This window comes from Saccostrea cucullata, unplaced genomic scaffold, assembly GCF_032062105.1.
Source record: "Saccostrea cucullata isolate Sc308-1 unplaced genomic scaffold, CSIRO_AGI_Scuc_v1 ctg46, whole genome shotgun sequence".
In the NCBI taxonomy this organism is placed as follows: domain Eukaryota; kingdom Metazoa; phylum Mollusca; class Bivalvia; order Ostreida; family Ostreidae; genus Saccostrea; species Saccostrea cuccullata.
This window is the reverse complement of record NW_026935190.1, coordinates 72,367-216,545: the sequence shown is the minus strand read 5'-3', so window position 1 is coordinate 216,545 and position 144,179 is coordinate 72,367. Positions and strand designations below refer to the sequence as shown.

At 32.4% G+C, this 144,179-nt stretch overlaps 10 protein-coding genes and 1 long non-coding RNA gene across 31 annotated transcripts in view; 8 read left to right on the top strand and 3 right to left on the bottom strand.

Moving 5' to 3' along the window:
• LOC134242189 (angiotensin-converting enzyme-like) overlaps positions 1-10,288 on the top strand; it is an 11,238-nt gene extending 950 nt beyond the window's left edge. Inside the window, exons 2-13 of the mRNA XM_062724258.1 lie at positions 225-386; positions 1,900-1,987; positions 3,769-3,912; positions 4,242-4,433; positions 5,447-5,571; positions 6,080-6,249; positions 6,734-6,858; positions 7,812-7,910; positions 8,283-8,427; positions 8,689-8,787; positions 9,033-9,155; positions 9,260-10,288. Coding sequence (XP_062580242.1) covers positions 225-386; positions 1,900-1,987; positions 3,769-3,912; positions 4,242-4,433; positions 5,447-5,571; positions 6,080-6,249; positions 6,734-6,858; positions 7,812-7,910; positions 8,283-8,427; positions 8,689-8,787; positions 9,033-9,155; positions 9,260-9,542 — 1,755 coding nt within the window. The 3' untranslated portion in view covers positions 9,543-10,288. The remainder of the gene's footprint in view (positions 1-224; positions 387-1,899; positions 1,988-3,768; positions 3,913-4,241; positions 4,434-5,446; positions 5,572-6,079; positions 6,250-6,733; positions 6,859-7,811; positions 7,911-8,282; positions 8,428-8,688; positions 8,788-9,032; positions 9,156-9,259) is intronic.
• A 7,726-nt stretch (positions 10,289-18,014) lies between these two features.
• LOC134242153 (angiotensin-converting enzyme-like) lies at positions 18,015-26,802 on the top strand. The gene is made up of 15 exons (XM_062724197.1): positions 18,015-18,271; positions 18,606-18,770; positions 19,782-19,866; positions 20,054-20,197; positions 22,402-22,593; positions 22,852-22,949; positions 23,133-23,302; positions 23,476-23,600; positions 23,725-23,823; positions 24,373-24,517; positions 24,648-24,746; positions 24,937-25,059; positions 25,900-26,124; positions 26,438-26,500; positions 26,670-26,802. Exons 1-14 carry the CDS (start codon positions 18,074-18,076, stop codon positions 26,484-26,486), a joined length of 1,917 nt encoding a protein of 638 aa, XP_062580181.1. The 5' UTR covers positions 18,015-18,073; the 3' UTR covers positions 26,487-26,500; positions 26,670-26,802.
• Positions 26,803-31,832: 5,030 nt separating this feature from the next.
• On the top strand, positions 31,833-42,631 carry LOC134242154 (integrin beta-like protein 1). 9 transcript variants are annotated; one of them, XM_062724198.1, is made up of 12 exons: positions 31,842-31,909; positions 32,323-32,344; positions 32,560-32,679; positions 32,767-32,862; positions 35,175-35,288; positions 35,545-35,664; positions 35,756-35,851; positions 38,149-38,262; positions 39,544-39,639; positions 40,639-40,752; positions 42,203-42,316; positions 42,465-42,631. In XM_062724198.1, the coding sequence occupies exons 1-12, from the start codon at positions 31,870-31,872 to the stop codon at positions 42,610-42,612; spliced, it is 1,194 nt and encodes a 397-aa protein (XP_062580182.1). In that variant the 5' UTR covers positions 31,842-31,869; the 3' UTR covers positions 42,613-42,631. The 9 variants fall into 9 exon arrangements, with proteins under 9 accessions (XP_062580185.1, XP_062580189.1, XP_062580191.1 ...); XM_062724199.1 differs by having other exon boundaries at positions 31,846-31,909; positions 42,206-42,316; XM_062724201.1 differs by lacking the exon at positions 35,756-35,851 and having other exon boundaries at positions 31,833-31,909; positions 38,152-38,262.
• Positions 42,632-43,121: 490 nt separating this feature from the next.
• LOC134242156 (uncharacterized) lies at positions 43,122-43,923 on the top strand. Its single transcript, XR_009986809.1, has 3 exons — positions 43,122-43,284; positions 43,619-43,739; positions 43,863-43,923. It is a non-coding gene; the product is annotated as an uncharacterized LOC134242156 (long non-coding RNA).
• Positions 43,924-48,817: 4,894 nt separating this feature from the next.
• On the bottom strand, positions 48,818-70,376 carry LOC134242152 (rho GTPase-activating protein 18-like). Of its 4 annotated transcripts, none has more exons than XM_062724194.1 (19): positions 70,286-70,376; positions 64,815-65,002; positions 63,567-63,632; positions 62,168-62,337; positions 61,231-61,399; positions 59,589-59,624; positions 58,888-59,045; positions 58,564-58,608; positions 58,306-58,468; positions 57,802-57,893; positions 55,156-55,233; positions 54,889-55,048; positions 54,615-54,697; positions 54,246-54,458; positions 54,077-54,151; positions 53,559-53,624; positions 53,281-53,420; positions 52,914-53,002; positions 48,818-52,798 (listed from the first exon to the last, which is right to left on the bottom strand). In XM_062724194.1, the coding sequence occupies exons 2-19, from the start codon at positions 64,927-64,929 to the stop codon at positions 52,683-52,685; spliced, it is 2,034 nt and encodes a 677-aa protein (XP_062580178.1). In that variant the 5' UTR covers positions 64,930-65,002; positions 70,286-70,376; the 3' UTR covers positions 48,818-52,682. The 4 variants fall into 4 exon arrangements, with proteins under 4 accessions (XP_062580178.1, XP_062580177.1, XP_062580179.1 ...); XM_062724193.1 differs by lacking the exon at positions 70,286-70,376 and adding an exon at positions 65,515-66,067; XM_062724195.1 differs by lacking the exon at positions 70,286-70,376 and adding an exon at positions 65,515-66,067 and having other exon boundaries at positions 64,815-64,999.
• A 2,350-nt stretch (positions 70,377-72,726) lies between these two features.
• Positions 72,727-75,887, bottom strand: LOC134242188 (thyroglobulin-like). Its single transcript, XM_062724257.1, has 6 exons — positions 75,593-75,887; positions 73,642-73,746; positions 73,526-73,559; positions 73,275-73,442; positions 73,086-73,165; positions 72,727-72,992 (listed from the first exon to the last, which is right to left on the bottom strand). The coding sequence occupies exons 1-6, from the start codon at positions 75,768-75,770 to the stop codon at positions 72,796-72,798; spliced, it is 762 nt and encodes a 253-aa protein (XP_062580241.1). The 5' UTR covers positions 75,771-75,887; the 3' UTR covers positions 72,727-72,795.
• A 3,983-nt stretch (positions 75,888-79,870) lies between these two features.
• LOC134242177 (GDP-fucose protein O-fucosyltransferase 2-like) lies at positions 79,871-85,915 on the top strand. The gene is made up of 9 exons (XM_062724248.1): positions 79,871-80,013; positions 81,211-81,461; positions 81,957-82,075; positions 82,294-82,424; positions 83,081-83,147; positions 84,249-84,371; positions 84,689-84,869; positions 85,108-85,237; positions 85,575-85,915. The coding sequence occupies exons 1-9, from the start codon at positions 79,871-79,873 to the stop codon at positions 85,726-85,728; spliced, it is 1,299 nt and encodes a 432-aa protein (XP_062580232.1). The 3' UTR covers positions 85,729-85,915.
• A 1,452-nt stretch (positions 85,916-87,367) lies between these two features.
• Positions 87,368-96,358, top strand: LOC134242176 (GDP-fucose protein O-fucosyltransferase 2-like). The gene is made up of 9 exons (XM_062724247.1): positions 87,368-87,456; positions 89,264-89,514; positions 89,625-89,731; positions 89,920-90,050; positions 90,158-90,230; positions 90,379-90,501; positions 90,774-90,954; positions 91,220-91,349; positions 96,173-96,358. Exons 1-9 carry the CDS (start codon positions 87,368-87,370, stop codon positions 96,324-96,326), a joined length of 1,239 nt encoding a protein of 412 aa, XP_062580231.1. The 3' UTR covers positions 96,327-96,358.
• Positions 96,359-98,535: 2,177 nt separating this feature from the next.
• LOC134242151 (neuronal acetylcholine receptor subunit alpha-10-like) lies at positions 98,536-107,693 on the bottom strand. Of its 5 annotated transcripts, none has more exons than XM_062724188.1 (10): positions 107,413-107,693; positions 106,659-107,200; positions 105,727-105,790; positions 104,999-105,144; positions 104,725-104,769; positions 101,049-101,158; positions 100,463-100,615; positions 99,783-100,180; positions 99,438-99,631; positions 98,536-99,323 (listed from the first exon to the last, which is right to left on the bottom strand). In XM_062724188.1, the coding sequence occupies exons 3-10, from the start codon at positions 105,785-105,787 to the stop codon at positions 98,781-98,783; spliced, it is 1,650 nt and encodes a 549-aa protein (XP_062580172.1). In that variant the 5' UTR covers positions 105,788-105,790; positions 106,659-107,200; positions 107,413-107,693; the 3' UTR covers positions 98,536-98,780. The 5 variants fall into 5 exon arrangements, with proteins under 5 accessions (XP_062580172.1, XP_062580173.1, XP_062580174.1 ...); XM_062724189.1 differs by having other exon boundaries at positions 106,659-107,192; XM_062724190.1 differs by having other exon boundaries at positions 106,659-106,767.
• Positions 107,694-110,172: 2,479 nt separating this feature from the next.
• On the top strand, positions 110,173-125,163 carry LOC134242149 (uncharacterized). Of its 6 annotated transcripts, none has more exons than XM_062724181.1 (13): positions 110,174-110,312; positions 116,362-116,401; positions 117,019-117,087; positions 117,550-117,666; positions 117,844-117,914; positions 118,157-118,226; positions 118,521-118,727; positions 118,838-118,957; positions 120,636-120,689; positions 121,131-121,190; positions 121,299-121,400; positions 122,952-123,110; positions 123,213-125,163. In XM_062724181.1, exons 2-13 carry the CDS (start codon positions 116,386-116,388, stop codon positions 123,950-123,952), a joined length of 1,785 nt encoding a protein of 594 aa, XP_062580165.1. In that variant the 5' UTR covers positions 110,174-110,312; positions 116,362-116,385; the 3' UTR covers positions 123,953-125,163. The 6 variants fall into 6 exon arrangements, with proteins under 6 accessions (XP_062580168.1, XP_062580169.1, XP_062580170.1 ...); XM_062724182.1 differs by lacking the exon at positions 110,174-110,312 and adding an exon at positions 114,569-114,734; XM_062724183.1 differs by lacking the exon at positions 110,174-110,312 and adding an exon at positions 114,569-114,739.
• A 3,646-nt stretch (positions 125,164-128,809) lies between these two features.
• LOC134242147 (insulin-like growth factor-binding protein complex acid labile subunit) lies at positions 128,810-142,593 on the top strand. The gene is made up of 4 exons (XM_062724179.1): positions 128,810-129,569; positions 138,727-140,504; positions 140,792-140,907; positions 141,164-142,593. Exons 1-4 carry the CDS (start codon positions 129,260-129,262, stop codon positions 141,897-141,899), a joined length of 2,940 nt encoding a protein of 979 aa, XP_062580163.1. The 5' UTR covers positions 128,810-129,259; the 3' UTR covers positions 141,900-142,593.
• Positions 142,594-144,179: the final 1,586 nt, after the last annotated feature.

Here is a 144,179-nt window from a genome sequence, read left to right as displayed (position 1 = left end):
AAGATGATAAAACAACTTTTTACGTAATTTATTCACAAATACATTAGTATACTGGTATATACAAGTGCAGTTCAGAATATATTGACGCATTTTTCTCGGTCTCTGGTTTTTACCTAATTGTTTTAAAATTTCACACGTCACATGATCATGGTCTCTGAAATAAACACACCAAATTGATTAATGCATCTTGTTTTTATTTTTGAAAAAAATGTTCTTTATTTCAGAGCAATTCAAGTCTTAAGATTGCCGAGTTTGACAAAGAAATAGCAGCAAACGCTAGTAGATTCAATCATGAGAGTTTCACCAACGAAACACTTAAAAGACTATTCAAGAAAATAACTAGCATTGGCTTTGCTGCAACCAATGACAGCGAACAGATGAAAGCAGTAAGTACATGTGAACATTATTTTATTAAATGAAATTGTTGATTTAATACCTCAACAAGTATCTTATATGAAAAAGTGTCAAATTTTTCGAATCGAAGTTTCATAAAAATATTACATTAAGATTATAAAATTGAAAATAATTGTATTATTAATTATACATAGCTACATGCACAATTTGTCGTGCATTGGAGTACACATGTATATGTACTTGTGTTATGTATTTATAGAAAAAACGATGTTCTAATCTCTTTTTGAAGGAGTAAATGACATATATCACGGAGTAAATTTTAGTTTAGGTGTACCTAAGAAGAATTATTTTATTCCTATGGACAGATGCCAGACACGTTATAAAAGTTTATTATATACTAGTATGCGAATAGTGGACATGAAATTTTCACAAGGTATTCCAGGGTTGTTAATCTAAACTCTCAGTTTAAATCACAGAATTTATAAGGCATTGTAAAAATCTTACTGATAAAATATTTACTGATGAAGGATAGTGTAGAAATGAACATAAGAACTCTATTATTTATAATATTTATTTAATGATTTTATTTTCCTGCAATTATGTGGACTTCAGAAGCATGTTCTAAATTTCATGCGGATTTTTTTACGTTTTAATTTTTGTTATGATTTTGTAAAGGAAAACGCACTGCAATAACCTTATATTTTTATTAAACGACACCTTGTACCTACCGTAGATATGACAAGCATGTTACGAGCATCTTTATGTAACGACCTTTGTTGAAACGAATCTGACCTTACTCAGTATTGCCCAGAATCTAGCCCCAAAGTCTGTAATAAACAGGTGTAGCTTTTGTAAAATTCTAAAATAAGATATGATTGAAAGGTTTTAGAAAGGTTTTATGTCTTTTTCTTTGTTTTTGTTATTTTGGGGAAGGAATTTTGAGTTAATATTTGAAAGGAAAGATATGACAGGGATAGTTTTCGAGTGCAAAATTTGTTTTTTTACGTATATTGCTATTCGAAGGTAAAGAAAGGATAAAAAGGTACATGACTCTTACCCAGTTTGGTGAGGGTCCTACAGTCTTTATTATATTCATACAGCTAGTAAGATATACTGTATAGAATATATTTTCAATATTTTACCAATTATGCCAAACTTTGATCGAGCCCTACTCCTTGACTCAAGGGTTATGAACATAATTTATCATTTTTTATGTTCAGGGCTAGCAGTTCCTTTTATCAATGCAGATATTTTGTGAGCTAAATATCTTTAAGTTAATTTAAGTTCAAAGATGTAATATCCTTTCAATACTTGTCTATATGACCAATTTAGTCCACCTTATGCCTGACCTATGGGTCATAGACTTGGACAATGTTAGAAATTTGATCATTCAAATACTGTTGATAAGGTATAGATATCTATAATTTTTAATTGTGTATAATATTTTTCCATATGAGGAATTTAACCCCATTCTGGACCCTGAACCATAGCATTTTAAGTGTACATGTATATTATTTGTACAAGAAAAAAAATTATATATCATAGATAACCAACCTGGAGGCGGATCTTACAGGGATTTACAGTAAAGGAGAGGTGTGCTTAGAATCAAGGGGGTGCCTGCAGCTGGAACCAGGTATGTGTAGACCTCTTTTAGACCTAAAAACTTTTAAATACATAGATATAATCACTAAGTACTGAATTCGAAATAAAAGAGACCACATCTGTATCATAACAACAGAAAGTCATTGAGTTTCTCGACCTACTTTAATTCGCCATGAACCATCTCTGTAGAGAATGCGTGTATCCTTAGACACGAAAATTACCCGGTAATCGACACGTATTGAAATTTTTAACTGTCTAAAGGCGAATGAAAGATGACGCGAGTAATTGTTGGTTTACATTATCTAATCTGTCTTAAAATTATTTTGAACCTTGTTTTTTTCTGTGAATTTTCCATTAAAGGTCATAAATTGCCAAAAGACATACATTGTACACTATGAAGGTTAAGTATAGTAGTTTTCCACATGAGTTCATTTCTGGCACAACGAAACTGAAATATGCAAGAGAAATCTGAAGTTCTGTATAAGTTCAATTTTTTTACGTAGTTTTGTAACTTCATACTACATACATGTATATTGGTTTTACTGTAGAAAACTTAAGACGGCAAATGTAATCCACATATATAAAAATATGTATATGCCCATCAAAGTATGAACAATGGTAACTTTTTTTCTTTTTTCTTTTATAATTTCATATTTCATTTTTCTTTTTCGTGTCAGAAACTGAATCTCTCCAACTCAGTTGTGATTGCGAGGGGAGGGGGGTAATGATTCCTGGAAAAATCACATATTTTTGATGAGTCAAATTTTCTTGGTTTGAGGGAAAAAAATGCTTGTTCGTGGAGATTTTATATTGTGGATGAAGAATTCTTGAGTAGTGAATCTGTTGAAAAGGAGATGGGTGAACATGACGAGAGATAAGCCCATAGCGCAACAAACATGAAAGTGAAAAATTAAATCTTAATTATATCAAAATTTTCCTTAATATTTCATCTAACAGTAAAGTAGACTTTATGTAAAATCTCTACAACTTGCACAAATCTCATGAAAATTGAAGTTATTTGCCTATGAAATATTACACACACACGAAAGAGGACAAAACGAGTCATTTTTTCACACTGTAACACTATTTTTCGTCATGAGTGGGTCTTCTCTCCATTTTTTTGAAAGGTAGTCCTCAAAGTTTGCATAAAAACATACATATTTTGGTTTCCAAAATTATGGAGCAATGACCCACTATACCTTAAAAATATAAGTTTATGACATAACTTTCGTATCTTTTCAAGAAATACTTGAAGTCCCTTAAGTCAATGGTCATATCACAAACATGATTTAAATGCCACTCTTCATCAAGACTTGTGTAGCGTAGTGGTTAGCGTGCTATTCTCCGTAGAGAATGCAACTCAGGATTTTTATTGCCAGGGTTCGAACCCAATGGATACCACATTATTTTTCTTTATACAAGAATCAATTTTAACGAAAAATTTTCCTCAAAACCTTTTGTTTATCATGATTTTACAAAAATCACTGATGAGAACTTTACTCTAAATACTAAAATCACAATTTGAATATGATTTTTATATGTATGAAGCTTGTGGGCTTTTTGCACGCTAAGTTCACCCATCTCCTTACATTTTATGGTGGACATAAGTTCGTGGGTCTCTTCATATCTCAGTCAAAAACCACGAAAATAACCCCCCACGAAAACTAGTAAGTTCACGATAATTCATGATTAATCTCCCTTCACCCCCCCCCCCTCTCTCCCCACCGTGGTATTCCAAAATCAGAGAATATTTGACACGGATCGAATCTCCTTGTTGTACTTATTGTATACAAAATGTGGAATCCTTGATAGGACTGACGAATATAATCACCAACAGTCGGGACTATGGCGAGTTACTGGAGGTTTGGAAGGGATGGAGGGACCAGTCAGGGAAGAAAATGAGGACCAAGTACACGGAGTTTGTCAAGGCCATGAATGCAGCCATCAAATTCAGCGGTAATATGATAATAAAACGAAATCCAGATATATATATATATATTCAACGCGACTGTTAAATGAAGTGCTGCATCTTTTAAAACACTAAATGACTTTCTTAACCCTCAAAACAAGGTAAAACTTTTTTATAAGTTTATAAAGGTTATTATATAACAGGCAAACATTACTTTCTCAGACGGAGTACATTTATTGTCAAAAATCACTTACAAAATGTTTTATCTCAAATATTCAATTTAAAAAAAATCACAGGGAAGAAACTCTTGAGAGCCGAATCGAACATACCCCCTTAGTAACATTACTCACTATGGTTGTCTTAACGTACTCCTCAGGATTTAATGATACGGGAGAGTACTGGAGATCGTGGTACGAGACGCCAACATTTGAACAAGACGTGAGGACGTTGTTTGAGGAACTGGAACCGCTGTATGTGGAGCTTCATGCTTACGTCAGAAAACGTCTGATGCAGAAATACGGCAAGGAACTGTTTCCAGAGAGTGGTCACATCCCTGCCCATCTTTTTGGTACTTTTAGCTTCGGTCTTTAATTGCATTATATTTGGTATCATGGATTTCATCTGACATAAATAAAATCACAAGATACCAAGTTATATATTTCTCCGCATTGTTTTCCAAAAGTGCTGTGATCTGCAAATTTAAAGAGGAATTCAATAATTAATAAATATTTTACAGGCAATTATTTTGAAAGCTAAGGTTGTTTTACAACCTTTGTTGTGCCACCGGCTCAGCAATGGAGCAACAAGTTAAATATAAAAATGGAGAAACTTCAGCCTGATGACTGTAGACCAAAGCTCTACAAAAATGCATAAAACGCTAAATTACGAGGGATGATGCAAAAAGTTCGCGAACAAATTAAATAACTTCCATAAAACAAATAAAATTAGGTTTCAGTGTTCATTATTTTTTAATGAAGGAACAGGAAAGCAGTTTAGAGTATAAAAGGATTTACCAGGATAAATTTTCAAAAATATTATTACCCAAGCAGTAATTAATTAATTAATTAAGAATGATTGAGGTCTATGGGAACAAGCAAATTTTTTAAAATAAAAATTTAAATACTATGAATATCAAAAAATGTTATGGTGGAAAGATGTATATAGTTATTAGGAATAGAAAAATAAATAAAAAATAATTTTTCTCCAGATAGATTTAAAAAAAAAAGAAAGAATTTTATTGATTAAAACTTTTAAAAGCAAAGAGGGATAACTCGTCAAGGACAGGTCAAGGTAAAAAATTAGGACATGTTCTGCTCTTACATACTGAAACTAACTACATACTCAGTATACTGAGTATTCAGGCAATATATATCTGTGATGCTTTCAGATTCATTGAATCTGAGGCTATTATGGATCGGATACCTTAATAATGCATATATCTACCACCGCTCGGCCCATGCGCGAATCACGCATCCAGGCGGTCACGTGACATGCTCTGAAGCATTCTGTTCATAGATGCTAAAATATTTTTCTGAGTCTTGTACTTCTTACCATAAAAGTTGATTTTCGTAACAAAAACAGACCATTTGTCAGAAATGACCAAATCTCGGAAACAGAATGGTTGGATAAGGATATCCATTCCCAGAAAGAACATGGTGACCATCACAATCCGATTCATCTGTCTTCTAAAGGAACGTCGTTTATCCGTATGGATACGGTTGTAGGGGCCTTTTTTGTTTTGAATTTTTATATTTTGGGGATTAAAATATTATTGTAAAGATATTCCACCATTTTTCTAGCTGTAACTTCGCAATCTTTCATAACAAATTGCCTAACAAAGGACACATCTCTTCACCAGCTTGCTTTCGCTGGGCTATTGTTTCCCTCTTCTTCCATCTATGAAACATCTGCATTTCTTCATAAACCTTGTACAAATTATTAATATAAGATACCTCAAAGGAATTTCCAACTTATACGTTAAACTTTACTTTAGTAAGACTATGACAACCATTTTTCGTCACGAGTCACCTACATATTGATGTCATTTTCAAAAATGCATTAAAAACATGTGAATGACTATATAGGTGTGTCATTTCATTAGATCAATCGTGGTTTTGTAAATAATGTTCCTTTTTGCATCACGAATTATTTTGTTCTTATCAGTATGATTCAAAATTCATAAAAAAAATGATATTGTTTGACTTTATGTTGTAGAACTACAATGTGACACACATGTATCGAGTGGCGGAGGATTTCTTTAAATCTATAGGAATGGAAGATATGACAGACGAGTTTTGGCAAAATTCCATGCTTGTAAAACCAGACGATCGAGACGTGGTTTGTCACGCTTCAGCCTGGGACTTCTACGATGGTAAAGATTTCAGGTATAATGACTATACCAAATAATTTCCAAACATTTTCTTTTTGTTACATTATGAGAACTTCGTAAGTTAGAACTTGTGTTCAAGCTATATGTATACTATTTATACAATAAAATTTACTTTTTAAAAAAGTGTATCAATTTATCATCACAGTGAAAAAAAACTTTGCTTTGTCCGCCATTTTGTTGTGTAGGAAACATGTGCATGTACATGTATATACTTTAACTAAAGTAGTAGACAAGGTAAGAATGCCTTTCTATTTGATATATCTCCAGTATATGTATTTGTTATTTGTCTAAAACTTCAGAATTAAGCAGTGCACCTCCGTCACAGAAGACCAGCTGCTAACAGTGCACCACGAAATGGGTCACATTGTATATTACCAGAATTACAAACATCTACCCCGGCTGTTCAGGAGAGGAGCAAATCCCGGTACCTAAACTTTTATATCAATAACAGAACTTTGATCAAACGTACTTCATTTCAGAATTAAGCAATGTACCAGTGTAACAGAAGACCAGCTGTTGACAGTCCATCATGAGATGGGACATATAGTGTATTTCCAAAACTACCGACATCAGCCGAGGTTATTCCGAGCTGGAGCCAATCCTGGTATAGTAATTAGGGGAAAACGGAGTAGCCCACATCAGCTTCATTTTAATTGGAAACGAAATTAGACCACAGCTGCTATATTTTGTCTCATGTACAAAGGGCTGCATGTTTAGACCATTGCCTATTAAAACAACCAAAAAAACCCACCCTATCCTTTTCTGAACTTTATCTAATAGAAAAATGGTATTTGTACATGTATTAGATATTGCTGAATTGTTTTATTATGTTGATTTAATTACCTTAATGAAAAATTGGAGTTTCACCAGGTTACCGTTCAGAGAATGTGAAATAAAATAAAAGCATATTAATTAAACCATTTTATTTAATGGATTGAATTTTCAATTCTTGTTGTTTTTAATTATTGGATGACCAGATCCAATAAGGCTAATAGATCCCTATAATATGATATTTTAGTTTCATATGACAACACAGAGGAGTTTTAATAGCTCTTTTACTGACACACCTGTGGCAAAATTTCTTCTGCAATTTTTTTCTTTACAAATACTTTGCTTGAAAGGCTTTTTAAAAAGGTGCTTCTTTTCTAAGTGCTTCCTTTTTGTTTTGGTTATGGGCTGATATGTGTAATTTTGAAATAAAAATTGATTTTGCTGATATTCACATTTGCAAAAAGATTGTATAATGTTAATATAAAATTAATTCCAAATTTATTTAGGTTTACTCGGGTAAGCACTGTGTTGTCTTGCTCTATGTATAGGGGTGTTGATCATGTTGAATTTAAGGTCTATTGCTACTGATACGTGTAATTCTTTAAGTTTTATTCAAAAGTTTTCTGTATTTTTTAAGGATTATTTTACCAGAGGAATTATTTTTCTTTCATTGATTGCTTTAACTTCAAAAATATTTGCAGCTGATTTAAAACTTAAAAAGATAAAAATTTTATAAAAATAAAAAACTTTTGTCATGGAACACTTGTATTTATTTTTTATTTTCAGGTTTTCATGAAGGAATGGCTGACATCGTCAGTTTGTCCTTCCAGACCCCAGAGCATATGAAAGTGATAGGTCTATTAGACGAAGTTCCAGAGGATCAAGGTAATAGCTTACTTTGTCATATATGTATTTCATTGAATTGAATAAAATTTATCAAATCAATGAAACAAAGTCAAGACAAAGTAATTTTGTTCTTAAACCTGTGTTTAATTGTGTAAAATATTTGATTAAACTATATTCTATTGCTTTCTATACAGAATCTAAACCTGAAATGTTTAGCATAACTTCAGACTGACATAATTTAAATTTTCTTTAATTGAAACTTGATCCATACATTGGTACTAATATCAGAAATGTAAACATATACTCATTTCATTAATCTGGTTTTTATCTTCACCTTATTTGTTACTTTCTTCCTAATTAAACAAATGCATGTATATTTGTTTAAGATGACTTAATGCAACATTTCTGCAGATAGTGACATTAATTTTCTTCTAAAAATGGCATTGGACAAGGTTGCCTTTCTTCCCTTTGGTTATTTAACTGATCAGTGGAGGTGGAGTGTTTTCCGTGGAGACACAAACTCCTCTAACTATAACCAGCACTGGTGGGACCTCAGGTATTTACAGTTGTATTTCACTTCAGGTGCCTAGAAATGAAAAACTTTATTTTGTTCATAGATCTACTTGTCTTATTATTTTCCTCAACAAAAATCATCACGATTCTTTACTTTTCATTGATTTAGCTATATACATGTATACGATGTATTTATGACAAACTTTCTTTTTAAGTGTCCCTACAAAGGTACCAGAAACAAAATCAAACTACATGTATTGTACTAATAAATTTAAGTCCAGACTTATCTTTGTTTCCTCAACAGATGTAGGTTCCAAGGAATTTCGCCACCAGTTGAAAGGACAGAGGATGACTTTGATCCTGGAGCAAAATACCATATACCTGGAAACACACCATATATCAGGTTTTAAAATGAGCTTTTTGTATAGGTCCCTCTTGCATTAATGTAAAAACACTAATTTTCTAAGAGTTAGGTTTTCTTGCTTAGTAAAATATTGAGTCATGGTTGAGAAAGTTCTAGTAGTTATGGTAGATTTGAGTTTCTCAAAACCACATATCAGTCTTACTTACATGGAAGCAATTTTCACTGTCAATTCAAAATTTCTTTCTTTGACATATTATAACATACGTATTTATGACTCTTAATAGGTATTTTGTGAGCTTTGTTGTTCAGTTTCAATGGCATGAAGCGCTGTGCAAAGAAGCTGGAAATACACGACCTTTACACAGATGTGATATATATAATAGCACAAAAGCTGGAAACAAGTTGAGGTATTATAAAATTAAACTTCCAATTAAAAAACTGCAATCCTTTAAATTCAATTAATGGAAAATCAGATTGAAAAAGATTATTCATTACCTTTAATTTATAATAGAGAGATGCTTCGGATGGGATCTTCTAAAGTATGGCAGGATGCTATGGAAGCCATAACAGGAAATAGAACTATGAGTGCCAAACCTCTGGTGAGCTACTTTGACCCACTGCTGAAATGGCTAAAAGAACAAAATAAAGAAGAGAATACAGGATGGGCAGCTTCTTGTCCTTCAACAATACCAAAACCAATAACGCCCCAATCACTCAGCATAGGATCCGCCCACTTTATTTCAGTCATGTGTTTAATTTTCTCTATTGTAGTTGCCTTTGTAAAAACTGGTTGAAAATTGTTGATGAAATTTTAATTCATTGCATATCCCGTCCTTTTGTGTATATGTGTTTATACAATTTTCTGTGTGAAATCCTCTATAGCACATACATGTACGTGCAGGGCAATGGAAAGGTTTGGTTTTTGCAGAGAGATGTTATTAAAATGCATAGCATACTCAGTAACCAGAAACATATTCTTCCATTCACCTTATGTCATATGAATTTAAACCTGCATTGCAAGTAAGATATGTAGTATTTCATGGCACTTTAATCATAATAACCTTAAGTTTATTAACACCTATAATCTCTGTGGTTTTGGAAAAATAATTTGAAGAAACTGACAAGTTGTCTCCACAATTTATCTTTTCATTCTAGTTGCATGCGCTTAACATATTTACTGCTTTGCAAGGCAGTTTTAATTAAGATGTGAAGTGCATGAAGATATTGTTCTTTAATCAAGTTGATTATCTAATTATACTCTGTGGAAGATTAATTAGCCTACATGACTTTCATTCACCAATTAAATAGTGTACGTTTTCAGAAAGACTGACATCTTTGATGTTGGTATTCTTTAAATAAAGTTCCCTACACAAGAACGTGATCTTCTCATTTCTTTTTTTTTGTATTATGACAGAGGTGAATTTTGGTTAAAAAAAAACAACCTTGTTTTGACATAACTTTTCAATTTTCCTCAATGTTAAAACGTCTTTGATGAAAGGTCATCGCAAGGTATATCAATGATGCTCTTTACAAAATCAAACACATTTTTTCTTACTGTCGAAGGAAATATAATATGATCATTTTTTGGTTATAACATAGGTTCAAAATAGCAATTTGCCGTCGAACATTGTCATTAAATGAGAAACAAGGGATTTAAAAAGTAACATTCTCTCAAAGACAAAATAACCACACGTAAAAACGAACGTTTTTCTTCCGTTTTCAATTCCTTAATTTTCATACAATGAAAATTTCATAAAGGTGACGAGTAAAATGAAGACCATATTTCAGAAGGATTATTTGATATTAAAACATATACATGTAAAATGTATTATGTGACACAAGAATTACATATGAGCACCAAAGAAGTTAATATACCAGTTGAATTCAATGCATCATTTTGAATGTAATTAAATCGACAGTCGTACTTTCACGAGATCGGTCTTCTACATGCTACGTACCCATGCCCCCAAACACAATCGCTAATAGTCATCTCTTGTTGTAAATTTCAAAATATACTGGCTGGCAATCAATTCAAAATTTACAAAATAGTTGTCTAAAATGTTGTAAATTTATATGAACATGTACTGCCAACCGATAAAATTAAAATTTACAATATGACAGTGGAAACAATTTTCACATGTATAGGTCATTTTTAAATTTTCCATTTTTTGAAAACAATAACACTTTTCACATCACTATTTCCTCTTTGTTGCATGGTTGGTTGCATGTCTGTCAAACTGTATACTTAGAATGAAAATAATTAAATCAATGTCTTTTAAATACACTGTTTATTAAATATTATAACCATGTCCCATATAAGTTAGCCTTATCCTAGTTATTTTCATCGGAATATTAATATGGTTGACCTCAAACACCTTTACAAAAACCTAGAGGATGATGAGACATTTATGATTGTATTGTATTCAGGTGAAAATTTAATTTGTTAATTTATAGGTAGCCCTGTATGGAAAAATTGGTTATGTGTTTAATTTCTAAAGGACAAAAATAAACCTTGTATACTTTATTTTTAATTTTTTATTTCTTTTTGGCGAATATTATTGTTTTATTTTCTTCTGTATGAATTGTAAAATAAATTTCATTTTTGAAACTTCTTGCAAACCTTCCAGAGAGGGATGGCAGTCATAATTCTCTTTAAATATATCAATTTTGAAAACCACTGTATCATTATTTCACAATTAAAGTCTTAAATAAATTGTATATGTTATTCTCCTGCTTAAATGATATTTTAAAACTACATATCTAAAAAAAAAAAAGAATAATGGAATAGTTTAGAGTGCAGAGTTAATGAGATGAACTAATTTAGTACAATTTCTTCATTATGTTAAAGTTCTGGAGCATTTATCAGATGCAGCTGAGACATGTAAATCATTACAATGCAACTTAAAATGGCATTTAGTGTGCAAAAAACATATTGAAACGAAATATTCAATTTCAAGGAATCTTTATGCACTGATGAAAATGTTATGGACTTTAATTAAAATAATAAAATAATATATAAAGATGTATATATTGAGTGAATGAAATTCATTTCCAAGAAGGGAAACCTGTCATAATTCTCCATAAAAATTGACGTATTTTGTAAACCAATGATGCACCCGTGTTGTAACATATGGCGAAGGTTTAAGTTTTTCATATGCAATGAAATATATGGTGATGACGAACAATAGTCAAGCTCAAAAGTCCATTAAACAATACAAAATAGGAGCGGAGCAAACATGAACCATCAAAACATCAGAGGTGGGATCAGGTGTCATGGAAGAGTAAGCATTCCCTGCCGACCTTCCATACCCGCCGTGTGCTCCTTGTCATGATCAATAGATAACGCGAAAATACGTCGACAGTTCAATATGGCCTAACAATTATTATGAAAAACGTTAGTCAGCATTTGACTGGATGATAAATTGTATTTCCTGACAAGATCATTGAATAGATCATAGAACATGCGAAATGCTGTCTTTATATGTAAAAATTAATTGTCTCCACACATAAAAAAATCAAATGCAATGGAATATTATTGATAATAAATCACAGTTGCTTATATACCGAGTTCCAAAAATACAAGCAAACAAATGTTTTAAATAACTGTACCTAAGTCTAACATATTGTAAAGTTTAGTTGAGTCTATTTTATATTGAGTAATTAACTGTCGATTTTCTGTTTATTCTTTTTTACTTTGAAACTCTTAAGGGAACAATTCAAATATTCCTTATTTATTATGAAAATTGTACATGTTTCGTACTGTGCAATAGTGAAATGGCGGAAATTGAATTAAATCAAATGCAGCATTGATATATGTTACTGATATTAAATTTGTGTTAGCCTTTTCCCGGTTTTTCCTCACATAATCCATTACGCTGTGATGATGAAGAGACTATATATTATTTTTGTTTTCATGTTTTCTTTCTTACTGCTTTTTAGAAACGACCGAGTCATTCATTCTACATACAATTTATTCTTACTGTATTTTGTAAGAAAATAATGAAAATGCACATGTATCTAAAATGTGTTTTAAATACAGAAAATTCATATGCTTGTTTGGAAATGTCTCACTTAATAGAGTTTTATTTAACAAATATCTTCATTTCACAAAAATGATAGTCAAAATGCTTAATTCTACAGATTGTATTGTTTAATCCTGGTGAGCCTAAGAAAAAAGATACCACAGAGTCTGACACATCTGTTTCATACTTGGATATTGTACTTGAAAAAGACGTTAATGATAATCTAACAACCAAGCTATATGATGATTTAAACTTTTCTATCGTCAACTTCCCTTACTTATGCAGCAATATACCTTCATCACCTGCATACGGAGATTATATATCTCAGGTGATTCGATACTCAAGAGCATGTTCCACATATGAACAATTTCTAAAACGAGGTAAATTTTTGACAAACAAGTAGATGAAACAAGAGCATCAGCAGTTTAAATTCATCATTTCGTAATACCTTTGGTCGATACAATGACCTTGTCAGCAATTACAATTTATCATTGAATCAAATGCTGACTGACGTTTTTCATACTTATTGTTAGTCCATTATTTAGACACTGAATTGACGACGGATTTTTCCGTTATTTCCCAATCATGACAAGAAGCACAAGGCGGGTGTGACCGGTCGGCAGGGGATGCTCACTCCTCCATGGCACTTGTTCCCACCTCTGATGTTTTGGAGGTCTGTGTTTGCTCTGCTCCTATTTTGTCTTGTTTTATGGGTTTTGATATTGAATACTGTTCGTTATCTCCGTAGCCTTCATTCTAAGCACCTGTTTTCAATAAGTTGATGATTTTGTTTCTTCATTATGAATTAATAGGCAAATAATTATCAACGTTTTGTACTTTTGATTAAGAGAAAATTTAAAATTCTTATTTGCAACTCTATGCAATTTTACTTTATTAATCCTATAAAATACATTCTGTCCCATTCAAGGTTTTAGACCTCACAGTAATAATTTAATAGCCATTCTCTGTAACCACTTAAACTTCGTTGCCACGCATGGTCACCGATTTTGATGAAACTTCACCCATGCTTAGTACTTAACACCAGAAACAAATATATATATATATATATATATATATATATATATATATATATTTATATATATATATATATATATATATATATATATAAAGAAACTGTTTAGAATATATCTCTAAGTAAGTGGTAACCAAGGGTACATTTGGAATACATTTAAAATGCTGAAATATGCTGAAAAACACTCCGTATTCACTAATGGTAGGTGTTACATGCTCAAACTCAATCAACGACTTAAGAAAAACAATGAAAAAGTTTGACCTTAAGTATATAAGTATAAGCAATATTATTCTATAAATAACTTTTATGGTTGCCATGGTAACACAGTGTAACCATGCAAAACCAGTAACTAAGATTGGGTTAATGCTACCGTCTTGAGGAAAAACATGAAAATTCAAGACTGGCAAATATGCATCCTTAGTACCTTGCAACACCAAAACCATAAGAAAAATTCGGTATAATTGCTACTTTGTAGTGTTACCATGGAAACAAAGTACCAGTGCTTAAAAGTGAATTATTTTTCGCTGCATTAAGAATTGAATTGCCATTTAATCAAGAAACAAATTAAAGGACTCAGCTTGAATAGTACTTATCTGTTAGAACTGAAGTTGAATATCATATATTGATAAAATTTGATGAATAAAACAACACTGTTGCTATGGTAACCAAGAAGGGAAAATGTTCGATTTTGTGAACTTTATATCAATATTAAACCCTGTGTGCTAACTTCTTGCATCCACTTAGAGATTGGATGATAGTCAAAATTAAAAGTCAAGTTAGCTGTTAATAAATATCAATCATAAAAATTTTGGGAATCTACATTTAAGGGTACGTATCCAAGGAAAGAAAATATTTTTCAGGTTTTTAAGCATATATTTTCTGCTTATTTCCATAGCAACGCTCTATTTAAAGAATCTAATCTGAATTTTTTCAAATGGGAAAACTTGGACCACACCAACATCTTATAAAATAGATCATTAGTTATGAGGAAATGTGCTTTTTTAAAAGATAGGATCAGATTTAAACATACATCGTGTTACTTTGAAGGCTCTCTGTGGTAGGAAAACCTTGGCAACCATTGCCAACCAAAATGAAATATCATATTTTGTTCTTGGTATATGTTTCAAGGCTCTTTTTTCTATTATTCGGTCACATTTCATCCTATAATTGCTTTTTATTTTTACGTGTATGACTTTATAAAATTCAACGAATATTTTTTTTTTACTTTTGAATACTTTGTTACCATAGTAACGTATGTAATAGTTGATTTACCAAACATGTTTATCATGCATTTGAGACATCTGACCTGCAACTTTTGGAAACAGTCATTGCCAATTGTTTGCTTTGCCGCAAATGTTAACTATGGGGCTCTAAACATGTTAAAAAATGCCATTTTTCGAACTTTAAGACATGTTGCCATGGTAACTATAAAACATAGCAACCAAATTTTGCCTGATTTCAGTTTAGGGTATCAATGGCTTTTATCATAGAGAGTTTGGAGAATTTCTGAGACTATGCGTGCCACAGCTCCTATATAAAATTTTAAATCATTACAGAGAATGGCTCTTAAATCTTATTTATGACAGTACTGACAGCCAGGAACTATGTCACCAAGCTCGTATAATTTGAATTTAATGCTCCCACCACTATTTGATGACTGCTTTCCTGAAACATTCAATGGCATAATCTCGAGAGCATGTCAATGACCTGTACTCTTCGCATAAAATATACAATACATATACTAAACCAAAATGCATGTTTTTGTTGTTGTTTTTTCTTCACAATGGTTTAAAATACTCAAGGAAAAAGAAAATGAATACTAGTAGTTCAATTAAATTTTGATCTTTTTTTTTTTGCTCTTTCTAAAAATATTTTACAATGAAATTGATAACGATAATGTTCTACCTTTTTCTACTTTTTTTCTGTCTCATCTGTAAAACTAAACGCGATTTTTTCAAATTAGCTATACAATGAAATATGAAGAAATCAAATAGTTTTCAAGCTCAAAAGTCCATTCAAACATTAATAATCAGAAGCAAGCAAACATGGATCTCTCAAACATCAGAAGTGGAATCAGTTGCCTTTGAGAGGTAAACATCCCCTGTCGACCGGTCACACTTACCGAATGCTCCTTGTCCTAATCGACAAAATGGAAAATCCAAAGACAATTCAGTGTGTAAAGATGGTAAGATAAAAACGTAGGGAGGCATTTGAATTAATGATAGCTTTTACTTGCTGAAAAGTTCATTGGATCGAGCACATAACTTGCAAAATGTACATTTTAAAGTCATTACACTTTTTACAACATTTATATCACAATTGGCAACATGTCATTTCATTGATATCAACCGAAATCTTTAATATTTTTGATAATATGATTGCTTCTCATAACTTTAATTATGAAAGATTTTATGAATGCATGTATGCTTATTATCAAATGACTTAAAATGACTTGAAAAGATGGAAAACGTAATGTACGACAACTCCAATGTCTTGTAAGTTAAACAATTCTAATGATATTTATCGCTGGGTTCTTTGCTCAATCCTGATTTGTAACTTCATTTTATAAATGTCTGAATATGCTAAAAAGCTATCGAATATTGTTTTTCTTTACGTTTTATATGTTTCTACAGTGACATTGCTTTAAAACGAAATGAACCTGAAATACGATATCAAAAGTATTTGGATACTTATGACAGCCATTCTCATGAACATTATTATTCAACTACAAAATGAAAAAAAAATTGAAGAACTATTTTCCTACCTTTAAATTATTTACTTCTTTCATCACTGTATCAATCGACCAACCCATCATGAAGCAGAATTTATTTTAAAAAACTCTTATCAGATATGAGAGAAATTAAACGCATGCTGTGATTTTCAATTTTACATTCACATTGATTATCTTGTGATTGGTCATCAAGAAAATAACTCAACTTGACCCTGATTCTAAACAAAATACTCTGGAATTAATGCTTGAAAGAAAATACGCTTGAGTTCCTCGTAGATCAATATATTTTCGCGACCCCTTATTTTTGCGACTTAGCTATTTGGTATTTATAAACGAGACAAAATTTTCGCGAGCTGTGGTTTCTGTTGTATATAAACATTAATAATACAAATATACGTGAGAATAAATTTTCGCGAGCAGACAGACTCGCGTAATCACGCGAAAATAAAGTTCTCGAGAATAAAAGTGATTTACAGTAGTACATAAGGCTATATTCTAAAACACTGGCTCATATCTTTTCGCCATGCAGTTCACAACGAATTTCATTTATCTTACTACATATTTGAGGAGGAACAGAATTTCTATGAGACCTTGAAAATTATCAAGTAGGTTTTTATTGCCATAAATTAAAGTATTATGCACTTCGAGTAACAGATGTCTTGCAAAACAAGTTTTAATTTTTGGCCAAAATTAAATTAATGGGAAGGGTTTTTTTAAGCAGAAAGACACAATAAAACATCATAACAATAAATTTAAACGTTTGGGATTTTCTTGCAAATGAAACATAAACGATATCGATTTTTAAATTGTTTTGTCCCTTATGATTATTCCAGTTTTTTCTTCAGTGGAAAGGAACATACTTATGTTCTTTTATCCTTACCAAAACTGTATACTGGAATGCTTTTGCATCAGTTAAAAAATTCCCTTCTTGCATTTCTTTTGAAAGTGTGAATTTAGGCTGTAAAACATAAAGTGCATATGCTATAATGAAAAAAATGTACATTTAAAGACCATTCAATTTTGTCTTAGTTTGATTTTTCTTTAATAATATAACGACTTTTCACACTAATGCCTGATACTTTGAGCAGTACTTACCTTAATGATCTTTCATCCACAAAGGTCTTTAAATAATGACTTCATATCAACTATTAAATATGTTCATTTTTTATCTTTGAGATATTTCAGGTTTAAATTGATTTAAACTTCACAGTATATAACTTGGATGTGATCATACTGTAATAAAATAATAATTATCTGCCTCCTTACACAATCCTATCAGTACTGAAGCAGGACAAAGGTAAGATGATATAATATATAACTTTACATTTGACTTGCATCATCATGTCAGAATTTTAATGAATACTATAAATTTACCTCCTAAATGAAAGAGAGAGTAATAATAGCTGCTGACAGTTACCATCCAGAAAGCTGTTTGTCTTGTAACTTGGTTGTCAACTGACAGCCTAACAGAGGCTTCAAGGATATGCTATCCATTATAAAATTTTCGACATTTAATGCACAGTGAATACCACTGAAACCATGCTATTAGCTCTCAGTATTCAATTTCTTCTGATTTTTCGAACTACATCGACAGATTCAGCAAATATTAAAAACGAAACATTGGCGTTAAAGTTTTTGATTGATCATGACCAATCCTTTGGAATGCTTTGGAACATATTCTACAAATCTGTTTGGGAATATGTGACGAATGTTAATGAACCCAATAAAAAAGACATGGTGAGTACAATGAAAACAGTAGGTAGGTTGCAAATTAGTGAAAATTATGAATAAAATAAAAGCCGAAAACACAAATTATCTTTATATTTCGATGAAAGTTTCCAAAAAGCAAATACCCTTCCTTCTTTTCATTTATGTCTCTTTTGTGAACTATAAAAGTTGTCATTTTTTGTGCTTTGGTGATTTATTTATTATAATTATTCTTCGAATTGTTTTTTTAGTTCATACTGCTTTTGCGATTCGGAAAAAAATTAATACCTGTATTCTAAATCCTATAATGCAAAAGAATTCAATCTCTTAATAATTGATACTTTTCTTCTTTTTTTAATTTCAGAACGAAAAATCCGTGCAATTATTTAAATTTGACAAAGAGGCGGCTGAATATGCAGGAATGTTTGCATACAAAAACTTCACGAACACAACTATGAAACGACAGTTCATCAAAGTTATAGAGAGAGCTGGGTTATATACAATCAACGATTCAACACTTTTAGATAAGGTATTACAATCTTTAAAAATGAGGTTATAAAAATCGATGTTTCAGTAATATCTAGAAGGAAAAAAAATCTAAAAAATCAGAAGATCAACAAAATATCTTAAGCATTTGTATAAGATAAAACATTAAATAAATGATTCTGTAGCTCCTAATTTCGCATTCATGTCGGTTATAATGATAACTCTATGTCTAATGTTTTAGATGCATAAAAACACAGTAACTTGCAATTAATTACTTTACTATGTACCAAGAATTCTAAAAGGCAAAAGAGAAAAACAAAATGCTGTTTTGTAAAACTGCCCGAAGTTGAAAACAAAATTTAAAATGATTTACAATTTTTAAGTATAACACGAACACCTTGAAACATGAAAGATTGACTTAAGTTCCACTGAGATGTAAGCATTATCTATGAAACGGTCACACTCGCCATAAGCTCATTAACTTGATTGGATGAAATGTAAAATCCTTAACAAATCAGTATCAAACATATGTAAATGGCTAAGCATTTTTAAAATAAAAATGGCTGTCGACGTTTCAATTGATGACAGGTTGTTTTTTCAAATAGGTCATTGTAACGACTCAGGCATATGTTGAATTTTGACATTAAACGAGATTTTTGATACCATTGTGACATCAATTTTTTATTCTATGCCTATATTTCAAGTTGAAGATTTTGGTTAGATTCCTATCATATGCTTTCAGTAAGGCCTTTTTCAATACAGAGCTATGGTCAAGACTACAAATATTTACTTAATTTCTGTGATAATGCTTCTCGAAATGGCTGGTTATATTTAAAGGTCATTGAATATTTTCAAGTTTGGGGTGGGGAGGAAAAGGAGCTGGGGTAGTGAAACAAAGATACATGTTTAAAAATAAATGTAAATTAAAAAATAAAATTGTTCACAGGTTATAATTTGATTGCTAGCTTTTTAATTGGTTAAAAGAGTTTTTTTTTAATAATCGGACGGTCAAAAAAGATTTGAACAGGTATTTTTTGATTGTTTTCCTTTTTAGATAACAAGGACAAAAACAGAGATTAGAAACTTACAAAGTAATGCTATCTACTGTCTGCCCCGGGAACACTGTCTCTACCGTGCAGGTATGAGATCATAATTTTTTTTTTATATCGATCACTTCTCCGTTATCTTCACCATTTTCATGTTGTTATTTTTAGAAAAATGGATGTATACTTATTATCTTAACATATATGGAGCAATATGATAGTTGGTATGGCATGTTTGATAGTTGGTTTTGCATTTTTTTTTCATATAACTGACAATCAACAGGACTGGAGAAAATCATGTCCAAAAGTAGATCACATGATGAACTCCTGGCAGTATGGGAGGGCTGGCACCACATGGCGGGAAGGAGTGTTAAAGACGATTTCATAAAACTCACCAAGTTAATGAACAAAGCTGTAAAATATAAAGGTAAGGTAAATAATTTCATGGCATATTTAAACTAACCATGGACTCTTAAGGACAGATGATACAAGCAAATTTTTTCTTTCGAATAGATTTAATATCATGTCACAAGATTAGAAAAGTGGATAATTTATAGCATTTTTTCTCCTAAGAACTGGAAAATGAAATAGACTTGGAAAATATTACTAACATTTCAATAAAAAATATATATATAGATAACTAACACTCAGTAAAGGTTTACAGGTTAAAACAAATTTCAGAATATGTTACCTTGGTGCTAAAAGTGTAATATAAAGTTTAGAAAAATATACCAAGCCGGATGAATTTTATTAAGAAAAGCAAAATGGTAAAAATCAGCCTATGTTTTATTGCTGATTTTTTGTCATTTTGTATTTACTCATAAAATTCACCTGGCTTGGTATATTTTTCTAAAGTTTAAATTACACTTTTTGCACCAAGGTAACATATTCTCAAATTTGTTTTCGTCTGTAAACCTTTACTGAGTGTGTTTCGTCCATATTTGTAATTATATTGAAATTATATTGAAATTATATTGAAATATTACTAATATTTTCCAAGTCTATTTCATTTTCCAGTTCTTAGAAGAAAAAATTCTAAGAATTAGCCACTTTTCTAAACTTCTGATATGATATTAAGTCTCTTCCAAAGAAAAAAATTGTTTGTATCATCTGTCCTTAGGAAAGATATTTTAAAATGCTCCACAGCAGACAGGTTCATATTTCTGAAATAATGACTTCATATTTCAATGGCAAACATTTGCATTAATAATAATCTTTTTATCTTGAGTTACTTGTAGAAGTTACGTAAGAGGTTAATTAGTGAAATAATTTGTTTTTAACATTAATTTTCTTACCATTCCATCCATGAATATTTTATAAACGTCACTGGTAAAGAAGGAATTAATAATTCTTCTCCGTTGTTTAAATATCATAAGGTGTTCTCTTTTATAAAATTAAAGCCAAATTAAAGCACAAAATTGGCAGCAAAATTATTAAATGTTAAAGCTTAATTTATCGAATACCAAATTTTTATAAGAGAGTATTCAATAGTTCATCAGATTTATATAATAGTTTTTTTGTAGGTAGATATATTTTCATGTATTAAAGATTATACCACAAGCAAGTTTTTAAAATTTCTCATTCGTAACAGTTACCTTGATATTTTTTAAATATATCTTTCAATAAAATTCTAATCCGGAAATTCTTATGTGTAAAATGTTATATCGGACTCCTGAAAATGGTCCCTAAGGCTTTCAAGTTATCTAACATCCAATATTTTTAAAACTATTCAACAATGTTATAGAATTATTCAATTTTCACCAAATTATCTGGTTTTGCCAAACATAGATGTGTTTCACTCTAACTAAACATATATTTTACTTTTTTCGGGAAAGAGATACTTATTCAATCAAAAATATTTGAAAGAACTTTATTCGATAAAAACCAATATTTGTTCCCCCCCCCCCCCAAATCAAACTTTGACGGAGAAATATTTAATTATGTTCTTAAACAGGGAAATATATGCTGACTTCGAAACACTGAAAATTTTCATTAGCAATGACGTCATATGTTTGAAATGACGTCACGAAAATGACTTAAATTTAAAATTTCTATGATATGTACAGAAAAATGTATATTTTACGTCGATATTTTGAGTAAAAGTCACCGAGCGCAGATCTGATCAGGCTCAATATTTTGATAATATGTGTAGAATGATAATATCCATGAAATATGTAAATATCGTTCCTGAGCAAACTTGCGCTCTATAAATTTTAAGGCTAAAATTGCTGAAATTTTGTCCATTTTGTCTTCTTTATAAAAAATATATAATCGAACTAGTTTGTGACGTCATAAAACAAAAATTGTCAATAAACTACTTTGAAACTATAATATGATATGTTATTAATTTATATTTCTCATACAATTTATAAAATTCAGCACATTTCAAATTTTTCAAATTTGACTTTTGTGGGGGCAAAGATATGCAGTATACCGCATATAGTTCTTTGGAAGAAATAAAAAGTGTATGTGTTATTTATCTTGAGAATAATAAGAAAATTCATGAATAGGTCTTTTAAGTATTTTGTTTTGTATTTTAGATAAGAATTGTGTGAAATGCTCAAACATATGAATGCTACTTAAATAATTCACATTGTACATATATCATCAACCTAGTGGATTTCATTCAAGGCTACGACGACGTTGGAGAATGGTGGGCATCCTTTTACGAAATGGAATACTTCGAGAACGACATTGCACGTTTGTTTAAAGAGCTGGAACCATTGTATCTGGAACTCCATGCTTACATACGTAAGCAGCTACTTAGGCAATATGAGAAGGATATATTTCCACTGTCTGGTCATATCCCAGCTCATTTACTAGGTGCGTGTTGCTTCTTGTGAAGATTTTTTAAGCAATCTCAAATGATTACTTTGGCAAATACCACTGATGAGCCCAAATATGTTACAGTAAACAGCTATTTTAACAGCTATTTTAACCAAAAATATGAAAAAATTATTTGATTATTTTTCAAATCAAGAAATTTAAAGAATTATGGAGATGAGAAGCGATGAATTACCTTTGATAACTAATTGATGAAATTAACTAGTCGTACTTCATGTTTGTGATTTCATTTATCAGGTTCTCTTGACAGTGGCAAACTGGAAACGATTTACCAACTTATAGAGCCCTTTCCAAATATAAGCAGGGTGGATATAACAAAGAAAATGCAGAAAGGGGTAAGGGAATTTTATTTTTTTTGAAAAGCAAACGAAAAATGAAATTCAATTTTCAACAACATTAATGTATTAATGCAGGTTAAAATTATATGCATTTAAAGTGTAAGCAAACATATGTATCCGATCTATGGTTTCAATAAAACATCTGATGAATATTTAAAACTTGCTCTTGTTTTTGAACAGCAGTTTAATATTACCCTATTGTATCGGATCGCAGAGGACTTTTATACCTCACTAGGTTTTGAACCAATGGATGATGAATTCTGGGAGAATTCAATGTTTGTCAAACCAACAGACAAACACGTATTTTGTAATCCTTCATCGTGGGACTTCGGTGATGGTAAAGATTTTAGGTGTGTTGTTGATAAATTCTAATTAAAATAGGCATATAAATTATCAACTAAACCTTGATTCATAACAGGCGGTCAAAATCAACATTCAGATAATGGGCCGCCAAAAGAAGTCTACGTACAGAGGATACATGTAAACTGATTATTATCCTTTTGATTTTGTTTGTCACTGAAAGAATAAAGGCTTGTACCAGGGTAGACGAGGAGAACCTAATTATGGCACATCATGAGGTCGGCCATATTGTCTATTACCAAAGTTACAAACTTCAGGATACCATATTCAGGAATGGCGCTAATCCTGGTAAGTATTTCTTACGAATGCCATCATTGTCTATTGGTTTCTCTAATTTTGACTAGTCATTTGATATCCACCATCACTGGACACTAATGATTATATGTTTTGGCTTTTATTTTTTCAAATAAAGCGTTCCATGACGGAGTTGCTGGGCTGGCAGCTTTGTCTGTGAACACACCAGAGCACCTTCACAAAATTGGTTTTACTGAAACAGTTATAGAAGATCCAGGTAACTGAATTCAATTCTAAGAAAATTCTTGATTTATGTGAAATATCTGATGATAAAGAACAGTATTCAAGATCAAAAGTCCATAAAACAATACAAAATAAGAACAGAGTAAACACGGACCTCAAAAACATCAGAAGTGGGATCAGGTGCCATGGAAGAGTGAGCATCCCCAGCAGATCGGTCACATCCGCCGTGTGCTCTCGTCATGATCGGAAAATAACGGAAAAATCCGTCGTCAATTCAAAGTATAAATAATGGACTAACAATAAGTATGTAAAACATAACACTTAAATATTCTTACTAAATAGGAAATATATACGGAGTCCATGGCGGGGTCCACAGGGGATGCTTACTCCTCCATGGCTACTAATCCAACCTCTGATGTTTTTGGAGGCCCGTATTTGCTTTGTTCCATACCTGTATTTTTATAATGGACTTTGAGCTTGAATACTCTTCATTTTCTCCATATTCTATTGTTTTTTATTATCAACTCGATCAACGACAGTTCAGTGTTTAACTCAAGATGAAATGCAACGACGTTTTTTGCAGAAAGAGATATAAACTATCTGATGAAATTGGCGTTAGAAAAAGTAGCGCTTTTACCCTATGCATATGCAATCGAATATTGGCGATGGAGTGTATTCAGGGAACAATTACCTCCCTCGGAATACAACAAGAAATGGTGGGACTTCAGGTACTACGATGTATTATCATATCAATTAAAATTGTAAGAAATGTATTTCATTTCAAGGAAGAACAAGAATTCCCTATGCACAGGATTTATGATCAGATTTGATTAAGAGTGTTGAATGTTTTGTTCTCAGATGCCGTTATCAGGGAATTTCCCCGCCAGTTAAACGAACAAAGGAAGATTTTGATCCTGGTGCTGTGCATCATGTTGCCACCAATCAACCCTTCATTAAGTATGTTATACTTATATATTTTATACCACATTGAAAAGCTTGAGGATTTTGGGAAAAAATCTTAAAAGCCTCCTCGCAACTGCTTTTGGAACTACTTATTATAGAATATTCAGTCTGAAAAAGACATGAATTAGCAAAACACGGTATCATTATTATCTTAATACAAATGTATAATGTGTAATTTTTGCAGGCATTTCATTAGTGTGATAATACAGTTTCAATGGCATGAGGCACTGTGTAAAGTAGCGGACCATAAAGGACCCTTACATAGGTGTAACCTGTATGGAAGTAGAACAGCTGGGCATATTCTGAAGTAATAATTTAAAGTCATATAGCTCATTGCAGGATTTTGAGATTTTTTGAAATATTTCAACATGTTCAGATCAACTTCAAAATAATGTTTGCTTGCATTCTCCCGACTTATGATGATAAAATTAAGTCGGTGGGAAGGTTTTAAAAAGAAATTTTAAATTTAATGTTAAATTATCAAAATCTATTTTCCTGACTGGATAAAAAAACTTGCTTCTTGAAGGTTAAAAAAGTTATGAATTGGGCCATTTTTAGGCAAATTGAGGACAACCAAAAATTTTTTTTTAATTTTGGTCTCATATATACGCATTGTAAGTTTGAATTATCTTATGCAAAATTTAAAAAATCTTAATCTAAGGTTTTCAGGCTTGGTAGCGCAACTTTTAAAATCCTTTCATCTTTGGAGAGAAATGAAATAAACATATTTTCAATATTAAATTGAAATCATATGCGTTTTCAATAGTAAAAAAGGAATCAAAAGATTACTTTGTTTTTAGATGGGTATAACATTAATTTTATTTAGTTATTTGAAGAGTACGATGAAGAACTGATTAAGGCAGCAATTGCTGAAAATAAGAATGTAAAAGGAAACACTGGTTTATGAAATATAGAGTAGTCCTTGTTTCTTAACAGAAGGTTATCAACACATGAGGCATAGAATAAGGTCATGATCGATAGACCTAGATATCCAAGGAAAAATGATATTTGGCGAAAATGGGTTATAAAGGATATAAACTTTAATTGTTTGATACTTACCTTAACAGAATTTCATTAACCTTTTATTTCATTTATATCATTCAATGATTTATGCTGTATCATTATCTGTCTGTTTATCTGTCTGAAGAAAAGCCCTCGGCATGGGATCATCTAAACCATGGCAGAATGTGATGCGTGTTGTGACAGGACAGAGACGAATGAGTGTCAAACCATTGATGAAATACTTCAGTCCTCTTGTGATGTGGCTGAGGGAGCAAAATAAGGAGGAGAATATAGGCTGGGCGAGGTCCTGTCCCTCCATTACACCCACATCTCAGACATCAACTCCGCTAGATCACCCGGACAAGTACATGTAAGTATTGATTGGATTTGAACACATTATATTGGGAACTTCATTTGAAATGGACACAAGTTAGAATAATTAAGTGTTCATGAAAAACTTGAAATACGAGTATTATGAACTGAAACAGTGTTTCTTACCTTTGGCATAGTGGTAAGAATATCTAAAAGTTGATACACATATGAGAAACCAGGCAAAAAACTGTTTGAAATTTATTGACGAAATATGTTTAAAAATCCGTTCTGTAGTTTATTTAAAAACACCTTTTTAGCCATTTCATGTAAAATAACCCAAGTGCTTTTAATGATCTTTTTTTTCATTGTAGACGCTATTTTCACTTGATCCCTCCACTACAAAAGAATCGAATAAGATGACTAAAGCTGTTCAGGTAAATAAAATAGGCCATTACCTGTATAAAAAGTATCATAAATAGTTCTGGTTCATAGAAAAGAGTTTAAAAATGTATAAAATTCATTAAACATACATGTTTTAATTATATTTTTAAAATTAATTTAGTTAAAGGGTATATTAATGATCTTCCTACTCTTTGAACACAGGTCACTGAAGGACTAATCTGTATATAGTGAAGAAAAAGGGCAAGGCATCGTGTCATATCATTTAACATCAGTTTTTTATATTTATTTTGTATTAACGTTTCCATTTGTTTTATTAAATTGGTTTGTTACTTTAGTTTTTTTTTTCTATTCAAGGTCAGCAATTATTGACTGAAAAGTTAAATGGTAAAACATTGAATATACATGTATCGGTATCTTTGATGGTTTTTTCATGAATTGGGTGAAATTCTTTAAAATTAAATTCATTGACTACTACTACTATTACTATTACATAAATATTTGAAATAAATCAAATATTTAACAGACTTAACTAATTAATAAATTTAAAGTTAATACTTAATGCAAGGCTCAATGTATAATGAAATATAAGGAATATGGTTTTTTAGTGTATGTAATTTTTTTTATGAGATTCGATATTTAATTTAAAATTTAAAAAAGTCAAGGAATGAATTTAATAGTTACCCATTTTATACAGTATAAACTGGGTTGGGGCAGTTTACGCTTTATAAACCGCGAAGCGGTTTATAAAAAAGCGTAAACTGTTCCAACCCAGTTTATACCGTATAAAATGGGTAGCTATTAAATTCATTGCTTATAATTTAATTTTCATTCATTTGATGTAAGAAAAAAAGATGATTGTGCTAACAAAATGACTTCGGTTTGTACAAAATTTGAATGTAACGTCAGGCGGATTGATACGTTTTTGAAGCAAATCATTGTGACGTAGGCAACCCATTTTATACGATATAAAGTAAATTTTTTATCCAATCAAATACAGCGTTACAACCAGAATTAAATTATTATAAAATGTACCAGAAAGTGTTTGTCTGATATGTTTTATCGAATCTCAGTAAATAAATATTATTTGTATTAGGTTCATATATCGAAATTAAAACTTTTATTTTATTAAAACATTAAAGTACATATAAAAAAATTTGCCGTAAGGTGTACCGAAGTTGCACTGAAAATGACCGTATTTTGGTCTAAAAAATAAAGGATTGCTTTTATTGTAATCTTAGTAATAATAATAATAAAGTCAACTGCTCAACTTTTCTGGATTTTTTAAAGTTTAAAATTGTGAATATTAACATATCAAGTGTCCATTATATACCCAGCAGGCACACAACGTTGTTTGAACATTGAATATTAGTTGAAGTTGGGTTTAGACGTTGATAAATCTAGATACAATATTGATTCAACGTTGACTTTTCAACGTTGAAAATTTAACGTTGAATCAATATTGAATTCAAATTGAGTTGAATTACCAACATTGATTCAACGTCGGATCTTCGCTGAGCGGGCCAATCCTGTTTTTCGCTGATAGATAATTTGGACTATGATAGTGTCGGACTATAACACTGTCGGACCATAACGAGGTCGGACTTGACAAAGTCGCACTACCGCATATCATTACTAACTATTATAACTAACAAGGATGGTAAATATAGGAATTTAACACATTCAATGATAAATATGAATTCAGTACGAATTTGCCAAAGTACGAATTAAGAGCATACGCAGTTGGACATCCGGAAAATATTCAAAAAGACAGCATAACACAACCTTCAGGACTCAACACCAGGATTTATTTTTAAAAAAATACTCTTTAAAGAAATCATTTCGGCATGTCAGAGTACTAGTATCATTGAAGAGACATAATTTGTCGAAATGCATATCTGGTGCTTCAAAAGTTGTACCGTATAAGATTTGCATCATACCTTGGAATGGTTTCATGTTCTGGACTATTTCATGACCACATGTGAAAATAAAAAACGTTTGTAAATGCTCGGGTTTTGTAACATGATTAATTTATAAAATGTATTTTGGTGAAAATTATTGTAACACAATTAACTATTGATAGGAAATTAAGCACTTACTGTTTACAATATATCTTCTTTTTTTCATATAGTAATATACCGTATGTTTTCATTTAAGGGGTCCCGACCCTCTGCTATAAATTTCACCTTAGACAGTTTTAATTTATAATATTGATCATAAGCAACAATAACATTAGAGCCACATGGAAAATAGTTTGAAGTATAAAGCGCTGCTTATTTTTTTTCAGAAATGATTTTTATGTGCAGATCTTGAAATGAAGAAATTGAACACAGAGAATAGAAAGAGTAACGATTTATTGCCACAACATTAAATATAGTATATGAGGTGCATATGAAAATAATACTTACTATCATACCTACATGTATTTAAATCATGCTAGAAAACATCATGGAGCGATGTTTCCTAAGTCAGAAAATCACAATGTTGTATGTGGTTGTAAGAAAAAAATATATCTGTGATGAGGAGTTATCTTTCTTCTAAATATTTCTTCATGTGAAAAAAAGTCATTCTAATTAAAATACTGTATTAAGTACTTGAAATATTAAACCATTTTTAAAATGGTGCTTAAAAAGATACAACTTATTCAATTTATAAGTCATTTGATGTTGGATTTAAATGTTTTATTGTTATATATAATAAAAAAATTACAAAGAAATTTGCAAAAGAAATAGAAAGTAATGTTTCCATCCCATGTTTGATCTCGTCAAATTAACTACTCAGAGGTCTCAGGAAACTGATTATGAAAACTGTGAGTAGTATTACTATTTTGTACTGCGAAAGTTATCTGTCTTATCAGAGGGTCGCTTTCCCTTCAACAATTACGAAGGCATCTTAGCAACCATGCAATAAAACATTTGAAATTTTAAGTAAGTATATTATTACTATATGACACCCCCCCCCTTTCCAAAATAAATAATTGAATAAATGCTGAATCAACTGTTTTTCAACATATAATCAACGTTGATTGTCAATGTTGATTCAATGTTAAGACTTCAACGTTGATACAAATTTTCAAAATCTAACATAAAATCAATGTTGAATCAACATAGAAACGTTGATTCAAAGTTTATTCAATGTTGTGTGCCTGCTGGGTATTAAGCATCCTGACTCTACAATATAACTATTTTTTGTTTTTATATTGGATATAATGACACAGTGTAGCAACATTTTTCTGTATATACGAGGGGCTATCAAAAGTTCGTGGACTAGCGCCATGAAGTGAAATCCGCTTTAGGTACATCAATGGAATTTAAAATATCTAGTTATCATCATCTTTTCGATCTATAGAGTAAACCACAAATCATCAATTTCGTTTTTTAATAAATTAGTCATGTTTTGTATGCAATGGTATGTCCAGGCGGCGCAACCTTGAACACGACGTTTTTCCGACCTCGGTTGTAACTGAGGAAAAAACTATTTTGATATAAACATTTGAAATCCAAAAATCTCGTTAATTCAGATATGTGTTGTGACCTATTGTTCCATAAATTCTGGAATTTTTACATCATTCTGGAAGTTCTATGAAATTTTATCCTAAATTTTACATGGAGTGCCCAAACAAATATTGTCTTAAAAATGACGTCAAAAGGGGGGAGGGGTTTCCTTTTCCAACACTCTATATAGTTTGCCCCTTAAAAAACTGGTATAGACCTAGGAAATGTTAAATGGGCTACGGAAAAATAATATGCGTCCAGAGTACTTGTTTTCAATGCTAAAATAGATTCAGAGAGAAAAGGGATGTACATTTAATGTCCATTTGTAGTCAAGGTGTGAAAAATCAATCACACCAAAAAATGACGTTATCATGTGTTGGAGATATTAAACTCCAAAAAGCAAAATATGCTGGCACAATAAAGCAAGAATCTCTCCAAATGTATAAATCCATTTGCAATATTATACGCATTGAAAGCCACTGTTCATGACATTGTAAATTCATATTAACAAGACCGGTTTAAATCCTTACTAAGCTCCTGGGAATCTCATCAAAATAAGTGTATGAGGTAGAAGAAGCGGACATTGAAATACAATAACGTTGTCGGAAGTCATGAAACTAAACGGCGACAGCGCCGGGTGATCATATCATTTCCTTTTTGTTTTATAATAATTTGGCAAATAATAAACATATCGAGCTAAAATTTTCAACATTTTTTTATTTTATGTTGTTATATATTCCTTATATATTTTGAAAGCACAAACTTCATAGTACTCATTTTATAGCCTCAGTCCACGAACTTTTTGATAACCCCTCGTACGCTGGATGTTTAACAAAAACATTTATTACATTCCCGGTTGTTTGGGGGTAAATTTTTGGACCCAAATAAGGCTTATGTGAATAAACTCAAAAGTTTCTGTTGAATACACACATTCCAACAATGTGGTTAGAGTGTTTGGTCCTTTTGTCGAAGAGAAAACATACTTACATTGATGGCAGTACGTTTGGTTGTTCTGATGAGAAATGTAAACCGAAGTTCCAGTAGCAGTAGGTTTTGGCACAAGAATACAGGAAGAATATGAAAATCACCACAACGCAATTTCCTTATCTCTTGAATTGCTGATGAATTCAAGGTCTTGAACTTCTCAAAATACCGAACCTTGATTCCTGATCGAGGTTGTTTGGTTAGTGTAAAAAGGTATTATGGACTATTTCAATGATTTAATCAGGAATCTATTGTTTTAATTTAATTAATTTTGAAATATAAACATTAAATTAGAATATCATGCACCCTTCTTGTATTTTTAGAAAATCCTTTACCCTGGACCGGATGTATTTTTTTTTCTTGACAAAAGTTGGACCTTTTCCTTGTCTACGAAGTTGGACCATACCCTTTCCAGTTTTTTTTCTTGAAGAAGATTTTTCTGTCGAGTTGTAAATTATATATATATATTCCGTTCAAAAACACAACCTGCATTACTTTAGATTTTTTATGCCACAAATTATCAGAATTCTCAACAATTTTTTTTACGTATCTATCTTTTCCTCCAGGGTCAATTGAAGGTAATAAGTAATCTTTACCATCAACCATACAAAGATAAATCTGTAACATTAAAGTTGCATTTAATTACTAGTATGTTCTTCTCTTTCTATCTCCCTCAGCATGTGTGTAAGTCTCTATGTGAGAGTGTGTGCACGTTCCCTTTTCTAACGTCTTATTACAAATAAAATTCCAAGGTCCTGGTGAAAAATTCTGCCGTACTTTGACCCAGAATCCGGCTATATCATGAAGAAATGGTCATACAGTTTAGGAAACAAGGTCTTTTGCTGATCACGACAGAAGGACGGCACGATACAAATCATATTTAAGCGTATTCTAGGTGTAATCTTTGTTGTTAATCACACGTAACAATGAGGATTTATCAGATCATTGCAGTAGTAGCTTTTGCAGGTTTGTATATTGGAATTTTTCAAGGTTTTATAAGAACTGCAAACACTTAACTTTACTTGAAATAGCAGAATAGATTCGTAAAAGTCAACCTGCAAAATCCCTTTTCACGAATGCAGTGCTGACTAAGACTTCTTCATCCATATCTTTAAAAAAAAATATAGTAATTTAATTTGCGATAGATGCCTTCAGCAAAATTTATAATGTACATATACACAATTTTTTAAGCATGCTTAATATATCTGAGAGACACTACATTCTGTTTTGAGATGTGGGAAGTATATATAACTATAGTCTCTGTAGGATCTAATATTTTTAATTATCAAGACAAGGAACATGTAATTAAATCTAATAAGTGAGTCGAAAATTTTGATGTGAATATGATTCATTGAAATGTTCTTTATGTTCCTCTTCAGGGTTGGCTTTCGCCGGTGTAAGGTAAAAACCGTATCATAATCTTATTCATTATTTAGCTCATTATTATTATTTTTTTTAATAAGAATCGTTTTTATCACAACCTTTAATTTTAAAGTTTGAAATACACTGTGTTTGATTTTTGTTTTAAAAAATCTTTCATCTATATAAATTGAAAATATACAACTTTAGGTCCTTTTTAACTATAATTTCAATATAACTTTTTTTGATAATTTAAGTAAACGCCAACAAGCAAGCCAGTGTACAACAGATACTGATTGCACATCTTGCGCCAGCAACCAGGTTGCTGAATGTCACCATGGACACTGCACATGTCACCACGACAGCAGCCATCACCCGTAAGTTATGAGTGTAGAGTCATTCTAGCATCTATTTTGATTCCAGTGTAATTGACTATAATTGTTTATTTGTGTTTGATTTCTAAGACGTGCTCTTTGTCATAATGGCCACCAGTGCACATGTCCTGACGGACAGACAGGTGTATGTAACTCCAATGGACACTGTGATTGTGGACACAACGGGTGAGATTAGATTTGAATATTTTTTTTAATCAAATGACTAACTAATTTAATGTATAAAAGGACGAAGTAAAAGCCTTTTAGGACTTCTGTACGCTATACACTAAATATTTCTAATTCTATTGTCCTTTCATCGTAAAAAAGCATAAACTTTCATTAAAACGAAATAAACCAAACTACTATACATAGTCACTGTATGCAATCTTTAAGCAAGCTTGGTTTGATATTTAGGGTGTGAGGCTAAAATGTTTGAATTAGAGTTAGGATTAAAACAGAGGTGAGTTCAAGTGCCATAGAATAGTAAGCATCACTGCCGATCCGTCACACCCACCGTGAGCTTCTTGTGATCGGGAAAACTGCGGACAATCCATATATAATTCGTTGTGTATATAATGGCCTAACAAAAAATATGAAAAAAATCATTATCCACGACCAAGTTTGAGTTGAAACATTTTTTTTACTTCAAAACTAAAAGCATTCACTTCACAAAGATGATTTTCCTGATATGCAAGATGTGCGACACAATTGGAATTTTATTGCACAATTGATTTTGCTTAATTAATGAATAAATCAAAAAGTTTGAAATAAAAGCCATTTGATACATTAATATGCTTTACACTAAAGATTTCTAATTCCAAATAATCTTTCATAATTGAATTTTTTTTTAATACGAAACAATCTAGAGAATACAGTCTTTTAAACTAATTAAAGTAACTTAAGCATTGTATTCGATAAATACTTTCTTTGCCCGCATCCCCCATTAAAGTAAATAAGCAAATGTGGCATCAGGAAAGAGTGATAGGTACCCTATGTTAAAAATGAAATAAATCAATTCAATATTTTTACGTTATAAAGCATGATTTTCGTAACGTCAATACAGTTGTTAAGAGAGTGTTTAAGTTTTGAAGCAAAATTGACTTGTTCAATTCGACAACTTTGATGACTTATATGTGTTTTAAGAAGTATTGCTGTCATTGGTAGAGAAATTACATTGCAAAAAGGAACTGTGTTTCGCGTAGCTCTAGAAATGTCGTTTGATGTCTTTTGATCACCCTATTGATAACGTGTATTATATGCTTTATATATATTACATGATTTCAACCTAAAAAAATTAATAATAGACTAGTACAGAATAAAATAGTTTAATATAAAAAGTATAACATCAATTTTTTATCCATTAAATGTATAATATTTTGTTCAGTGTTTGGCTTAGAGATAAATTACTAGAGATATCAGGGACTAACGATAAGTATGTCAGGTCAAAAACGTGCACATAACAGACTGCAAATATTCCAGTGTAAGTTTTAGCTTTATTTGGTCTCCAGTACAAAAGTGTGCAAAACATGAATGAAATTCATTTGTTCCTTGTTGTTTAAAAAATTTATCATATATTTTATATTAATATTAATTGGGGAATCAGAGAAACTTTATATGTCTGATATGTCGATGACTGAGATGTTAAGTTCATTTGAAAAATACGGTTTAAAAAGAACCATTACCTTTAAAAAAAAAACACTAAAAGTACAATGTTTGTTCACAAAAGGATATCTGTCTAGACTGACTGGAATGACTGTCTTGTTTGTTTGAATAAGTCAGGACATCAACGATATTTGGAATCGTGGGATAATTTGCATGACGGGGCAAAACCTGTTATACATAAAATATCCCACTTTTCAAACTGTCGATGGGGTCCATGGCATACCCAATAAGCTAGACAGTGTTTCCATAGATTTACATTTAATTTGTAAAATAAAATTGTAAATTTAAATTTGAAAGAAAACGCTGACTACTGAATTTAGCATATATGAGGCCTCCCAACTACATCGAAATTAAAATGTTTAACATTTTAATTTCGATGTAGTCCCCGCCCAAAGACAACTGTACGAAATTGGTTTGTATATTAGGCTGCTGTCCTTTCACTTAGCATAATTAACATCCAGGGTTAATCATCAAGAGATCAACTTATCTTACTCCCAAAGAGTTATCACATAAAACCCAAATAAAGTGTAAATGTATTGATAATGATTATCTAAATTTCATAAAAGAATTTGAGGACAGATGTGAAACAATATACCATTGAAAATGTAACCAAAATTATCTGTAATACATTGCTTGTTTTCTATCATTGGCGATGTTTGATAGATTGTGCAGTAACATACCATTGGAAAGATAATAGAAGATGTAAGATTGCTGGGTTACTAAAATTGTTGCTGTCCATGTCATTATCACAACGATAATGTCTTTCAGTGTCTCTTATGCTCGGTTTATAATATTTTTTCAACTTTTAAAAGTATTATATAGCTATTTTATGACAGGAGAAGACAAGTAGCCTCCTGCACAACCGCTGCTGACTGCACTTGTGCTGATAACCAGGTTGCTGCTTGTCATCATGGACATTGTTCATGTCATCATGATGGCGGCCATCACCCGTAAGCCATTTATTATGCTTCAAACATTTTGTCTGTAAAGGGAACATAAACATTTTGTAATAAAAAGAAGTCGGGAAAGGTATTGTCACAAGGAAAGAATAGAATAGGTTAAATAAAGCCAATTACGAATTTTACGTTCGTTAGCAAATAACAGCTTTTTTATTGTCACAAGGAAAGAATAGAATAGGTTAAATAAAGCCAATTACGAATTTTATGTTCGTTAGCAAATAACAGCTTTTTTATTTCTTGAATTAAGAAAACGCGAGCCAGCTAGCCAGTGTACAACAGATGCTGACTGCACATCGTGTTCTGACAACCAAGTTGCTGCTTGTCACCATGGACACTGCACGTGTCATCATGACAGCGGTCATCACCCGTACGTCAAAAGTGTAAAGTCATCTCATAATCAGTTCTGATTCCAATGTTTGGTATTGCTTTAAATGAATAATGTTGTGTTAATTTTTCAGACGTGCTCTTTGTCATAATGGCCACCAGTGCACATGTCCTGACGGACAGACAGGTGTATGTAACTCCAATGGACACTGTGATTGTGGACACAACGGGTGAGAATGGATTTGAATATTTTTTTTAATTAACTGACTAACTAATTTAATGTATAAATGGAAGAAATAAAATCCTTTTGGGACTTTTGCACGCTTTACACTAAATATTTCTAATTCTATTCTTCTTTCATCGTAAAAAAAGCAAAAACTTTCAACAAAACGAAATAAACAAAACTACTATACATAGTCACTGTAGACAATCTTAAAACAAGCTTGGTTTGGTATTAAAGATGTGAGGCTAAAATGTTTGAATTAGAGTTAGGATTAAAACAGAGGTGAGTTCAAGTGCCATAGAATAGTAAGCATCACTGCCGATCCGTCATACCACAGTGAGCTTCCTGTGATCCGGAAAAACGGCGGACAATCCGTATATAATTCGTTGTGTATATAATGGCCTAACAAAAAATATGAAAAAAATCATTATCCACGACCAAGTTTGAGTTGAAGCATGTTTTTTACTTAAAAAACTAAAAGCATTCACTTCACAAAGATTTTCCTGATATGCAAGATGTGCAACACAGCTGGAATTTTATTGCACAATTGATTTTGCTTAATTAATGTATAAATCAAAAAGTTTGAAATAAAAGCCATTTGATACATTCATATGCTTTACACTAAAGATTTCTAATCCAAATAATCTTTCATAATTGAAATTTTTTTTAATACGAAACAATCTAGAGAATACGGTCTTTTAAACTAATTAAAGTAACTTAAGCATTGTATTCGATAAATACTTTCTTTGCCAGCATCCTCAATTAAAGTAAATAAGCAAATGTGGCATCAGGAAAGAGTGATAGGTATCCTACGTTAAAAATGAAATAAATCAATTCAATATTTTTACGTTATAAAGCATGATTTTCGTAACGTCAATGCAGTCGTTTAGAGAGTGTTTAAGTTTTGAAGCAAAACTGACTTGTTCAACTCAGACAACTTTGATGACTTATATGTGTTTTAAGAAGTATAACTCTCACTGGAAGAAAAATAACACTGCAAAAAGGAATTGTGTTTCACGTAGCTCTAGAAATGCCGTTTGATGTCTTTTGATCACCCTATTGATGTATTATATGCTTTATATATATTACATGATTTCAACCTAAAATAAAATAAAAATAATAGACTAGTACAGAATAAAATAGTTTAAGATAAAAAGTATAAAATCAATTTTTTATCTATTAAATGTATAATATTTTGTTCAGTGTTTGGCTTGGAGATAAATTACTAGAGATATCAGGGACTAACGTTAACTACCGGGTATGTCAGGTCAAAAATGTGCACGTAACAGACTGCAAATATTCCAGTGTAAGTTGTAGCTATATTTGATCTCCAGTACAAAAGTGTGCAAAACATGAATGAAATTCACTTGTTCCTTGTTGTTTAAAAATTTTATTATATATTTTATATTAATATTTATTGGGGAATCAGAGAACCTTTATAAGTCTGATATGTCTATGACTGAGATATTAATTAAGTTCATTTGAAAAATACGGTTTAAAAGGAACTATTACCTTAAAAAAATTAGAAGTACAATGTTTGTTCACAAAAGGATATCTGTCTAGACTGACTGGAATGACTGTCTTGTTTGTTTGAATAAGTCAGGACATCAACGATATTTGGAATCGTGGGATAATTTGCATGACGGGGCAAAACCTGTTATGCATAAAATATCCTACGTTTCAAACTGTCGGTGGGGTCCATGGCATACCCAATAAGCTAAGACAGTGTTTAAATATATTTACATTTAATTTGTAAAATACAATTGCAAATTTAAATTTGAAAGAAAACGCTGACTATTAAATTTAGTATATATGAGGCCTCCCATGTTTAACATTTTAATTTCGATGTATTCCCCGCCCAAAGACAATTGTACGAAATTGGTATGTATATTAGGCTGTTGTCCTTTCACTTAGCAAAATTAACATCCAGGTTTAATCATCAAGAGATCAACTTATCTTACTTCCAAAGAGTTATCACATAAAACCCAAATAAAGTGTAAATGTATTGATAATGATTATCTAAATTTCATAAAAGAATTTGAGGATAGATGTGAAACAATATACCATTGAAAATGTAACCAAAATTATCTGTAATACATTGCTTGTTTTCTATCATTGGCGATGTTTGATAGATTGTACAGTAATATACCATTGGAAAGATGATAGAAAATGTCAGATTGCTGGGTTATTAACATTGTTGTTGTCCATATCATTATCACAACGATAATGTCATTCGGTGTGTCTTATGCTCGGTTTATAATATTTTTTAACTTTTAAAAGTATTATATAGCTATTTTATGACAGGAGAAGACAAGTAGCCTCCTGCACAACCGCTGCTGACTGTACTTGTGCTGATAACCAGGTTGCTGCCTGTCACCATGGACACTGTTCATGTCACCATGATGGCGGCCATCACCCGTAAGTCATTTATTATGCTTCAAACATTTTGTCTGTAAAGGGAACATAAACATTTTGTGATAAAAAAAAGTTGGGAGAGGTGTTGTCAGAAGGAAAGAATAGAGTAGGTTAAATAAAGCCAATTACGAATTTTATGATCGTTAGCAAATAACAGCTTTTTTATTTCTTGAATTAAGAAAACGCGAGCCAGCTAGCCAGTGTACAACAGATGCTGACTGCACATCATGTTCTGACAACCAAGTTGCTGCTTGTCACCATGGACACTGCACGTGTCATCATGACAGCGGTCATCACCCGTACGTCAAAAGTGTAAAGTCATCTCATAATCAGTTCTGATTCCAATGTTTGGTATTGCTTTAAATGAATAATTTTGTGTTAATTTTTTCAGACGTGCTCTTTGTCACAATGGCCACCAGTGCACATGTCCTGACGGACAGACAGGTGTATGTAACTCTCATGGACACTGTGATTGTGGACACAACGGGTGAGATTAGATTTGAATTTTTTAAAATTAAAAACTGACATGAAAGTTAAATAGTATATGGGAAAACAATTAATACATGTAATTGATTTGATATTTGAATGTGTTTAAAGCAAACGACAAGCGAGCCAATGCACAGTAGATTCTGATTGCACATGTGCCAGCAACCAAGTTGCTGCCTGTCACCATGGACACTGCTCATGTCACCATGATAGCGGCCATCATCCGTAAGCCCTAATGGATCATCCATCAAACTCTCTTGTTTGTGTATAATCAGGCGTTTGTTTAAACTATATATATGATAGAACGCATTGCCACTTAGGATTCGTTTTTAAAATGTCTTGAATTTGGTGTAAAATTTAAATAAATTATGCTCTCACCGCTTACCAGATTTTTGTACTGATAATAAGACGCGATTTGAAAATAAGACGGTTTTGAAAATAAGCCCCAAATTTCTTACCAAAACTTAAAATAAGCCGCGGCTTATTTTCAAGATTTTAGGGTATATAAAACGTTTACAGAATTGAAATGATTAAAAAACCTTAGAACAAATAGATGTTGAGACTACATTTTATGTCTAAGTTCATTTTTTGATTAAAGCAAACGACAAGCGAGCCAATGCACAGTAGATTCTGATTGCACATGTGCCAGCAACCAAGTTGCTGCCTGTCACCATGGACACTGCTCATGTCACCATGATAGCGGCCATCATCCGTATGTTATGAGTCTAGATTCATTTGAGAATCCATTTAGATTCCAGTGTAATGTTCTACGTTTGATTATTTGTGTTAATTTTTCAGACGTGCTCTTTGTCATAATGGTCATCAGTGCACATGTCCTGACGGACAGACAGGTGTATGTAACTCTAATGGACACTGTGATTGTGGACACAACGGGTGAGATTAGATCTGAAATTCATGTTATAGATAACTAATTTGAGAAACTGTATTCATTAAATTCTGATACATTTTAATAGGATCATTTCAAAATAGGCAAAGTATATATAATGTTCCTTTAAGATTTTAGCCAGCAGTAAGTAATATTTCTTCCAGAAATATTAAATACAGGGGTGGTTAGTGAGTCATTTCACTTTTCTTTTGATAATATGAATATCTTTTCCTTTAAGAGGAATGAATTGTTATGTCTTTATCTGTTGTGAATATTGTTTTATTTTATGGGTTCAATTTAAGTGCATATAGAATAAGTTCACTTAAAATTATCAGACATAGATATAAGATAAGTATTCAAGGTAATCCTAGTCATGTAATGAACAGATAGCAAATACACCAACAGGATGTGCATCTACATAAAGTGTGCATTCATTGAAAATGGCAAATTTCTTCCTAACTATGAAAAATTAATTTGATAGCATTTTTAAAATCATTTATTTCGAATAAAACATCAATATAGGAGAATAAAGACTTTATACCGATGATATCCTGAATATGAACCGGTCTTTAGTGCATTAAACAATAAGCTGGTTGTACCGAGCAGAATTTTGTTTTATGTATCTTGGTTTCTCATAGAGGACAGACATTTCAGCCAATCAGAAAGCAGTTAAAATAATTTGCAGACTTCTGATATATCATAATAAATCATTACAAGTAAATAGAAACGTTTGTGGGATGCCTTTTGAATAGACATATATAGCATTTTAAACATCAAAATAAATCAAACAAGGGAAGTCTATGAGAAATGTTAAGAAAAAAAATCAAATTATCTTGTCTGCTGCTATGGTCTTACTTCTGGCTGGATGAGTTGCACGCATAAATATCTTGGGTACCATCACCATAACTGTGATTATAACTTTTACGTATATTTAATACTCGATTTATTGTCCTTACAATTTATTTAATAATATTATTAAAGTTGCCAGTTCATAATTTATATGATAGAAAAAGACAAGTCGCCTCCTGCACAACCGCTGCTGACTGTACTTGTGCTGATAACCAGGTTGCTGCCTGTCACCATGGACACTGCTCATGTCACCATGATGGCGGCCATCATCCGTAAGTCATTACTATGCATCAAAATCTTGTTTGTTTGATTGTTTTCCTTTCCTTTCGAAAATGTCCATTCATATTGAATTACCACCGCTTGCATGCCGCTATTTTTCATCTATACTCGGTAGTCTGGGTCACTGAGTAGTGAGGCGTCTTTATCGTGCCAGGACCTACTGCAACACGGCATCTTGGTTTATACGGTCTCTTGTGAAGGAGTATACGTCTGGCAGTGGAATTTGAACCCCGATGTAAGGAGGAAGTTCTTACACCGCGGGTCTAGAGCAAATCAAGTGCTCTAACTACTGTGCCATTCCGACGATCGTCAAATTTTTTGAGAATTTAAACAATTTATTCGCGGAATAACTGGACAATTTTGAAAACTATGTCGGGAAAGTTTACATCACAAAGACATATCTCAATATTGCTTAGTTCATTTTAGATTCAAATTTCCTCGTTGAGGGTCCAATGCTCATGAATTTCATGGGCCATCCTTACTCAAGAACTTGCATCCTTATAAATTAAACAAATCTTGTGTGAGTATGGATTCAAAAAATCCTCTGTAGATATGAAAACATCACAAGATACTACTGCTAGTAGATAAATCGTTGAATTTCTTTGACTATTGTCCACGAATTGAAATAATTCCGATGCATAAATTCACCTTGCACATATTTTTGATGATCCTCTCCGAATATCATAGCATTAAATAAGTAATTAATTTATGCTAATTGTTTTTTTATGAAAATGTATTTTATAAATTAATGAAGAAAACTAGCCAATGTACAACAAATGCTGATTGTACATGCGCCAGCAACACAATTGCTGTTTTTTTACCATGGACACAATATTGATTCTTGTGTTTGTAATTTTTTTTCAGACGTGCTCTGCCATAATGTATAATGGCCTCCTTTAATCTATAAAAAGCGCTCTATTTTCATAGAAAAAACGTATATGTCAGGTCCAAGTCGGTGGATTGTACGTGTACATTAGTTACCTATATTATAAATGTTTACCATACAAATATTTGTTTATCATGCTTATCATATTATCCAAAAGGACTCTTCAATTTAAACAATGAATAAATGTGTTTTGCAAAGACTGCTCATTGTATAAAGATTGTATGGGAAGATTTAATCATCATACACATTGCAGCTGTTATGGTCACTATCTAATCATTTGAATCAATGTTACTAAATAATATATTTAAAAATCAGACATAACCTTCAAGACAACGATTATACACAATCCAAAGTACACGTATTCCATAGAAAATGCGTAAAAAGTAATATAATACCATTGTAGTTGGTTTCAATGTTCAGTATAACTACAAGATTGTTTACCCGCCAACATATAGATCTATGCGTGCCATCAACACATAAATTATTGATTTTATTTACTGAAAATGTTTAGTTTTTTGTACTAATGAATAATTATATTTTTCACATTTTTGTGAGAGTAGAAGACAAGTCGCCTCCTGCACAACCGCTGCTGACTGTACTTGTGCTGATAACCAGGTTGCTGCCTGTCACCATGGACACTGCTCATGTCACCATGATGGCGGCCATCATCTGTAAGCCAAGTTTATTTATTAAACTCTGTGAGGTTTTCAAAATTTATACGAGTTATAGGATGGCAAATTTAACATTAAAACCAGACAAAAAATATCCCCACTAAAACAAAATTGAAAATTGTTGGTTGTTTGTTTTTTTATTAAAAAGAAGACGCCAGACGGTTTCTTGCACTACAAGTGACAACTGTACATGCACAGGCGACCATGAAATAGCCGTTTGTGATAACGGAATGTGCCACTGCCACCATAATCCTCACCACGATAACGGACACCACCACCCACCACATCATCCGTGAGTCATGGTTTTACTTATATTCTTTAGTATACATTTATAAATGCTATACTATATGGTTTTTCCCCTCATTTTAGCACCTTTTTTTGCCATTTTCCCAAATATGTGTGAAGTGTAGAGAGGAAAGTTGGCAACTTAGTGAGGATATATTTACTGTAACTTGATGCAGGGTCCTTTTATGACTGATATGTATGATATGAGTTGTTAGACTGTTGTTTTTACATTGATGTGACGACGTATTAACCCTTACTCTAATCAACACAGGAGGTTTAGGGCGGGGTGTTCTCTTGACAGAGGAGATCCCATTCTCCTCCGCGCGTTATCCCGCTTCTTGTGTTACAGGGGTTTCTTTTTGTGCCCTGTATTCCTATTTTTCCATTTATTTGGCATTGTTTAACTTTTTTTAATCCTCAACATTTTCATTTCAAGATTTCTAAAATCATAATGTCGTTAACCAAGCACTAGTAATCATTAACAAATAGCTTAACAGAGTATCAGTGATGCAAGCTAAATGTATCAATTTAATTAAAAGAAGACGCCAGACGACTTCTTGCACTATAAGTGACGACTGCACATGCACAGGAGACCATGAAGTGGCCACATGTGACAACGGAATGTGCCACTGCCACCATGACGGTCATCATGACAACGGAAACCACAACCCACCACATCATCCGTGAGTCATGGTTTTGTCAGATTCCTGTTCATAAAATCTCAAAAATTCCTTAACCCATGACCTGCCATTATCCATTTCAGAACTTAAAAAAATATATATCTATCTATATTTATTTATCTACAACATCCAGTGTTACTGTTATTATCAATAAATATTCTTTGAGAGCAGAGCAAAAGCCAATATGTAGAAAGAATTTACTCCATCCGGTCTTCATTGAAAACAATGATCAAAGCAAATGAATTGCCACTACTTTAATCCAATATTGGAAATTCTTTATTTTCATCTTATTCATACTACATTTAGCACTGTGTTAAGAAAATTAATATGTATTTAGTGGGAAAAGAGAAAAGGAAACATGCACAGCTCCTACCGACTGCACATGCGCAGATAACCAGGTTGCTGAATGTCATAATGGCCATTGCTCCTGCCACCATGACAGCGGCCATCACCCTTAAGTATATGGTTATTTTATATGATACAGTTGCTGTATTATAAATTGATATTTATTTTATCAAGAGAAAATGTATTACATGTATATTATTCTGATTGCATTATTTATATTTTTCATTATTTTGTAGATGAGCAAAGACCGTTTTAAAATTCATTCCTTTGTTTCTGTGCTGTCTTTTTACTAGCGTGTTATTTTATCAAATTAAATATTGATGAACTGTTTTCTTTAGTAAAAATATTTTTTTATAGATTACACGATCAGTATGCACTGGTTCCTGCTTACAAAGCAGGAAAAAAAAATATTATCTTTGTACGGCTCTTTATCTATATTGTATTTTAGAGGGGTTGGGGTGAAATTCTAATAGTGCTTATCCAACTTTAATCAATTATGATAGCTCCCTATCTAAGAAAGAAAATCTTCAAAATCATATGTTAATTTTGAATATTTTTAATATTCCCAACAACCAACATAAATTTGAATTACCTTGTATATATTGGATTCGAAAACTTCATGTAAATGTTCCACCAAGCTTCTTAATCTTCACTCCTCACTAAAATATGAAGAATACCTTCGGGTGTACTTGCAATAATACGCTCGAGAAGTGATGTAAATTAGATGTGGATGCTTAAGCATTCCAAGGGACTTTTAGAAAATTTGAAATCACAAAATTTAACCAAAATCAACAGCTTAAAAACTTACGACTTTTCTACTTTGGCAGATGCATTTCCAATAAAGATGTTCATTATCTCCGTAAATTTCAGTCTTTTTAACAATATTATTTAATAAATAGAGGAATTAAGAGAAACGTGATTGTAATGGCGATTGTTGGTCGTGGCATATGTAAAAGCAGCAAGGGGTCGCCAAGCGTATAAAGGGGACTCCAAATTACAACAAGCAGCAGTTGCAGCAAACAAAATGCAGACATATGCGTAGGACGAAGGACAAACTTCATAGAACTGTGCAACGATATGTTCTAGATGTGGTGTAAATCAGATGTGGATACTAAAAAATTCCAAGGAACATTTGGATCTTGAAATCGCAAAATGTTACCAAAAGCAACAACATAAAAAAAACTAACGACTTTTCAACTAAATATACAAGTATTCCCCATGATAAATTAAAGTACAGGCTTTCTGACAACATTGAGAGCTGCTTTTGCAATAAAAATGGAAATCGTAAATGTATTTATCTTGTCATTGATACTTTGCAAAATTATTTTGTTAAAACCCTTCTTATTGTACACACAAGTGTTCTGAAGTTTATATTAAAAAGATGTTAAAAAGAGTTTCTGTTTGACAATACATACAGTGTATATACTTGTAATGTGGTTTTTGGAGACTAGGCCTTCCAACAATCTATTCTAAAACGAGGAAAGTTATTGACAAAGAAGTTGATGAAGCAAAAATATAAGCAGTCTCGTTTGAAATCAACGAGTTCTGTGGTCGAAACAATGACCTTGTTAGCAAATACAATCTATCATTAAGTCAAATACTGACTTTTTCTTTATACTGATTGTTAGGGCATTATTTACACACTGAATTGTCTACGGATTTTTTCAGGGTTTTTTCCGAACATGACGGCGGATGCCTACTCCTCCATGGCATTTGATCCTACCTCTAATGATTTAGAGGTACTTGTTTGCTATGCTCCTATTCTTTTATTATCATTTTTAGGTTTAATGGTCTTTTGAGCTCGAATACTCTTCATTATCTCCACATACTAGTACCTCACATATTCTAGGATCAATAAGCATAATATCGGTTATGGCATCTCCGGGTATACCACGAAGGGTAATTAACCTCACAAATATATTTATGTCTAAACTTTTTGTGGATTTATTGTTTCTGACATAATAGACATTGCTTCCGTTTCTATAAATCGGAGATGATCAAAGAATGAGTAAGACTACATGAACAATTTGGATGGTTCCAGTCGAAAAGGCTGACAATAATATCGTATTTGTTTGCAAGTCTCAAATCATAACTCTATTTTCGAAAATTTGGTTTTAATTCTATCTCTGGTAATCCAACTGATACTTGCAGTTCACTATCTAATGTTAGTTTAAAAAAAAAAAACGTTTTAGTATTTAAACTTTATATTATTCCCGTCAACCAAGATGAGATTAAGCTACCCTACGTTTATTGGATTCTTAAAATTCACAAATATCCCTACAAACGGATATTATCATTATCTGCTCCCACAAATGCCCTTCCATCCCCTGTATATTTATTACCTACAAAAGAAGGATATGGAGATAATGAACAGTATTCAATATCAAAGCCCATGAAACAATACAAAATAGAAGCAGAGCAAACATGGACCTCCGAAACATCAGAGGTGGGATCAGGTGCCATGGAGGAGTGAGCATCCCCTGACCGGTCACACCCGCCGTGTGCTCACTGTCATGATCGGGAATTAACGGAAAAATCCGTCGTCAATTCAGTGTATAAACAATGGACTAACAATTAGTATGGAAAACGTCAGTCAGCATTTGACTCAATGATAAATTTCATTTGCTGACAAAGTCATTGTATCGTCCATAGAACCTAGGAAATAATGACTTTCAACGAGACTGCTGATATTCTTGTTTCATCAACTTGCTTGTCAATAATGCACCTCGTTTTAGAAATTGTTCATACGTAGAGCATGCTCTTGCATATCGAATCAACTGAGAGATATATATATATATTCTCCGTATGCAGGTGATGAAGGTATATTACTGCATAAGTAATGGAAATTGATGATAGAAATGTTAAAGTTATCCCATTTATCATATAGCTTGGTTGTTAGATTACCATTAACGTCTTTTTCAAGTAAAATATACAAGTATGAAACAGATGTGTCAGACTCTGTGGTATCTTTTATCTCAAGCTCACCAGGATATATCGTATCGACGTAGGAATGGAAATTACCATTGTTAATTGACAATAAGTCGTCGATATATATCTAAATGTCGAGTTGAAGGCCACAGCAAGTGTTTTCTTCTTTTCGCGCATAAGATTTTGCACAAATTCTGCTTCAAATGAATATAAAAATAGGTCTGCAAATAATGGAGTGTAATTGGTACTCATGAGAATTCCAATAGATTGTTGGAATACCTGGTCTCCAAAAACCACGTAGATATTGCCAGTCAAAAACTCAAGCATCTCTTTGATGTCAACTTCAGAGTACTTGTGTGTGCACTCAGAATGTGTTTTAACAAAATAATTTTGCAAATGACCAATGACAAGATATGTCCATTTAAGAGTCCCATTTTCATTGAAAAAGCAGCTGTCAATATCAAAAAGCCTGGACATTACTTGATCGTGGGGAATGGTTGTGTATAAAGTCGAAAATCTTAAGTTTTTAAGCTGTTGATTTTGGTAAAATCTTGCGTTTTCAAATTTTCCAAAAGTCTTTGGAATTTTTGAGCATCCACATCCGATTCACACCACTTCTTGAATATACTGCTGCACAGTATTTTTGAAGTTTTTCCTTCACTACTGTCAATATCTTAGTGAGGAGTAACGAAAGAGGCTTGGTTGATTATTTATTGGACACCCGCAATGTATCTTTGTTTGTAAGGATTCTTATGAAGTCTCGGAATCCAATATATCTAGGGTAGTTCAAATTCATTTTGGCTCTGTGGAATATTAAAATATTCAAAACTGACATATGATTTTGAAGAATTTCTTCCTTAGAAAGGGAAATATGAGTATAAGTAGAATTACCACTTGTAGAATTAAATCCAAGTTCTTCTAAAATACAATTTATATAATAAGCCTTACAAACGAAGACAATTTTGTTACATGTACCTGCTTTTTCGGCAGAGACCAGTACGTACTGATCATGTAATCTATCTAATTCTTTTTTCACTTCTGGATTATTGAACACAGAAGGATAGATGGTTTCATATTGCCCCTCAATCTTTTAATACGCGACTTTCACATGGGTCTGATACATTTATACCATTCTGACAAGGTGTCAACGTCTTCTTTTTCATATCTGGCCCATCGTCTGGCGTAATTTTCAACAGAATCCAAAATATTTATGACATTCTGACGCCAGTTGAAGGATCGGGGTTCCCTGTATTTAGGACCTTTTAAAATAAGTGATTTAAGGTTCTCATTATTAACTATATTTATGTCACCTGTAATAACTTGTCCAGCAGGATTATAGTTATAGGGCGAAGAAGAACATGAACATGATGGAGGATTATGTTTTAGATACTCGGTATCCAGGCCATGTAAAGTTTTTTTTGTAATTGAAAAGTTTGGAAGCATGGTCGATTTATATTTGTAGGAAATACAAGATGTAGTCTTTAACTTGAAATATGGCGGAATACAAGACTGGACCTTTTTGTGATTAAGAATATTACTTATATTAACCGCGTCAATTCCTTCATTGGTATATTGAAGTTTAAGGAAAAGACGGATTGTTTTAGCTGCATTTTCTTCCGTAAAACGTGCGCCTATGATTTGCAATATCCATAATCACAGATCCGAGCCTATATTCTGGTGTCGAGGAATCAAAAATTGGACTTTCCTTGGCCTTTTCAAGAAGACTATTTAAAAGTTTCAAAGGGACAGAGTAAAGTTTGGTGCGAATATGATGTAGACCGAACTGTTATTTACATAAGGTAGCAACGAATCAAAAGAGACGTCATGTATTGCAATGTTTATTGTAGGACCAATGTCCATGACCACGCTTACGTCTCTGTGTATGGTTAAAAAGTCCCACCCCCTTTACCTTATTATACTGTGGACTGGAAAGAATTCCAATACTATCGACATTAAAAATGTTAAATGTAAATGACACACATTATACGTACTATTTCACTTATATTCCAGCAGTTGTGTACAACAGATCCAGGTTCTAAAAAAAGTTAAAGAACTTTTAGAAAATTTAAAATCGCATTTCCCCCAAAAATTCTTGCAAACAAAGGGAAATTAAAACAATTATATGACAATGAGAACATAATAACATATTAGTATCATGTACGTTTTTTAACATTATGATAGTAACAATGCATTACTTTTTTTAAACATGGTTTAATATCTCTTTGTTTGACATTAACGAGAAATAAAAACATTAACACAAAACATAATTTTTATAGAACATTTAATAACAATATTCAGGAAAATAAACATGTAATATTAATAGTTTATATGACATAACAAACTTTTAACAATACAATGTGTTTAGATTATAAAGTGAATTAGTGTTATGTACCTGCAAACATCACATGATAACCACATTTGTTACATTATCTACAGTATATTGTAATCGTTATCACTGAAGTGTAAGTATATATAAAAGTACGTCCATTTTCGTTCCACCATCTTTTTATTTGCATTAGTACTAGTATACTAACTCATAAACAAAATACCATAATGAATTAACTACCAATTTACCATCCAGTAATCATAAGTAAAGATGTATTTTTAACAACTGCTTGGCAATATTAAAGCTTTAAACAATCTGCAAGTAACATTTCTAGGTTGTCATAAGATAGGGGTAACATCCCCCCATCCCCATCAAACCACCTCCCTTTATAAAAATCTTGAAAATATTATTTGTTGAAATAAAATAAATCCATTTTTCATCAGTTAAAAGTACCGTGTAATGGTGCTAGACATTTTAAAATGTCTACAAAGAACTAAAATAGTAAGAAAGATATACCCCTAAAAAATATCACTTTCTCAATTCCTTTTACATTGTACATTGATAAATAACCTACTAGTATGTGTTACATTATTTACATTAAATTAAGGCACTCCGATCCTCAGCCAGGAGGGATAACTCTTAAATTTATAATTTAATTCAAAAAGTCCCAAAATGAACATTGAACATTGAATCTTTTCATGCAACAATTTTCATTTTATTCATCTCAATGTGCTTCAAGGTTTTTTTTTCAAGTTCTCAGAAAGTTCTTATAAGAAGTCAATGGTTTTATTGTGTTTTAAAATTACTGAAAGAAATATTAATCTTAATAAACATGGTATGAAATAAGAAATGATTTGTGGTGTTATGCAATGATAGGAAAGTTTTCATACAAATATATTGTAAAATGATCGAAGTTAATAGAAGAAACAATAAAGTACGTACCTTATATGTTTTAAAATCATGCAATTTCTTTAAAAGCCCAAATACCTAAGACTTTTAATTCTAAAATGTGCTTGTTGGTCAAATTTGAATTGGAAAAAATGCATAGTAGGTGTGTTATTTGCATTTCCTAAAAACCTATTTGAGATTTACTAAATTTCCCTATAAAATATGATTAACTTTAAAGATTAAGCTTGAAGAATTTTCGTGGGTAAAAACATATTTCTTTGAGAATACAGAGACACTTTGTGAGCATTTTCAATAAGTCAATGCCTGATTTTCAGAACCTGAAGATCGGAGTACCTTGCTGTACATAAAATTTATCAATATTAAGTGACAATTGAGCATCCCAATGAAACAAAAGAAATATACAAAAAAGTAGAATATGGATTTCATCAGATCACGTACTGAAACAAACCACTTTCCAATAACTAGAAAAAATATGCCAATCCAAAAATTAAATAATAAATACTAGCTTGTACGTGTATTCATCACATCTATAAAAATGTCATTTGCCTATAAACACTGAATTCTTTGATGAGTGTAAACATGATTGTCAAATTGAAGGGCTGTATATGCAAAATCTTAATCAACAGTGTTAATTACACTATACTAATGAACTACATATTTCCTTTAGTATATGTATTAATAAAAGCTTAACAGAAGGCATAGTCTACCCAAGTCTTCATATTCAATAAATTCTAAATAAAGTCAAACTAGTGATATGCTGACAATAAAAATACTTTATCCCATCCATAATTTATTTTATTTTATTAAGAATTCATTAAGTTGCCGTTACTAGTGATAAAATCTGATTTTTTTAAAGCACATACTGTATGTATTCACTGTAAAATGAAAAAGAAAATAGCTACATAAAATGGGTTTTACTTAGAGAAGGTTCCTTCCATTTAAGTGTACATTTATCCTTGATTAGCACTTAACTGCTGAAAAAAGGATTTCCTTTATTTCAAAAGCAATTCTTTAAACTTTCATATTATTTGCAGAGAAAAAGAAAGTAAAACCAATTCTCTTAATACAGGGACAAAATTTTCCATAAAATAAATAAAACTTAATGACCATCTCTTGAATGTGTTGTCTTTAACTTCCGCTGAGCATATAACGGATACCTACAAGAGCTATAGTAACCAATCCCAATTACATCAGTGTGTTGGCACATTTATGGCATAGCTTAATGGCAAAGATTGACATTTAAAGCACTCAAATGGTGACTAGACTTTTTTTTTAAAAATAGCACTCTTGACCAAACTTTTAACAAAATAATTGGTAACTTGAGAAAAGATAACCAGATGGGCAAATTCAATATATTTTTTAGTCTTGTTGTTGCATGGATCTTAACCTCTAGAGCTGGTATGCTAATAGATGTATAGTATAGTTTCAACATTTGCTTAGAGAAGCTGATGTCTGTTTCTAGGGTATTTCAAGTACATGTACTGGTAAGGGAAAAGGTTTCATATACATGTATAGGAAAAATTCAACACAAATAGGGAAGAAATACATTTTCAGTTACAGGTAAGTGTTAATAAGGGTGTAAATGATGTACAGCTTAATTCTCCAAGATATTACAGTACTGTTAGACACTCACAAAATGACATACTATATTGTGCATCACGCCCAAAATAAAAATATTATCAAAACTTTTTGCACCTTTAAATATAAATATGACGAAAGAAAAATGCACTTTTTACCAGTGGTAAAAATTACCATTAATCATTTAACAATACTCACATAAAAAAGTGCTAGAAGGATCTCAGTCATGGAATGTATATCTTAATATCACCTGCTTTAAAAAATCATCACTTGCATGGTTTGTATGTCTCATAATAAATAATGATATGTATTACACTGAATTGTACAGGAAAAAATACACACTTTTGTAGACATATGTGGCTTTGCAAATGGGAAGCCAAACCTGGTAGTTTACATTAATTAACACCATATTTATGGTGAACAAACTTCATACATGAAATAATTCAGTGCAGCAGCACAGTACTGATTGTTGGTGAAATATGTGTATTAGCATCATGGAAAGATCTCCTAAATATACATGTAAATCATAATTATGGGTCATGTAATTAACAAAACACAGCAATTTTCAATTTTTGAAAAACCATTTTGCCTGGTATTGAGGTATTAATTGTGAATTAACTGAGCAACAGTGCATGTAGACATATGGTTACAATTGTACCTTATTCACAGTCATTTTTGCAATTTTATAACTACATGTATCTTCTGTGCAGGTGTGTAACTTTTAGGGTTTTCAAATCATGCACATTTATACAAGTTCACATTTTTTCAAATTATTTAGAGCAATCATGAATCAATGCATGTAGCATAATTTAATCTGTACACAATTTAATCTGTACAGACTAAGTTTAACAAAATTTTCCATACATTCTCTGACATACACAAATATTTACCTTCTTCCACCTCAAGCAAAAATACAAGAAAAAATTATCTCCTTTCTAAAAATACAGACATGTAGAATACCCACAATATAACTTCCGAGGAACCGAGACAAAAAATATCACAACCTTAGAAGAAAAAGATATAAAGCCAATATAAAATTATACAATACAACGTAATGAGAACAATAAAGTTTGGATTTCATACATAGTATATACTGAACAAGGTCTACATGACCACTTGTAGATTGATTTGATCATCAGATTGCGAATAATTTATATGTGTACTATCTGTCAACAATAATACAAATAAGTGTTTATTTTACACCATATGCCCTGGATTTGTGCAATATCTGAAAGCACAACACTGTTTCCATCCTCCGATCCCATTCAGCATTAGGATTTAGCTGGTAAATTCCTAGCATACTAGTCTTTCAGTTTTATGATTTAGCTGGTATATTACTAGTATACTGGTCTGAACGGATGATCCATTCAGCATTAGGATTTATCTGGTATAATGCCAGCATATTGGTCTGTGGATCCAAACAACGTTCACCTATATACAAAAAGAATGAAATAAAACAAGGAATTTTCATTTTTGAATCATTTTCTCACATCAAAAAATATTACATACAAAACAACTTAACATCATGAACATATATCTGGCATACCAATGTTTCCTCCAACTTCAAATAAATGAGCATCTGTTTCTGCAAAGTTAGTTGTTCCTTGAGCTGTATTATCTTTTCGTTTCTTGTGCCTAAAAAAAGAGTAATTATATTTTCACTAGGATTAAAAAGAGCAGTTTTCTTTTATCAAATAATCTTGTTATCAATAAAATTTGCTTGAAAAATTATCTTGATTTGATTCAGCTCAGCATTTATTTATTGGTAAAGTGTCATTCAATGGATCTTAGCCATCGCAATTCTCAACTAAAATATACAAGATAATTGCCAAAAATATCATTTGACAATATACATGTAACTGCTTAGCTACATTTTATAATATCTTTATATTTTTCTTCTCTGTAAATCATACCTTCCATTATGAGTGAAGTCAGCCATGCGGAACTTTTCAATGATGTCACATGCTGTTGTTTCTTCACTGAGCTTTACTGCTGTACAGCTCTTATTAAGACTGGGTGCCTGCACCCTGATAACACCATCCTCAAAGTCACTCTAAATCAAAAAGTCAATTCTTTAAGACATGTCTTAAGACTTTTTAAGCAAGTGAATGACTATGCTGTCAAATGTAACACTAAAACGTAATAAAAAAAATTTGATAAATGATCCAATATGGTATCTTTTATAACCTACTTCATTTGCTATTGCAGGTTTCTTGTAAATATCTGACTTGTCTTTCCTAGTAAGGAATTTCATGATCTGAAAAAAATTATTTCAATTCACTTCAAAAATAATTAAAAAACAAATAAAATATGAATAACTATTGTAACCATATGACGTATACACAAGTATAAACATATCAGGACATTTCCTTATTATAAATATGACACCTTAATAAGACTTTGTTGGTTAATCTTTCAAATTTAAATAACTTCCCAATACAAGGGAATTTTTTATGCAGTATTTTTTTCATATGATGAAAATGTATATATGTATTTTGGGGAAATTGGCAGACAGCTTCAAGAATCTTAATGAAACTTAACAGCAACGATAATCACCAACACTATAGATCTGCTCTTTACAAATTAAATTCACAAAATGGTCACCTTTCCAAAAAAACAGATAAAAAATTCACAACAGACACAGACTGAAAAGTGTGCCAAATCAATATCCTCCTCTTCATTTTAGATAGATATAACTCCTGTACTTACAGATTTTTCTCGTGCTTTCTTTTGGGTCTCCATATCATTCTGATGCCTCATTTGATGAAGTAAAAAGGAAGGCACCTAAAAACAAATTCAGAAAATTTACGAAAAATATTAATTATTTGGGTAATCAACAATAAAAGACAATTTCAATGAAATTAAATTCAACACTAACTGTCCATAAGATTTTCTGGTACTTGATGAGCATCATAACAATGTTGGAGGTTCCAGCTGCCATACTGATTTCTAGGTCTCGGATTGCTTTGGTTTTGGATCGACTAGACGGGGACAAGAATAAATTAGGGGCCATGATCATGGATACATTGGATAGCCCCATTAGGTTTTTTTGTCTTCTTTGAGTTATTTTTAGTAGCAGGTCTAGTAACACCTGAAATAAAACCATATAAACAAGTTATTCTCTAAAAAGAATTCTGATTGGAGGTTTACTTCCACAACAGAGATTATCCAACATTAAGAAAATTTCTTAAGCTATGAGATTTTGTTTGTAAATTCTTTGTGAGTTTCAAATGTATTTATGAATTACCTTCAATGTATTCCTATTTACAGGGGGAAGTAGGAGAATTAACAGATTTAATGCCTGTAATTGAAACTTTTTCTCTTTGATATCTACAAAAGAAAGAGTACCAGTATATCATTAAATAATGTTCAAAAAATAAAATCTATGTTAAAATAATTAATGTCTGTTGACTATTATATCATGATTTATGTGATAAAAATTTCAAGTACTTTGAAGTTCCACTTGTTGTTTTACACTCAAAAATATAACAGGAAGTCCTTTTCTAAACAGAAGCACTTACTTTCTACTTGAGCAAAAGCATCAATGTACTCGTGAGTGAGGAGGGGATTGGGAAGTTCTCGTAAAAACTGTTTCATCAGCGCTGCCGCATCATGAGGAAGCACGTCAACCCAGGAGAAGGTGCCCGAGTAAAATTTGTCCTCCAAGTCTTGTCGAAGTTGCTAAATAGATATGTACCAGTGGATACAGAGAACCCAGGATAGTTAACAATCATGATTGATAAAACATCTATAAATACTTTATGTTCTCATTGCTGGTTGGTCTTTACCTTCACTCTAGCTGCAGACCCTGGGATCCTTAGAATTCCTTCTTGTTCCAAACAATGCTGTTCCATGAATTTAATCATCTATTTAAAAAAAAAAAGACCCCTTATTATTGTCCTATCTCAGCTTCAGGTAGCTGCAGAATTGTAGCTCTCCGCTTGAGAAAATTTGGACAGATAAAGCAGAGAGCTACAGATCCAAGCATTGTAAAAACCTTCGATTTACGCAGACGTTTTTTTGTAGCTGCTTTAGATATTTATTTCTTGTAGTTTAAGCTTTCTCTGGCTTTTAGAATGGTATCCTTTAATAATTTATATATTTAACTTTTATATTTGATACTTTGTTTACCTTTTAACGGTCTGAAACAGTCCTGTATGTACATGTATTTTTGTAATGTCGGTTTAAAAGAGTTCCATTTCGACGTCTGTAACTAGCCTACAAACGGCCATTTGTTAGCGTTGAGAGGTAAGTAAATGATCAGGAATTGAAGTTGAATGTATGATTAATTATTAAATACCATTTAAAATTATTTTCAAAGCTGGGGAAAGTATAAAATACACGAAAAAATACCCATAGTGAGCGACAAAAAATATTCGACATAAATCGAAGGTTTTTCAACGCTTGGATCTGTGGCTCTCTGCTTTATCTGTCCGAATTTTCTCAAGCAGAGAGCTACAGTTCTGCAGCTAAGCTTCAGGGAACAAGTTTCAACAAATTGATACTATACTACTTGACACGTATTTTAAACAAGAGGCCCATGGGTCACATCGCTCACCTGAGCACTGTGGCTAGGAAAAAGTAGAATTGGTTTATTATTGAAAAGTTTAAATCCAAAAGTAGTGCCATGACCAATCATGGCTTTGCTATTCTTGAGGAGATGATTTTTAAAGAATTTTCCTATATATGTCTATGTAAAACTTTGATCGGCCATTGTGGCCCCGCCCTACCCCCAGGGGTCATCATTTGAACATTATTGAATCTACACTACCTGAGGATACTTCCATATAAATATGATTTATTATGGCTTTGCTATTATTGAGAAGAAGATTTTTAAAAAAATTTCCTATACATTTCCATGTAAAACTTTGGTTGGCCATTTTGGCCCCGCCCTACCCCCGGGGGTCATGATTTGAACAAACTTGAATCTACACTATCTGAGGATGCTTCCATATTAAATATGATCAATTATGGCTTTGCTATTCTTGAGAAGAAGAATTTTAAAGAATTTTCCTATATATTTCCATGTAAAACTTTGGTCAGCCATTTTGGCCCCGTCCTATCCCTAGGGGTCATGATTTGAACAAACTTGAATCAACACTACCTGAGGATGCTTCCATATAAATATGATCAATTATGGCTTTGTTATTCTTGAGAAGAAGATTTTTAAAGAATTTTCCTATATAAATTTCTATGTAAAACTTTGGTCGGCCATTGTGGCCCCGCCCTACCCCCGGGGGTCATGATTTTAAAAATTTAAAATCTACACTATCCCAGGATGCTTCCACATAAGTTTCAGCTTTCCTGGCCCAGTGGTTCTTGATAAGAAGATTTTTAAAGATTTTTCCTATGTATTTCTATGTAAAACTTGGATTCCCTATTGTGGCCCAGCCCTACCCCAGGGGGTCATGATTTTAACAATTTAGAATCTACACTACCCCAGGATGTTCCCACATAAGTTTCAGCTTTCCTGGCCTAGTGGTTCTTGAGAAGAAGATTTTTAAAGATTTCTCCTATGTATTTCTATGTGAAACTTGGATTCCCTATTGTAGCCCCGCCCTACCCCCGGGGGTCATGATTTTAACAATTTAGAATCTACACCATCCCAGGATGCTTCCACATAAGTTTCAGCTTTCCTAGCCCTGTGGTTCTTGAGAAGAAGATTTTTAAAGATTTTTCCTATGTATTTCTATGTGAAACTTGGATTCCCTATTGTGGCCCCGTCCTACCCCCGGGGGTCATAATTTTAACAATTTAGAATCTACACTATCCCATGATGCTTCCACATAAGTTTCACCTTTCCTGGCCCTGTGGTTCTTGAGAAGAAGATTTTTTAATGACCCCACCCTATTTTTGTCTTTTCATGATTATCTCCCCTTGCACAGGGACTTGGCCCTTCATTTTAACAATTTAAACTCCCCTTCACCAAAAAATGCTTTGTACCAAGTTTGGTTAAAATTGGCCCAGTGGTTCTTGAGAAGAAGTTGAAAATGTCAAAAGTTTACAGACGGACGGACAGACGGACAGCTAGACGGACAACGGACATCAGGTGATCAGAAAAGCTCACTTGAGCTTTCAGCTCAGGTGAGCTAAAAATGACTAATTGTGACCCGACATTTTTTCATAATTTCTTAATCACCTCCTTTTGAAGGAGGAAAGCTCTTCATTTGAATGAACCTGAATTCCTTAATCTAGGGATGATTTGTTGAAAGTTTCTTTAAAACTGGCTCAGTGGTTCGGGAGAAGTACATATAACAATGCACAACATACAACAAACAGAAACCACTCTTTGAATAGAAAAGCTTACTTGAGCCTTTGGCTTTAAAAAACTTAAAAGTAAAAAAAAAATTATCCCATTTTGGAATTCAAAGAGTTTTTCTTATTGTCTTAGAAAATTAAAATTACTATAAAAAAAAGAAATCAGAATGACTCACATCTTCAAAAACCATAGGGACTGTTTGTTCTGGTCGTAACTTCTGATCATGGTCCAGCAATGCTTGTAATGAAACTCCAAATATACCATTATCTAAAACAAATTTATAACTGATTATTTCATACTGTGTTCACATGTAATGATATTGTACATGACTGTATCTTCAAGAATGATATTACTGGCACTCAAGTTTGGGTGAAACATTTATGCTTGTGACATGTACATGTAACACAATAGAAATGAAATCTGTACAGATATTACTTGCACATGTAGGATACAAATGCACCAAATTAACCCTTTTACATCAAATTATTGATTCTGCTAATGTGTATGGCATTAAAAAAAGGTTTTAAAGTCTTGTAACAAGTTACACTCACAGCACTAAGTAGGTATGCTAAAAAACCATTTAATGCCAGAAAATTAGAGAAAGTGTGAGTATTAAAACATTCAACACTTAAGGAAAGACAATGGACTAGGAGGTTAATGAAATACATCAGATCTCTACCTTTGACCTTCTTTTTGCCCTTCCGTCTGTGGTACATGATACTGTTCCTTTCTAGAAGTGCAGTCAACTCAATGAGAGCCAAGGACTTGATCTGGTTCATATCGGTTAAACTCAGGTCACACACTCTGGTTAAGCCTAACTTGTCTGGTATAATCCTGAAATTCTGTGTAAATACAAGCACTTGTTGGTTTAGTTTAACACTGTAGCAGTAGCAGGAATAGGATTAAATGTTACAAGGTGTGTGGAACATGTACTTACTGGCAATTCATCTTCACTTTCTAATCCTGCTGACTGCATGGTGTTCTGTTAATGAGTATAGAATTACATCAATATAGGTTGGCAAATTTTAAATATGTCAGAGTTCTAAACTTTACTCAGGGTTAGTTAGTTCAAATGATTGTATACATTGAAAGAGGTGTATCAGTATATGATGCTGCTTTGACATGGCTAAAATCAAAACTTCCACTAGATCCATAAATACAAGAACATTTTACCTTAGAAAAAATAAAGATATATACATGAAATCTTTTTTTGCAAGTTAACTAAAAAAAATTATCTGCCAAACATAAAAGCATAAATTACTTTGGTTTTGGCAGTTTCCTCTAATCTCAGCTCAAACTCAATGTCTTCATCAGAAATGCTTGGCATTGAAGTAAGTGGTTTCCCATGGCCCTCAGGAGAACTTGGTCCCATGTACTTATTAAAAGTACCTTTGGGTTGCATGCTTAGCATCTCAATTCCTGAAACAATATCCATATTTTGGTAACATACAGACAAGTATAAATTTATGCCCATTGCATGGTTTATAAAAGAAATGTCAAATCTCAATGCACTTGGTAAATGATCTTTTTCTAAGTTAATGCCATTTTTAAAATTTTAACCTCAGGATATGCATGTATATTCTGTTTTTACATATATAAAGCAAGTAATTTAAAATAAAAATGTTGTTTTTAGACTCATGATGACAAAGTTAGCAAAAAAAAAAAGGATCTGTCAAAGCATTCTGATTTAATACAACATAATTCCTTAGAGTACTGTCTTAAAAAGTCATAAAACTGAAAATATGGGAGTTTTATACAGTAAAGACTGAAGTTACAGAAAGTGATGATGTTGCTTAAAATGTTTACAAATTACACAAAGTGGATTGGAACAGAAAGTGACTTTTCGATGAAAATTTGAACAAAAAGCAAGTTGATAGTATGAGATAGAAAACAGAAGAACTGAGTCCAGAAATAGGTGATGTAAGAACACAATATGTGTCTATACAGTCCTCCATTACTCACCTATAATAGGACCCAGGTCAAAAAAGTCCTCCTCATCTACATACATAGTACACAGGGGGTCAGATATAGAAAGTCCTAATTACACTGTTAATTGAATTAGTTACATGTCACTGGAGAGAGATCCAAATGCCTCTCACAGAATTACATTTGGTTGTCTTTCTAGGTCTGTTTCAAGCAAAATATATTTTCTGTCCAAATTTTGAGAATTTATTGAATTTAAAATCCGCAAATAATTAAGAAACACTGTGGGAAACAAAGTAATTCTGACATATGGACAAACACGTTATCTTTGAAAGTATTCATCAAAGTCACAAAAAAGTTTCATTATAATTGGAGAAAAGAATTTTCTGCCACACATCTGAGTAACAAATTATAAAAACTGAACATCTCCATGTTTTATGTATTCCTTAATGATGCATATAATTACAATACATATTTCTTCATAAAATTAATGAATAGATGTTTTTCTTTGTTTCTCAAATACTATGAAAAATTATGCAACATTATTTCATACTCATCCATTGACCACCAAAGTCATTATAAAAACAAGACTTGTGATGGAGTATGGAAGATATGCTGGCAACACAGAATGCCTACTCAGAACTAGGCTTAAAACATTTCAAGATTCGGAACTATTTAACTACTTTGAAAAATGACAACCACTGAGAAACTCAAAAGATAAAAAATCTGCACTTCAATAATAATAAACACACCAAAAATCCACTAAATTTTTGCAAATGCCCCGCTCCCTCTCCAAAAAAATATAGTTACATAGTCAAACCTTGTTACCCCTGGTATCTCAAACTAGAATGGACCGAGATAAAAAACTCTGAAATACTTAGGAATAAGTAGCTGGGACTTCAAAATGACTTTGACATATCCATGGTATTCAAGATATCCATGTTCGAGATACTGAAGTTCAACTGTATCTGGAGTATTATTTACATCAATACCCTGAACTTTACTCATCGCTGTCATCAGGAACCAAAATGCAAAAACTCAAAAAGATAATATGAACAGCTCAATATCTCAAGGTTTTGATTAAAAAAAAAAAAACAACTTCAAATGCAAAATTTATAATTCCAAATATGTTATGCATGGACAGACATATACAGTGTATATTGAATGTTCCCATCTTTAACATTCTTTTGTAATCTAAATTCATGGCTATCCATAAGTTAGAATACTCCTTATTAAACTTAGAGAAAAAATATTTTCTTAATTTAAAGAAAGAGGTAAATACTGTAGATCACTTAATTTTTGTGACATCTTATTTTTGTGAGATAGTCATTGACTCTTTACTAGCGAGACATAATTTTCACGAATTGTTATTCCTCTATATTATAATCATAACGAATACTTTTATATGCGAGTATGAAATTTTTGTGAGCTCATTGTCTTGCATAATTATGCAAAAATAAAGTTCTCACAAATAAAAAGTGATTTACAGTATTCTCACTTGTCTTAAGATTTAAAGATGTCTCATCAAAAGTTCAGTTTTAAACACTATGCCATCTGATATACAACTACATGTCCTGTATGTGGCATCTAAGCTACTTATTACTCTGTGTTACTTTTCACTACAATAAGACACAGAAATGAAGCTCTGGGTATAATACGCCTGGCTTCATCAGAGACTCACCAGAAACATTATTATCCTTCATCACCTCATTCCTCCTGCCTGACATGGAGTACTCTCCCTTGAGTCTGTGAAGGGAGGGAAGCCTTTTATCCGTGCTCCTCCTGGGGACGGCAGACACATTAACGTCATCATTAGCATCTGTAGTGGTGTGAGAGGTAGATTTGGAGGACTAATTAAAAACAAGAATTAAGAAAAATCTATATTTCTATAAATACCAAACAATGACTATATAATGGTATATTTATAACTAAGAACAGAGCTTTATCATAAAACCTTTGACATGTGCTATTTCATTTCCCCTGTAAATATGAGGTTTGTACCATAAGCAGCAATACATGCATGATCAAAATAGCTCAAGTACAACTGTACTTGCATTACAATAAGGTATAAAATTTTTCTATCTAAATACATTGTATACAGGAACATCAAAGTATATTAAGGGAAAAATCCTCTATAACTCATTAACTCTCATCTCATGGGATGAGAACAAAACCCAAAATACTTGTTTTTCTCATGTACACTTTTTTCCCTTGTCCACCACTGTTTATTCAATGTACACTGTAGGACTGCATTAACTTTTCTTCTTGTTCATATAATACTCACTCATGTTATCAACAGAAATATCAAACATGAACCCATTTGTTGTTAAAAGATATCCCTGGCCAGCTTACCATGATCATCTCTGATACAAATGCAAAATAAAAGCTTCCAATCTTGAAAACTGAAGCAGAAATTATTCAGACAAAATCAAAATCTAAGAACCAAGAACTTTAAAATACACACATCATCAAAACTGTAGGAGGAGTTATATGGACAAATGATACATCCCTTTGGAAGCTGCCTACCTGCAATTTTCTTGATCTCAATAACTGAATGTTCCTTAATATGGAAAAGCCCAGTTTAAAATTAATTACTACATTAGTACGGCACATTATACCTGGTTGTCTGTCTGTTCTGGGAAGATGTCTCTGACATCTGTCTTGTGTTTCTGTTTTGCCCTGAAGGTGCTGCTCAGTGTGTTCACACGGCGCCGGACGACGGCCGCCTGGCTAGTGGTCAAGGTCGCTGTAAAACCTTGGATCTCTTCATCTGTCAATTCTCTTCCACCTGGTTTGAAATAAAAAAAATCTCTATTGACTACATGGCAAAATTTCACAGCAAATTAATTAATTGAAATCATGACTGGAGTCAGGTGTCCTAACTACCTTGGTCATTAATCAAAGAACTGAATACGAATGATTTGTTTACATATGTCAAGGTCTATCTATTTCAGAACTATAACTACTGCTGTTATGTACATGTATGTATATATATGTATATACATGCATATTTTTATTTTATAGGTTATTTAAACTGATACTATTAAGTGCCTTGAATAAACGAAGACCTTGCATCAGTTGAACACAATATCTTAAATGATCAAACTACTACTAAACTAGAGTTAAGCAACAAAATTTATGACACCTTTTAACAGGTAAATTTCTACATGGTTATGTAATCAAGTTATTTTTCAAATATCCTGTTGGAATTTCCTACGCTTTCACTGTGGCTCTCTCATAAAAATACATAAGCATTTACTGGTTTACATTTTTAAAATTATTTTTACAACTTATCTAAAATACAAGTTGCTTACATGTATATATCATGAAGTGTTGAGCAGTGTGTACTCAAAATAGATAAAAATCAATAGCTGTATGACACAAGATCTCTAAAAATAATACCTATACCATTCTTAATCAAAAACTTATAAAACCCAAACGTTAGATCTAAATCAATCACACCAACAGGAAAATGAATGAGGTTACTATAGTAACATAGATATAATACTGCATGACTACATGTCGCACGCATTATGTCCAGACAATGACTTAGGTCATAGCATGTCAAGTCAGACACAGCATATACAACTGTACTAATTTTCTGTCATCATCATTTTTCAGGGAGAAACAATATTCTTGGCTTTCATGGGTCATCCCTGCCCAAAAAATACACGTGCCTATGAACAATACCGTATAAGCAGAATTTTTATTGAGGAATTAATTTTGGCATTATTAGCGAGAGAGCTGGGTTCTTAAAAATTAAATATTGCTAAAAATTTATTAGCTTTTTTAGTGAGAATTTTAAAATTGTTAAAATTACTTCTTTCTAAAAATAAAAAAGCAATTTTAAAGATCAAATTGTTAAACTTGTGACTCAATTGTTAAATTTTCCACTTAAACAGTAACTTCATTATTTTATAGTAGGTATTTGACCATTTACTTACCTGTAGTATGTTTTATGGTTTATATATTTGACCATTACTTATCTGTGATATACAGTATGTGACCATTCTTTACCTGTAATATGGTGGACAACAAACTCATATCCTGCCTCTTTTAACCAATCTGCCTCCTCTTCTCCTTCTATAACACAGAATTAGTCTTCATTTAGAGAAAGTCAATGAACAATGGACAACATAATCTGTGAGTCATTTCAAATTCAAAAACATGATCATATGCAACAACAATCTCCAAAATCTTCAAAAAAATTTTCCTGATAATTTTAATTTACGAGGGTTGATCCAAAAGTTCGTGGAATTTTTATGCGCACGGATCGATAGATCCGGGAAGTATATTGTTTTTGCCCTGTCTGTCTGTTTGTTTGCAAACTTTAACCTTCGCCATAACTTTTGAACCACGAAAGATAGAGACTTCATAATTGGTACATGTACTCCATTAATGAAGCTCTTTCAAATGACACCAAGGTCAATGACCTTGTGACCTTGACTGTGACCTATATGCTAAAAATTGTTTTTTTTTCTGCAAACTTTAACCTTCATCATCACTTTTGAACAATGAAAGATATAATCTTCATATTTGGTATGCATACTTCACTAATCAAGTTCTTTCAAATGACACAAAGGTCAATGACCTGCTGACCTTGACTGTGACCTATAGGCTAAAAATAGCTTTTTCTTACCTTTGCCACAACTTTTAAACCATAGGAGATAGAGGCTTCATATTTGGTGTGCAAACTCCACTAATCAAGTTATTTCAAATGACACCAAGGTCAATGACCTTCTGACCTTGACTGTCACTTATATGCTAAAAATATCTTTTTTGAATTTTGTTGCCGCCGGGCGTATAGTGTTTCACAAACACATCTTGTTTCGTGTTTTATTGATTTTTAAGTGGAATTGGTTGAAAATCAAAAATTAGAATATAGACATATGTTGAATATTTTAAATTAAAAAAAATTTAAATATTTATGATAGTAACGCTATGGCAGTTGCCATAGAAACGGTTGTTTGGAAATGCAGGGAAGACATTAATGCATTCATTATCATTTTAAATCTTAATACGTGAAATGAAAATTGAACCGCCCTATGTGGTATATAAAACAAAAATTATGTCATAATTACGATTGATCTTTTATAAACCTTTGTGTGAGAGTTTTACTGATTTTACTGGATATTTAGTGATTAGTTGATGATATATTGATCATTTTTAAGTTGTTAGACAACGTCAAATTTCGGTTAAGTCATAAATTTTGTAAAGATCCTGGGATCTTTGGGATTTCTCTGGAGGGGCATAAAAATGAATTACCATCGGGGGTTTTACTGGTCTCCTCCTCTTCGTTTTCCCCATCAGTGCTGCTGGCGATGTCCTTGAATTCTTTCCAGTAATCTTCGTAACTATTGCTTCTTGGCGTCCTGCTCATGGTTGGTAGCGAACATTTTCTGACTACATCTCATTCGCTCTGGTTGTTTCTACCCTTACAGTAAGTTCATCTTCTGAAAGGCATTTTAAATAACATTTACAGTGTTTTACATACAGTGTATAGCTAATGGAGATTTCTGTTTTTTTACATCTGCAATTTTTAATTTAGCTGTCAATCATGAGATACTAATAACTGTCACATATATATTTCCCTTTAATTGCAGAATTTCTGAAATATCAAGTTTCCATCATGATTTTCAGATGTCATAAATGAAACACATTTCATTAATTAAGCCTTGTCCTGTTATTATTCATCCCATCTACATTAAATTACACTCTACAATTTAAGGCTGTCACCATATACAGTAAATATAAATAACACACACATATACTAATATGTGTATATATGTAAACATATTATCTGTTTATCTATAACTAAAATTTCTCTGTTCTTCTTACATTGAAATAAGTATTCCTTTGTCATATTGATTAATATAATAGGAAAAATAATGCCCTAAAACTGGTGAAATTACATTCTCTGAACATTGCTTATTGGTTTTCAGCACAGTATAGATCCCATACTTACAGGATATGCACAGAGAATATAAAAATAGTCTATCCAAGATAAGTCGTATTATAATCACTAATTGAATCACATCACTTGAGTAAAATCCACATGTACCGGGTATGCTAAATTTAGATCCTGAACCATCTGTCCTTATAGCCTTGGGAAAAAAATCCTCCAATGATGCTAGTACACTAAAAACTATGTGTACTATATACAGTATATATAGTTGAGAATCACAGTCACTATAATATAATCACAAGATAATACTCCACAACCAGAGAGTGTGATGCTGAGAATCGCCGAGACAAAACAGTAATGCGGTAGTGGCTATCATTCAGGAAATCCTGGTGACACAACAGTTATCAGTTTACAGTGCATAAGAGGATGTCCTTCACAACAAAAGACTGCCAGCTCCCAGACAATCGGAGCATGAGCAAACACGTAAGCCTCATTAGCTGTACAGTTCAAGTGACATTAGGCCCTCTTATCTTGACTCAGAAATATTTAGTTTCACTTTGTCCTGCAGATACGTGAATTTACTATATTTGTACTGAATGTCAATACCCTTGGTAAACATCTCTTATACCCCTCTCAGTGTGGGACTCGTCGAAATCTACTACTGGGTTTTACTATTTATAGGTACATGTACATGCACTTCAAATTCAAGAGGTTCTGATTAATTAATTCATTTATCATATTTAGGGTACCCCAAACCCACAAAAAGTTTATGTCAATTATTATCTGTAAATAGTAACATACATGTATCTACATAATATACTTTATAGACTTGTGAACATACCTCTAAGCTTCCACAATGGTATTTTAGCAGTTTTGTGTTACAACTATATTGCCACATGAGCTGCCCTGCAATCGTATAAAATATGATCAACTATAGAAATAACCTGATAATCATCTAATATACTGGTAATACAGGATGAATGCCCCACCCAAAGGTGCATTTGTATTGCAAAATAATAAGAATTGTACCTTATTTCTTCAGTCTGAGTTAATAGTAAAATTTGATGAGTGAAGGAATAATTTCTCCTATTTTTCATTTAAACACACCAGTAATTTTTAGTTCAGCTGTTACCTTTTACAGCACTCAGTAACACCATGTTATATTTCAAACAGTTAAATAGACTGGTTGCCTCTAATTCCAGTCTCACAGTATGTAACAAATTACCTACAATCTCTTCAGTATATAGGTATGATTGAACTGCTCTCACAGAGGTTAAGCTATTTCATTTGGAAGATTAAGGTCACCTACAGGTCAAAGTAAAAAACTTACATCACAACTGTTTTGATATATAATTTGAATGAACTCTGATAAAAAAAATCATGAAATTGAAGTTCAAGGTTATAATGAAGGTAAAGTGAGAAAATCTTAATACAGTTGAATTATTCACAAATTTGTGAGTATGTACATATGTACCAAGCTTGATGAAAATACCTTTATTAGTACTGTTCTTAGAACCATGATACATGCAAACTGGGAAATAGTAAGCGACTAACAATCCAAGCAACTTAATGAAATAAGTTAGGTCAAGGTCATAGGAAAGATCAATGTCAAAAAAATTATGATACAGTCACACAGTTGACTGAATTTTTCTCATCCCTTTTTGGAAGACATTTGACAAAAAAAATTTTGAAATCTTTCTTAAAAGAGATGGAAAATTAGAAGCATAGATTAGAATGACTGATGGATGGAAGGATGGAGGAAAGATAGAGGCAAAAAAGCCAAACACTACATGTCCTGTCCAACTGCAAATGAATAAATAGAAAAAGAAAAGAATACAACCAAATACTTTAAATGTATATTGTAAATCACTTTATATAAGTGAGAACTTTAATTTCACATAATCATGATAATTACACTTCACAGAGTGCTCACAAAAATATTATTCTCATGTATATTAGTATTAAAATTTCTTAAAATTATATAATGTAGTAACCCTCGCTTTTGTCTCGCTAACATATAGTTAATGTCAGATAACCTCACAAAAATAAGGTGTCATAAAAATTTTGTGATCTAACAGCGTTTTATTTCCTTATATAACTGGTACCGATAAACAGCACCGTTCCCAATGCCAAAAAACGTTAATTTTTCCCAATTCTGTGACTAAAAATTCCCAATTCAACTGTGAAGCAAAAGATTACTACGACATTGCATTTCTTGTTAAATGAAACATTGTACAAGTTGACTAATTGTTTCACTTTTGCTTAAATCGAAAGTAGAGAAAGTCGTAATTTGGCGGGAGCAGTTGGTTAGACAGCGTAGTGTCATACATTTTGACAAACTGAAAGCATGACAATGTGAAACGTTGATATAAAAAACAATAAGTACTTGTTGTTTATTCTTTTTAAAAAAACAAGCAGTTATAGGTAATTAAGTTGGAATAAATGCAAAACACGTTGCATTTGCATAAATAAAAGAAAATTCTCTTTTGTTTTTCTTCGATGTTATTTTTCCCAATTGACTCAATATTTTATGGCCATAATATTTTGAACCCCCTTCCTCTTAAATTAAAAGTACAGGGGGACTCAATATTTTATGGCCATAATATTTTGAAAATTAAATGGGCACGGGGACTATATATTATGGCCATTATATTCCCTCTTAAATAAAAAAGGTAGGGGTTCAATATTTTATAAGGGGGTTCAATATATTTTCAAAATATTATGCGATATTTCGAACCCGGGTTCAATATATCGCGGTATCAAAATATTATGCTACACCGGTACCGGACCCTTTCCCAATGGGTGGAAAAAAATCGCTGTTTAAGCTTCAATTTGATGACTGATGTGCAATCTAATTAATATTAGACATTGCAAATCCACCCAGCTTCTCAAATATCTAACAACTTGAACATCCACTGCATCCACTGGGTCATATAACTGCAACTTTTAATCAATAATAACATAATAAGTGAAAACCATGAGCATAAATTTCAGTGGAAACAAATGATCTCAATTGCAACTATACTGAAAGGAAAAAGAAACGCAGGGTAAACATTTTAAGTGAATAATATCTATTTTTCTTTTAATATTTTTCAGTATTCCTATCTAACTTTTAAAACTATCTTTCAAAAAGATATAACCAAAATCCCATTTGATTTTGTTTAATAATTGATGAGTTATTGTAGCTCATATGACGATACTCCCAAAAAGTGAAAATCGAAAACTCTCATTCTCTTCAATGTCTCTCCCGCACATCCGTCTGCGCCCTTATTTCTCCTTTGTATGTAATTCATCAGAGTGTTTAATCTTTCAATCCCTGGCTCAATTGGGCATGGGTTACCACACCAAAAAATTAGTAGTGCGACGCGCGCATGCGCCAGTGAGAGAAACACATCAGTAAGTTGACCGGCTCAAAAAACCAAATTGCGGAATTGTTTTCTTTCATTTTTCGTGTGAACGTAAAGATTATGATAGTCTTCTGTATAAAAGGCGGTTTTGGGGGTAGTAAGGAGGCGATTTATGAGATGGCAGGACGAATAACCCGCTCGTAACCCGACTCTGTTTTGCATTGACGTCATCGTCACGGTTGATTGAAAACGGTTCCAGGCCCTCTCTGATAACGGGTTCCAAGTTCTATGGGGGAAAATTTACAAGAAACTGCTTACTTACCCGTTGTTGCCTTTTTCATCAAATAGGCAATTCGGAAATCAGATCCCATGGAACTTCTGTAAACTGCACCAAGATTGCAAGAAATTCATATTGTCTTTAAATATTGAAAAACAATGTGCATACCTCAGGTGCATCAAATCGTGCAACAATTTTTTTTGACAAACTCCTCGGCATCAAATTGCACGTGTTTTGGGCTTTTAACGTTTTCCCTATGTGACGTCATAATTTTTACGGTTGAGTAGTTCTGAACCCTAATTTTGGTTCATAGTAATTAAGTTTCTCATGTGAGTAATTTTCATAATTTTTGCTCAAGCGGTCAAAATTTTCCCGAATATTATGCTATCCTGCGTTTCTTTTTCCTTTCAGTATATAACTATTGGACATATTCTAACTTTGATGAGAACTCAATTGTCCGAAAATATCCAATGCAGATTCTAACTAAGATGTTGCTAAATGTTGTTCGTGTCATCTAATTTTAATTAGACTGACATGAACTTATGACCAAATAAACTGACATGAAACAGGTGTTGTAATCATTTTTTCTGTTTATAGTTATGTTTATCAATGTATGAAGCTCTTCTTATACCTTATGTTACCTTATGTTGATTCTGCCCACAGCTTTTTTTGATGCTCTATATATTGGCAGCTCTTTTCCTTGTGACATGTTTCCACTAATCTTTTACAAGTAACATTCCTAATCCTATGTAAAATTGTATTTGAGTGGGTAATGATCTAAGTATTTGTCTTAGATGTTTTTAAATTGGTGTACAGTTTTAGTTATTATGACAGAGTCAATGTTGATACTGAATTTTAGAATCTATTTGTGAAGAAAATCTTTAAGGACCACAGATACAAAATTTTACAATGATTACATATATATGTGATTACGATAACAAATATTAGAAATTCATGATTAAATCATACTTATCAGATTTTACAATAGCTTGAACATTTTTTTCAAATTTTGGCTACGCCTAAAACATGCCATCCCCTGTCATTTTCACCTGTTGCTTTTGAGTGGGCGCTGTTTTATTTTGCATAAGGTCGAGTTTAAAGCCCTTCTGCTGACTAAAACATCTGTTACAGCTACTGTAAGCATATAACTAATGAAAGGGATATAAGCTGTCATTAACCCAAAAAGGAAATGACAAAAATTCCTTACCAGTTCGCCACTTCTGACTTCTCTAGTATCTCCTCATCTGTTTATATTTACACTTCCGTCCACTATTTCCGGGGCATGCGTACTAAAGCCATGAATAGCAAGCAGTTCGGTCTTGCAATGATTCAAAAAGTTCATTGACCAGCAGTACCTTTAATTATTTTATTTGATCAAAAAACACATTTAAAAAAGTCGAACTTGCTAATATTTAAATAAAAGTCTATTGAAACAACCGTGAAACCAGTTGAATCACAACTTTTAGTACCATGAGAGTTTTAAAATATCCTTTGATGTGATATAAGATACATTAAAATTTATTGTGTTTTTCTCAATTCTTATTAGGTCTAAAGACAAGTTGTATATACTATTTTAAATATTTACGTTTAATATAGGACAAGATAAAGTACTGTGTATTTGCAAAGTTCCCCCCTCTAACTCTTACATGTAACAGTTTAACCCGGCGGTTAACTTCCTAACCCGTACCCCCAACAATAAATCAATCAATCTAATCAATCAACCAATGAATCAATTAATGAAATTATAATAATAATTAAAATAATTCCAAAAAACACTTGAAAAAAAAGACACTCCTCTTCCGTGTGTACATGTCATAAATAAAGAAAAACAAGAGAATGTCAGGAAGAATGGGAAGGGGCGATGGTAGATCTTTCATACTCTCAGGTACAGTAGGTACAATAATCAGTGATAATGGGATTGCAGGGCCTTTCTGCAATCATCAAAAATTGGGAGGGGAACTTTCATAAAAAAATCCCTACAAAACTAGTGCATGGGGAAAAGTCGAGAGGCGTTAATTAATTAAATTAAATTAAATTGCCTCTCCCTTTAATGAGGGGCCGACCGGGCCCAAGGATCATGTAACAGACTTAGACTTTTAAAAGTCAAATTTTCTTATTTTAATTTGATCCGCTTGACTTCCACAACATTTAAGTACAACATGAAGATTTTGACTTAAGCTTAAGATGCTTCATGATCACAGGCACTAATTGCATAGGCGTCGGAACCGGGGGGCTAGGGGGGGGGGGGGGCTTAGCCCTCCCCCCTTTTTTTCCAAATATAAACTTAGTATAGACATTGAACATATCTTCGGAGGTTTAGCCCCCCCCCACTTTCCACAGATATGTCTTAGTATAGGTTAAAAATGGGGAAAGTGGTGGTGTTTGGAAAAAATTTTGGTACTGAAGTTCAAACCTAACCCCCCCCCCCCCCCCACCACCACCACCACCACGAAATAGGATATTCATGTTTGGGAAATGGACATTCACCCCCCCCCCCCCCTTTTTTTTTTTTGCTTGTCAGGTTTTTTTGAAGGTACAATTTTTTTTTTACACTCACATAGCCCCCCCACTTTCAATTTGCTTCCGACGCCAATGAATTGTTTCGTATACGGGGTATACCCGGCAGTAGTTATATTTACCACAAGGTACTTAGTATGGAACCTTGTGGTAAATATAAGTAGGGGGTACCCCGTATACGAAGCAAGCGCCTGTGTTCATGATCCTGTGGCCTGGACTTTTTTCGTGAGGTAAAAAAAAAGTCGTCCAATAAATGCGTGTATGACATGGGCAACAATTTTACTTTAATTAACCGTTCATACAACCACAAGCCATGTGTTGTTTTCTCAAATCTTCACTGAGATAAAAGACATGCAGTCTTTATGACTCATTCAAATTTTGACAGATATTTGTAGATTATAGTATTTATCTATTTTCCTCGAATCGGTGACCTTTTCCCAGACTTTATGACTGTAGGTCTTTTCAAAGCCCTTCACCCAACGACCCATATTGAATTTTTTAACTTAGTTAGATTAAAAAAAAATATGATGACCAGGAGAAAGGAACGGTATTAAAAAAAAATCGGACATTTCTCAATAATAAATCCTCCCCAAATGCCATGTTTCTGTACAAGAATCAATTTAAAAATATGTTAGGTTTTTCATTTTAAAATTTTATTTTACTGGGGTAAGGTAAAGTTAACTACAACCAATACAATGTAGAATAGCTTGTACTTATACTTAAGGTGGCTGAACTTAAGGCGGTGTGTCCCTGCACGCCAAGATAGATAACTCATATTTTGATAAATCATTGACGAACGAATAATGTAAATGTGGTAAGGTTCACTTAATCGACATTTCTATTCCAATATGTTCATTCATGTCTAAAATTGTCATAATGGTAAAAAACACACGTTTTACTGTGTCAACCTCCATAAATTTTGGTGTGAATTTCGTTTTCTTGGTATGACATCTGTTTAAAGGTCTAGATCATTTTGATAGAGAGATCAGAGTAATTCTAGCAGCTTTTTACATGAATCAAATTTTACAGTACATGTATATATATTTTTTTTAATTAAATAAGAATATTGGAAAAAAAAGTTTATTTTTTTAAAAACATCCACTTCAACAACATGCCAAGTTTAAATAATACAGAGCTGGAACTTTTTTATTTTCTTTTCTGACAATAAAACACATTAAGTCACAAAGAAAAGTTGATTTTCTACTGGCGACAGTTGAGATCGTCGACATGAGCAATATCGACAGACTGAGATTCGGCGATAACGTTGCCGTCAGAGTCCGTGCAATGACAGACGTCACCCATACATCGGTAATTCTGGTAACTTCCGTCACTGGTACAGTAAAATAGGCGACCAATCAAACCAGAATCCATGTACTCTTTCTGGTCACGTGCACATTCTAAAAATATTCAAAATAACTCAGAGATTATAAGGATATACAGCAGAAATTTAAAGCAGAGATTTAATTTAGATTTTAAAGAGCCATACTCACGACAAGTCATGTGCTGAGCCTCCCAGATGTGAGCACTGTATCCGTCAATCTCTTTGCCATCCTTCGTCACGCAGTTGCACCTACAAACAAAATATCTCATTTTAACGTACAAACGAGCACGACAGAAACACAATTCATTTAAAAAAGACAATGTAACAGTCACCATACAGCTCTGTTAAGGTTGCCTACCCTGAGCCTTGGCACTGTTTAGGCTGGTAGTATCCATCAGCGTCACAATCAGGTTTGTGAGCACCCAGAAGTGGCATGCCGTTCTGGGTGGCGGTGAAAGTCGACAATTCTTGGGCACATGGATTCAGAGCTATAAAATCAAATATATCAAATAACAAGTATACAATTCTGACATAAGGTTTTAATGATTTACAAAAATAAATGTTTATCAAAGTTATTAAAACTTATGTTTTATGGAGGCAGTAACATACCCTTCTTCTGGACATCTGAAAAAGGCAAAACTATCTATTAAAACATAAATTTGTTAAAACACGTTCTTTATGAAAAATTAAAGAAAATTTGAGTAATGACTTAATAAACTACTCACTAGCGACACACTTGAATGTGTGCATGTCACAGTGCAGTCCTGGCGCACAGTGACTGGTGGAGGGCACGCCCAGAAAGATGGAGCTCATGCACGAGTCTCCCTCAGCTGTAAAAGAAATACGATAAATAAACAGATGAAAAACCGATACACACATTCAGCTGTAAAAGAAATACGTTAAATAAACAGTTGAAAAACAATGCACACTCAGCTGTAAAAGAAATACGCTGTAGACACCGTTGAAAAACCAACACACCACTCAGCTGTAAAAGAAATACGCTAAACACACCGCTGAAAAACCAATATACCCTCAGCATGTTCAACTGTTTAAGAAATTCGCAGGCCTATTTACACAGTGAGAAAAAAACAAAGCTGTAAAACAAATATGCCACACGGCTGAAAAACAAATACACAACACTGGCTGTAAGACAAACAGCTACACTGCTGTAAATACACTGCTACTAAGAAATGGTAGGAATGATAGAATTTATACTTAAAAATGGTGGGTTCCCTTACAGGTAAATGGCAAGAAGCCTAATAACTATCTCCTTTTATTTGCGATGGGTTTCAAGTTTTAAGCCCATATGTGGCTTTATTAGTATTCTAAATGTTTGCTCCATCATTCCTCCAGCTGAGGTATGTACATGTATCCCACGCATTGCTTATTAAAATGCTAGTATTCTATAATGGTTTGACGAAGATTGTACTATTTTTTACCGACCACAGAGAGCTATATTTTCCAGGTTTTTTCTCTCTGATGTCTCTTCCATATTAGTATTTGACTGTTCTTCCCTATCTGGAGAAATTATTTGAAATCTTTAACATTCTTAGCTTTTTTTCATTGGCAGCAGGTCCATATGGGAAGCAATTTCAAGGGGGGGATAAAAACAAACATTTTCAGTTAGAGGAAGTGGTAGACACTAGGCCACAATTCCCCCACAGGCAAAAAAGTATGATTTCAAACCTTATCATTCAAGGGAACAATTAAAAAATAGGTAGTTTTCAAAATACTAGTAGGTAGTTTTCAAACATAATTATTTGGGGAGAGCCCCCACCCCCCTATTTCCGAGTTTTTGCGGCACAGATTAAAACATATTTATTTCACCAGTAACATAAATCACGATCCATATGATATGACATCAGTACCACTATATTTTCAATGGTTTCACAGATGTGCTTGAACAACGACCAAATATTTAAAAGAAGGTTTAGAAAAACCCTCCTGCATCTAATTACTGTGAATATGGTGTATTAGAAATTCACCTCGACTGGAAGGAATATTAACATATGAGTACAGACCAGCGATATCAGCAATGCGAAATGGCGAAAGAAATCAACCTACAGTCCCTCAATCTCTCTCTCTCTCTCGTATTCTAAATAATGTCTTGTCGATTTTTTAAAAAAAAATTCTAGATCAGTTCACATCAATGTACCGCCCTAACTGGTGTATGGATATACTTCAGAATCAGCACCTGTTATGTGAATAGACCCTTTGTTCATGTAGCTGTCAAATTTTCATTTCCTTTTGGTTAAAATTCTAGTACAAACCTACATCGGAAATTCTGTTCACGTCACCTTTTTGTACTTACACGTTAGATCATTTCTTATCATATTTATTGGTGAGATAAAAGTTATAATGCCAATTACCTCATAACTACCTGCATGATTATCTGATACGAAGAGGCAAATTCATATTCCTATTTAGGTACACAGGAAATGAATTATTTGTTTGTTTTGAATACATCCTCATCAAAGTCTTAGTAATGACAATAATTAATTTTTGGAAAAAAAAATGATCAATAATTTAAATATCACTAGTAACTACCTTTTAAATCTAAGTCCAGCTCCAAGTTTTCTTTTACAGATTCCTTAAATCTATATTATATAAATGCAATTCAAAAAAAAAAAAATCAGATTTCTTTTAAAAACTGATACAATAATAACAAGTTATTACCAAGATAAGTCTCGCAAGAGTCGCAGCATCCACAGTATCCGCCATTTTGTTTTATGACGCCATTGCAGTTCTCCGCTGTAACAGCTGCGCACCTGACGGTGGCACAGGCGTTCTGTGGACACACAATAAAAGCCTGGCTACAACAAATCACAGAAAACAACAACAAAAATACCTTCATTTCAAAAGCTTTTGTAAAAATAAGCGCTGTCCTTTCTAAAACTGTCTTTATAACGAACAAGGTCGAGCTTATCTTCCAAAATTTCCAGTTTGTTGGCAGGTGACTCTAGTAATCTTTGAAAGATAGGGGACATATGTGTGCACACGGTCAGGGCTTTAAAGTGTAAATGTGACCATATTTCTCAATAATTCATGAGAATTATGTAATTTCTTGACGGGTGTAATTTGGAGGATTATATATGCTTATAAATTGTAGAAAAATCATAAACTGCAGATGATACAAGTAGTGTACTTCATAAGATTATAGTGTATGACATCAAGGCAACTTAACTTTTTTTTCAGTTTCTGATAGCAGATATGATTTTGGTAGTATTTTTGACAACAGTTATATATAAAAAAAATATTTAAACCAATTAAATCACCTTTATATAACAGCAAGGATTCAATAGTAATGCAACATGTGGTGTCAACAACTTGGATACATGTTCATATACATACACAATGCACGACACATGTTACTGGTCATAATGACAATAGTTACATACAATATTTGAGGTAAAAAAAAACTAGGAAGTATTCCTTTATTGAGGTTACCATCATCAACTGTTACAGATGAACTATCTTTGGAATACTGTAAAACATATTCTATAAGGCGCCGTTTTGGTATTAACTGGCAAAAAGTCACTTATTCGAATAGATGATACATCAACTGTTACAGATTTCCAATAGGTGATATCCCCTATTCGAATAGGTGATATCACTTATTCTAATAGGTCATATCACCTATTCAAATTGGTGATATCACCTAATGGAAATAAATAGATGATCTCACCTATTCGAATAGATGATATCATATCACCTGTTCGTGCTGAATAGGTGATATCACCTTTTCGAATAAGTGATATCACCAATTCAAATTGAATTGGTGATATCACCAATTCGAATAGGTGATATCACATATGTGAATTTCTTACAACAATAAATAATGAATGCTCCCTAGACTATATACAGCTCAACAAACTTTTAAAGCTCACATGGTTTTTCGCACAAATTAAGGTCACATTGTTATAATGTAATATTGTGTATCGAGACAACAAAATACATTTTAAAAGTATTTGTCTACATAATTTGAGTTTTATTTCATTTACTGAAACATGATTCACACATATCAATTGGTAGAACTTTGATATATTCATGGCTGAAAAATAAAAACTATTCTCATTTGAATTTTTGTGGTTTCATGCCAATTGCAGCTGTCTTTTTATACGTTCTTTTGAAAGCAGTAGCTCTTGACAGAAACTTAGACATGGGCACATTACAGCTACTGTAACTTGTATTTTTTGTACAGTTTGACTCATTAACTCGGGGTGGTAATAGTATTTTTCATCTATTTGACTGCTTTCTATGTTAATAAGGTGGGATTTTTCAGAGTCAACTTTTAAAATCTAGAATCATGAGAGATTCATCCCACTGCAAAATTTTAACTTTCAAACCGTAAATGCAGAAGAATATTCCTTTCCATAGAAGGAATTTACTATTCAAAAAAATAAACAATACTTCATTATCCTACCCTTTAGTGTGGTTTCCTTCTGCAATATTATCCCTTATTGGCGCTACATTTCGACAAAACCAAGAAGAGTATAGTAAATGAGCATAGATTTTTTAAAAAAAAACTTACCTTGAAGAAGAAAATTTAAAATTTTCAACTACATGGTATCAAAGAAAGCTCGTTTTATACGATTTGTAAAAACCTATGGTAGAATCGTATAGTCGAAACATCCTACCATTTATTTCTAATTTCCCCTTTAAAACATCCACTTTGGAAACTGAAGATAATAATTTTAAAAGACATCTATGCTTGACATTACATATGTAATATAATGAAGGGATATTTTATTGAACTGCAGTTCAAAAATTGTATTTTTTATTACAAAAATGTGACCTTAATTTGTGCGAAAAACCATGTGAGATTAACAAGTTTGTTGAGCTGTAGATTACCACTGGAACCAAGAAAATTTGGACTAACCGAGAAAATTTGGACTACCCAGTTTTCATGCGTTTTTCACGATTTTTCTATTAGTATACATGATAGATAAGTGAAATTAATTAAGTTGTGAGCAAAACAAACTACAAGCTCTATTTGGGTTGCTTAATTAAGCAAAACTGTAATCAATTGTCTCATAGAACGATGCACTCTTTACATCGGCTGATACATTCACCTCTGTCGTTGGCTCATGTATATCACAGCGATAAATACGAGAAATAGTGCGGTTTTTTTTTTTAATTCATCATAGTTCAGTTTCTATGCTTATGTCTGAGTTTTGATAAATATATTAACTGAATCAATCCGGAACTATTAATTGAAACAATCCTGCAAATATCATGTTTTATACGTTATGTCAAAAATCCTGACGTGAGCCCTAGCTCCCATTTTTGCGGATATATAATTTTTAAGACATTTAGCTTGTTGGGTTGTAAATGTACATTTGTAATTACAAATCACCGCTATGACGAAAAATATAATTATGAAGTGTCAGATGTTACCAATTGAGCGTCCATCGTTACTGGACTATGATGAGTTATCGGAATAAATTATGAGGTGCCGTTTTGGTATTTACTGCCAAAACGTGACATCACCTACTCAGTTGGTGATATCACCTATTCGAATAAGTGATATCTGACGAATTTGATTTGAGTATGGTGATATCACCTATTTGAAAAGGTGATCTCACTTATTCGAATATGTTCGAATAAGTGATATCACCTATTCAAATTAAATAGGTGATATCACTTATTCGAATAGGTGATATCACCATATCATTTTGAATAGGTGACATCACTTTTTCGAATAGGTGATATCACCTATTCAAACTATTTATGAAATAACAACGGCCCCCAAGACAATAGGTATCTTATTTACTTTCACTTTAGTTTTGATTACTCATCGTTCTCAGTCTCCCATGCTGAGTTGTAGTTCGTTCCTCTTTCATACACTTCTGCAATTACATACATGTATGTGTTATTGCTTAAGATTTATATATATATATATATATATATATATATATATATATATATATATATATATATATATATATATATATATATATATATATATATATATATATATTTTTTTTTTTTTTTTTTTGATGTGAAAGGGGAAAAGGAGAAAAGTTGTAAGAAAAAAAATCATAAACGTGAAAATTAAAATTAATATATTTAAGTCATTATTGAGATAGAGAGAGGGAGATATAGGAGAGAGAGGGGGAGATGAGGTGGGAGAGTGGTAGGCAGATGAGAGAGGCAGATAGGAGAGGAGATACATGTAGAAGAGAAAGAGAGAGATTAAAGAGAGGAAGATGAGAGAGACAGGGAGATAAAACAGAGAGATGGAGATGAAACAGAAAGAGGTAGATGAGAGAAAAATCGGTAGTGATGAAAAATATGTGATACTCTAAGCATTAGTTTCAGTAATTATGTGTTTTCATTTGAATTATTTGAATATTTTTTAAAATAAATGTTATATTATTTTATAAATATAAATTAACCTCATTTTAATAATCTGTAACATAAATATAATAAATTCTGACTCTTTTTATTAACTGTGTGAAACTTTTCCTCACAATATGGTAAGGCATAAATTAAGGAGGCTGGGGTCAATAAATTAGCCACCAGATTTAACTTTAATTTTTAGAAATGATATCTCAAGCTGTAAACAAATAATATTGGCCAAAAAAAAAAAATCATGTGTATTTTAATTTTGAAATTTGATCATTTTTATATATCTTTATATGGATCGATCTTTTTCTTCTAAAGGAGGTCAAAACAGTCTGAAAATGGCTACAAACCCCCAGCCCCTTTAATTTCCGAAAAAAAGTAATTTTAATCCTCGATTTATACTTTAACAAATTTTTCCCATTTTAATATAAAACCTCTGTTGGCGGCTTGCTAATATTTAATAAACATCAATGTTGGTAATTTTGATTTTGTTTCATGAAACTAAACCATTAGAACTAAATCGTTAAAATTTAACTTTAAAATTTACCATTAATTTTAACACAATAAGGATTTGCGTCGGGTTCGGGGTTCAGATATTAGTGTATCATGGAGACGAAAGAAGCTGCAAACTTGATCCTTACATTAATTGTGTGTTTATGTAGTCTTGTACGCACTGATACAGACGATGATATAGCATATCAAACAGGAGGAGATGATTCCATGAAAATTGGACAGGCAAAGGCTGTTAGGTTTGTTACAGAATTTTGCAAACCAAATATGTAAAAGCCACGTCGACATTGTACGACATTGTCCCAAACGATAAGTGCCCACTGGGATTGATCCTCTTGATCTTATGCAACTACCTTTTTAGGAATTTCAATCGGTTGAGAATACAAGTCATTCATATACACTTGTAACCTAAATGTACAGATTATAGAACCATTATTTTCGTGTTAGCAGCTGACTAGGAGTAGGTGGATCATTGTTGAACAGGTCCAGGAAAATCACTATATTTAGCTATATAGATTAATTTACCTATATAGCTTTATTTACCTATATAATATAGCTTTATTCAGCTATTTCAGAGTAAATTTTTGTTTATGAAAAAAAGTCGCATAATGAGGCAGTATTAGTTTTTGACTTTGAAATGGACTGAAAACAGTTCACCAAAAAACCCACTTTTAAAAATGTTTCTCCTTTTGTGCAATTGCAATCAAAGATCTAAGAGTTTTGGGGCTATGTTAACAGTTAATCTGTGATTAAGCACTACTTTAACAAAGAAAAAAGTTTTGGTCAACAAGATAATTAATTGGTAATAATTCAGCACAATGCAAGGCGATCACACTCATGCCTCATTGCACTTCCAGTGAGGGACAGCTATCCAAACAATAGAGATGCATTTTTTGGTTAAAAAGTGATTAAAAGAGGCAATGTTTTTACTATCTATGCCCTAGATTGTTTTTATCAAACCTTTATGAAAAAATATCAGCCATAAGGCCTAATTTTCATGCGACTTTTTGTCTGCTTTTCATAAAACAGAAACTTATTCTAAAATAGCTAAATAAAGCTATATTATATAGGTAAATAAAGCTATATAGGTAAATTAAGCTATATAGCTAAATATAGTGATTTTCCTGGACCTGTTGAACATTTCTCTTCATGTCTTGGAACATTCATGTTTTTAATCTGAGGCAATGTATTTTTTTGAACCAGTGACAATTTTGACTTCCCCTGACACTTTGAAACAAATGTTCCAATTCAATATCAAGTGCTCCACCTACCACATACATAAGAAATCTAAAATTATTAGAGCATACCAATTACCTACTATAGAAATAATTAATTCAGTTTGATAATTTCTATGAAACAAAAGTTTATATATAGAACATCTCACTTTCTTCTTCTGCTGTATGAGTTGAACTCTATGAGAGCATTATACTTTGAAGGTATCTGCTGTATGATGTCAACCCAGGGGAGGGGTTTAACCTGCGGCGGGATGTGTACATGAGGGTGACAACACTTGTCCATGAGTTGAACAAGGAGGAGCCGTGGGTGCTGGTCCTGCCACCCTGGGGGAGGTTGTACCATTGGAAGTCCCCAGAGTTAGAGCAGATTAAAATCCCATGGTCAACATTCTTTGATCTTCCCAGTTTGCGCCAGCATGTACCAGTAATTGAATTTGAGGAATATCTCAAGGGTAATCATGATTCTACCAAAACATATACACTGAGTTTAAAATTTTTTGTGTTTCCATGTATTAGACATGTATATGTATTATATTGTGTAACTAAGTTAATTAGGATGCATGCAATGTCAGATTAAAATTTAGAAAAATAGTTTTACTCTTTCAAAGCACTGTATATACCTTGTAAATTTATTTATTTAGATTAAAGAAGAAGATAAATTTTATGTGCAATGAATTATTACAGCAAAACTCATTTAGTACAAACAAGGATATTGCAAATTCTAGGATAAGCAAAGTTCTTTTGAATCTCCAGCAATAAAAATTTTGTGAATTCCTTATATGGATATAATGAATTACAGATATAGAGACAAATCTTGATTTATAAATAAATGTTGATATATATGAGACATTATCTTGATTTATGATTGATGTTAATACATATACATATTAAATACTTCATATTAAAAAAAATTATATTTTACCCCTGTGATCTTTCCATGCCAACAGTGAGAGGAGAGCCGGTGATAGATGAAGTATACTACTTACAGAGTTTCAAAGGGGGATGGACAAAATGGGAGGAAAAAATGAATATCACTGAGTGTAATGATAGAACTGGATTTGTGCAGGCAAGTTGCATGAGAGATAACTTATAATTATATATTATGTTATATATTTCTCTTGATTTCTTAGTTTGTCGTTGTATTGCTTAAGGATATCCTAAAGTTGTTCAATGTTTGTAAAATTTCTATTTTTACAGAGAAATTGAACTATAATTAAGCTCTGTTTGTTTCATTATAGGTTAAGAAATATCTTTTTTGACATTTTTCACTTGATGCCTTTTCAGGATGAAGAAGGTAATTGGCATCACTGGTTCTTTGGATATGAAGAAGTGTATGCTAAGAAATTTGCTTGTGTGTCATACATGGGACATGCTACATTTATAAAGCCATTCTTACTGAAGAACACTACTGGAAGGTAATTTTTAGTAGTTTTTAACAACTACAATTCTGGGTACATTGTACTGTAAACATGTAAATATGGATTTTTGAAGGGTAATTTATATCAATGGATTATTACTCTCTCTTTTTTTTTATATATATATTTCCCCCTTTACAAATCATAGAAGTTGGTTATATACAATCTGGGTATAGGGTGTGTGTTGGGAATGAGGTGCTAAATGATAACTGTACACAGAAGAACATTATTAAATATTAGGGTTCAAGACACCTCACATGTTTTAATAAAATGTTTGATAATTGTTTTTGGTGTTGCATGGATATTAATTCAAAAAACACCATTGACCCTTTTTATTGCTAAATCAATAAAATAAAAACAACAAATCACCTCCCTCATCATTTTTTTTTTGTACAATGTAAAAAGCTGCCTCATCATGTTTTGGGGGCAATTTTAAGTAAAAAAAAAATGCCTCCCTCCCTCATCATATTTCTTGAAAAAAGGCCTGAGAACCAAGGAATTAATTTTGCATGGCCTAAATTTATTTGCAGTTGCATGGGAAATAGATGTACATTCAAAACACATCAAACTTTCATAGAATTGACTTATTGAACATTGAATCAATATTTTTTTCTCAACTTAAAACATCTAATTGATGTGCCATTTGAAAATTTTAGGTGTATAATGCTGCCCCGGGCAGAAACCCTTTTACACGATCATTTTGGGGACACTGGCTATTGGAGAGTGAGTACTGCCCATTTTCCAAGCCTCTCTTCTGTAAATTAATGCAATTTTCAGTTTGATCAATCAGACCATTTTCAGATTATTTGCTTCAATATACATTGCTTTTTGTGTTGACAGTAGCCTTAATTAGGACTTTTTATGATCTTAAGTTATCTCTCTTTTAAATTAATGCAAATGTTTAAATGCATCCTAAAAATTTTCAATTAACATACATTTGCAAAAAGTAATTGCTTTTTGTGTTGATTTACCTGTATATATAAGGAATTTTTATGATCTTCACTATACATGTATTTTAATTCATGCAAATAGCCAAGATAAATTTCCTCCAAACAACACTATATAAACATGTGTGGTGTCTTCCAGTTTTATGAGGTTGAAGAATATACAAAATTATACAATTGTAATGATTATGAATCAATAACTTGTTATTAAATTCTAATCAAGAGTTTTTTTGTTAACTAGTGCAATTTGCATAGAAAGATCAGAGAGAATGACTCATGGCATGTATGGAGAGCACAGCTCCCTTTACTGGAGTGTAAGTGGGTGTGTCCTCTCATGGTGAATTCACGTGTGAAGAGTGTTTACATGGAATATACACACAAAATTTATCTCGTAATTTTCAGGTGTACTTCCTCATATTATTTTAAGTTGCCTTTGAAAGCTCCAAATACTAACAGTGTTTGACACTCCTATACTCCGTCCTGACCTGCTGTTCAATATTTAACTGTTTAACACACTAGCTGTATCACCTCTTCACGTCTGGGTGTTGGAAGTTTAATTAAGAGTATTCTTAATTAAGAAATACAAGTACATAAAATAAAATATACATTATGCTTTATTAATTGAAGAATGGGGAATGATATATATATTTTATTTTGTATTCATTGAAGGAAATGAAAAAAAAACAAATAAATGTGAATTTATAAGTTAAGTTAGTGTATACAGTGAAAGCATAGTTAAACTCTAATTTTTTTTCACTAAAAAAAAATACTCGGTCTTTAAACATTATTTCTCATATGCAATCATATTACATACATACGAATTAATGAAATGTTAATGTATCAGTCAAACTTACATGAGTTATTCTTCTTACACAATCAGGCTAGAAGGAGCATGGTTTTTGCGAAACATTTGAGAGATATTGGGGATGAATTCCGAAGAGAAAACCTGGATTCCACGGATGAGGATGATAAAACAGTGCTGGAGGACTGGACAAAAATGAAGGTCAAAACTCAAAAACAATAAATTTATCATTGTACTATTATATAATACAAAAAGTAATGATATTTCACTGTATGTGTGATTGAAATTACATTATACATGTAATTGTACTGAAGACTACTAAAATAATACAGAAACAGACATTTTCTCTTCAATATGCAACCAAATATGATAAATCCATGTTTCATTATAAAACAGTTTCTATAGATGGTGCAGGTTTAAATTATGTTTTGTGTGTCAGATCAGATTTATACTTACCTACTTACTACTTACCTTAATGAATTTCCAAGCAACTTTAAACTGTATTTTTTTTTATTCAGAGAAAGCATGGGGATGCCTTAGGGGGTCCTTACGTGGGGGTACATCTCAGGAGGATGGATTACCTGTATGCCAGAGAAGGGAATCTACCCTCTCTAAAAGGGGCTGCCAAACAAGTGAAGAAGATCCTCAAAGAATACAAACTGAAAAAAGTCTTTGTAGCAACAGATGCACCAAGTGAAGGCAAGATTTAAATAAATTTTTGCACTGTAACATAAAGTACAGTGACAAAGATTCTTTGAAATTTACAATCAAACCTTGCTTAGTAGTACACTGTTTTATATAACTCATTTCAAAAGTGACCAAAAAATTCCCTCTATACTGGTAAAGTAGGACATGTACAGTTCTTATTAAATAAATTAGTCTCATAAATTCTTAATTCAATATGGTTATTGAAAGAAAAATTTCATTCTTTATACAGAGTTTGAAGAATTTCAAAGCTATTTTAAGAAATCCAAAGTTTATCGATTTATACCTTCAAAAGAAATCAAGGAAAAATACAAAGATGGAGGTATAGCAATTATAGACCAATGGATTGCAGCCCATGCCAGGTATTCATTGTACTGGAAACAATTACTGTATAAGCACAAATTTTCATGGGGATAAAATTTCATTGATTTGTCATCAAAAATAGTTTCGTGGGCATTTAATTTTGTTGTTCTGAAAGTTACTCTATTCAATATATAGGCATATAAAATTTTGTGTGGGATTTAATTTCATTGATAATATTGTAAACAACGAAATAAACAAAATTTATTCCCCCACGAGTATTTGTGCTTTTACATTATTTATAAAAAAGATTGTTTGGAAATCTCTTTTTAAAGAAGCTGAAATATGCATAAGTATTATCTTTAGATTATATAGATGCTGTAACAATTTATTTTTCAGGTATTTTATTGGAAGCTACGAGTCCACCTTTTCTTTTCGAATACAAGAAGAGCGGGAAATATTAGGATTTGACCCTGAAACAACCTTCAATAGATTCTGTCCAGATAATGATTCAGATTGTGAGGGACCTTCAAAGTGGAAAATAGTATATTAGATATCTTAGGTCTTTTAAAATGTATATTTAAATAATCAAAGTTTTAAGTTTGTTTTTTATATTTTAGACAATTTGATTTTTTGACTCATGAAAATATATGATCTCATGAATTCCAGCATGTACATGTACATGAACACAGAATATTGTTTTGAAATCTTTTTAGTGTTAAAGAATGGAATGGAAGTTATTTTGTATGAGTGTACTGTATCTGATATTTTATAGGTCTTTTGTCGTTGTAGTCGTTGTTGTCATTGTCGTCGTCGTGTATTTTTACATTTTCATTTCTTCTCAAATAATTGCACAAAGCTTTAAAGGGGATTTTGTTTTATATGTTTTAGGGGAGATAATTATTTTTTTTATTTGAGAAAAATTAATGCCATTTTTAAAAAATCTTCTTCTCAAGAATGACTGTACCAGGAAAGATGAAACTTATGTGGAATCATCCTCAGGTAATGTAGATTCAATTTTGTTCATATCATGACCCCCAGGGGTAGGGTGGGGCCAAAATGGCCGATCAAAGTTTTACATAGGAAATATAGGAAAAATCTTTAAAAATCTTCTTCTCAAGATGAAACTCATGTAGAATCATCCTCAGATAGTGTAGATTCAAGTTTGTTCATATCATGACCCCCTGGGGTAGGGTGGGGCCAAAATGGCCGATCAAAGTTTTACATAGGAATATATAGGAAGAATCTTTAAAAATCTTCTTCTCAAGAACCACTGGGCCAGGAAAGATGAAACTCGGGTGGAATCATCCTCAGATAGTGTAGATTCCAGCATGTACATGTACTTTAAAAATCTTCTTCTCAAGAACACAGGGCCAAAAGTATTGTTTTGAAATCTTTTTGGCTGAGGAATATATAGGAAAAATCTTTAAAAATCTTCTTCTCAAGAATCACTGGGCCAGGAAAAATGAAACTCATGTGGAATCATCCTCAAGTAGTGTATAGATTCAAGTTTGTTCAAATCATGATCCCCAGGGGGTAGGATGGGACCAAAATGGCTGACCAAAAATTAATTCTCATAGGAATATAAAGGGAAACCTTTTAAAATCTTCTTTTCAAGTACTTCAAAGCCATGATTAGTAATATTTATGTAGAATTATCCTGTGTGTCCTAATTTGTCCAAATCAAATGTGGTTTTTCCTAGCTGATGTGCTCAGGTGAGCGCTGTTGCCCCTGGGCCTCTTGTTAAACAAATGACTGTGTGTCCTAATTCTGAAGCTACAATTTTTTAAATTAATTATCCTATGATTGTTCAGTGGCTAAATTATGGACCAAAATAATGACAATTATATTATACAGTTTATATCTATGCAAAATTTATGTAATGTGATATTTCATGTTTAGTGGCTGTTAGTTGAGTTTTTGCTGAGTTATACTTGTTCAATATTTTGTACATGTCATCATCAATATCAAGAAAATGGAAAATTGTCAAGTAAATTTCATGTTTAACTACAATCATTACTTCATTACATGTATTGTCAGTTTCACTGCCAAACCACCAATAACAGTTCATGATCTGCAATTCATACATGTAATGTTATGTCTTAAAATGTCATACTAGTCATATGGAGGGAAAAGGGTTAATGAATTATTTTAAATAAACTTTATAATTATACATGCACCCCTTGCTAACCATGTCTTCTCAGTTTAACTGTGTATGTGTACTACCTGATAACCAGTATGTTGTCATTCGTCTTCCGTTCTGTAAATCTCATGGCACAGGGTACAAGGTGTACTAATTTATTTTTTTGTTTATATTTGGTCACAACTTTTTACCTTGGGTAAAGTATAGTATGAAACTTCATTAAAAATGTTCAGTCTGTATGATTTAGTGTTTTTACTGACGGGTAAGTTTCAATTAATATATTTATTAAAATGAATTATGATTAAACATTTATGTTTGATATTGAAGGTTACAGTGCAGAATAAAGCTTTTACGGATTTATTTTTGCATTTAGAGGGCATTCAAATTGTGTACACTCTGTTAACCTTTATATATACTAGAGTTATCTTCCTTTCTCAGTGTTTGGGAGTGACTTACAATGATACAAAGTCGCCCTTGTGGCGCAGTGGTTAGATTGTCTGCTCGCGGAGTAAGGAGTTAATCCTTACGTCACGGGTTCGAATCCCATTGTGATACGCAGAGACCGGTTCTTCGGATGAAACCATTTAATTAAAATGAGATCCTTTGTCGCAGTAGGTGCTGGCACGAAAAAGATCCTTCACTGCTCAGTGGCCGTAACTGCCGAGTATTTGTAGCTCTCCACCGGCAAGTGGTGGCGTCTCCATGAGTGGAAAATTCTCGAGAGGGACGTTAAACAACATAAAATGATACAGAAGATATAGAAAAATATTTTTTTAGATGAATTTCACCAGCATTTCAGTATTAGATTATCCTTTTCCAAGACAATTTTCACACATCCCATCTGCGCATTTCTTAATTTGAAAACCGTTTTTGTAATACTTTGCAAACCATTTCTTCAATTTGACCCTTGACATTGCAATAAAAAATCTCCCATGACATGACCAGTAATTTGGCCCCTGACCTTGTAACCTAAAAAATCAATAAGGGTCATCTATACTTTTATGGGGGAACCGGATTACCAAGTTTGATATCTGCATGTCATGCATTTTTTTCCATTTCAAGATGTTGAACGTACAGATACATGTATCTTCTGAAGTTTGACTTTTGACCTTGTAAACAAGAAATCGATAGAGGTCAACCATCTATGCCCTAGGGAGTACCAATGTACCAAAATTTTTAACACGATTTCCGAGGAGGAGGGAGGTACTATGTAGCGTACATGAACATATGAAATAAAAGTAATTCCTTGACCGTAAAATCGCCATATAATTTTGGTCCACTGAGGATTATTTTTTTAACTTGTTAATCCGCTGGTAGATTTAAAAAGAGAAAATCTAAGTACACGTTGCATTAAACCTCCCACAATGGTGCCAAGATATTTGTTGACGTGTTTCCTAAGCTTTTCTATTCTATGCTGCCCAATCTATTGCGAGATCAAGAAAGAGAAAAGTTGTGCAGGAAAGAACAAATATGACATCAAAGAAAATGCAAGGTATCGTTGTCAATTTATGATTTTACATTTTTGTAAGAGTATCTGCAATGTTCTTCTGTGTAGTTTGAGGTATCTGAAAGAGAGTTAAGGAAGCTCTAAATACACTGCACACTAAAGAGCTCTAATTGTAGGGTAGTTGTATGCATTTAGAGTGATCTGCCCTTGGATATGAGATGGATGAATGGGAATGGATTAAAGTGCAAAGTATTCTCAACATTATATCAAAGCAATATTAAGTAACTGAATACACAATTAACATGTATTTTCCCAATGCAATTAAACAAGTGATTCATTTTCACAATTTACATACATGATTTTTGAGCAATTTCTTTGAAAATAAAAGGCAAGTATCCTTTGCCGATAATGAACTGCATGCATATAATTTTCTAAATGTCAAGAAACGTTTATACTTTTAAAATTTATTTTTTGATACTCGTTTTTATGCTGATTTAGATTTCTGCTCTACGATGTTAACCCCGGTGAGGGATTCAATCTCCGGAGGGACGTGTACATGAGGGTGGCCAATCTGGTGTACCTCATGAATCAAGAGGAACCCTGGGTTCTCGTTCTTCCTCCGTGGAATCGGATGTGGCATTGGAGGTCACGTGATGTGGAGCAGGAAAGACTGAAATGGTCCACTTTCTTTGACATAGAAAGCCTAGGAAAACATGTGCCAGTGATTGAATTCGAAGATTATCTTAAACGTAATTAAGCCATCTTCAAAACTCAGCACCATTTTTTTATTGATCACATTCTTCGAATTCTTCATAAACTCGGAGAGGGGAGACTTTTTAAAATTGTTTCTCCTTCTTAGGTAAGCAAGTAATAGATGAAGTGTACTACCTTCAAGGAGTAAAAGAAATAACGGACTGGGAGACAATAAAAATAGAGGACTGTCAGACAGACACTAGGTTTCTACAGGTAAATCCTTCCCTTTGAAACCTTTATTCGTCTGTAAGAAATCGTTATTCCAAACACTATCATGTACCTGTGTATAGCTTTTTGACATTGAAAGTAAAAAAAAAAACTATATAACTCTTTCCTCGATCTAGCTTTCTTTATTATTCAATTGCTTTCTCCTTTGAGGTATATTTCATCTCATACTACAGGATTCAGATGGTAAATGGCGACACATGTACTTCGGCTTCGAGGAGGTGTATGCAGAAAAGTTCACTTGTCTGTCTTTCTTTGGTCAGCTGGACCTAATGAAGTCATTCCTCATTGGGAATACGACAGGAAAGTAGGCACATCTATATGTGTTGTTAAACCTCTTCAATAGCAGAAATTATAATATGTCTTATTTGCATTGCATTTACTTAAACCCTCCATTCAATTGTTTCGTTGTAGATTTGTCTTCACTCCACGGGCCGAAAATCTACTACATGCGGATTATGGTGAACATAACGCTCTTTTCTGGAAGGTATGATAATGTAAAGCACTATTTATGAAAAACAATGAATAGAGAAACATGCTAAGCACTTTTCTTAATCATCTGTAAAAAAGATGTGAATACGAAGAATCGGTTTAAGTAATGCATCTTTATCTTTCAATTCTCTTCAAACGGACAGGCCAGAAGAAGCATGGTGTACGCCAAACCTTTACGTGATGTCGGCGATCTGTTTCGTAAAGAACACCTTGATTCTGAAGACGAGGCTGATAAAACAGTTCTGAAAGACTGGGCTGCTCTTCAGGTATAAACTGTGCAGTCATGATTTCTCAATAAAAGAACATAATTCCTATGACATTGACTGTGTCATTTTGTCAAAGTTAACTTTGTACTGCATTTGTAAAACTTACTATAAACAATGACTTAATGTCTAAAATGGAAAAAAATTTGCAGATATTGTTTCTTTTCAAGAACTGATACCAACTGATAAAATATTTTTAAAGATTACTACTGCTAATTCAGGTGAAGGAAATTTGACAAGGGTAAGAATATTAAAATTTGAAAAACCTTTGGCAGAAAGATTCGAGAAAGGCAATAGGAGGCCCCTATATTGCCGTACATTTGAGGAGGGGAGATCATTTACACGTCCGGGGGAGGGAACTACCATCAATGAAGCAAGCTGCTGAACATGTGAAAAAACTTCTCAAGAAGATGGCCTTAAGGAAAGTATTTGTGGCAACCGATGGATCCAAATCAGGTATAGTGAAGATCTTATTTTGAACAGAATTTTTTTTATCACATACTTGTCTTTACTCTAACGAAATCCTTATAATTTGTCAAATTCAAAAATGAGGAAAAGATGTAAAGCGATTCTAAGCATGATTTACATCATTGAAATGCGCGTTAACTTCAAACAGAAGTGCTACCACTCTGGTGTTTCTTTCCAACAGGCTGTAAAGAATTTCTAGCCAAAGTGATGTAATAAAAAAAATTATATTAAATAAATGTTAATTTGGTTTTAGAATATGAAGAGTTTAAAAGTCATTTAAAAGATTTTCAAGTGTGTCGATTTGAACCAACACCAGAGGAACTTAAAACCTACAAAGATGGCGGCGTGGCCATCATTGACCAGTGGATTGCTTGTCATGCTAGGTAATTTTTAATGTCTTTAGAAGTAAATCCTTCATGTTAGGACTGCACACTTGTTATTAAGGTCTTCCGTTTCCAACGGAAGACCTTCTACTGATTCTGAAGATTAAGATTATTCTTATTATTCTTTTTTTTGTTTTCTTCCTAGACGCCAACTTTGAGGCCTCATATCTCACTCATTTCTCAATGGATTTTGCTTAAATTTTCAGACATTATAGACGGTAATAAACTCTATCAGAATGCTGTCGATAATTTCAAAAAGTCACTTCCGGTTTTGAGTTATTTCCCTTTAAACGAAAAATTATAGGCTTTCATTTCCAGACAAAGGCTCAGAGACCACTAGAGCTGGAGCAGAAATTTTACTGGTTTTAGATAACAGAAGGATTGAAGTTGTGCACATCAGTTTTTGTTTTTCGATTTCTCTATTCAAAATGGCGCTATACAGGGGTCAAAAAATAGAACGCCTAAAAGAGCGAAAATTTACACATGTTTTCCTTTTTATCTTGAAAACTAAAAATATTTTGTTAAGACATGTTGAACAAAAGTTGTGCATAATTGCAAGGGCTTTCATATCATACTATTCAAAAGGGGCTGGCCCCTATGATTAGGGATTTAGGGAGCTTGAAAGTTTTTGCTTTATAACTCAAAAACGGTAAATATTTGGATCTGGATTATACGAACAAAATTGTTCTTTGACACCTTTTTAATCTGATGAAAATGTTTTGTGTTCGATTATACCGGGGGTATTGCGTAATACGTAGTTGAAAGCAGGCCAGGTAAACAGGTAGCGTTTTTCATTCGGAAAGGAAATCAGACCTCTTCATGTGTATAATTTACACAAACTTCCTATCAGTAATAAGTCCTATGGTATTTTATGTTAATTTTTTTCTAAATAGGGCTTTATACGTGCTTTACGGTTCACTATTAAATTATTTATAACGATTAGTCTTTCTTTTTTATTTATTATTAATTAGTTTTATAGCGAACACGTCTTCATAAACGGAATATATTAAATCTATCTTTCTACATTGATTATTATAACAATTATAAGTTATTTTAACTTTATGCATCGAATAATTCACGATCATTAGTTGTATACATTTGGCGATCTCCAAGATTGCCTAGATGTTTGTAACAGTTATGTAATCCAACGCGCGAGGTCACTAGTGTACCAGCCACCTGTCGTAAACAATGCAAGTGTCTGTGATCGTGTTTAAAATCCATTGTGTACAAAGACCTATCAATTTATAGAAAATCATGTTTTTAATTTATCGAATCAATAAGAATGTTTCACGATCTTTCATTTAATCGTAATTCGAAACACTGGTGCATAAATCATTTTGAATTGTGATCGCTTTCTTTGGCCTGTTCACGCAAAATTATTTCTCTATTCCGTGTTAATGTATTTTATTCAAATTGTAATTGAAAAGGGGCTTCGGCAAATAATTATAATTAGTGATGGAAGTTTTGTGATACGTAATATACTATTATGTACGTTTTATTTTTACAATCACTCTTTTTGTTTTTCCATTATTTTTTTTTATATTAATAAACATTGAACGTTAAAAAAATATTTTAAAATATACTATTATTTACGTATTTGTAATAAACAGTTTACATCCAGCTTTGTCGCTTTGTGTCTAAAATTTTGTAGTCCAGTCCTCATTTACAAGCACGTGTCCGCAGATAGCAGCGGGTATGTCGATTTGAAAATCTGTTGTGTACTCCGATAGTTACAAATGGAAAATTGGGTTTGAAATCATGTCGAGTCCTTTCATATCATTCAATTTCACTCTATTTCAGCTTGTTTCAATCAATCGTAATGGCTTGTGTATTTATTCATTTCAAGTTTTATGCCATTTGATAGCCGTAAAAAAAACACGAGCTAGGTTTACACCATTTTTTCCTGTATTTATCGAAGTGATAATTGTTTTATGAATCTTAAACTACTTGTACGCATGCATGATAATTGTAAGTGGAGTTAACGTTTCTAATTCACAGGGGGAAATCCAACATGAAATTAAGCACTTTTGAGTTTGCAGTTATTTTTTACTAAACTTAAAATGATATTGTACAGAATGGTATACTATTTCGTCCAATAAACAGAATATTTTACATGCCTGTACATGTACAATGTCAGTACGAATTTAATAAATGCAAAGCATCAAATTGGCTGCAAAGCAAAAAAAATTCTTTCACACGCAAGGAAAGCACGTCAAGATATTCAAAGTTGAAATAGTTTTTCAATTCTATTTCAGGCTGTTTTCAAAGCAAAATAAAAAATAATTTTACCGCATTTGCTCATAAATAGATTTATCGATGTTAAAAAAAAATCATGTTCATTGATGTATAAGAAGAATTTATTGTCATCAAAATGAAGGTGTAGGCCTGTCCGAGCCTCAATACCCTGGATCTTGATTATGTGATAATGCTCATGGTTTCTGCAGAGCAGACTGTGCTGCAAACCGCAGTGCAAAATGAAAAAAATATCTTCCTGATCTTTGTGTCATTTGTAGATGTAGAGCAAATTCAGAACAATTTTTACTATAGAAGTTGAAAAAACTCCTCATTTTTTATTCACCATAAACTTTAACCACATCATCATTATCCGGAAAATCAAGAGATTTCTTTTCAAATCTTACACACTCTCAGGCTAGCTAGTATCTGATGTAAACTCTTTTTATATGACCATAAATTATCGATGATCATGAGATATTAATGACAATGAAATATATTTTAACATTTAATATTAAGTGTAAGCAAGTTTTTAAAATATTTTACGCATGATTTTTACTTGTTATAATTTACGAATTATTTTATTGAAGTAATAAAAAAAAAACGTCTCATTTCCCCATGTGCACTCTCTAACACAATCACAAAAAGATTGGCCGCTACCGCAGCCGATAATAATTACATGTTTTATATGTATGAACTTTTACATAGAAGAGCGGCCAAACATATACATTCAGAGCTTTCAGAATACGATTTTACAAAATTAGAAAATGGGTTATTGCCTATTTATCATAAAATATAAATTAAATTCTTCCCTTAATTATTGAATTCCTATGTATTTAACTAGGTACTTAAATTATCGATTCGCTCTGATATTTGGTTGTATAAAGATTACGATGTATATAAACGTCCATCTGGTCAGTCATTGTTGCTTGACGACGTCTTGTTTTCTCCTCTCACATTGGTAGCGCGTATGAACAGGTATGAACACAAGCTTGTAAACAAAATAAACGGCAATTCACAAAAAAGGAAAACCAGAAGAAAAAAGTGTCTGTGTAGATGAAAAACACAACTCATTAATTTGTTTTTGAACGACCCCATACGTTTTTTTCTTTCTCCCATGCATTTCGACTATACGGAAAAAAGATCACTAGAACCTTTGGTTATATTAAAAGAAAGGTGTTGAACCTTCAAACGGCACTATATCCGAACAGCTATTATAAAGCCTATCAAATATATCACGGCGTCAATAAAAGAATTATTTAAATATTTCAAAAAATACTAATTTCATTCTAAGAAAAGCCACGCAGCTGTATACAGACATTCCAAAATAATGTTCCATGGACCGACAGGTGGTTTAATTCCTCTCATCACTTTAAGTACCCAATCCCTTAATATGAATACAATGTCTTCCTTCTAAGCAGAGAATGTCAGTCGGTTGATTTGTTTTTGTACAAGCATGTATACATGTAGTTTAGGGGTTGAATTCCGAGACTGAAAGTTACGACCCTTTTTTTATGTAAGCCAATAATCATACATGACATGTTATGCCCTGCCATGAATATGGCCATGGCATTTGGTGTTTGTCGGACGTCTTCCATCCTTTCTACTTTCTGTCCTTCCGTCTCTCCTTCTGTCACACTTTGCCTTTATATCAGTTCAAAGCTTAGTTTCAAACAAACTATCCAAGATATTTTTATCAATCTTTATATACTGATAGAAATTAATTAGAGTTATGCAATTGAATTAACGTTTTTTTAAACTTGACTTTATATACATATATATATATACCTCACTTTTCTTAAATTAGTGTTTAGCTCAGTTTTAAACATACCATTCCAAATGGTGTTATCAAACTTCACATGTTGATGCATACTGATGAGAGCTATTTAATGGCATCACCATTTTTGAACCTGGCCTTTCTTTTAACCTTGACCTAACTCTTTTTATCTCAATTTTAGCTCTAACGAGAGTTAGTTATTGCTTAGCACAAGGTCATTTGGAAAGATCAAGGTCACACATACTAGTATTCCTTTACAGTCTTTTTCCTAGCGAAACATTGTAAGTTGCTTCTCTTACAAGGTTTTTTACTTGTATATCTTTAGTATGTGCGTGATCGGGAGGTCGTGAGTTCGTATCTCGGCCGCGACTGACCTAGTCGTTAAAGTGGGTAGCAACTGTTCCTTCGCCATGCGCTCGGCACTTTGAAGTGAAAGTTGCGGATCCTTCGGATGAGACCTTAAAAACCGAGGCCCCATGTCAGCGGAAGGCGTTGGCACGATAAAGATCCCTCACTGCTCAATGGCCCTGAGTGCCGAGTAAAGGTCAAAATTTGAAGACTTCACCGGCATACGGTGACGTCTCCATATGAGTGAAAAATTCCCGAGAGGGACGTTAAACAATATACAATCAATCAATCAATCTTTAGTATGTGGCTTTTGACCTCGACTCAAAGTACGTAGCTCCAACGGAAGACCTATTCGTTGCTTTGCAACGAGCTCGGCTCTAGTTAATATAGTAATATTTACTATTTGTTTACGTTCGACATAGGCATTACTAGAAAGAAATACGGTAATTAAATAATCTAATTTCAGGTATTTCATAGGTAGCTCTGCATCTACGGTTTCCTTCCGCATTCGAGAAGACAGAGAAATTTTGGGATTTGAACCGTCAACCTCGTTTAACAGATTTTGTGGTGATGATGAGTCGGACTGTGAACAACCAGCACATTGGACTATTGTTTATTGAAGAGAAAGTGGAGATGATACCTCAGGAAATCATTAGAGATGGGATCTTAAATGAAACAAATGCATTGTGTTAAACAAATGTTGAATATTATTACTATTCAAAAAAAAAAAATAAATAAATAAATTGATACAAATATTCCCTCGTGTTCAAATTCTGAATTGAAAGCGGACTTTGCTTGCCGTGATCTCTCAACTTTGGGAAAATATTTCTAAATCGTAAAACTGATAACATATCTAGAATACCAAGGGACCTTGTGCATTACAAGATGTAGGATAAAGGCTGAGTTATGAATGAAATAAATATCCCCTCGCAACGAAATTGAAAGTGATAACTTAAACAATTTGTCTGAGGACAACTAATAATTCACACCAAGATCGATATGCTCTTCGCAAGGAGGCTCCCAGATATTTAAGAAACAGTTCCATGCTTTACATATTCCAAATATGATGCATGTATCGTATTGTAAATTTTGAATTTCTAACTGTAGATGGGTAAAAGTAAATTTCCAAAATGAAAAATTCAAAATGAAAAAACTAAATTTAAAAAAGCTACGCCGGTTATTATTCTTGTATGCATTATATTATTTAAATAAAAACTCCCTAATGCTATATATTCTCAGAAGAAATGCATAATTTGATCATATCTTGCGGGAAGAAATTTGACAGAAATGGTTTTAAACTACTATAAAAAGAATAATAGTAATCACAGAGAGATCTAGAGTTATTCGTATCAGATGGTTATTGGACCTTAAATTGCTTTAGAGAAACTTAGAAGTTTGATATAAATAATTCCGAGTCATTTTTAAATCGAGTTATTTCTATTTGTATTGCCGAATTTTGCAGACTTCTGACGTCACAATAATCCCCTTATCCTGTACAAGGAGACGACCGGATTGATTTTTTGTGATGAAGCATCTTTTTTTATTCATTCTGTAAAGAATAACATTTGTAGGCCTTGACCGCAACACTGAGCTGTAATCATTAAGCTCTTAGTAAAAGACACGAGAGGGATATTGAACAAATGTATTTCTCATTAGCCGACAACTTCTACGCAACTCTATGAGACAGAATTAAGTAACTCTGCTGATTCAGAGATAGAATTATTTTCCCATTATTATTTCTGTAAATCTTAATGCCCCTATAATCGAAGATTCGGGGTAAATAGTTTTTTCCCTATCCGTCCGTCTGTTTGTCTGTCCGCAAAATCTTTAACCTTACCCATAACTTCGGATTGGTTGAGGCTATTGCTTTTATATTTCACATGTGTATTCCTTGTGGAAAGACTTTTCTTTGGGTATCATCAAATTTGATCTTTTGATCTTGGAGTCTTACATGTACCAAGTTTTGTAAAATTTTACCCAACTTGAACCTTGGTCATATCTTTTGAATAGTTAATTGGTGTTAGGGCGTTCATATTTCACATATGTAAACCTTGTGACAAGACCTTTCATTAGATTCCAATTACTTTGACTCTTTGACCTTGGAGTTTAACCTTGGCCCTTTCTTTTGAACGGTTAGGGCTAAGGCTTTCATACTTCAAATATGTAATTCTTGTGTCAAGACCTTAATTGAATACTAACAACGTTGTCCTTGCCTTTGGAGTTTGACCTACTTTTAAAAATAAAATTAACCTTGACCATTTCTTTTGAACAGTTAGGACAAGGTTTTTTTTACTTTAAATATGTAATCCCAGTGACAAGACCCTCCTTTAGATACAAACAACTTTGACCCTTTGACCTTGGAAGTTTGACCTACTTTTAAAAATATTTTACCTTGACCAAAGCACTTAAACAGATGGTGTGGGGGCTTTCATACTTCACAAGTGTATTCGTTGTGAGAAGACCTTACAATGTACTTTGGGCACCAACATATTATTTACATGTTTGATATGCATTTGAGATAAATCTTCGCTATAAGTTGCCATAGGGGGCATCAGTGTTTCACAAACACATCTTGTTTATATTTATTTTTAGACAGTTTGTGATCATTTGCTTGAAAAAAATATATTCAATGGTCAAGTGCTTTTTTCTGATTTATGTTCAAAATCGAATTTTATCTCATATGTTATACATGCAGTACTAGTAACTTTCCTGGGACTGGTTGATGCTAATCCTTCAAACCCTTGATCAGACTGAATTAAACTTAAGTTAGAAGTGATTCAAAGTGGCTTCATATTTCCCTATATGATATTTTCAAAATTAGATAAAAACCTCAATATATTTTATATTTCATTTTCAAAATGATTCTACGTATTGGTTTATCTACACTGTATAATATATGTCGTATTTAAGTGACGCTTACATATATTTCAGAGTTAAATTCATTCGTTGGAAACAGCTGTGTTTTTCAGAATTCGTTTAACCTTCAGATCTATACCATAAAAATTGACAATGTACCAAAAATATGAAAACAATTGCAAGTTGCAAGTAGTATACTTAAAACTACAAACAGGAAATCACATGGAGTGGTAATTATTATGTTCTCGCCATAGTTCCTCGTTCCACTTTCTGTAATTATAGTTTGGCACAACCACGAGAATTAAAATGTAGGATGCCACAGTACTGAGGAAATAAAACCAAAATAAAACCCTGTCAATCACAGATGCAATCTGCTGCCATTCAGCCACTATTAACTTCCTTTGAAACAACGAAGAAAATGTTCGACATACTTCCGGTGTCCTTGACCTTGAGGCCACTTTTGGCGGTTTATCTTTGGTTGTGTTATTATTGTCTCTGGGCTCTTCCAAATCAGAATTTTCACAGTCTTTCTGCGATCTATTTGTATCGTCAGGATTTTCATTCAGTGGCTGCATTTCTTCCTCGTTTTCATTATCTCGTGCTGCTGGTGAGGCTTCTTCCGCCCTGCTAACTTTCTTTCTATTCCGAATGAATTGATTTTCCAGAGACAGAGTTTCTAATTCCTGGTATAACAGATCATCCTTTTGCTTGGTTGAAAATGAATGCTTCTTGCAGACATAGGCACCTTTTTTCTCATCTTCCTTTTGAGAGAAGAAATTGAAAATTCTTATTAAATCTTCAGAATATGACTAAAGAATTCAAACTTATTTCATCTATAGTTTCAAATCTGGGAGAAATGCAACTGCTTTACTTACTAAAATTACGTCTTTTGCAAACTTGATTAAGTCATGCTTGAGAAACATGATCTTGGACAACCATACAAGAGAGATGAGTCTTAGCCAGGCTGGTGCCCTCTTTGTTTTATGTCCTCTGTTGTAGAGGTTTATTACAATCACAGCCATTATCACGGACAATGACGTCATTGTCATCACCACACATAGGTATATTCCTAAAACATGTTATGATATCTTTTTATGACTTTGAAACTTTGTTTTGGAAAAGTATGCAAGAAGAGACAGTGAAGCTATTTTTATATTGTTATTATTTTCTGAAAGAAAGTAGATAAAGGTTTTATTAGAATGTATGCACTTTTTGGTTACCTATCAATGGAACAGATTCTGAAGTTGCTGGGACTTCCTCGGCTATCAGTAACATAAACATGGAGAAAGCCAGGAAAACCGACAGCCCGAGAGTTATCTTTTCCCCTGAAGTAGGCGGAAGCCAAAACGTTAACAAAGTCAAGGCAGACAGCATGACACAAGGAACAATGATGTTAAAAATATAATAAAAAGTCTTCCGTCGGATATGTAGAACATATGTGATGTCAGGATGTGGATCTTCACAACAGGAGTGTGTTCGAATATTTCTCTTCAATGTTACTGATAATAGATCCCATTCGCTGTTGTTGACGTAGGCAGTTAGATCTACCGGAGACCCCGTGTCATTGTGTAGTGAGTGGTAGTCAATCCAGGATCCACTGTATATCCAAGAACCAAACCTTTAAAACAACCAGTATTTACAGTTTTAAGAAACGTATTGTTAAGAGATATATTATATACGATAATAATTAAAAATAATTCAGTTCACTTCACTTGTTCAAAAATTGAGTCACGTGAAGCGATCATGATCATCTGTATTAAAATTTGTGGAAAATATTTCTAGAAAATATCTTATTATTGTTCAAAATAAAAATGTGTTGTTCTTGGGGTTTGTCGAACTAGAGGTTAATGAATGGGATTCCTTTTTTTCTTTTCTTTTTTTTCAAATTTATCAGATATACCTTAAAATACATTCCTGATCATCGAAAGGAAAATAGGTAATATCCACTTTGCAGGAGCTTTTTAACTTGACTGGAACTGGCCACACCACAATGCCGTCATAATTAAGGAGGACGTATGTTCCCTGCATGAAACCTGTAGATCCATCATCAGCACTACAACACGCAAATTCAAAACATTTGTCTCAAAATTTGTTTTCTGTTACAGAAAGTACGATAACTGTGTTCTTCTACCTTTGTTTTATTTTAATATACTTTAGAACCCATTGAGAACAAGCCATTTCTTTTAGAAGAAGTCGAATCATTTTCTAGATTTTCTACATTGTACTTTTGTGTTATCTATTTTTAAGCATTTCTCCATTCCATATTCAAAATATAGGAGATGCTAGATTTTTGTAACAAAACGACTTTATTGAACCTGTACGTATGTAGTTAAAATATTCATTCTGACATTGTTTTTGGTTATAAATTATGCTTCCTTTGTATCTTACAATACTTTTCACTTTCAGAGTGAGTAAACAGTTACAAGTATGTACTTGATTCATGATTCATAAAAGTCTAGTAAGGGGGACAAGGAAGAATGGATTACTTGTTGTATATGAAGGTATCTGGAAGCCACACTCTTTTCGACGGAACACGAATTGATCGGATTTGGCTGTAATTGGCCGGATCCCATCGCAAATTTTCATCTCTCCAAGCCTGAAAAATGCAGATAAATTCAAAAATTATATTGTAAAACACATTCTGGATGAACAGGTGCGAAAGATATCCATTTGATAACCTCCCTCCCCAATTTAATAGTCAATGATGTTCAAATTAGAACAGAAACATTATCAGATTCAAATTGGAATTTCTGGAAACAAATTGGATATCTTTACCTTTAACCACAAGTGCGAAGACTACGTATCGTCTAAATGTACGTACGTAATTATAAAGATGGGGTTGCTTTAGTTTTGTTTAACACGATACAACAGTACAAGGATCACTTTAGAATTTTTTGCTTCCTGTTGCGTTTTCTGAAAGATGTTTCCCTTCCCTACACCGTTCTCTCTAAAAAAAACATTGATAAACGATATGTACTCCCGTTACCTGGCAAGTTCTCAATGCTTTATCTTTATTTAGGTACAATCTACAATAATCCAACAATCAATCTCTTTTCTTTTAAGAGATAAAATGAGTCACCTTTTTGGTATATGTTATCAATTCGATTGGCAAAAAAGCGAAAGTCATGCAAATAAAACAAAACACAAACGTTCAAGAAATGTGAAGTATTGAAAATCTTTTCACGATTTCCTATTTATTTTCCCCTGATTAAGTAATTAGTATGGCATCAAGCTTCAACTTTTATAATTATAGAAACTAAATGTTAACGACTTTTTGTCTTTTAATGGAAAGTTTGAAATACTCTTTTGTCTAGGCGGAAGTCTTCCTTATTGTTATAAAAATTAATTAAGATAACGAAAAATAAAGGATGTAGAAAAAGGGAAGAATTCAAAATAATGTTTTGGACAAGATAATATTCTTTTTTCTTTTTCCTCAAGTATAAATATAAAGTAAATATAAGCTAAGTATCTTATTATTACATAATTATATAAATTTTGTTAACATATTACAATCTTTTCTTTTACTCTATATTTGAATATCTAATGCAGTAAAAAAAGGAAAAAAAAGTTCAAACAGTAATTAGGGCCTGTATAGTTGTTTAAATTAGGCCTAATAGTATTAGTATTGGATAACAATTAATGCATTACTCTCAACATGGTTAACAATAAGTAAAAGATTTAAGAATTTTATATAGAACATTACATTGTATTAAAATGTATAGTTCATCCGAACTTAATTATATATTTTTTTTTAAGTCAGAAAAAAAAACAAACACTAAGGGGGGCTCCATATCGGTACATTAAGTAAAAGCCCTGCTTAAAGTGTCTCATGAGAATATATAGATAATGCATAGTATACAAGCTTATAACTCCATTCAGGAGCAGAACAAACACGGACGTATAAAGCATCAAAGATGAAATTGTCATGAAGGATGGAGCATTCCCTGCAGTACCGTCATGTAAGCCGGGAAAAAAAAATCCCGGAAAAATCCGTAGACAATTCAGTGTGTAAATAATGGCCTAAAACTTAGTATGCAAAACGTCGGTCAGCATTTGGCTTAATGATACATAAGAATTCCTATCAAGGTCATTGTATCGACCATACGACTTACGAAATGATGACTTCGACCGAGACTGTTGGCATTCTTGTTTCATCAATTTGATTGGCTATAGCTTGCCTTGTTTTAGAATTGTTCCTACGTAGGGCATGCTCTTGCACGAATCAAATTGAGAGACATAAACGCTATATGCAGGTGATAAAGGTAAATTGTTAAATAAGTATGGGAAGCTGACACTTAGTTTGATGAAGTCTTCATGTTTACCATAAAGAAATGTTGTTATATTACCATGAACGTGTTTTTCTATAGTAAAATAGCCAAATATGAAATAGATGTGTCAGACTCTGTGGTTTCTTCTTTCAAGATGACTCTAATACGACGAGTCGAAATATGAATGGAAGTAACCATTGTGAATTGATTATACGTTGTTTTAACATGTATATATATTTAGATGTCGAAGTCCATAGCAAAGGTTTTTTTCTTCTTGTGTATAAGATTTTGAATAAATGCTTTATATGAAAACAAAAATAGGTCTGGTAATAGCTAGTACCAATGGGAATTCTGGCATATTGTTAGAAGACCTAGTCTCCAAAATCTTTAGAGATATTGTCAATCAGAAACTTAAACACCTTTTTAATATCAGCTTCAAAGTATTTGTGTGTAAAGGAGTGTAGAGTGTTATTTACAAAATGATTTTGCAAATGACGAATGACAAGGTAAGTACATGTACTAGTATATTGCCAATCAGAAACTTAAACACCTTTTTAATATCAGCTTCAAAGTATTTGTGTGTAAAGGAGTGTAGAGTGTTATTTACAAAATGATTTTGCAAGTGACGAATGACAAGGTAAGTACATGTACTAGTATATTTACAAGTTCCATTTTTATTCAAAAAGCAGTTATCAACCTGATCAATGGTGACAAAAAGTCCGAACTTTAATTTATCGTGAGGTATGGTTGTATAAAGTGTTTAAAAAACATGCGTTTCGATATTTTTTTATTATGTAATATTTATAATTTCAATTTTTCTTAAAGTCTCTTGGAATTTTTGAGTATCCAAATCTTTTTTTTCATCAATGCTCAAGTACATTGTTACACAATACATGTACTCCTGAAATTTCCCCTCTACTACTCTTAATACCCCGGTAATTTAGTTAGGAGATAAGCAAGGACATAAAATATATACTGAGATATTTAAATATATATACGAAATAAACGAAACGAGGAATTTCATTTCAGAATTTGAAATTCTTTACGCACTTCGTTTAATGAACTAGTTGTTTCATCTTAAACCAAAAACGAATAGGTTTGAATGGGAAGGCATAAATGGTATACCGTGAGAAATAAGGAGATAACGAACAGTATTCAAGTTTAAAAGTCCATAAAACAATACAAAATAGGAGCGGAGCAAACACGGACCTCCAAAATATCAGAGGTGCATGGGGTCAGGTGCCATGGAGGAGTGAGTATCTCCTGTCGACCGTTCATACCTGCCTGTGCTCCTTGTCATTTTCCTGGGGAAAAATCCCGGAAAATCCCTGACAAACTCAGTAGGTAAAATGACCTAACAATCAGTATGAAAAAGTTATTTTTTTTCTATCAAATACATGTTTATGTCCGTCAGTATCGCTGGCTCTATATGATGTGTCATTTCTTGCTTTTACGGGCTGTACTTCAAAGATTTCCATTTATATCTGCCATCATATTCCTGCCGTGCTCATCCCAGATCTTCATCAGATTTGATTTTCAGAAGAATCACGAAACACTCTTAATCTTATCTCTAAACAACATGCGATATGCTATGCATGTAGTACGCAAGATACAAATAATCTCGAGGCAATTGTGGCGTAATAACTGTCGAAACTTTCGAAATGAATCAAGAGTGCGTGTGCGAAACTAAGTGATTATTTTATCTCTTAATAGATCAGATTAAGCCAGCAACTGAAGCCTTGGATCATTTCTTTCTTCGAGTGCTAATCCTTTTTGAACATATTGCAACAATATGATTCTTGACCTTGGAAGAGAGCATATTTGTTCAAGGCCGCGGGGAAGATACATGCAGTGGTAAAACTGTTGCAGGTTTAATACGTTTCAAATGATTTACCTGATCAATGAAGACGTTTGTCGTGAGAACTTGGTGTCTTTCGTCCTGTAATGTAAATCAGAATTATTTCTCAGCTTAATTTCTACAAAATAAACTTGCATTTTTTTTAAAAATACATTAACCTCTCACCACAATATATTAATCATTTAAAATTCTATCAATATACTGAATGGAATTCAAATATTTTAAACAAAGGTTTAAATCGAGACTCCTAATAATTTTTTAAATTAATAAATTAATAATTTAATGATAAGTTAACAATTCAGATACTGACCAGGTCGATGATTTGGTTAAGTTTAAGGCTGAATGTGACACTGAGTATTTTTGTGGCGTTAATCACTGGACGCACACTCTTCTCATACCCGAGCATTAGATCTTCGTAAAGTCGTTGTTCATCTGGTACTAGAACCGACGAAGCACCTTGAAATTAATAAACATGACGATGAAGACATGATGAATTACATTACTACATGTATTATGAAATATGGAGAAAGAAGAATAAAAAGTCGATAATATTAAGTTTGGTAAGTGTGGTAAATACGTTCACCACAACACCATACCCCCCTCAAGGCAAAAAAAAAAAGAAATAAGAAATACAAAACATCCATACTGGCGCTAAAATGAACCAAATTTATTAAAATTAATTAAATATACATTTTTCATTTTGTTCAATGTTTACAAATAGGATAACTCAAAATTTTTCAAAGTTGGAAGAAGTTCTTGAAAACAAACCAAGTGAATTGGGGATATACAACTTGAAAAATAAACAATTACACATTCAGGAAGGCAGATTCCTGCTGAGAAACAGGTTAATGCTCCGTTATCAAGAGGTATTAGGATAAATATTTCCCATCATTCAAGTTTCAGCTTATGGCATACGTACGCCTCTGAGAGAAAACTGACAGATATTTTGCAGAGCTTTTCCTCATTTTTAATTCCATCAAAATATTACTTTTGAAAATTCAGGCAATTATTTTTCAAATGCTTAAAAAATATTCCTACCTTTTAGCAAAACAAATGAAGTACATAACTTCAGCATTATTTGGTAAACCATGGCTCTCATTTTCTGAAAGAAAATAATAATTGATCATTTTTACTCATCAAAGTTCAAGGACACAGAATTTGGAAAGGATTTTCTTGTAATCTTCAAGAAAGAAGCACTTCTAAATTTTACGATTTTTGTCTCTGTAAGTGAAACTTGATGGTAAAATAAAAACTATGTATTCCAGTTCATTGTTACTAAATTTATACAGTAGATAATTACTTATTGTACATTATATACACAGTATATGGCACAGTTTACGAGTGTAAATTTTGAATCAATTTGGTCACTGTAGAGCAACACACACGTATGTACGTATTTATATAATGAACATTTACCCTATCATAATCAAGTGATTTCTCCTTTTTCTAGCATTTTTTGTGTTTTCAGACGAAGTGAACAAAGAAAATGAAGATTTATCCAACCTGTCGTTGCCTATTTGTAAAGTAGTTCCATGAAACTTTTTGATTGGTAAGTATTTTCAGCATGGGAACATTCAATAAAAACTAAGGTCCAATTTTGATCATCAAGCCTATCTGACATGGAACTCCCTAGATACTAGAGTGATTGATCAAACATCAAAAACTGACATACTGAAGGTATAATCGCAAATAGGTATCAATGAAGATAAACAGCAGACATAAGCAAAATTCATGAAATATTTTCTTTGCTACATGTATCGTACTTATATTCTTCAATACCCTAATACCTTTCAAACAACTTGATTGCACACTCTAACAAAATAAACTTCTGACTTTCAAAAAGATTTTTTTTAATATCATTATTTTGTAAGAATGAAATTTTCAAGCATCTTAATTTTGTGAGAATGAAATTTCTCTATAAATGTTGAAGTTACTATAGTAAATACTTACAAAAAAAAAATAAAGAATACCTTTTTTCGTTAGCCTTTTGTCTTCTTTAAATTCCTTTTCATCATTTCTTAAATTTCCTTTATTCCTTGAAACAGGCACCAGCTCAGACTGTTCTCAAAGTTCAGAGTCCTGTTAAATATTGAAATGGACGATTTGAAATAAGAGAAATATAACACAATCCATCCATATACATATGGTTTCGCTCGTGCTGTAACTTTGTTGGCGAAATGGAAACCAATTCCATCTAATCCTCCAAGAAGCAAAAACCTCAGTATTGAAGAGATAAGCTGCTTTGTAAATAATACACGCAAGGTTTACAACGAAAGCCAGTGATTTTGTAGAGCCAGATTCGAAACAGGTATTACTTTCAGGGGGAGGAGGAATCAAATGTTTGAAACCCTCTTTTTCGCAGATAATCGATGCTCTGACAGCTTCTAACGATGCTCAGCTGAAAGAAGGGGTTTAGTATTGATCTTAAGGGAGGTCAGATTTAACTCCACGTCTTCACTTTCCTTTATTAGCTCCACTGTATCGTTGTTCATGCAGTCTTTTAGCTGTCACACTATACAAAGAAAATCTCTTTAAACCAAATATGCACGATTGATACAAATGTAAAGTCTTATCAACACTTTTCATTAAATAATTCACTAATATTTGGCTATTAATTATCACATTTTTTGATAAAAGAAAACTGGCAAAGATTATAAAAGAATTTATGAAAAATAACTTTTCAAGACAAAATGTATTTTAAACACAATGAAAATTACTTCTTACCGTGTTAGATTTCCAGTACATTCTACAATAGGGCTCAAGTAACAAAGTCAATAAGATTTGTTGTATCATTATGAAGCTCACTCTGCGAACATTGTACTCCTGGCGATCGATTCTCTTCAACGAGAGAGGAACAATGAAACCCATTTTAATGACTGTGGTTCCATGCCTGTTACAACTTCTGCACCAACGGATTAGCATCAAAACTGGGCTATATTCACGATGATATCAAGTGAAAAGATTCAGAGTAATGTCAACTGACAATAGCTTCTTTTTTACGATCTTCTGCACAACATACTCAATTTGATTTTATTATAAAAAAGTACATAAGTATATGGGGGAAGCCCATAAACTTCTTGTTTAGTTCTACTCATTTTGTTACAGAGATGTTTTCATTGATAGTCAACAATATGTTTGCTAACAAAATGATCTTGACTTGTGTCTGAACGACGCCTGATCTTATATTGAAATTAAAAAAAAACGAATTAGGATATCTTCTTCTTAAATTTTAGACATATATTTTGTTACCTTTTGCTTTAGAAAAGTTAAATAAATTTTGATACCTTAACTTTGATTGTTTTGAAGGATCCAATGATTATATAATAAAACTTCCATTAGTTTAAATTACACAAAAATGACAAATAAAAAAAACTGAAGGTTATGTCTTTAATACATTATATTTATTTGCCGTTCCTCATACACAGATTAAAAGAAATAAAGGGTATTCTATATTTTAATGAAAAGGGGGACATATTAAACCACAAAACTATGACGACATTAAAAGATATATATTTCTTAAAGTCGCATTCAACATACTACACACAAATACTTGTTATGTTGAATCTGCTTTTTGATAGTTCATGTTTTGGTGGTGGATGTTTCTCACATTATGAAGGACTTTTCTATTTATTTTTCAATTTATTTTTTTTGCTCAGACAATTGATCAGTTGATCTTCATGATGAGGAGGGTTAGGAGAGTGTGTGTGATAAGAGGGACTGGCAACGATAAAATAAAAGAGATAAATTCATCATAAAAAGAAATCTCTTGCAATGGTTAATTGTCACCAATGATTTATCAGTGAACAATATTCAGTTACATTTCAAGACATCTAACCCTAACCCTTAGTCTGACACATCTGTTTCATTTGTATTACTTGAGAAAGATATACTAGTACATGGAAAAGTGAAAGCTTAATTTTATGACAAACGTGATGATTTTAATTTACCTATTGTCAATATTCTTTATTTATGTAACAATATACCAATTTCACCTGCATTTGAACTTTATGCATCCCAGAAAATTCAATATGCTGGAGCATGTTCTATTTCTAAAGCGAGACAGACAAATTGGTAAATACTAGCTAGTTAGTGATACAGGGATACCAACACTCTCGTTTAAAGCCAAGATTTTGCATATTCTATGGTCGATAGAATGATTTTGTACGCAAATACAATCTGTAAAATCAAATATTGACAGTCGTCTTTCGTACAAACTGTTAAGCCATTATTATCAAACTGAATTGTATACAGATTTCTCCAATAAACCGATATCATGACAAAAAGCACATTTGAGGGCAGGTGAGTCGGATCGCGAAAGATGCTTACTCCTGCCTGGCACCTGATCCCACCTCTGTTTTAAGAGGTGCATGTTTGCTTTGTTTGAAATTTGTATTGTTTAAATGATATGAAAATAAACACGGTTCGGTATATATTTTCACATTTCACGGAATTGTATTATTATTGTGAAAACAATGAAAATGTATTGGGGGATCGGCTAAATTGGGCTCGATTATTTTCCAGCTGAAACTTTCTGGGCTCATATGTTAAAATGCTTCTTTTTTGCACATTTGCTTTGCTTAGCATCTTTTTTAAAAATCGGATTTTGGGTTTAACCCGGAAATAGATTGAAAACAATCGAAATATATAAATGTAAGTATGCTTCACAAGTGTTTTTCTATTCATGTACATGTACCAAACACTTAATTTATCATAAACAAGAGGCCTTATCCGTGGAAACGTTTAGATACTTTTAAATATACTTCATAAAAATGAATGAAAATGTGAGAAAAAGAACATTTTGCGATTGCTGTGAAACAATATATAATGAAACTATTTTCATCTCAAATAAAGAGACGGTTTTGCAATTGTTGATTTTCCTTTGGATTCTAAAAGAGCACTTGCTCTAGAGATTAAAAGAAAAACTTTAAAAGGATCTTGATTTTCTAATTATAAAAGTTTATTTTAAAAGGACAGTAATATACGTTTTCGAAAAAATTAAAAATAATTACAAGACATCCAGCACACAGTTGGTACGTAACACATTAACTAAAAGTAATAAATTCATTATCCGCATTATATTCTTCTAGAGTTATCGGAGTCTTTTTTTTTATTCCAGGTCAACCTGAAATATATTTCCCAGCCATAAAGGTCTCTCAGATATACAGTGATGTAGTGAAAATAGAATGCTCATTCACAAAGTACATGTATATTGAAAAACACTTGTCCAGAGAATATGAGTAATTATTTAACCAAAGATTTGTTTTCTTAAGTTTGAAAAGTAAGGAAACTGTTCAACGTGATGCACTTTTAACTTTCTTGTAACTTTTATTAATGTGCCACGGGTGACACGTATTAATTTTGCAATTACGTCATATATTATCATTTTTTTAACCGTTCACATTCTTAAATTTTTAAAACGTGTGCTTTACTACTTAAAATAATGTATTTATTCACCTAGCGGTGTGAAGCTGGCTTTCAGAAAATTCTCTCATTCCTCCTACGGTTGGAGTTTCCGCAGAAATGACGTCACATCCTGGTCGTTTTAATCGGATGCAAGGAACAGAGTATAGTAAAGTATAGTATAATATCCTAAAGACGTCGTATTGATTACACTCAGAAACAAGGTAAGGTTTGTTTTTTTTTATTAACTTAAAATATTTATTACATACATGTTATGTACAATATTTGATAAAGGATGTGCACTAAATAACTATTTTACCGAAATGGGACAAAAAGAGGGTCACAAAACTGGGTCACATCCCAAAAATACTGAATTTCTTCTTCGATATTTAATGAATTAAAAAAATACAAGCAATAATAGAAAAATGAAACTGTTACATTATAGTGGTACACAGCAGAATAATTATGGAGATAACGAACAGTAATCATGCAGATACTATAAACCTCTAAAAAACTATATGATACAATATAAACTTCGGAATTTTCCCTCGTCAAATAACATATGCTAATTTGTAAACTTAATTCTAAATTCAAAACTGGCTTCTAAAAGAAAAGTTTTTTCAAGTAAAATAAAATTTATTGATTTTTTTTTTTGTTTGAGGTGTTAAAACAGCAACATTTTCCAATATATATAGATACATTGAAATAAAATCATAATATAAGTATTATTTCAATGAGAATCTGTATGGTTTGTTAGTAAATAATCTTTTGTAACATCAGTATGATATAAATGACTGACAGTGGTACATTTATCCGCTGGTGATACTTAGATGTGCATGAATGATCTGTATTTATTATATTGTGTTATGGGGATAAAGAAGGACTTCCGTGTCTGTGAAGGCACGTCACTTCATCATTCAATCGGATGTTGTTATAGTCGTGTATCTACTGTACGTCTCTCTCACTCAAACCTCACGCTACACTTCAGTCTTGTCTTTGCAAAGTGTCCATAACAGAACCGATTAGAGAGGTAAATCATGCTGTTAGAGCAGCATTCTGAAGGATTGTGTAGTTTTCGCACTACTTTTAGATGATAATCATCTTTAATTTCAAATAGATGAATATCTACTTGAAGTGGTTCATTTTATTTCCTATTATTACCGTTCTCATACTGTTATTGGATAAACAATAACAATGGTTAAATATTTATCTAATGGAGGAGAATGCAATAGTCTGCAGTGCAGATTTGTAAATTACTCATTTCAGTGACTATGCCTTACTTTTAAAAAAAAATTGAAGAAAGTAAATATGTAACTTGTCTTCCATGAAAAATTTTAATTTCTATAAATAAACATACTTATTATGCTTTGTTTTCTAACAAGTCTGAAGTTGATAAATACAAATAAATATGCTACAAAATCTTCTCAAGAGTTTTTCTGCGATGATAAGTCATGGTAATAATCTAAGCATACTGAATAGTCCAAATTCATGGAGAGAAGGAGGGGCCAACAATAGAGAATCAATGTTCTGATTTAAACATATTTTATTGAACACAATCAATGGGATTGGACACAAGTTATACCAACTTAGATTGTCCTCTCCATCATAAACAAAATAACAAAACTATAAAAGTTTAATATTATTATGTATAGTAATGTTATTATTATTAACAAAATTATCAAAGTTTAATATTAAAATGTATAGGATAATTATTAAAACATCTTTTTCCATAAGTAATGCAAGCATCTCCAGGTAATGCAGATATAAATGACCCTCTGTGAGAGAGTGTCTTAAAATATGAAATTAAAGTATCACATATACTATAGCTTATTATAATCTAGTGTCGCTCAACTACACGCATAGCACGACGATGAACATCAAATTTTTTTCAAATCATGGCACCGGTTTAACGGTGGCCCCAAGACACCATTTTCCGATATATATAATATTCTTATCAATGAAAGTTATATGACTTTATATTTGATATACAGTGTAAATTTAAAAAAAAAAGGGAATTGAACTCGAAATGTCAATGTCATCAATTCCCTGCAAGCAAAGAAGGCTGCTTTGCCGACAGCATCATTTAATGCTTTTTAATTATATATGGTCATCTTTTTAAAGTAACGTCTTTTACATTTTACAATATATATTCCACAAGACCAGACTTTTCTTTCGGTACCAACTTTTTGTTTTACTTTTTGACCTTGGTGTTTGATCTGTGTTTGAAAATCTTGAAACTTGCCGTAACTTTTAAAGTTAGAGCTATGGCTTTCATATTTCACCCATGTTTTTTTCTTGAGACAAGATATTTCCTTTAGTAACAATAGTTTTATCCCAAGTCCTTGACCTTAAAATAGGACCTTTACTTAAAAAAAAAAACATATCCTTTGCCAATGAAATTTAATTAGTCAGTCCTTTCTTTTGGTTTCGACATTTTTAAACAAATTTTAATTGTCATATTGGAATTTGACTTTTACTCTTTAAAAACCTTAATTTGCTATACGGGGAAATCAAGGTTTAACAAAGACTCAATTCTCGTGGAATTTGTGGGTACTCTTCATCCAAAAAATTACATCACCACAAATTAAAATACAAGTGATTCAAAGTCATTTTGTATATATGATTAAATAGGAGAAATTACGCCCCACATGTAGGTGGAGCTAAATTAAAGAGTACATATATATATTTATATATATTCGGAGGTCGAGAATCAAGGAAATCCAAAATTATATTGATGAAAAAACAATTAGTCAAAATCACGCAATCCACGTAAAATTTTGATGATTCCACAGTTTATACAATCAAATTGAAATTGTATTCATCGAGAAAAGTCTGAATCCTCATATCATCCTAAACATGTAAAGTAACTATGTATTCATGTTTTATTTTTTTTTTCTGATATTAGTTTGTTTGTGTATTTGTGTGTAGTTTAGAAACAAACAAAAATTGACGATCTTTTGTAACGTAGTGCAAATCCAAATTAATTCAAATTAAGTTTAAAGAGATAACGAATAGTAACCACGCTCAAAAGTCCATTAAAAAATGAAAATAAAGAGCAAAGCAAACATGGATCTTTAAATCATCAGAGGGTGGGATTAGGTGCCATGGAGGAGTGAACATCCTCTGCCGACCGTGAGCTCCTTGTTATGATCAGGAAAAAAAGTTAATTCAAGGAGCACATAAAATTAAGGGGAGGGAGGGTTTTGCGTCTGCTTCGTTCAATTTACAGATTCAAAAGGAATATTCTAGAAGACATGCGCATACAAGAAATATCAATTTTTTAATGATTTATGACGTTCAATGTTAAGAAACTAAGAGTTAACGGCGGGTGTGACCGGTCAGCAGGGGATGCTCACTCCTCCATGGCACCTGCTACCACCTCTGATGTTTTAGAGGTCCATGTTTGCTCCGCTCCAGTTTTGTATTGTTTTATGGACTTTGATATTGAATAATGTTCGTTATCTCCATATCCTTCATTCAGTGTGTAAATAATGAACTGTTTAACAAGTACATGTAGTTTGAAAAACGTCAGTCGACATTTGATTCAATGGTTGGTATGTATTTGCTGACTAATTCATTGCATCGACCAAAAAATCTTGCAAAATGATGACTTCAAACGAGACTGTTGATATCCTCGTTTCATTCAAACCATGGTGTCAAGGTTAAGGCTTGGTCACCATAACGAAAAATGTTCACAGGGAATATTTATGGAAAAAAATCCTTAATTCACTCTTCAAAATAAAAAGTAACAATTTATATATTACATGAATATATAAGCATCACAATATAGTGGGGCTAGGCGGAGCTAAACTAAAAAGTACATGTATACGTACATTCGGAGGTCGAGAATCAAGGAAATCCAAAATTATATTGATGAAAAAACAGTGCCCTGTCCTTATGATTTGTTCAACATATGGACACTGTGGGTAAAGTGGGGTTAAAATTGGGGATCAAATTGACGACAGTATTTACATATTTTGTCATGTATATAAAGAAAATCCATAAATTTGAATTCATGTTTGGTTAAAAAAACTTATTAAATGTATACATTGTAGAATTTAGAAAGCATGTTGGTGCAAGATTCTGCATGGTGTTAAAACTAATTCAAAAAATATTTCCAATCTTATGCAACCAAGTAATTGTAATTTAACCTTATTAAAAAGTTTATTTCCAAAATTTGAAAAGCATGTTGGCTTTTTCATAAACCATGATTGACCTTATAAGTCGTAACTCCGAGGGACTTGAATTGAATCCACAATATTGGATGAACATTTTTCAAGGAGATAACGTAGGAAAATCTACTAAAACAATCTCTATAGGACAGCAGTGACATAGTAAGTCTCTTGTTAATAAATATATTGTACATAAAAAGCAAATTTGACTCAACAGCAGCAAACATTTATTTTCTCCGAAATTAAGAAAATATGTTATTACTTTCGGAGAACTGTATCCTTTTAAATCTATTTTTTATTTAGTTTGTGGGTAAAATATACTCTTGCGGAAGTTCATGCACATGCACGTTTAAGGACGCACTAAGAATACACTATGGGGAAGCAAATATTAATGTAGAACACATTCATTGTCTAGTAAAAAGAGCAAGCCTAAGGAAATATTTGTATGTAAATAGAAAGTACATACACTAAAAGGTAAAGTAAGATCTACTTGAATATTTTGCATTAATATTGAGATGTTATTCATTTTGCATTTGGTTTTTGTATATGCTTCCAATTTCATTTTGTACATGTACGTATTAACAGGAACATAAAACTAGTACTACTTTGTTAACTAAAGGTTCTAAATCTCCAGAAACGTAAAGTTTCATTAAAAATTTAGCGTTTTAAAATATGAATTGTTGTAAATTATAAATAATCATAGAACTTAGAGCTTAATATTGATGTTTTGTTAGGAAAGATCCACATCTCGGATTGTGCTATTCCCCTTTTTGAACCTGCTTTATTTTATGTGTTTATCGGCAACAGTGATCAAAGAACGAAGAGGGGTGCGGTTGCCAATTCCGCCTGTAGTCTTAAGATAATATAAAGAATCAATTTGAAAGTGGTTGAACACGGAAATAGTTGGTCAAACTGTCTTAATTCAAACGCTTTCATTATATGTATCGCTAAATTGTTTAAATTCTAAAACAACATCTCTTCTAATGATTTCATTCCATGTTATCTACAGTGTCCTTCAAGTCTAACCTTATCAATTTATTTGCGTTTTCATCATCCCAGAACTAATTATTTTTCCAGATAACCGGGTTGTCCATAAAAAATCAATAAAAAGTGAGATTTTGAATAAAATATGCTTCATGGGTAAATAAAACATATCTACTAACAAGGGAACACCATTATATTGGTAAAAGCAGTATTCAAACAGTTTTTGGAGGACCTGGTCAGTTTTAAGTGTTGGATTCCTTCCCTGTTGGAGATTTACGGGGGGGGGGGGGGTAATGTCAGAATAATCAGGAGATATATAGAAGGTAAAAATCCCGGGCCTCAGTCCTTTTATGTACTAGTATAACCCAGCAGAAAACAAAGGAACATAATATGAGAACACACAAACATACTTTATAGCAGAGACATATAATATTCTATTATATGTCTCTGTTTATAGCAAGTGCCCGTTTTCTGAAGTTGTATGGTTTTTTTATGATACAGTACTTGTAAATTACTTGTTCTCTTTATTTTGACAATTATACTTCCTCGTGGTATCATGTAGACATGGTTTTCATGCCAACTATATATACATTTCTAAAAAACACACATGCATGTCATAAAAAAAAACTTTCCTTTCTAGTTTTTATTTATTTTAGATTGAAACAAAAATCAATTGCCTTAAAATAGCTGGCCTTATAATAAGAACAAATTATTTAAACATGTAAATCAGAAAGCAAAACAAATTATATAAATAAAAACATGCAACATTAACATGAATTCTCATGACTAGGTCAACAGGATAACAAATATTTACATTAAGGCGTACGACCTGATTATTAAACTATTTAAAATTTTGAAATATAAATCCTTTAAAAGCATATTTCAACAAAATAATTTAGAACAAGTACATAATTTACTTTCAGTCTTTAAAGTGGATTTTCTGCACAGTGTAAATGTTTAAAGATCAAGTTGTCGCCCCAGATTTCAACATAACACTTTTCAACACAGATATATGCAACTTCCTCTTCATGATTCATTTCATTTTTGTTTTGTTTATTTATTTCAAGAAAAAACAGAGAAAGTCTTACACTAAGATTAATTATTATTTGTTTAACAGGATAAAGGAGATTGTACGGAGTTTATGGCGACCGACGACCGTAAGTAGTTTCACCTTCACATAGATACTTTATTATGTCTTAGTCTATCATAGTTTATCATATAACTTCTCTTGTCTTTGAACTACCCGAAGGAAAATTTTATGTATTGCAAAGGAAACACAAGCTAACAAAAATTCTGTTTGAAATGTGGTTTTTTTGTTAGTTATCACTTTTTTCTCAAGATCTAAAGAAAGTAAAAGATACTGAGCATATTAAAACAGGAAAAGCTTATCATGTACCGCCGAAAACCTGTATCCGTTTAGAAATAAACTGTGAATATCCTCCAAGTTATATCATATTTCAATCGTCCATAGGACACTGTTCACTGTTGTTTACAAAGGCTCTTTCAGCATATTTGATTGTTCTTGTGACATTATACCATTATATTAAATTAGTATCTTTTCAATCAACTACCAATGTATTTAACAAAATACGACTTTGAAAAATTAAAGAACTATATCAGAATTTTTGTTAATGGTATTGTTTTACAGTATCTTGGTCTTAGCATTGTGCATTTTTTAATTTTTAAAGACAAAGTTTTCGTGTTTTTCCTCTTAAAATCTATTCACATAATGAATACAAAATACATCATGAATTGGAAGATTTGATTATTTCAGGGTTTGGAGTTGCCGCCCCTGATTTACGTGGCTACACAGTTCGTGGTTTCTTAGATAAGAAGAGACCAAGTAAGTGGAAAATATATGTGTACTTACATATAAATGTAAGAACCTTCTGAAGTTGATAATTAAATGAAAAGGATGCTGGCGTTCCTCACTGACAATTTTAGACCAGTTCTTCCTACAAATACGCTTCTTGCTGTTGTGTTTCTTTAATAACAAACTCAGTGACTACAAAGTTTCACATCAACTTTTCTTATAGATATAGTTATATTTCATTGTCATCTGCATTTGGGGATTAAGCCTCTTGACTTATTCTGTGAAATATTGCGTTTTAAGCACTGGTCAAAGATTCGACTTGAGTGTTGATCACTGTTCGTTAATATCCTTGCATTTTTAATTTTTTGTTGAAGACTTTTTTGAAAAAAAAGGTAATTAAAAGATTTATGAAAAAGTAAAAAATGTTTGTTTAATGACCATTTCAAATTCAATGCTGCAATAATTATCAAAAGACACTTTTGTTTACTATAGGCAAGAAACTTTTGTCAGTTAAATACCAGAGACGATGGTGTGTCCTGCACGACTCAACCCTGTATTACTTTTTTGACCCCAGGGACAGGAGACAAAAAGGATCCTTCTCATTAATAGGTAAGTTATGGAATTAAACTAAGAACTTTAAAACATAACAATAAGGATAACTTGACTAATTTTGACCTTTCCTATACGGAAACTCTTAAAATTAAAACTCGAGATTGAAAACAACGAATATAAATTGAAAAAAGTTGACTTTCAATACATTTGATTTCTGATCATTAATTATTGTAGGTTACAAATTTTGGCATGGAGGGACAGAAAACTCTTTTTCGCTGGTAGCAAGCGGGAAAAGAACGTATGATGTAGGAAAGACAAATCTTTTTATCCTGTACTGATTCTATATCCGCCTTCGAAAAGAAAAAAAAAATTATTTAAGACTGATTCCTTCTTTATTAAGCTCTTCTTAAAGATGAGTAATTTAATTTTTTTAATTTCTCATACGATGAACGAATCACGTAGATAGAGAATGACTTTAGAAAAATTGAATGTAATTTTGTGTTTCAAAGAATATTGTAGATGATTTTTACATTTTTTTAAATTTTAGTTCATATGTCCAACGAGTGAAGACTTTGAAAAATGGAAAGCTGGTATTCTAGCAGTTACAGAAAATGTCCGTAAGTTATAATTCTATACAATTCAATTACATGTATTTGTGTTGATGTATTTTGATATGCTGGCAAGTCACAACTTGTCTTATCGAGTTTATAATCATATTCTAGTAAAGAAGGTGATCATGTTATTTTTTTTCCGAAAAATGTTTTTTGAGAGTGTTCTGGATTAATTTTTCACTCACGTTGTTACTTTGGCACGGAGATTTGCTAGTTTTGCATAATTCATTCATTTTGAATTGATACATGTATTTTAAATTTAAAAAATATATAAATTTTATTTCTCTTTAATTTTGAAAGCTCTCGGACACGAGGTATTTGTAAACAAAAAGTCGATGCACAATAATACCTCATCGCCTTCTGCTACCAAAAGGACTGTAATAAAAAGAACGTTATCACGTGAAAGTTCTAGTGACAGTACAGACAACATGGAGATCCCTCCTTCACGACCCCCTCCTGTGACAAGACCCCCAAAGAGACCACCGATGCCCCCGATACCAAAAACAGGTAAAAATCATCAAAATCAGGGACCTTTAAAGTATATAGGTCCTTGACAAATAAAAATTAATGAGTAGTATATATTCAACACCAAAAATATTTTTTAACTTCCTCTTCAGGGAAAACCCCAGTTACAAAGAAGCAGTCGGAGCCTACAAAAGACGTATATGCTGCCGTGAATAAGTCCCAGTTAAGCCGATCGAATACAGCTATTCCTGTTACCAAACCCCAAACAAATGGTCAGTTTTCAAGTAGTCAGGAGGGTTCATTCTTAACATCCATATACAGAATTTTTATTAACAAATAATAATAATAATAATAATAATATTAATAATAATACTTCATTGTGTTTTAAGAAATAACATTCTTCCCATATTCAATATGGTCACCGATAGCAGACATGATCACAAGATTGTGTTTTCATGACACAGTATACATCCAATAGTATAAACGCACCACATGCTTTGTATATGCTATAATAAGCTGTAATAAGCTGAAAGCACATGAATTTTACTTTTAAAAAGGGCTGCTGAAAAAAAAAATCAACATTAAAGTGATATTTGGCAAGAAATTAAATTTTAAGTGTCCTATGACCTTTTTGGTTCCTAGTTCAAGGATGATAAGCTTTTGAAAATAACATAAAATACTGCTTTAAAATATTTTCGATGAAAAAGCAAAATCTAGACCAAATATGAGCGGGAAATGAGCATAATCAATATACAAACCAGTGTGTTATTTAAGGTTAAAACATACATGTACATGTATGTCTAACTAAAAACACCAAAACGCAGTCTTAATCTTATTAAATGTATACATATATAGATGAAACGAATGTAATTACAGGGGTTTTATTTACAGTTTCTTCTTACAAAGAAACCTTTACATGTCTTTTATAAAGATTCGTTTAACGACGTTCGATCCTGATATTTAAAGTCTTAAACTTTTTTTGCCAAGTGTATTTTTAGTTTCTACATACATAGCTTAATAAAAATTCAATTCAAAAAATGGGGGTCAGTACGCTTCTTTTGGCGCTACAGTACATGTATATCTAATATGACCTTTTTGCACTGAAATTTATGACTTAATTAAAAATTAAATTAAATTTTTGACGTTTCCTTCCAATATTTTTATCCAATTAAAGCATGAAACAAAATGAACTCTAAGTTTGTTTATAAAAAGACACTTAAAAATTGTGACTAAGAAAAAGTTTCAAATTGCTTCGCATAATCAATTATTTGACCTTTCTGCACTGATAAAAAGTGATTTTTCTGGCATTGAAAATTTAATAAGCAAGAAAATTATTTTAAAGTCTTAAACTTTTTCTGATTTTAAGCAAATAGGTCAAATTTATCTTGAATATTTAGAAAAGAACATCAAAAGTGGGGGTATATGATGTAAATTTTTAGATATTACTAAAAAGGTGTCAATTTTACCTTAAAATTGGCTCAATTTTTTCCCGGATTTTCTGAATATATTTACTACGTTTGTCACATTTTGTTGATAGAATTCGTAAGAAATAATTAGATAGATATTTCAGAAAGAGCATAACACATTTCACTGCAAAAAACAGTTTTGTTTGCAACCAGGATGGAAAAATAGGAATCCAAAATTAACAGTACTGTTATAGTTCAAAATGGAAAAACTGATCATATTCGTCTAAAAAACCTTCCGCCACAAAATATAGTCCCTAGCTTAATTCTACTTGAATGGAATTTTCTCGCGTTTTTTTCATTGAATATAGTTGAATTTGCACCGTAGAATTCAAATTTAATGTTAGAACTTAAAAATGATGCAGAATTTTATAAATAATTAAAGGACCTGACCAAAATACGCTCAAAATCTCAGGATCGAACGTCCTTAATTCTTTAATCTCTTACTGAGTAATGAACGTAGAATTATCTATTTGTTCACAAACAGATGACCTTGATGATTATGACGTGATAGGAAATCACATGCTACAAAGTAACGTCAGTAAGTTAATTTAAATATTGAAAACTAAGTCTGCTGGAGAGACATATTAATTTATTAATAATGTATTGATCTGTCTCATATGAATAGATTCGAACATTGGTATTGCTTATCACCTTGGCAATACACCGAACAGTAAATGTTTTGACTTTTTAGCTGTTCTTGTAAGACTTGAATGCTGTTCGTTATGTCCATATCCTTGATTGTTCACTAGCCTTACTTGGACTTCAAACTAAAATGATGTGTTCAAAAATTGAATAACATAATATATAAATAATTTTGCAACTGTCCTTCAAGCGATATGCAAATAGATGGAGCAAACCATAGGAATTTAAGTTTGCTTGTGTAATATCCTGGTAGAATATTGGTTTATACGATATATATCATAGTTTCTTTTTAAATCTTATCTCTTACACTGAAAACACTTTTATTTATTATGCTCAGACAAAGATGATCTTGACGATTATGACGTGGTAGATAAGCATTTGAAACACAGTGACATGAGTAAGTTAGTTTAGATAATGAAAAGTGTAGACCGCTTTAATTTGTGAATTAGAAAAACTTCAATAATGTTAAGTTCTTGCCAATACTGACGAGATTTTTGCACTGAAGGCACGGACTCTGAGGATGAGATTTATGATCGGGCTCGGGACCCACCAGAACCAGTGTATTCTTTTGCTAGGCAGCACAGCACACAATCTGTGTCCTCGTCAGGTAACGGCCTGTGAGAACACTATAGTCTGCTATTTTAGCTTTTATATATACCTGCTTCGCTTTCCAAGCTTCATTTACATTTGCCTAAATATGGAATGGTGCACAAGTTTGTGAAATCGCAGATGTCATATTCTGCAGTATATGTGTATTTACTATTAGTTGGTTCCGCATTGGTGTTTGGACAGAGAAATACATTCTATATATTCTGGATTAAATAAACCAATTTAGGGGACCAAATTAAGATAAACCAAATTAAGGGACTGCTGCCATCTTTGGAATATGAATGTGACTTTTGACTTGATTGTGAAATAATTTTACTTTGGAACCCACTCGAGGATTTAAAACTAAACATCTAAAAATACATGCACCTTTAGTTTTGATATATTACGTTATTGTCTTAAATAAGCTTGAAACCGAAATTAAAACATTAAACTTCCGAAAATCCAGCAGGCAAACCTCTTACAATTTTTGCTACTAAGGCACCTGTTCTTCAAAATATGTTTTACTTTTTTATTAATATAATGCCATGCAAAAGCAGTCAGTGCATAGTTAAAAATTATCAATTGTTTGCTGTAGAAAATAACTAATATTATTGCCTAACAAATCTTCTTTGAAAATTGACTGAATAGTCAATTTTTTCTAAGATTAATTTTAAACCATGGCAAGCTACTGACAAAAAAGTTCATATTACAAGGATTTCAAAACTACATTTGTATTTTTTGTTTGTTGATTGCATGAAAAGAACCTTTATATCTGATGATGTACAATGTATTGCACATTTTTATTATGAACTCTATATTTCTTTTGAGAAAATATAATGATCCTTCTGAAAGGCCTTTGGGTCTAATCTTTCTGAAATTATTTTTTTTCTTCAATAATTAGTTGTAGCCCTGTATAAGTATCTATCTTATATTATGAATATTATTCATCTGATATAAATAAGAATTATGTGTTCATTAAAAATGATTTCATACCCATTTATAAATTATGGCATGGCTCTGTACATAATTTGCATCTAATAATAAGTTAATGATAGTTTTTAAAGTAGTAGCTAAAACATATTCAATGTAATTCAAATCCAAGGTTTATAGAATGCCACCCTCCGAGTACACTGTTTTGAACTTTTTTAAGCATGCCTACAGATTTACATTTATTCAAGTAATATTGCGAACAATATTACACCTCGTGATTCAAATGAATTCCATTTTCATACTGTATGAAAATTATTTTTCCCAAAATATTGAAATTCAATATTTGTATAACTATGATTTAGTTTTAGTGATTTAAAAAATCACATGCATGCAATAAGTATACTAGTAATTCATTCTAAAATTGACTTAGGCCCAAAGTAAACAAGCATAATATATAACAAAGGCCATTTTTCTTTATTATGCGTGTTTACTTCGTAGTATCAAATTAATGTATATACCCAGTACTTGTAATTATGATTAAAAAACTATTAACAAATTTGAAAAATGTGCTTATTGAAATAAATGTTTTCTTCAGTATGTAAACAAAAAATTCAGATATTACAATATTTTATATTACCAGATTCTGAGGTGGACTATGCCCGGGTAAATCCACGCAGTTCAGATTTAGATGACTACGCAAGTACCACTGAGATCCAAATGCTTCGGCGAACCTCCTCTAGTTATGACAAACCCTACGAAATCGAAAATCTGAAAAAGGAATCCGATTTTGAAAATTCTAGTAAAAATATTTCTTTTATAAAAATGAGTATATTGATATGTTCTGAAAAAATTATATAAGTGATTCATACTAGTATTATATTCATTATGTTTTCTTCTTCAGATGAAGAATCCTACCTTACCAGTGCTGATTTGCACGGTCAAAAGAGTTCTAATAAGTCCTCAACTAAACAAATGGAGTCGAACATTGCATCACTGTTGGGCCTCAAACTTAAGGGTGAAAAGCAAACAATATCATGTGACGCAGACTTAGATACATACGTGGAATTCGTTGCAGAAGGTGCGAAACAAGATCCTTCACCTAAAAACAGATCAAAAAAGAAGCGTGATGAGTCAGTCTTGAATAGTGTTCCAGAGGATCCTTACATGGAATTTATTGGTGAGGGGGGACTATGTGATGGGGCAGGGGGACAGGTTGATGATGAGGGGGGACGGGGACTAGGTGAAGAAGAGGAGGATGACGACGCTTTCCAGTCAGAAGACTCTGCTACAGATAGTGACATTGTACAGACCAAAAACACAAAGAACGAAACCAAACCGAAGAAACCATTGTCTCATATTCATTCATTACAGTTGGAATTAAACAGCAAACTTGCTCAACGTTTAAAGGGAGCAAGAGAAATCACATCGCCAGATAAAGAGTCCAATCTGTCTGAAGAGGATGAACCTTTGTATCAAAACTTTTTACAGATAAACTCTTTGGAGACGCGGAGTCTCCCACGTGACATTCTGCCTGCTTCCCCGCCATTACTGTTACACAAACGGAAACAGTCAAGTTTTGAATCCAGCAGTGACAGTTCTAGTGAAGAAGAATTCACCCAATGTGTTTCCATGTCTCACTAACGTATAAAACAAAACTTAACTCATTAAAATGAAATGAAGCCGAATGTAAAAGGATGCAATATAATTATAGTATTTACTAATAACATATATTAAATCGTCCAAAAACTATATACATGTACACATACTTTCATTTACTGGAAAACATTTTAAGAAATCCTAATCCAGACCGTCTAATTGACATATGACGACATTAAGGAATTGATTTTACATCAGATTCACATGTTAAAATTTATCCACTCAAAATTTTGTTATTAGCTGCAGATCTGTAGCTCGCAGGTCTGAAAAAATAGGATGGACATTGAACGAAAGGGCTACAGTGTCACACATTGAAAAAAATGTATATTTATTGCGCACGGAATAGTGCGCCGTATTCTCTCTTTTGTACAATTCTCTGTTATCCTTGGACTTTCAGCAAGGCGTGGCATTCTCGACGCTACGTAATTAACGTCTTTCAAATGGCGAATAGATTTTCATTGATTAAAAATAAAATTAATAACATCAGCAACTTTTAAATGTTGTTGACAACGATGAGAAGACTTAAGCCCCACCTGTTTGCCCTACGAAACGTTGTAATTGGATAATTGCTACACTCGTTCACACTCGCCCGAAGTTTTCAAGAGTGAATGAAAGGCTGTTAAAATTTCAGACGTTAATCATGTAACGTCGAGAATACCAGGCCTTACTGAAAGTCCAAGGATAACAGAGAATTGTACTATTTCTCCGTGTAGTCATGCTGCCATCTCACAATTTTACTAATCGTGTGTTTCTATTACAAAACACTTCCAAAAACCGTTGTTAATAGCCCAAGTGGGTCTGAAAGTGAGATCATCGAAAATTTCATCTATTAACGCTGCCATATTAGGTGTTAAGATAATTCAGTTCAATGTTCTTCGTGCATGACTTTTATAATTAAGTTTAACTTTACATGCAGTTTTGTTGTGGAAGTAGTAAAATAATATGTAAGAAACACATTGTTAGTAATATTTTGAAATATACGGTGAAAAAATCGAGAAATGGCGCACTTTTTGTGCGCAATAAATATACACTTTTTTCAATGGGTGGCACTGTACCTCTCTGGTCATGCATCTCAGCGAGCCACATATCTGCTGCTATTTTGTTATAGAAATGAACATTTTTTAAGAGTTGTCTCTCTTAAAGCAGTGTCTAGAATGGAAAAGGGTCATATGTCAGAGAATTGCTGAATGAATGAATGAAAAAAATATCTTTTCAGAAGGTGTGGCAATGAAGGTGTACTTATGTTATCAGGTAATTGTGAGACGATAAGGTTTCCTTTGAAGCATTGTAACATAATTAAGACCATAGAATGGCAATCAAAAACCTTACAAATATATACTAATTCAGTGGAGATTTAAATTATACATTAGGTATGATACACCTACATGTATGTATCTCTTGTCGTTGTAGTTTTTCATTCACTTATTTCTCAGATCACTAATTTAAATCATTTGTTATGTACAATCAATGGATTGATATAATCAGCTAGCTGATGCATGCAAAAAACAAGGTAGAACTTAATTTAAAACTTTAATGGGACTTCGTTATCTTTTCAATAAGTGACGAATAAGGCTAAAAAGGAATGCTCCCACATAAATGCCAACTACCCAGCAAAATTAAAACAAGAACAATACTAGTATTCCTTTCTTCTTGTGTTTATTTCGTTGAAGTTGAGTTATGCACAATGGACAGGTATTACTCAAAGTTTTCGACCAAATTCAGTGAGCATTATAATTTTTTGTATAATGTTTAAGTTGTCAATTTCATCCTAATCTTTAAACTGACGACTTGTGAAAGCTTACCAAAAAATAAAAATCTGTAATTCTCAACGCTTGTATAAGAATATACAACAACGAAACATAGAATAGGATTTAATCATGGAGTTTGCTTATACAGTGTACTTTAAAAAATTTATAAAGACATAAATATGACATCATTCAAATTTGTTATGAAAGATACCCTATATACTACTAGGTTAGATAATTCAATAAAATAAAAAGGTTTATCTAATCTTACTTGATATCCAGGACGACTGCAGAACATTTTAAGGTAAACACGGAGAGATAATAATTTTGTTCTTCATAATTTTGCAGACACTTGGGAACATTTTCTGGTTTTATATTTTGGATGGTCGTAATGTTCGTGTTCAGGACTTGCTGTATTTCACACCACGTCACACACCTCTATCTCTTTACCTAAAACAAATTTCGTGTTATCAATTAATTTGTTATCTATTACACTCGTTTATCATATTTAAAGAAAATTGAACCTGAATCATATCCTTGAATTATATTGGATAACATTAACACTTGCAACATCTCTTTTAACTATAATACATTATAAACATTTGCAAATCAAAACAAACAAAAATGACACACTCAGATAAAAACTTATCTGTATATCAAAACAGAAAAAACGACCCATTTAAGTATAACTTTATGTTATCATAAATAAATACCCTACATGTATATGTTTGACCGACAAAACGTAACTACATATTTATCTCTGGAAGACGCTGAAAAGGAAAATATCAATTCATTTTACTACAGAATCTGTCTATAAAATAAAACCTTTCGAGGAACCGGTGCGACACGGTTATATTTTGCATGTAATTTGGTTGTTTCCTTGGAGCAAGTTTACGATCACAGTTTCTAGCAAAATGTATATAAAGATAAAACAAGAAAAAAAATGATGTTACCATCAACTGAATGAAGTAAACAGTGGAAATTAGTCTTGATCATCAAACCTCTTCGATTTGTGTGATAAAGGCATGCGTCTGAATGATGGAGACTATAGTCCGGAAGATTTTCGGAAAGCTTCTGAGTGAAAAGGAAACATTTCCTCAAGTAACTGTTCATGTAATATTTATTACCAAAAATATATTTGACTTAATGAATATAAAACACAGACTGTGAAACGTACGTTTTTATGCGTTTAAGTAAAATTTAATGTTCTAGGAAAAGCGACCTGTCGTTTTGTCGATATACATTTGTAGTAATTGATGAACAACTTTTGTTTATAACATATGAAAAACATATATATTTTTAAATACGTACTTCAAGGAAATAAATATGTTGAGCATCTCGTAATTTAAAAAGGAAAAGAACATTCTTATTTATAATTTTTTTTAATGTCATGTGCTTCAATATCATGCACCAAAACTTCAATTTATTATAGAGCAGTCCCGTCCTCCCGGTTGCAATAAGGCATTGACCTTCCATAGTTTGAACGTCCAAGAATCACGTGATACATGTATATAGTGCACAATCAAAAGCCAGACGGGAACAACACAAGAATTTTATTTCTTTGATGAAGGGGGCCATCTGAAATGTTTAGGGCAATAAAAAAACTGAACAACTTTATAGATTTCTGTGGGAACAAAACTATAATCCATCAACTGTTCCATATCACGCAATCTGAAATGATGTATGAAAGTCATATTCCCCGCTTTTATTCCGTCATCAAAGACACCTCCATCAAAAACGGCATATTTACCAGTGGCATGTAGACGTGGACTTAGGCACCTCGTAATCTAACTCTGTCGCATTCGTGACATGTAATGTGTGAAGGTTTTATTACATATGAGTAATCTGGTTTTTTTTTTTTATTTTTTCAACTTAAAAAAAAAATCAGGTACAATTTGCAACACTTTTAGATTATAACGAAAAAAAGCACATTTTAGATCCCTAATCTTCTCAATTTGTAATTTAACCTGATGATTTAATTTTATTGCATTCTTTTAATTGCAGAAAAATTTGAATCTCTATATTTGGATTGAACTTAATATGCATTTAGGTTGTTGATTGTCTGGAATTCGTGCAATTTTGAACCGTACCTAGAATAATGCAAACAGATTTAAGATTTTTTCCTTTTAAAAAATGTGACAAAAAACAAAAAGATGGATTGAATACCTGTGCGGTTTTACCAACAATTCGTTAAATTTGCAAAACATGTCAAATTCTGTTTGTCTATCAAAACATGTCACAAGACACCAAATGCGTGTCGTTGCATAACAGTTGTTGTTTCATTAGAGATCCCTAAAATAAATACCCGGCCTCACCAGTCTCGTTTTGATGGATTTGTTGACAACGTTTACCGTTAGAGGTCCCCCCTGTATGGGGTGGTATTTCCGTTGGTTCCTAGACGTCTTGTCTGTCAATATGGCAGTTCCTGACACGCACCTAGCGGCCGATCAGGGGAGGTAACCGGTGAAGAATGGATAAACATTCAAGACAAACACTGAGTAGAATTAATAAGATGTTTAATAGCTGCTTAATATGCCTGTAGAGTAGCATTTATTTTATGTAAAAATTTCGCACCAGGAGACTATGTGTCATTTTTTTCTGCTGTTATCCCAGTATTAAAGTACATCACTTTATTTTATCAACACTTTAATATAGACGAAATTAGCACGAGATAACAAATTAAACTTGATACTAAATACACTGACAGGTTTATATGTATATTTGAACAGCAGGATTCAAAATCTTAGGTATTAGAACAGCGTCAAACATTATAATTGAATGTCTTTTGTATATATCTGTATATATGGACTACATGTAGTTTGCTAACAACATTTGATTTCACATTTCACGGGGAAAATTTTGTTTTTCGTCGTTTTGCATTCTTAAATAAAAATTCCACAATGAAGTCAAAATTAGTAAAATCATTTGATGTACTAAAAACAATCATTTCATGCAAGAAAATAAAAGAACAATAACATTTAAAGGGACAAGTATTTGAGACATCACAAACTTCGAGGGCCTTGTGTATACAAAGATCACACAGATTAAGCCGACACTTCAGATTGTGTTACATCAAGTATATAAACTGACTGATAGTTGTTGTAACTCCAGTCCGGACTTTTAACAGCAGACGTTGCGTTATTCCGACCCCTCTCAGAGAGATGTAAAACGTGTAAAATACAGAACCGTGGCGATTTATGATTGACAGGAGCTGATATCAACCGGAACCTTACTAGGTACTTTGTAGAACAGGAGGCACATCGAAACGGCTGCTAGCTTCCGAGTGTGCATGGCGAGGACTTGTGAGTGACTAGTTGCTGAATATTACAGCGGCATATGAGAATACTCATCTGATTCAATTACTGTGCACTGGTAGTAGAGGAGAAAATTACCTCCTGTGTCGAAGATAATTGACTCAAAACGGTTTGCTACCATGAGGGAGACGGGACTTATGGAACTTAGATAAACAAATGTAAAATGTATGGAATACTATTAGTTATTTAGAATTATATATTTGTGTTCAGATTTTGATATTTTCATTTAAAATATGATGGTCAGTGTTAAGCTCCTGACGTTTTGCTTTGTGATTCTTAATGTGGAATTTTACGGGCACGGGTACAGTACGTACCCCCGGAGGTATAACAGGGATAGCGTGTGGGGCACCTGTCCCAAGCACTGCAGATGTATGACCCTCAACAGCCGGGGGACTCGGGGACTTCTGGATACGTGGGGAGAACAGCAGGTGTCGGAAAAGACCCTCAAGTATTTCTCCAAAGGCATCAATGATGAGGCCGCTAGAAATGGACGGAGTATGGTGTGTCAAGGTCTGAGGACACTTCCGGACCCGATTCCGGCAGGTAAGGAGTGGAAAAATATACTAGAACGGAAGTTAATACTTCTCCAAATGACCGTTAGACACCTTAAGCTTTTAAATTTTTTGTGAAGTAGACATTTTATAAATTTCCCCAATACGTTTGGTGTTATCTTTCTAGCAAAATAATTACATAAAGTCAAAGACAGTTATAAGAAAGACGAAAGATTACAATGATAATTAATTATGCAAAGATAAAGAAATCAATGACGTAAATTGCATCCCAACAGACTCTCATCTGATTTATATGTCGACAGTATCAGTACATAAAGGATAAATGTTTTAGATCATTTCAGCAATTGTGTTAGTCACTCTCACCACTTGTATCAATTAACCTAATTAACATGCTGTAATAATCACTCTGCATCTTCTTATCTGGGTATAGAACTTTCTTTTGAGAAATTCCTCTTTTTTCGATAATTGTTTGTTAATGCTGTTTGATAATGCAATTTCTGGCAAAAATCTGAATATAAAACCATTCGTTTTATAACATTTCAGAACGCTTTCAAAAGTTTGACAACAGATACATTGTCCTAATGTTAAAAGCATTTCTGTCTTGCCTTCGTTCATCGAAACTTTAATATGTTTAGTTAAGTTTCATATTTCACTTGATTTAATGTAGAAGTTAAATAAATAGCCTAGTCTCTAACTGTGATAAACTAAACAGAAAACTGACAAGGGCACATTTTATCTCATTGTGACTTTCCCCGTGTCACGTAACACAAATCCAACGGTCAAGAATCCCCCTAAAATTGTGTTCTCATATAACGATAAAACCTAGGTTGACACTACAAACCTCCCCGATTTTCTTGAAACACGGAGGGCTATACATGTATTATTGTTCCATTCAATTAGAAGATCGTATCTAGCCAGTCGTTGGAAAGGAACGATTAGAGAGATGGAAAACTTAACACTAGAATGATTGCTAATGGCATTGAAACATGAAAATGGGAAATCAGTTATCATTAAATATAGGCTCGGAATTTTTTGATTTTTTGTTACTTCAGTCCTTCTTTTCTCAAGTTAATCCATTTGATTTTTAAATAAACAACTTTGAAAGCTGAACAAAATACGTTAGGACAACTGTTATCTGTGTGTAACAGATTTTTTAAGAGTTCATAAAGTTATAGATGTTATTTTTGACAGATAACTGTAGTCTTCGAACTTTTAAATCCTTTATCTTCTATCCCTGGATATTCTAGCCAAAGATTCCCTTGAAGACCATTAAACATATGAGCTTTCGATCAAATCAGAAATTACATGCTGTTAATGGTACGTCAAAGATCAGGGCCCATGCTGGCTTATAGATATTAAAACGATCACTGTACACTGCACAGACAAGTATAAAGCGGTGATATTTTTCGAAATTTTTTCTCTTCAATACCAAATTTTGAATAAAACTGATATCTACTATAAATAAGTATAAAGAAGCAAAATTGTAATAAAATATATATTTTTTCTAAATGATACTGATCAGATGGGTCTTATCCTTTGTATGTACTTTAAGTACCCCTCGAAGTAGTGAGGAAGAGGTTGGGGTTGAAAATAGGGTAGAGGTGTCAGTCGCTTGTATTCAGTGCATGTGGTAACTGGTCCAAGGAGCAATCCGTCCAATAGCTGGTCATTATACTGCCGCGCATCAATTTCTTTTTATGGGGTGTTTTTGCCATCTATTAGGTTATAATTTTAATGTCTAAATCCATTTCAGTTAATAACGATATAAAGTTAATGATCCATATCGAAATTAAGCTATACTAAGTAAACTGAGAACTTCGTAATTTCTTTAGAATACTATAGCATTGTTATAAAGTATTTTTTTTTCAGCTTTAAAGAAAATTGTATTTTTAACTTTACCTAGCAAACTGAAAATTACGATATATGATCATAACTTTTTGAAATATATTGAAAACCTTCTGCTATACATACTTAAGAGAATTATATCTATGCACGATTAGATTAAAAGCTTGCACTGTTTACTGAGTGGATAATGAAATGTTAGAAGCAATGATTATCACCTTATAAACTAGATTCAGTCTACGTTTTCATTTTGCTGATGGGAAGCTCACCTGTTCGTTTTAAGTAAAGGTAATCTTAATCAGAAGTATAGATTTTACCCAAAGTCTTAATTTCAATGATTTCTTGTAATAAAATCTTCCTTCAAACAAAAGTAATTAAAATGTCTTAAATATTTTTTATCAAAGGTAACACGTATACCCTATATGAATCATTTTACTGATTTACCCACTGGCCTTAATCTCAATATTGAAAATCTAGAAGAGTCTTACGTGTTTATAAGCAGTACAAAATGTGCTTCTGATTCGTGACTTTTGGAATACTAATAGGGGTTTATTTTATAGTTAAGAGAAATGAATATTGTATGATGTTTTGTCGAAGAAAAACGGATTGCAAACCTCATTAACCTACAAACATTTAAATGAAATGAAATCCTAGTTGTATTGAATGCATAGGTGAAAACATCGATTGCTGAAGTTCATTTTGCACTTAGAGTCAAAGGAGTACCTCATCTGTAAAAATTGGTCAAAAGATAGAAATCAATATAATCTAAGTTTTATTAGAGCTGAACGCTATTAGACATAGGGCTGTTTCTGCTTGGTCGGCGATATTCTTCAGAACTCATTTACGATATGTGAGTTGACTGTTACATTGTATCTAGAACAAGAAAGGGTGAAGTTTATAGCAGTTTAAGGGTTGAGAATTGATCCCCTTTCAAGACCATTTGGTCAGTTATATTCGCATTCAATTATCGTTATTAGAGAGCTGCATGTGTTTGTGAAACACGGATGCCCCCGTATGGCAGCTTACATTACAGGGTTGAATTTTCTCAAATGCAAGTAAAACTCCAAGGTCAAGGGGTGAAAATTGTCGGTATAAATAGATCTTGTCACAAGGAGTAAACCGCTGAAAAATAAAGACCCTAGTACAAACTGTTCAAAAGTTTTGGTAAAAGTTAATGTTTTTGAAAAGTTGGTAAAATTCTACATTCAAGGTCAAAAGGTCAAAAATATTTTAACCCATTGAAATGTCTTGTCACAGTGATCACACGTGAAGTATGAAGGCCCTAGCACCAACTGTTCAAAACTTATGGCCAAGGTTAATTTTTTGTTTATTTTACTGTAAAATGGGGTCTAACTCCTACATGTTGTCAAGCCCCCCCCCCCCCCTCCACCAGTTCTTGTTACAAGGTAACACATATAAAATATGAAAGCCATAGCTCGAACCACTCAAAAGTTATGGGCAAAGGTAAAATTTTTGCAGACAAACAGATAGACAGACAGACGGCCGGACGGACAGGGCAAAAACTATATACCCCTGAATCTTCGATTACGGGGGCGTAAAAATATTTCCTCAAGGTTCAAAGTCTCAAAATTGTTATTGTGGATAATATTCCGTATAACGTGTCTTTAACCTACCGGTATACTGAAATGAACTTAACAGTGTAATTTTATTAATTACTCGGAATATTTTTTATGAATAGTTAGAGATTTTAAGAGCTTTTAGTTTAATTTCCCTTCTGTCAACAGGATTTTTCAACGAAATACAAAGTTTACCAAATGAGGTTTAATTATTTTTAAATAAAAAAGGAACATTGAATTAGATGCAAAACAGATGTTATCATCACATGGTTGAATTTGTGAATGAAATTCTTAGTTGTATTACATAAAGATTTTGCCAGGAATTTTATGACATTGTCAGATATAGGAACGACGACAAGTGCTAGGGCCAGCACTTTAAAATTAAACGTTGTCTTCCACCTTAACAGTAGTTTAACTTAAAATATAGTACCAAGTTTTTTTTAAAAGAAATATTTTAAGCTTATTTGTCGGCGCATCAGCCATTTTCATACTGCATTTTAAAAACTTTGGTACCAGAGTTCTTAAGCTTCATATTATCAAGATAAAAAAAGATAGATAAAATAATCCTGTTCCATCTTTCTAAACTTGTTGATCGATTTTGATATATTTAAAATGCATTTAAATACGTCTTATTAATGTTTTTCTACAAGAGCTGAAATATGTCGGGCTTGTTTTTTGTCAAACCACGTGACTGTGGAAAGATAATGTCAAAAATGACCTCAGGTTATCCTAACCCGAGGCCAAATAACCGCCTACAGCTGTTCTAATGTAATCAGTATGTCACTGAATATCAACAAACTCACCACTTCAGTTTATATGCACTTGTTTTATTAAAACTTTCTGTAGTACTGGAAAGCGTTGCATAGTGTTTTCTATTCGGAAGGGAAATTAAAATCATGATCGGATATTTATGGCACGCCAAATTCACAAAAATGAGCAAAACATAGTTTCACAATCGATAAACTAGGTTTATCGGTTGTAAACTATAGTTTACGGACTGTAAACTATAGTTAACAACGTTAATCTATATTTTACATCCGTAAACCATAGTTAACGCGATAATCTATGTTTCACAACCGTAAACTATACTTAACACTGAAAACAATCATTTGCGATTGCAAAACATAGATTATCTGATAAAAACAGTTTCAAGATTTGTAAACTATAGTTTACAAACCGTTAACTATAGTTAACGATCTGATAAATATAGTTTCACGATTTGTGAAACTATGATTAACAACTCTTAACTATAGTTTACGATTGTAAACTATAGTTTACAAACGTGAATCTATGTTTATCAACAAAATCTATTGTTAACTTATTACAGACAGATAAACTTAGATTAGCATTCGTAAACTATAGTTAACAACCGTTAAATATAGTTTTACAGATGAAAACTATACTTAACAAATCGTTAACTATAGTTTACGGTTTGTAAACTATAGTTTACAGTCGATAAACCTAGTTTATCAATTGTGAAACTAGGTTTATCTCATTTTTGTGAATTTGGCGTGCCATAGATATTTATTGCAATGTTTATTATTAAAATTTTGTCCTCAATAAATATAATAAATAAAGCCATTTCCTTATATCTTAATTTTCGAAAGAATCGATTTTACAAATTCACCATTTCATGTCTTAAATTTTTAACACTATCTCTTATCACGTAATCGTCGACTTGTTTTTGAGCCATATTGCAAAAATATACGCAACAAAAACTTAGAATAAATAAAAATATAGCATCATAAATCTTGCCGAATATCAGCAGGATTTTTTTCTGATATGATATTGGTGAAAAGGTGTTTCATCAAGGTGATATAAGAGAGAGAAAAAGAAATGCTGGGGTCCTTTTTTCTATACGGTTATCAGAGTTTTCTATTCCAAGGCTTGTTCTTACCGTATACGCTCAGAATTACCACTGACTTACGATATGTTACGAAATTTATCAGAATCGAAAATGAGATATGAGAAATGAATGAGAGCAGTGTATCTATAGAGTACACCTGTGGTAGCGGGAAATATTTCGTGTCCCGAGCACCTGTCAGCCGATAATAAATATTCCGATATCTTGCAAACTCTTCAATGGATCGAAATTTTACTGAATTGATTGGTATCTACAAAGTCGTTAGAAAGGGTTCGTGTCAAATCAACTTTTCTATGTGTTTAAGGTATCGAAACTAGATACAAAATGTCGGTTGAAATACCCACTGTAAGGCTTTAGACACCTGTTTATATGGAGGTCTGCGATGCAGGGGTTATTTGAAAAAGTTAATGTATGTCATTCCAAACTTTTATTTTTATCAAAGTTTTAAATTAAAATCGATGAAATGCGTATGTGAATTTTCATAAGAAAATAAATTTTAAAATCAATTTGTATTTCAATTTTGATTTTAAATGATTGAGATGTAATAACTTAAAAATTTAAAATTGGTGGGAAAATAAATGAACATTTTTCAATACGGGTTATGCGTCATAAGTACTTTACAAAACGCGATACTCAGACATAATTTCTTTTTTATGCTTGTCGTTTGATCTCTCAACAGATAAACTAGGTTTAGGAAATTAGCAAAATTCACCAATGAACTCATTATTGATCGTTTATCACACTTGAGTGGGACAGAAACGACCCCAAATCAGGTGATTATTTCACCTGATTAAATCAGGTATAAACCAGGTGACAGTAGAAAAAAAACCAAGTGCCAAATTCTTTTCTAACTACACCGTGTAAAAACATACCAGAAGAGAAAGCAACTTGTCTGCATTTTCAGATAAAGTAATCATGTGTAAGACCCGACGTCTTGACAACATTGCCAACAATAGAGAAATGGAATTTTTGTCACCAGATTTCTCTAGTCTTTGACATCTTGAATGTTTTAAATATACGCTTTTTTTTCATTGCCAAGTAGAATTAAATTTGTCTGAGAAAAATTAGCTGTAGTTATCTCATATAAGTTTTCAATGGATAATAATTTATAAATTAACTCATTATTTAATTTAAATCAATTTGACAAAATTACAGGAAAAAACTAATAAAGATATATCATCTAAAAGTAAAAAGGTTTTAAATAAACATAGATGAGAGAAATTTAATTTTAAAACGGTAATCATCTTTTTTAAAAAGTTTTTCAAAAATCTAGTATATAAGCATTTAAACTTATAAAATAATTTTTTGGAGCTTAATATTCAAAACCTTTCAAAGTTTAATGGATGTTTTAAGTCTATTGCGTAAAAATCTATCAAATTTTAACTGCATGTAGGAGAAAAAAAATTAAAATCGTTCACTTCAGTCAGGAAATAGGATCAGAAGATGAAATTTATCAGATTAACGGATCTTTGATATTATTTTTCGGCGGGCTTACGTGTGGTTTTGTGTGATGCTAGCTACCTAAGATAGAAATAGAGAGATAGAGCATGCAGATAATTTCATCTTATTCTAATAACAAGAGATTATGTTAATTAAATACTATCTCAAAGTAATTATCAAAGATTTTTTATTGCTATCTAAACTTATACTTTGAATAAAACGAGCAGTCTTTTTTCATATCATATTTGAAGGTCAGAGGAATCTTGTGATTTCTTTACAGGGATCTTTCATTCGTTGTTATACAGCTGTATTTCATTTTAGAAATCTATTATTTGTATCATGTCTAATTAAAAAATAAGTTGAAAATTTTCAATATTTGCATCTTTTTCTTTATGTATGTTTTGTCATTATAAAGGAATGTCTTCTGAGAAATGAAAACACCCAAATACACATGTAAATAAATAGATAAAACTGTCGATTAATTTGATTTCTCTACTTCTGAAACAGATACTTTGCTAAGAGAATTATTCACAAAGGTTGTCTGTGATTTCTGATAAAACAATTTAATGGTACACGCACTCAAATTGGAAACAGATCAGGCTACTTAGGGGGTCAGTACCAATATAGCCTGGATCCACCCACCGAGATGTTCAATAGATTTTTGAGACTTTCCTTGTCTAAGGTCAACATGCATGGTGAGCGATCGTAGAATAATCAACATCAGATGCAGGTGTATTGAGGGGTACTAGTACATCTATTATGTGGTGTGGTCTTCGTTAGAAGAATTCTCCTAGGATTTTTTCCATCCAAGATTGGCCAAACTCTCGGATAAATCTAAACCTTCAAAACCCCAAACAAGGCAATACGTATTAAAGCTTTTGGACTTTGATTAGCTCACCTGAGCCGAAGGCTCTAAGTGGACTCTTCTGATCAAAAATTGTCCGTTGTCTGTCGTCGTTGTCGTCAACTTTTCACATTTTCATAAGAACCACTGGGCCGATTCTCTAAAGTATGCATGATTATATAACATATTTCACGAATCTGGGATGTACATGTATCAACACCAAAGGTCTTATTTCATCTGACGATGATTTTAATAAGGTTATCGAACTAGAATCAGAACCCAAACTCACTTGAAAGTATATTCTTAATTCCATGCATATTCTAGATAAAGGTCCAAGATACTACAGCGCATGTTGGTCAGTTGGAGATTTTAAAAGCTTTACATTCAATTATTAGAGAAAAGCTAATATCCTGACTGGACATATATTGCTCCTATGTGTCGACTCTTCCTTGAACATCAGCGTTAAAAAGTCATTTTGAGAACATGAAATCGATAAGATGGGCCCCTCTCAAGAATTCATGTTGTCCTTTTCACTGAAAGACCAAAAAATACTAAACATATTAAACTTGTACGGATATGTTATTTTACACATTTTTTCTGTTTAGTATAAAATGCACAATCAGCTAAAGAAAAAACGCAAGTGGTGCGAACTGTCACATCTTTAATTAAAAGTTGATAAGAAGATAAGAAACTCAAATATATATACTGCTCAATGTAGTTCACTGTAAACTATGTTCAGACAAGACGAATCAATTAACCTTGTAAAAGAGTTAATGAATGCAAACTGGAATCGTAAAACACGATTCCATTATCTCATTAGCTGTGTATATGTGATTTTGGGAGTTCACTTGTCTAGGAGTACACCACTACCTCATCAACAGTGCCAGGAAATCAGGGGTGAGGATTTTACTAAGCTCAGAGTCTGAAAACAAACATTAGATCAGCAAAGATTGATGATTTACATGTGGTGCAATGAGTATAAAAACTCAACACTGAGTAACAAAACATTAGGTCAATAAAAACGTAATATTTCCTGTATGGAACGCAGAAATTCCAAACTAAAATAACACATTATGGACGGGAATGAAAATATACAACTTTTTGTGTAGAATGTGACAATATACATGAAAAGGCATTTCATCAAGAGTATATTGCTTAGTCCGTCAAAACCATTAGCAGAAAGATTTGTTTGGAAAATCACTTGAACATCCGTCTTCGACGGCACAATTTGTCTTCAAAGCGCACTCTTCATCACAGGAATTACATTGGACATGTAATGGTTAAAACACATTTCATTAACCTGTAACAGATGTTGTAAGTGCTGTAATTGCAATTTCTAAGAAACTTCTGCCAGGTAAAAACTGCAGGAAATTTTACTTTTCGCTCTATTTATCAAAGGTAAATGAGGAAACAACTTTTTGTTTAAAAAAAAGATGCAACCCCATGCATCATCGTAATACATTTATGTATATGCAATCGATAGAAATATGCTCCAAAATATCAGTTTGTATATTCCCCAGATTTTTAACAACACATATTGAAATAAATCAGTTCTTAAGATTTGAAAATATAATGTCTACAAATGATTTTTAAAGTTGACATATTCTTTGACTATTTTCAGATATTTCGAAATTGACGATATTTGGGGACAGCAGCGGAAGAAGGAGTGACGGAAGCACTGACGTCAAAGACGATACCCGGATTAAAACGTTAGAGCGGCGGTCATTCCGCGGAAACATGCGTTTGAAGGAGGTAACCATGTCTGGCAATAACTTGGGCATTCTTTATCCGTACGTCTTCTACCACCTACGAGATCTAAAGATCCTTAATTTGCCAAACAACAATATTCGCCATATGTCGGCAGCTGCTTTTCATGGGCTGTTTAGCTTACATGAATTGAATCTTTCAGACAACATGATTCGCTTCCTCCCGACTCCCCTGTTTCATTACCTCCGTGAATTGCGAAGTGTTAATTTAAACGGCAATAAGATCCGATCAATTCAAAGAAATATCTTCCGAGCTCTTGGAAAGCTGGAGAAACTCGATCTATCACGCAATAATATAACTGATTTGTACGATGATACGTTTTCATATAACACTGAACTGATAGAACTGTACCTCAGTGGAAACAGGCTTTGGAAGCTACGACCAGAATGGTTTAGAAATTTAAATAAATTGAAAAGTTTGTCTCTGAGGGGTAACATGATTAAAGTTGTGGAACCAGACACATTTATAAATCTGTACAATCTTAAAGAACTATGGTTGTCTGCCAACATGCTGCAGAGTATTAAAGATGGCGCATTTAAAAACCTTAGGAAATTAGAGAAATTAGACGTGTCTACAAACGACTTGACGACAGTGCCCACGTCCTGTTTTGAGGATCTGCAATCCCTAACAGAGCTTTACCTTGGGAAAAATAAGCTGTCAATCATTCACAACGGAACTTTTAACTTTGGCGGGAATTTACAACAACTAGATCTCTCCGGAAACTTAATAGAAACAATAGAGCGGGAGGCTTTGTACCCAATAAACAAAGTCCATACTGTTGACTTATCAAGAAATAAGATCCGAATCATTACTAAAGACTTCATAAAGGGACTTAGTAACCTACAAGACCTCAACTTTGCCAGTAATTTTATTCAGGATATCGAGGAAGATGCATTCAGTGGTGCGACAAAATTAACACAGTTAAATCTACATAACAACAAATTGAAGAACATCACCCAGAAAACATTTGAAACACTGAGGACATTAAAATCACTGGATTTAGGAGAGAATACGATCACTGACATTCATTCAAGTGGCCTTACTCCACTAAGAAACTTGCGTTCATTGAACATCAGGAACAACAAACTCACTAAATTAGAAGGGAATTTGTTTTTGTCCCTGTATAAGCTACTAGAATTAGATCTTTCAAACAATAGACTCAAGGAGTTGTCCAACCAGAGCTTTGTGGGACTACATAACCTGGAAGATCTCGATCTGGAAGCCAACAACATTCATACCATCGCTCCCGAAACCTTTAAATCCCTGCAAAGGGTGGTAACTGTTGATCTCAAGGGAAATAGACTCATAAATTTCAATTTCTCTGTCATATCCGAGTTGCCGTACCTATCCATGTTGGATCTCAGTGAGAATAATTTATTCAATATAGAAATCGGCGACGAAGTCAAACTGAGGCTGTCGGAACTGAGTTTATCAAAAAATAATCTTAAAGAACTTTCTGAGAAGGTCAAGAGAATAATGTCTTCTTCATCATTATTATTATTGGATGGGAACCCTTGGACCTGTAATTGTAAAGTAAAATGGTTAAAGGACCCTATGCTTCCCCGGCAAATCCGAGTCCATTCCTCCAAAGATGTAATCTGCAAAGCGCCAACAAGACTGCACGGCAGAAAGGTATGCGTCGATTCACAAATTTCTAGTATAACAAATGACATTCCATTGAAGATATGTAAACATTAGTAGAATGCACATTCTGCATGTCTGTTAATCACGTATTTATTGGCTCCTCTGGCAGAAACATGAAAACAAAAGTCCAGAGACAAAACAATGTTACTTACTTGTTTTACTCTGTATACTGTTGTTTGATGCATGCATGCTGTAATCTTTATTATCAGCTACTCACAGTAATTAGTACTTTCATAACAGATATACACTACAAATTTCTTATACTGTCTTTACAGTTATTTGATCTCTCTGACAAAGAACTAGCTTGCCAAACGACCAAGGACAGAAACTCGACCGCCATACAGATGTGTGAAGGATCAAACTTTGTTAAAAAGCGCTGGTACTCGCCCAGGTAAACTCTAACAAGGCAATTCCACTAAACGTTCTTTTAAAGAATTTATTCCATTAAACAACAAAAAAAGTAATAATGATTATATATTATACAAACATAAACATATACGAGTACAAGTATATATGAAACAATAAATTGTGTATTTTTAGTAGTGTTCATTTAATTCAAAATATTTCCCCAAATTGATAAGTATTTCTAAAACATTTTGTTTAGTAATGTTTGGTCAATAATGTTTATTTCTTTTTCCTTTTTCCAGATCTGTACGAAAGGCCTTGTTGTCACGGCATGCAACCATTCAGGATGAAAAGAACGACCCAATTGTAAACGGAATCATGGTGTCCGAGGACTGGGTTCTTACACTAGGAAGCAGTGCTAACACGATCCTGCAATCGACGAATCCCGATAGATTCCGAGTGAAAGTCGGAAGAACCAAGGGATACCGAAACATAGTCCGTGTATTCAGACATCCTTTAATTCGGTATGGAACTGAATATAATGTGGCTCTGTTAAGGTTGAAATACAACAAGAAAAACCCGGACCAGTCTTGTATAATTACCCAGAAACAATACAATGTGCTAACAAGTATCTTCAAGCATATATCGATAACCACAAGAGTAAAAGGAAAGACGAAAAATACTAAACTAAAACCTCGAAGAGGTCGCATCTCCAAATCTTGTTCTGAGAAGAATTTAATATGTGCAACAATTAAAAAGCCTAAAAGACCGTTTATGTTAGTTGACGGTTCCCCCATGTATCTAGGACATAATGGGGATTACAGACTGGCAGGAATCGGGGTGAACCTTCCTGCAAAGAAAGATACTAAGTATGATTTTATTCCGTTGTGGTCTATTTCGGACTGGATGCAAAGTGTGATTGACGAATACAATGCCAAGTGTCGTCTGAATCCTAAAGGAATAGACGTCTGCTCAGATCTCTCTTTGCCAACCTTCAAAGATATGGCGGACAAAATTCGCAGGCCTGAGCAACACTAATAACGGGATTGTGAAATCTTGCAGTGCTAGGATAATGCACTATAATGTGACAATTTGTGTAATGGAGGGTAATCAAGGCCCTGGGATCACCCTACAGAGAACGATATAATCGATGAAGCTCAAAAAAGTTTCAAAGTAATATGCAATATTACTCAGCTCGCTCCATTACCTAGATTAAAATCGCTGTCATTTCGCGGACAACTATTGCATAACTCTGATTTTCAATGTATTCTTGTGAATGTTACTGAGCCATTAGTGATGAGAATGTTGTATTTTAATATAATTAATTGATTCAAGTTTTGTTGCAATCATTGTAAATAACAATCCACATTGGAGTAGTTTGTCTGGGAGCGCGTGCCTGAATTTCTCGTCACAGACCTTCTGTACATACTTATACTACATACTGTTTGATGTTCACTTTATGTACTTAATGAAAAAGGAGGGAGATCGGTATAAACTTCTTGACAGCGTTTCCGCCCGTCCCTTCACGCCATTAAGCTGTAGTCCACACAGCGGATGTTATGAGACACGATCTATAATTGTGACTCTTCTATTTTGGTTAATAAAATCTAATTATAAGACGTTGATTGTATATCCATCTTATTTTGTGGTTTTGTCAAAGAATTGTTGTAAAATTACTTTTTCGTTACATTTTCATTGTTTTTAATGGATTAAAATTGTGAAAAATTTGGAATTGTATCTCCTCGTTAACTCTTAATTTGCAAAACTTTTTGCTCTACAAAGGATGAAAGGTTATTTTTTGCCATAATAATACAATAATTATACAAGAAAGTAAATAAGGGATAATTTATTTAAAAGGAAACTATACAAAATATATCTTTTCCCCTCTATCCCAAATGTTTGTAACCTCTTATCACAGATCCCCAGAGTTAATCAGAAAAAAAGCATCCCATGCACACAGGAAAACAATTATTCATTACCCAAAAATGTATTTTAAAAAGTGATATTAAAACTAAGTTGAAACCACTTTATCTTTACATTCACACAAAATTTATTTTTTAAATCTATTTGTATATTGTAATTTAATTAAAAACATGAAAACTAAGGAAAAAGAGACTCCCCCAAAATCAGGTTAACTAAACTTTTTGTGTGTGAAAAAAAGGTTTATTTATTGCCTAAAAATTAGTCTGTTCAAAACTTAAATCACCGATGATCTTGAGAAATCATATCGACTATACGAGAACTTTTTATGTGTCATGTCGTTCTGAACTGAACTGGGTTTGAAAGATGAAATTTTTATTCCATGCAACCCCAGTTAACCTTTTCAGATTCTCAGTTCACCCTGAAGTCCAAAAATATATTTTATATAATCTCTCAATGTGAATGCACTGAAAAGTCCCCAAGGAACTTTAAAAATATATATTAAATCACAGTCTTACCAAAATTAATGATAACATCAACACGTACGACTTGAAAAAATGATGTCGTTTGCTCTGGCCTTCAGTTCAGTTTTTCGATGAAAATAACAGTATTCAATCTTAAACACCATTTAATCAATGCAAATCAGGAGCATAGCAAACATGGATCTCTTAAATATCAGAGGTGGGATCAGGTGCCATAGAGGAGTAAACATCCATTAATGATTGCAAACTGGTCACATCCGCTGATTTTTCACTGTCATAATCGGGATATAACGGAGAAATCCGTCGACAATTTAGTGTGAAAATAATGTCTTAACAATTGAGATGAAAAACTTTAGTCAGCATTTGATTCAATGATAGATTGTATTTGATGATAAGGTCATTGTATCGATCATAGAACTTTGAAATTATGATTTTTTAACGATACGGTTTTATTCTTTTTTTTTTCAAAAACTTGCTTATCATTAATTTACCTCATTTTAGAAAATGTTCAAACAAGGAGCATATTCTTTCATATATTAAGAATGTTATGAGACACGATCTATGATAAACTCGTTATTTTTCGAAACTGCATACTCAGCGAAGGATGAAATACATGTTACTTTTAATTTTGCCACGATAATACTGTAATTAAAGAGGCTGGGGGTTAAAAAATTATCCACCAGATTTAACTCAATTTTTTAGATATGATATCTTAAGCTGTCAGCTACATGTATCAAATGGACAAGAAAAATTTCATGCATTTTAGTTTTAAAATTTGGTCATTTTAAAATCTTTATATGGAGCTTTTCTTCTAGAAGAGGTCAAAATAGTCTGAAAATGGCCACAACCCCAAGCCCCTTTAACATGAAGATATACATTAGTGATCATTATACCCCCGCTTGAAAAGCGGGAGGGT

Bases quoted from the DNA above. Each gene is read 5' to 3' on its own strand.
- LOC134242147 (XM_062724179.1), top strand. From the start codon at position 129,260: ATGATGGTCAGTGTTAAGCTCCTGACGTTTTGCTTTGTGATTCTTAAT. The intron at 129,570-138,726 runs GTAAGGAGTGGA...GACTATTTTCAG, and splicing joins TCCGGACCCGATTCCGGCAG to ATATTTCGAAATTGACGATA. The intron at 140,505-140,791 runs GTATGCGTCGAT...CTGTCTTTACAG, and splicing joins CAAGACTGCACGGCAGAAAG to TTATTTGATCTCTCTGACAA.
- LOC134242188 (XM_062724257.1), bottom strand. From the start codon at position 75,770: ATGAAGGTATTTTTGTTGTTGTTTTCTGTGATTTGTTGTAGCCAGGCT. The intron at 73,747-75,592 runs GTAATAACTTGT...TTTCTTTTACAG, and splicing joins CTCTTGCGAGACTTATCTTG to CTGAGGGAGACTCGTGCATG. The intron at 72,993-73,085 runs GTGAGTATGGCT...GAATATTTTTAG, and splicing joins GGCTCAGCACATGACTTGTC to AATGTGCACGTGACCAGAAA.
- LOC134242152 (XM_062724194.1), bottom strand. From the start codon at position 64,929: ATGAGCAGGACGCCAAGAAGCAATAGTTACGAAGATTACTGGAAAGAA. The intron at 63,633-64,814 runs GTAATTCATTTT...TCTGTGTTATAG, and splicing joins GACCAGTAAAACCCCCGATG to AAGGAGAAGAGGAGGCAGAT. The intron at 55,234-57,801 runs GTGAGTCATTCT...TTTTTTAAATAG, and splicing joins TCCCTATGGTTTTTGAAGAT to ATGATTAAATTCATGGAACA.
- LOC134242151 (XM_062724187.1), bottom strand. From the start codon at position 107,610: ATGCTAATCCGTTGGTGCAGAAGTTGTAACAGGCATGGAACCACAGTC. The intron at 100,616-101,048 runs GTAATCCATTCT...TGCGTGTTGTAG, and splicing joins GATACCTTCATATACAACAA to TGCTGATGATGGATCTACAG. The intron at 100,181-100,462 runs GTATATCTGATA...GTTGTTTTAAAG, and splicing joins GATCAGGAATGTATTTTAAG to GTTTGGTTCTTGGATATACA.
- LOC134242154 (XM_062724198.1), top strand. From the start codon at position 31,870: ATGAGGATTTATCAGATCATTGCAGTAGTAGCTTTTGCAG. The intron at 35,289-35,544 runs GTAAGCCATTTA...TCTTGAATTAAG, and splicing joins CATGATGGCGGCCATCACCC to AAAACGCGAGCCAGCTAGCC. The intron at 39,640-40,638 runs GTGAGATTAGAT...TTTATATGATAG, and splicing joins TGTGATTGTGGACACAACGG to AAAAAGACAAGTCGCCTCCT.
- LOC134242177 (XM_062724248.1), top strand. From the start codon at position 79,871: ATGGAGACGAAAGAAGCTGCAAACTTGATCCTTACATTAATTGTGTGT. The intron at 82,425-83,080 runs GTAATTTTTAGT...TGAAAATTTTAG, and splicing joins CTGAAGAACACTACTGGAAG to GTGTATAATGCTGCCCCGGG. The intron at 83,148-84,248 runs GTGAGTACTGCC...TTACACAATCAG, and splicing joins GGGACACTGGCTATTGGAGA to GCTAGAAGGAGCATGGTTTT.
- LOC134242149 (XM_062724181.1), top strand. The intron at 117,667-117,843 runs GTAAGTTATGGA...TAATTATTGTAG, and splicing joins AGGATCCTTCTCATTAATAG to GTTACAAATTTTGGCATGGA. The intron at 121,401-122,951 runs GTAACGGCCTGT...TTATATTACCAG, and splicing joins ACAATCTGTGTCCTCGTCAG to ATTCTGAGGTGGACTATGCC.
- LOC134242176 (XM_062724247.1), top strand. From the start codon at position 87,368: ATGTCTTCTCAGTTTAACTGTGTATGTGTACTACCTGATAACCAGTAT. The intron at 89,732-89,919 runs GTAAATCCTTCC...CTCATACTACAG, and splicing joins CAGACACTAGGTTTCTACAG to GATTCAGATGGTAAATGGCG. The intron at 91,350-96,172 runs GTAATTTTTAAT...ATCTAATTTCAG, and splicing joins TGGATTGCTTGTCATGCTAG to GTATTTCATAGGTAGCTCTG.
- LOC134242153 (XM_062724197.1), top strand. From the start codon at position 18,074: ATGCTATTAGCTCTCAGTATTCAATTTCTTCTGATTTTTCGAACTACA. The intron at 22,950-23,132 runs GTAAGGGAATTT...GTTTTTGAACAG, and splicing joins CAAAGAAAATGCAGAAAGGG to CAGTTTAATATTACCCTATT. The intron at 24,518-24,647 runs GTACTACGATGT...TTTTGTTCTCAG, and splicing joins AAGAAATGGTGGGACTTCAG to ATGCCGTTATCAGGGAATTT.